This window comes from Arvicola amphibius, chromosome 1 (assembly GCF_903992535.2).
Source record: "Arvicola amphibius chromosome 1, mArvAmp1.2, whole genome shotgun sequence".
NCBI lineage: Eukaryota > Metazoa > Chordata > Mammalia > Rodentia > Cricetidae > Arvicola > Arvicola amphibius.
This window is the reverse complement of record NC_052047.1, coordinates 14,929,819-15,054,628: the sequence shown is the minus strand read 5'-3', so window position 1 is coordinate 15,054,628 and position 124,810 is coordinate 14,929,819. Positions and strand designations below refer to the sequence as shown.

At 42.1% G+C, this 124,810-nt stretch overlaps 3 protein-coding genes across 14 annotated transcripts; 2 read left to right on the top strand and 1 right to left on the bottom strand.

Annotated features, from left to right (window-relative positions):
- Positions 1-5,469: 5,469 nt before the first annotated feature.
- On the top strand, positions 5,470-26,319 carry Afm (afamin). 2 transcript variants are annotated; one of them, XM_038323065.2, is made up of 15 exons: positions 5,470-5,622; positions 7,849-7,885; positions 8,092-8,224; positions 9,016-9,227; positions 10,049-10,181; positions 10,802-10,899; positions 11,526-11,655; positions 17,041-17,255; positions 18,667-18,799; positions 20,603-20,700; positions 21,536-21,668; positions 22,824-23,053; positions 24,036-24,168; positions 25,417-25,474; positions 26,186-26,319. In XM_038323065.2, the coding sequence occupies exons 1-14, from the start codon at positions 5,535-5,537 to the stop codon at positions 25,462-25,464; spliced, it is 1,821 nt and encodes a 606-aa protein (XP_038178993.1). In that variant the 5' UTR covers positions 5,470-5,534; the 3' UTR covers positions 25,465-25,474; positions 26,186-26,319. The 2 variants fall into 2 exon arrangements, with proteins under 2 accessions (XP_038178993.1, XP_038179001.1); XM_038323073.2 differs by having other exon boundaries at positions 5,535-5,622; positions 8,037-8,224.
- A 5,912-nt stretch (positions 26,320-32,231) lies between these two features.
- Positions 32,232-85,872, top strand: LOC119807936 (alpha-fetoprotein-like). Of its 10 annotated transcripts, XM_038320215.1 has the most exons (16): positions 32,237-32,345; positions 34,856-34,907; positions 35,038-35,179; positions 37,191-37,402; positions 40,680-40,812; positions 43,739-43,836; positions 45,172-45,301; positions 51,595-51,809; positions 53,298-53,430; positions 55,643-55,740; positions 59,349-59,487; positions 61,490-61,716; positions 68,847-68,979; positions 69,416-69,476; positions 85,382-85,482; positions 85,583-85,872. In XM_038320215.1, exons 1-15 carry the CDS (start codon positions 32,261-32,263, stop codon positions 85,441-85,443), a joined length of 1,920 nt encoding a protein of 639 aa, XP_038176143.1. In that variant the 5' UTR covers positions 32,237-32,260; the 3' UTR covers positions 85,444-85,482; positions 85,583-85,872. The 10 variants fall into 10 exon arrangements, 9 of the variants coding, with proteins under 9 accessions (XP_038176121.1, XP_038176143.1, XP_038176105.1 ...); XR_005284381.1 differs by lacking the exon at positions 69,416-69,476; XM_038320177.2 differs by lacking the exons at positions 85,382-85,482; positions 85,583-85,872 and adding an exon at positions 76,158-79,959.
- On the bottom strand, positions 81,680-121,068 carry Rassf6 (Ras association domain family member 6). 2 transcript variants are annotated; one of them, XM_038320246.1, is made up of 11 exons: positions 120,859-121,068; positions 112,642-112,740; positions 96,923-97,001; positions 95,130-95,272; positions 88,807-88,904; positions 87,823-88,004; positions 85,501-85,602; positions 85,125-85,176; positions 82,876-82,994; positions 82,655-82,752; positions 81,680-82,560 (listed from the first exon to the last, which is right to left on the bottom strand). In XM_038320246.1, exons 2-11 carry the CDS (start codon positions 112,704-112,706, stop codon positions 82,485-82,487), a joined length of 1,014 nt encoding a protein of 337 aa, XP_038176174.1. In that variant the 5' UTR covers positions 112,707-112,740; positions 120,859-121,068; the 3' UTR covers positions 81,680-82,484. The 2 variants fall into 2 exon arrangements, with proteins under 2 accessions (XP_038176174.1, XP_038176182.1); XM_038320254.1 differs by having other exon boundaries at positions 120,871-121,068.
- Positions 121,069-124,810: the final 3,742 nt, after the last annotated feature.

Sequence of the window (124,810 nt, the reverse complement as noted above, 5' to 3'; positions counted from 1 at the left end):
TGGATCATAATGCAAAATTACAAAACTTAGAAAATATTTTGGTTTGAGAGGCAGACTCATTCTTCTTAAACATGCCACCAAATGCACAATCCATAAAGAAATAAATTGAAATTTTTATTCAACTCTAGAAGACATCATCAACAGAAGGAAAACAGATGAATCCAAGATTGGGAGAAAGTCTTTTACAAGGCACAGACAAGCAAATCATATGTGACAGAGAGCTTACTTGTATCCAGATGATATTAACCAACCCTCAAAACTAAACAATGAGCAAGTAACTAACACAACACAATAAAAAGGAAAAGGTAACTAACTGATACCTTACCCATGCTGTACCAAGTAGGCATGAGGGCAAAACCAACCAATTAGCTGGTTAACCAACCAACCAAACAAACAGAAAAAGAAGATACACTAAATATAAATCACTACTTAAAAGTAAAATGAAACATGATCACATGCCAATTAGAATGATCATAATTAAATTATTGTCTAAATCAGTCGTCTAAAGGTTTCCGAAGGCTTAAGACTCACACTTTGCTTATGGGAATGTCAAATGGTTCAACTGTTTGTGAATTTGAATCTAAACACACATACATTATGGTACAGCCATTCTGCTCCTCAGTATCTAGTGCAAAGATACTTATGTTCACACAAAGAAATACACTCAAATCTTCCAGCGTTATCTGAAATGTCTTCAATTGAAAGCAACAAAATTGTACAATAGGTGGGCTGGTGAGATGAGCATGGAATATTTGCATTTGTACAATAAAAAGTTATGTCAGAAAAAACAGGACAATTGACATATCAAACAGCACAACTACCACTCCCAGGTACCATTAATGAAAAGTAAGATAACAGAAGGCACATTTTATTATTCCTTTTGTATAAAAATAGAGAGAATGTAAATCACTGCATAATGATAAGATGGAGAGATCATGGTTTGTTTGAGGAGGGAATAGTTGAGAGGTTGGAGGGAGGGATTGCCAAGGGCCCTGGCGCCATTTTGGAGGTGATGGCCATATGTCCACCATCTTGATTGTGATGATGGCTTTACACAAACATTTGTCACTTTAAATATTTGTGAATTTCTACAGAGCATGGGGTATTAGCATGCCCATCTAGAAACACAAACGCTAGCACTAACCCTGCCCAGCTTCAGATGCCACCCCAAGTCACAGAAATGAGTTACAGTCGTGACATCTAGGGACAACGGTTTCTGCTCTGGTCTCTTTTAATCAGCCTGATAGGGAAGTCAGACTTCAACCCTTCTGAAGTGCAGAGTACAAAAACAGCCATCCTACTGGGTTTGGCATAGGAGTTACATCGCTTGGTGCAATATATGAAGAAGTAACTGTGATTTTGGCTCACAGTACAAGGACTCAGAATCTATCAGGGTGGGGAAGGTATGGCCAAGGGTTCACTCTATGGATCAGGAGCATTTAGCAGCTACTTGTGACCAGAAATAGGGGCCCAGATAGATGGCCAAACTACAATCCTCATGATATTCTCTGGTGGCCTACATTCTTTATTACCCATTTTCCAGAGGTTTCACAACCTCACCCCACCACAGACACAAAATGAATGCTACAAGTTTGAGACCAAGTGTTCCAACTTGTGAGCCTGTGGAGACATTTTACACCAGAACTGTAACAAGAGAGAATATAGCCTGTATTCTGCTAGAGCAGAGATGATTGTAATTGCCAGACAGCAACAGATCTGCTAGGTTTCAGAGCCTACTGATGGTCTCGCTAGACAGTGGGCTCAGCCAGTGGCCCTGCCTGTCCTTAGAACAAAGACAGTGGCCCAGCCTCACCAGAGAACCCAGCAGCAAACTCTGCTTGCTGAGGAAATTGCCAGCTGCCTCACGCCACCACTCCCCCATCCATGTTCCCAGGCTGGCACAAAAAGTGAAGGCTTATTCGTATCCAAGGATACTCGACAGTCTAGGGTGGTGGTGTTTTTCTTGATTGCACAGTAACAATGAGGAACACAAGGATTTGGAAGAATTAAGGAATGATTACATCACCAAAGACACAAACAGGGATTCAATCACTATTGAATCTCTTTAAATAAAAGGAGAACACAAAATCAGAGCCTTTACTATATTCACAAAAGCTAAGAGTGATTGAAAACGTAGTATTTCAGAAAGCCACCAGACCACAAATGAAGACAAACAAGGAACAAAGTATTCAAAAACCTGCCAGAAAACAATGAATGAAACCTCAATAGTGTATTCTTACCGTACAATAATTACTTTCAATGTCAATGGATTACAGTCAACCTAAAAAGTACAGGCTGAATAGCTGGCTTTCAAAAGGAGCCAGATACATCTCTTTGTGGGACTTACTTCACTTATGAGAGCTCACAGAGACTGAGAACAAAGCGGGGAGAACAGATGTTCCATGCAAATGGGACCTAGAGAGTGCAGGGCCAAGGTGCTTAGACAAAGGGGCTCAAGGCAAAAGTAGTCAGAGTCAAGAAGGCAATCACACAGTGAAATAAGAGCAAACCACAGAGAGAGGTTTGTTATCTGTTCTGAGGAGACCTCACCCCAGAAAGGAAGCCAGTGACAAACCAAAGCAGGGATTCCATCAGGAACTCAGGGAACCCAATGAGTATATTGCTTAGCGACTGCATGGGTGAAAGCTTACTTACTGGAAATGGCCGATCCCAAACAGCTGTGTCATCACGGACCACCTGCCTTGGGTGATGACCTGTGGAAGCTCGCATCACGGAGTCCTCCATGCAGCTTCCACTCCTCCAGAGTGGAGCACCTCCAGAGAGCACTCACATCTGGGAGGAATCAGAGAAGAGAAATGACTAGAGCCTTCCCTCCTTCTGCATTGATTGACAATTCCACTAAGTGTCCTTTTCATAGGTCTAGCTATATTTCTAGTCTCTTATTTCATTGCCAAGGTTTCCTGACCAAGTTAATCTGCACTCCAAATATGACCCTGTGATTATCAGGTCTCCCTAAAAGAAAGGGCATATTATATATAACAGGAAAATAAGAAAATCATGCATATATAATAGCACATAAATAGGCCTGAGAGGAGGGATGGGCTCAGTACAACAATGGAAGGAGATTTCAATTTCCTCTACCGTTGTAGGAGGCCACTCATTCATTTCCCAGCTGCTCAGCCCCAAAATACTCACACAGAAACCATATTATTTGCAATACTGCTTTGCCAATAGCTTAAGCATATTTCTGGCTAACTCATATCTTAAATGAACCCATCTCCATTAATCTGTGTATTGCCACAAGGCTGTGGCTTACCAGGCAAAGTTCTGGCATCTGTCTCTGGTAGGGCTACATAGCCTCTCACTTCTTTCTCCCAGCATTCAGTTTAGTTTTCCCCACCTAGCTCTGTTCTACCCTGCTCTGCTATAGGCTCAAAGCAGTTTCTTTATTAACCAATGGTATTCACAGTATACAGAGGGGAATCCCACATCACCCTCAATGATGTGGGAGAGTCTTCTGTTTGTGTTGATTTCATTCATTAATAAAGAAACTGCCTTGGCCAGCCCTTAGGTGGGTGGAGTAGACAGAACAGGAAGAAGGAAGTGAGGTAGATGGCTCAGTCAGATGCCACGCCTCTCCTAAATTAGTTAGACTGCTGCGCCTCTCCTCAGGGAGAGAGATGCGATGGAGCCAGCCACCAGTTCAGACATGCTGAATCTTTCCCGGTAAGACACCACTTTGTGGTGCTACACAGATTATTAGTTATGGGTTAGTCAAGATGTGAGTAAGAGGCTGAAAATAATGGGCCAGGCAGTGTTTAAAAGAATACAATTTGTGTGTTGTTATTTTGGGGCATAAACTAGCCGGCAGCTGGGAGCCTGGCGGGATGAAAAGCAGGCCTGCCCGCCGAGCTCCACACCACACCCACCTCTGGTCACACACAGACCCTCCAGACAGAAAAGAATTATGGGAATGTTAGATTTGTATTATGCTTCAGACTAGACAAACTTGAGACATATACCAAACATTCTATTTAACAACAATGGGACATGTGTTCTGTTGGTTGTCTGTACAGCTGAATTCTACCACAAACTAGTGCCAATCATCCTCAAATGCCTGCAAAATCAAAACAGAGTGAAAACATTTTTAAAGAGAAGTTTCCAGAAAACAAAAATAACAACAACAACAACAATAACAACCATCACCTGAGTTAAGGATGCTACAAGCTGGGCTGACTGATCAGAACCATGAACATGGAGAGCTGGAAAGTTACAGGTCCACAGCAAAATCACCCTGGGCTACCTTCGGGTTGTCAACATTAGCGCTGTCAGGTAAAATCCTCTTGGGAATGAGGAAACAGACCTCTTACCTCTACCAGCTCAAAAGCTGAGTATCTATCTATCATCTATTTATCTATCTGTCTGTCTATCTATCTATCTATCTATCTATCTATCTATCTATCTATCTATCTATCATCTATCTATCTATCTATCTATCATCTATCTATCAATCATCTATCTATCTACCTATCTATCTATCTATCTAGTATATATCCTATTTATCTATCTAATAAATATTTATTTTATTTTTTGAGACAGTCTCTCTGTCTCTCTCTCTCTCTCTCTCTCACACACACACACACACACACACACACACATACATATATATGTATAGTATTGAGTGTCCTGAAACTTGCTCTGTAGATCAAGCTGACCTTGAACTCACAAAGATCTGCCTCCCTCTGCCTTCCATGTGTTGGTATTAAAGGTGTGTGCCACTCTGCCCAACACAAAGAGGCAAAGGGAATTTCAAGATTATCAGTCATTACTAAAAAACTTGTTTTCTAAAAGCTTTGGATATATGAGCACTTTTTTTCTCTATATAGTTCCAGAATTCTATGTTTTCAGTGTTGTCTTTGTTCTGTTCCTAAAGATTTAGTAAATACATTACTTTAATTTTCTTTGATTACAAGTGAAACTGTGCTTTGCTTGTCTCTGAGTTTGCATAGGTGCAGCTGTTTGTGTGTGTGTGTGTGTGTGTGTGTGTGTGTGTGTGTGTTAGAGTCTCTCAGTGGCCTGAACACCATCAAATGGTGTAGACTGGCTGGCTGCAGAGTCTCGGGGACCTGCCCAGCTATACTCTTTGGCACTGGGTGATTAGAAGTGTACACTAGCATGTCTGAGTTACGCAAGTTCTGGAGACTAAACTCAGGTTTTCTTACTTCCAGGCGAGCACTTTATGGGCTGGGCTACCTTCAAGGCCCCAGAAACTCAATGCTTTTACAGTGCATTTCCTTTTTAATGTGTTAGCTCCTCTTTTCCTCTTTCACCTGTGGACTTTTTTATTTTCTTTTTGGAAACTCGAGAAAAATTTTCTCCCAGTTAAACATAGCATAATTTTTCCCTAGTTAATAATTAGCAAGAAATGTGCACCGTGACAAAAAAGTCTCTGCATTTCAGACATAGATTAGCAAGGTTACTTTTTAACAGCCGTAAGGTCAAAGAGTACGATAAAAAAGTTGATTTTGCCACAGTCACATTATCTCCTGTATGTGGCTTCTTTTTGCTTGAACATGAAACACATAAAATTTATAGGCTTTATTTTTTTCTTGTTCTCTTTGACTGAATCCCTAGTCCTACCCACAAAGCCTCAGGATGTAGGTAAGGAATTATCTTGTATATCATTAGGGAATGACTAAATTGGGGGAAATACTTTTCCTTAGCTTTTTAAATTTTTAATTACTTGTGGTTTTAGTTTTTTCTCTCTTTTCTTCATTTATGTATACTGGTCAGTAATTTTAAACAACACACAGATTTTCATTTTCATTTTATATTACACAGCCTGCAGGGTGTTTGGACTCAAAAATAGACAGCAATCTATGTTGGATAGAAAGTGTCTTTATATATAATTTGGACTTCACAATATTAGTAATTTCTTGTGCCAGGTATATTTATTCTAACAGAAGAACAATAGATACAGTCAACATGTACACATACACATATACAAAAACTTATATACAATCTTTAAAAAATATTTGGCTGCCCAGCATGTCTCCCAGCTAGATGGCAAATACCTTCAGGGTATATGAGACCCTTCCTGCTCCTCCTTCTGCTCTCTGTTACACACCTACAGCAATAGACTATGCAAGGCGATGCCAGTCTGGAGGAAAGGGTGATTTTCACATTGTTTTATGTCCAAATGAGGAAACTTTGAATTTTTTTATCCAAAGGAAGGTCTTCTTAAATATTCCTGGCCAGAAAGATAGATTCCTCTATCTTGTGTACATGAATGTAATTTGCTTTTTGTCAGTCCAGAAAACATACATACATATCGAATTAAATAGCAGCTGTATGGACTGAGCAGGTTATATTTATATACCGAAAGTATATATCTATATTATATATAATGTATGTAACGCTGATTAATGTTTGTTTGAAAGAGAGCAAGAAGGGGTAAATGGGAAGATTGGGAGGGCAAATGATTTACTAATATTATAATTTCAGAAAATAAATTTAAAAAATGAATGTAATTTACACAAAACATCTACCAGATCACAGTGGTCCTGTGTCATATCCTACCAGACCACCCACGAGGTACCTGCTAGTGAGGGAAGTTACAGGCTTGATGAGATGCCAATTCTTGCGGTCCTCCTCTTCTTTCTCCACATAACAACCCATTTTAGATCCTGCTACTTTTGTCTATTTAATGGGTTTTATAACTATGTTTTCTTTCCTTTTTATTACTACCAGCAAAGTTCAGGTCCTGCTGTTTTTTTCAATAGAACAATTGCTACAGTCCCCTAATGATCTTCCAGTTATATTCCATCCAATTATTCTTCCTTCTTCCTACCTGACCAGTAGTTCCCACTACTTTCCATTTCTTGGACACTGAGGGAGGGTCCAGCACATAGGATGCTTCATTGCCTGGTGTTTAATATATAAATATGATCATATTTTTATGTCATATAAAGATCTCAGTGGGCTCCAACTGAAGCCCACATTTCTTGGTATATAATTTAAACTCCAAAAGAGACCTCATTCTTCTTATGAAATGTATTGTGTGTCTCCAAATATGTCTCGAGGTTTCTTGCTGTTGTGTTTTTGCTCACATGTTTTCTCTACATTTAAGACTGGGAATCTTACTCTCCCAGTGTGATTTTTAAAATACTTTTTCAGTCTTAATTCATGTGGCACTCCTCCTAAATTTTTTCTGGTCCTTTGCTTAAGGATTACAAAGCATTCACGATGAATATTTATATTCATCTAAATTGGGTTTCAGTCATGTGTGTGCACAGGAAACCGAGGTTCAAGAAAGGAGTCTTTATTGATCATTGTTGGTTTTTTCCTAGTGCCAAGAACAATATTTTATAAGCATTGCAAAAATGTAGTCCATGTGGACAAACATAAATATTCTGTGATTTGAGAAGGAATCTGTGATTTGGGGCAAAGCTTGCAATCACATGGCTAGCACTGAAAACTGCCCTGGCTGCCACCAGGCATATCGCCATACCTTGCTTTGATGCCCTTACTGATCCACTTATCTTCATGTGGCTCCTCTTGTGATTGATATATAAATGATAGACACATGGGAAGGAAATGGCCAACTATCACTGGGAAATCTAAAATCTGCTCAGTTTTAGTTTAACTGAAAACAATTCAATGTATATTTCCTGAATACATACATACTCAGCTGTGATTAGGTTTCATATTTGTTGTGTGTGTATGTGTGTGACTTTTACATTCCTTATTAAACATTTAAAATATACCCACCATAAGCCTTTTATAGTTTCACACTTGAATAACTTGTAAAGCTATTTATTGGGAAAATGTTAAAATATAAGGATATGGAATAACCTAACTATTCTTGCTTTTCATATCCCTTCAAAGCTACCCAGAAATTCATCGAGGAGAACACAGCATACCTGTGAGTTGCTCTGGATTCCCTTTGGTTATGGGGCTTGCTCTACTGTTGTCTGACACATTCTAGAAAGGCAAATGCTTCTCAAAGATAATTGAATTAAATGGCAGCTGTATTAAGAGTAAATGCATTATCCATTTCTATGAGCTATTTTTAGACCCAGCTAGAAATTCTGCAGAAGATCACTGTGTGTCCTCCGTGGACTGTTGCAGGACCATCATTGCAGTTGCTCAGTATGTACAGGAAGCATCCTTTGATGAGGTGGAGATGCTGGCGAAAGTCATGACGGCTTACAGGGATAGGTGCTTGGCTGATGGGACACTTCCAGAGTGTTCAAAAACAGCAGTAAGTAAACTGCGTGGGATTCTTATCCAAACGAGATCTGAGAATGGTGCTCTAGACACATAGCATTTCCTGTGTAGTGGTGTGTGGCGTACAACAGCTAGGAGAAGTGAGCGGAACAGCCCCAATGCAGAGAACAAACAAAAGTGACATTATCACATTGGATGCTTGAAACACTCAAGAGAAATGACTGGGCCAGACGTTCTGAAAATGTCTTGCGGGAGTTACCGATTGGGGTTTTGCAGGACATCAGAGCTTCCACTTCACGAATGAGCATCTGGCTTCTCATCCCACTGCGGGCATTTTTATATCATGGGATGAACAATGATAACCTCTATGAGAAAGAGCACCGTATAGTTAATATTCTCAGGTATTTGTGGTCTCCTTTCTCCCTGTCACAGAATTAGGTAGCTAGCCTGTCCGAGACAGGGAATTTTAGAGGACACTTGAAATAAATATACTTGAATCTGAGACAAGGGAGAACCTCCTCATTCCCAGAGACCACTTTCAACAAGCATAAGGAACACGTGGTGATTTGCCAACATGATGTCTATTTTAGAACTGAAATGTAAGCATTAAAGAAATAGGACCAGGAGAGGATGCTTGCTGCAGGATGAAGTTTCTTAAAGTGTGGGATGATCGCCCAAGGCCATAGATAAAACCATTCTGTAAATAATCGTGGAAACGATAACATTTACCCCAAAGATAGCGCTGTCCTTTGTGTCCCCTGAGCCTCCTCAGGAGGTGGAAGAACTTTGCCATGACAGAACGTTTTCTTCTCCTTTGCTGTGCAGAATGAGGTCATCCAGGACATGATTTGTGCTGCAGAAGGACTGCCACAGAAGTACAACTGTTCTCACTGCTGCGGTAAAACTAGCGGTGCAAGGAGCCTCTGTTTCCTCTACAACAAGAGAGCGAACACAAGCTTTCTGCCCCCTTTCCCTACTCTGGATCCAGAAGAGAAATGCCAAGCTTACAAAAACAACAGTGGATCTTTTCTGAATCTGTAAGTTTAATTTTGGTATCAAAAGGATTTGTAGTATTGTTCTTGTTATCTATTTTTTTTTTAGTTTTAAATTTTTGTTTTCCAACCATCTTCTGCTTTTCTCTGTTTTTGCATGTCTGGATTCATTGAGGAATAGACTAATTCATGAGGTCATTATTCAATGTTTATTGTGTACTCAGTGAGACTGTAGCCATAGACCCTGTTCTTAAGACTCTTACATTAGCGCCCTCAATCCTCAGATGTGATGACCCTCATAATAGCTCAGACACATGAGGATGGAAGTGTTTTCTTTCCAAGGGCAGTTGTACGTTTTACCTTGGGAAGACTTAAAATATTGAACATCAGCCTCAAATTTCTTTGCAATAATGATTGCAGAAGGAAAGATTTTTTTTTTGTAAAGTTATTGTGCTTTGAAACAACCACAAGTTTGTTTGAATTTAAGGAGATATGGTCCTTGAATCCTGGGTGTGGTGTGTTTAGATATTGTTCTTTAATATGGATAGGGAGGCAGGTTTCCTATGTCAGAGGGAGGGAGGAGAGGAGAATACACACAGCTCAGTGCTCAGGATGAGAACTGCCCAAGTCTTCCTTAAGTTGGAGTTAGCAGCTGCAAGGCTGAGGGCTGGAAACGGCTGGTTCTGGTGCTCGGTCATACTGCTTTTCACCGAACTTTCCAGCAATAGTTGGCCTTTCTTAACCTTCCCTTCATTTTTACGACTTATTTTTCTCACCTTCTTCTTCCCACCCCTTCCTTTTCCTTGTCAATCATCCTTCTCCTTCTCCCTCCCCCTTCTCTCTTTAAAAACCATTGTGTTTTATAGCTATATGTATGAGGTTGCCAGGAGAAACCCCTTTGTCTTCTCCCCTGTTCTTCTAACTGTGGCTGCTCGGTTTGAGGAGGCGGCGGCCACGTGTTGTGAGGAGCAAGAGAAAGCCACCTGCTTTCAGGCCAAGGTGGGTACCACACTTGTTTCATCAAGGGGATGAAAATGACCAATGCCATAGCTCCAGATCTTTACTTAAAATTAAACACTACAAAAGTATGTCTGCCATATTCAATGTTATCTTACCACACTCACTGACGGTAAGTTCATTGGTCACCCACTGATAGAGTGCACCATTTACCCGAAACCTATGAAAGACTTTCACCGATTGCCAGGGTCCCACTTTGGGTTTTGTTTTCCTTATAAACTGGAAGAAAGTCCAAGTGAGGGAATGCCCAGGGTAAATGCTGACATGATGCCTCCTGTCCATGACAAACTTTCTTTTGGCTTTAATCACAAGATAGAATCATGTTAGTAGTGGCAGCCATGTTCAGGGGACAGGCTGCAACGAGCCTTCTCTTACCAAGTACAATGTTGTCATCAGGAACACTAGCTCTTTACTTTTAATGTGCCATTAAAATCCACATTTTAAGATACACATTTCTCTCAACACAGAAATTTACTAAGATAAAATTCCAGGTGTTTTCTGTAGCTGGACATTTTTTGGAGTTGTTGATTTATGTGTAATTAGAAACTATGAAAAGAGTGAGATTTGGGTCTAATTTCAACAGAATTTTCTTTATCTTTCAGGCAACTCCTATCACACAATATTTAAAAGCATCCGCTTCTTACCAAAGAAATGTTTGTGGAGCCCTTAGAAAATTTGGACCCAAAGTCTTAAACTCTATGTGAGTTTCGTACTGTGTCTCTTATATTTCTTGCTTGTGGCACACACTTTTTGGTTGTTGTTGTTTCTGTTAAATAGCTGATGATTTTTTGTGGTCTTCCTGTGTCTTAAGGTTTTGGGAATGATGAGCCTACATGGATAGCTCAAAACAAGGTCTTTAAGGCAAGATGGGAAAAGACATAGGGTTGAGAGGATGCCAAGGGAAAGGAAGTTGTTCTGAGATGCGTTTTGGATAGTGTGTGTGTGCGATGTTTTTTGTATGACTGCCATCAGTTCACATGCTACAGTGTGTGTGATATTTTTTCTATATCTGCCATCAGCTCACATGGTATGTTTGACTGTAATAAATATGGGACAGAGACTTTCTCAGGTCATTTATAGTTGGAATCTAGAATTAGGGGTGGAGGTGGCAAAATGCCCAGCCTTCATTCAACTTGCCAAGTGACCATGTAGACTATAACAATACCATCAGCTATTTGATAAAAGCATCTGTGCAAAAATCATGATATCAATTGTCTTTGATACTTAATACAGTTTGTGTTACATAAGAAAGAACCTTCTTCTTCTTCTTCTTCTTCATCTGTTGGCTATCAAATGATCTTAGTGGCCTATCAATGATCTTTCCAGAAACACTGCTGCATTCAGTAAAAAATTCCCCAAGATTGGATTTAAGGACCTTACTTCTATCTTAGAAGATGTTTCTTCCATGTATGATGGGTGCTGTGAAGGGGATGTTGTGCAGTGTGTCCGAAGCCAGGTAAATTTCTCTCAAAGAAAGCAAGAAACTGATTGTAATAGTTATTTTTAACTTTATATTCTAATTATCACATGAAATTGCTCATAGCTATGACATTCAGTGCAATATTGTGATACATCTATGTGTACAATGTATCCTGATCAACTCAGGTGTTATCAGTCTGTCCTTTCTTTATGTTTAGAGACGTCAAGGCTCCTCTCTTCTAGTTCTTCATAAAACACGCAATGGACAACTATGGGCAGGGACTGTACTAGGTTAGAACTGCTGTTATCTGTCTGCCCTATCTCTTCATGCCCATTAATAATTATTCTCTTTTACATCACAAGCCCTCAGTAAATCTTAGAAAATGGCATTATTGTTTTTTTAAAAGTTGGTTTATTTGGTTTCCTAATGTCTATTTATTTATTTATTTATTTATTTATTTATTTTTGGTTTTTCGAGGCAAGGTTTCCCTGTAGTTTCTAGAGCCTGTCCTGGAACTAGCTCTTGTAGACCAGGCTGGCCTCGAACTCAGAGATCTGCCTGCCTCTGCCTCCCGAGTGCTGGGATTAAAGGTGTGGGCCACCACCGCCCGGCCTCCTAATGTCTTTTTAAGTAATTTCAAATAATCTTCTTTCCTCCATCCATCCCTTCCTTTCTTTCTAATTGAGAAATAAATATTGTATACATTGACATACATATATTTTGTGGGAAGAGTACATTCAACTTACTTCCCTGGCAATTTTCAAGTCTACCAACTACAGTCTACAATAGAATTTCTGAGATTATTTCTCCTATAGATCCAGAATTTTGTCTTTGACCAACATCTCCCCAATTCTTGCACCCACTCTTTTGTAGGAGGCTACTTGTTCGTTCCCAGCTGCCCAGACTCAAAATAACCACAAAGAAACTGTATTAATTGAATCACTGCTTAGCCTGGTAGCTATAGCTTCTAATCAATTAGCTCTTACATGTTAATTTAACCCATTTCTATTAATGTGTATATTACCACGAGGCTGTGGCTTACTGGGTAAAGTTTTGGTGTCTGTCTCTGGTGTGGCTACATGGTTTCTCCTTGACTCTGTCTCCTTTCTCCCAGCATTCAGTTTAGTTTTCCCCACCTAGCTCTGCTCTATCTTATCACAGGCCCAAAACAGCTTCTTTATTAACCAATGGTATTCACAGCATGCAGAGGGGAATCCCACATCACCACCCCAACATCTGGTACCCCTTAAAGTGTATTTTAAAGGAATATACCAGTAAACATATTGCTGCAGGGTTGGAATTGTTCACACACTTTAAAGGCAAAATAATCTCATTAAAAATACACAGATTTAAAGTGTGTGCCCTGGGGCTTAAACACATGTTTTCATGCTTCCAAAGAGAGTGCTTGATCACTGAGCCATCTCTCTAGCCCTCCGGCTGAAGTGTAACTCCCCACCTCCTCCTTCTCAGGGAAGGTGCATAAGGACTCAGTTGTCTTTAAGGGGCTGGCCACTGGGAGTTTGACAAGGATCCAGTGGGCTATTTTATTCCCCCCCTTTTTTTGTGGGGGAAACAAGGGTGGGAAGGTGTGCATTGTATGGAATTCCCAAATAATCAATAAAAATATTGTTAGAAAAAAAATTTAAAAACTAAAACAAAACCTACAAATTTCTTCCTAGTTAAAATTAAGCTTTGTTGTGAAGGCTTTAATTATTTAAATAATTTCAATCTTAGGATTTGGGAAATATCTGCTTTAAATTAAGCAGGGGACAGAAAATGTCCTCTCAAATTATTTTATTCTCAAATGTAACCCAATTAAAGAGATGTCACTCGTAATTTATTTTTGTAGCATTTGGTTGTTTATGGAAATGTGGGTTTAATAATGTTAAATCTAATATACTAAATTAGTATAATAATTTAAATTTTTATGGCTTGTTGTTGAAATTAAGGGATCATATTGTATTTCAAATTTCCTCCTCTTTAATGTCTTTATGGAGAAATGGAAGAAATTAAATTGTCATTCACTGAAAATAGAAATAAATTCTCAGGAACTTAAAATGTGCTTTGCCTAGGACAATACTGGCTTCAGATGAGATATGAACACTGGAAATGCGGTATCAGTTCCTATTTCATTCTCACCTTGGCCTTGGAACTCATCTTGTCCTTTGTCCTCGGTGTCCACCGGAAGCTTCCAGATAGGGGGATATATTGAGTTCAATCAGGAGACCTGAAGTGCCCAGAGAGTGTGGGATAGTTTGAAGGTGCAGGGGGTCTGGAGAGGGGATTGGGAGCCATCGGCTTTGCAAAATAGTCCTGTGTGACTAAGACAACCGTCCTCGTTCCCTTGCCACCAAGCCTTACGTAGAGCTAAGAGCAGTTATGAAAGGAGAAGACAGGGCTCCTCTTATATACATTTGATTATTTGAACAGCCTCAAATTTATAGTAGCCATATGGAAAGGATTACATGAATAAGAAAGCTTCTTCTATTTGAGAAGTCTTCACTTGGTAGTTTCTGTAAAGCTAACTTTCTGATCAATCCTTTTCTCAGACAATATAGTTTGGTCACGTTCTTTCCCTTCCCCCAGCTCGATCTTCACCACCTCCTGACCCATCCAAATTTATGTTCTTTATCTCTCTCAGAAAAAACAAAAACAAACAAACAAAACAAGCCAAAAGGCAATACCAAGACAAAATAAAAGGCACACACACTGATATATACACACCTACCCATATACACATGGATACACATATGCACACATGCACACACACATGCATACACACATGCACGCACATGTGCATGAACACATTCACACAATGCATGTACGCACATACATGCACACATGCATGCACACATGCACACACATGCATGCACACATGGAGTTCGTTTTGTGTTGACTATCAGTTGCTCCTGAGCACGGGGCCTGCTCTGGAGTGTGATTGATTCACCCGGTGACACTTCACTGGAGAAAACTGATTTTCTCTCTCCCAGAAAGTATGAATTGCAAAAGCTTTTTGGTTAGGGCTGGGACTTTGTGCTCCTTTTCCCCTCCAGGATCTGGAAGACCCTGTTTTCTTGGAGTCATTTACCACCTCTGGCTCTTACAGTTTTTCTATTTCCTCTTCCACACAGAGCCATAAACCTTGAGAGGAAGGATCTGATAAGGACATCCCATTCATGAGCCAGTGTCCCAAAGTCTTCCACTCTCTGCATGTTGGCCAGTAGGGAGTTTGTGTTATTTGCCAACTATTGCAAGAAGGAGATTCTCTGATGAGGGCTGACTATGGTTTACTGACCTATGGGTATAACAACATGCCATTAAAAGTCATTTCAATGCTATATTCATTTTTACCAAAACAAATATAGTTGCAGGTTTTCCTCTAGGCTAATGGCTTGTCTAGTCTCAGGTTCTTGGTCACATTATTTCTATTTTAATGGGTAAAGCTTGCCTGAAGATCAGAGTGCAACGCTAGCCACACTAGTCAGCCATACCTGTCAGGCAGTGGTGGCACACACCCTTAATCCCAGCAGCCACACTAGTTAGCCACAGAGGCCAGGTGGTGGGAGTGCACGCCTTTAATCCCAGAACTAGAGAGGAATATAAGGTAGGATGAGATAGGAACTCACTCTCTTTTTCAGTCTGAAGCTTTTGTAGAGGTAAGAGCTCCCTAGTGTCTTGGCTGCTTTGCTTTTCTGATCTTCAGCTTGAGCTCCAATATCTGTCTCTGTGTTTTTATTATTGGTGATACAGGTCACTTTAGTAGCATCAAGTATGGGTTCCGTCTCATGGAGGGGGCCTTAAATCCAATAAAAAGTGGTTGGTTGCTCGCATATCATCTGTGCCACTGTTGTACCAGTGTATCCTGCAGTCAGGTGACTTCTGTAGTTACGGGCTTCGTAACTGGGTGATATTGATGAAAACTTTTCTCTCTTGGTAGACCTCACAGTACCTTCCAGCACCATGAATGCCAGTCAGGAGGGGTGAATCCAGCTGGGCACTAGCTAGATTTTGCCATGATCAATGACAGAAGTAAATGGTCATGGAAAGCAACTCACAGAACTGACAACAGCCTAGGTTTGGGGGAGATCTTTGGAACACCTTTGGCCAACAACTCAACAAGATGTAACTTGTTCATGTTACTGGGTTTTACTTGTTAGCCTAAGATGTCTAGTTGGGGCATTTTCTCCCTTGTTGTATGGTAGCCCCATTTAAATCCCTTTCTTTCCTGTATGAATTTTAGGATGCTTCTGTAGTAGTTGGTGTCACATGGCTTTTTCAATAGGTCTTTAGTGTTAGTTGTCCCTCCCCATATTCCTTCCTTTCTGTCATCTTTCTTTTTCTGCCCTTCACCCTCCTCCTCATTTCATCCTCCTATTCTAGTTTCTTCTTTGCCCCTTCATAAGACTATAGTCTATTTGCCTTTCCTTCAAAGATCCCTTCCTTCCTTAAAAGAATTATTGTGTGTGTATGTGTGTGTGTGTGAGAGAGAGTGTGCATGCATGCATGCATGGGTACCACATTTGTGCAAGTGCTTACATAACCCAGGGGGCTTTAGATCCTCTGAAACTGGAGTTATAGGCAGCTATGAGCCACCATGTGGTTGCTAGGAACAAAACCTGGGTCCTCTACAAGATCAGTCCATGTTCTTAACCTCTGATCTAGCCCTCTAGTCCCCATACCAATATTTCATTCACTTACCAAATATTTGTGGGTTTTGCCACATCCTTGGAAAGATAGTTTTAGTCCCCAAGAGAACTGGATTAGATGAGATGCGTTGCTATGCCCTCAGTGGCCATCACAGAAAGCACAACACAGCTCTCATGGGGTACAGCAATATTAGAAGATAAGGTACCAGTGAGACCAATGAGCTTTCAGTGGGTAAAGATACTTGCTTTTAAGGCCGAGAACCTGAGTTTGGTCCCCAGGACCCATATGGTGGAAAGAACCAATGTCTACAAGTTGTCCTCTGACTTCTATGTGTGTGCCATGACAGGCATGTGTGCCCACATCCTTAGGACTAAGTAGATAAATACAGTAATTTTAAAGACGTAAAGATTTCAATATATCAGAGAAGTAGGGAGAAAGTACTTACTAATACTTACCAATGAATGTAAGTTTAGATAGAGCCCCCCCCACCACTTTTTTATGATTATATGACCTAAAATCCTAAGGGAAGAAAAGTGTTGCACTAATGTGAAACTTCATAAATATTAAGCCAGTGTGGAATTTACATGAATATTCTTTATCTAATCAGTTGATGGATGGGTGCTGCTGTTGCATTCATGATTGGTTCTGTTAATAGGGTGGGTACTAATGTGATGTTTAGAGTTGGCTTTCTAAACAGCCATTCTTTTATGAAGAAGAAGCCAGTCTGGAAGAAAATCTGAGTGTCAAAACTTCTCTTGTCCTTATTCGATGCAGAGCCAGGTGATGAAACATATTTGTTCAAAACAAGATTTCATCTCGAGTAAAATCAAAGAGTGCTGTGGAAAGAAAATAACAGAACGTGAAGCCTGTGTCATTAACACAAATAAAGAAGAGAAACCAGATGACTTATCTACCAGAGATCTCAGATTTACTAATGATGAAAATATATGTCAAGAACAAGATTCTAACAAGGACAGCTTCTTTACTGAGTACTATAACTCTTTATTGAAAGTTTAGAAGGCAAACAAAATTATGACATTTCTATTCTGGCTAATTTGGGTGGAGGGATTACCATGTAATTTACTGGCATCAAACAATTTATAAAGATCATGGCTTGCAATTAGTACACTTTTCAGTAAGAACAACGATGATATTGCAAGTGATGGCTAATGTTTACTGAATGCTTTATATGAGTCATGCAATAGGCTAAATATCTAAATAATTCAGACTATTCATTTTAAATCTAAAACCAAATGTAGAATAAGTACCATTGCTCCTGGTGTTTTGAATGAGCAAATTGAGAAATAAAGAAGTTAAGTGGCTTGTTCAAGTTTTACAGGTAAAACCAACAGAGCAAGGAACTGACCCCAGGTTTCTGGTCTTAGGAAGTCATAGGCCTGACTGTTCAGCAATGTCACCCCACAGTTCCTAAGGGGAAGATTAGTGGAGTGTAAGCCACAGGACTAAATCTGAATCTTATTTGTCACCAGGACAAGTTAAACTATCTACTTTGTTTTCTGTATTATTGATTTTTAAAGTCACTGCAAAGTGGTGGTTTTCATTCTGGAATGTTCATATTTATATGTCCCTGTACTTTGTTCCTATTCATCCATTCTTCCATCGCCTTCTCCCATATCGTCTGACCTCCATTTTCTGCCCACCATCTTTCCCCACAATCCTTCTCCTTCTGCTTTTAAATCATGTGACTGTCATTGACCTCTGTTGAACTCTTCTAGTTACCTCTCTCTCTCGCTCGCTCGCTCTCTCTCTCATTCTCTATTTCTCCCTCTCTCTCTCTCTCTCTCTCTCTCTCTCACACACACACACACACACACACACACACATTTAAATCTAGATTCTGAATTGACAGAAGCACACAGCACACAATGTTTGTCCTTTTGAGTCAGGCTAATTTCTCTTACAATAATGGTCCTCAGTTCCCTCTATTCTCTTGCAAATGCCATGATTTTATTTTTTCCTTATGGATGAAGAAATGCCATTTTATATGTATCACATTTTCTTATTCATCTGCTTGTGATTCCATCTCTCAGCTATTGTGAGTAGCAAAGCAATTCAGCACAGGTGTGCACACTTCGCTGAGGCCTGACTTAGAACCCTTCAGATACAACATAGTTTTGATACAACAGTATCATGTGTTGAATTATTCTAAGAGTTGTTTTTAAATAATTACAACAATTCTATCCTCCTCTCTGACAAGGAAAGAATGTTAGTCTGCAGTGTAATACAGAAATAATTTGTGTAAAATGTTCTATGAACAAATTAAATTCAAGATTTAGCTTTGACAACAGACACAGTATTAGATCTTACTAGATTCACTGAAAGCAGAGTTGGGTCTTTTGTTCTTTCTGTGAGTTCTAACATAATAAATGTTTTGCACAGGTTTCTTCATGAATACTCCAGGAGACATACTGACTTTTCTACAGCAGAGCTTCTAAGAATTGCTAAAGTGTACAAGAATCTCCTGGAAGATTGCTGCAGCAGAGAAAACCCAGCAAGTTGCTACCGGGATGCGGTAGGTCCCGTTGATGTAGATTCAAAGAACCAAAAATAACAATCATTTTTTATTAAAACTTTCAGATTATAATTGTACAGTACATATACAATATATGTACTGTACAAATATATTATTAATATAATATTATGCTAAATATTTTTTCATATTCTTTCCCTATATTTGTATATGTCTTAAAAAATAATATCAAAAAAGTACATTTCTTGGAAAAATGTTTGGCCATATTAGTGTAACAGGAAACTTTCCATTTTATATTACACGGTGCTATATTTGTTTCCTATTGTGGCCACACAGCTAGCGTCTTAAACAACAGAGATTAATTCTTCTGCCCAGAATGTCAGTGTGGGAAATAGCAGTGTGGGGCTCAACTCAAGTGATAAAGTGGCTGTGTTCCCTGCACAGGTCCCAGGGAGCAGTACCTCCCAGCTCCTAGCATAGAAAACCTTTCCCTCCCTAAGCTTGGCGCTCTGTTGTAATGGTGTGCAGTCACTGTCTCGCCTGCTCTCCTATGGTGTGTGGGCCCTGGGCATGTTTGGAGTATGTCTGCAGTTCTGTACATGATGGGAATCTAGTCTACACATTTCCTTGAATACTTGTAGGATAGAGCATCAGTTGAGGGGGTAATGGGGTCAAAATATGGACACTTTTAAAACCATTTGACACAAACTACTGTTAACTTCTAGAAGGTTTTTTTTTGCCCGAGTTGAGTCCCAGAGCAGTGCTTGAGTGTTTGCTTCAACATCGCATTTGCCAACATTTCACATGCAAATCAGACTTCATAGATTCATGTGCAAAAAGTGGATATATTTTAGGTATTTGCTTGATTTTTAAAATTATATAAAAAATTTCCTATACAAAAAAGTGGCTATGATCAAAAGTTTATGAAATTCTCAGCTAAAAAAATCTCGTATAAGTTTTGATATATTATTTTAAATTTTATATAAAAAATTGTTTATGTTTCTTGTTTTCATTTTGAAAGGAATAACTTTCCATTTCTCTTCATATACTTATAAAATATAACTCAATATATTAAAGAAGTATCTGGCAATTTTTCACAATTTCTTTGTTATATACTACTTTTGCTTTATTTTATATTTTTCTTCCACATACTGTGAAAATCAGTGTATAATCATTTAAATTTAGGCAATGTAATAAGAAAAAAGTTTTTTAAAATTGTCCTTTATGCTCTGACACCATCATTAACAAGCTATTCTGATGCTCCTCTGAGGATGAATCATGGTACTAGGAAATTCTTACTTTTCAATGGAGACACATTTGTCTCTCTAAGTCCATGGGTTGCAATGCGGTTCTCTCTCATACCCCCATGAAAATGTTCAATTTATGCCGTGACAAAAAAAAAATGTCCATATAATTGAAGACAACTATGGGAGGTTTTAAACGCTAAACCTAGATGACAGGAAAAGACACAAATGAAGATAAAGACACGTACAATCTTCAACAGCAAAGCTGATTAGCTGGGTCACCCTCGGGAAGCTGATTAAGTCCACAAAGCTCCATTCCTTTACTAACGACGCAGAGAACAGCTTCCCTCGCTGTTCCTAGATAGTAATCAAGAACAGATATTGTCAAGATAAAATTCAAATTTTGCCTTGTAATTTCTAAATCTCTAAAAAGGATGACATATTTGAACCATTTATCTATGATTGAATAGTTAAAATTCTTTCTGTTTGATGAAAAGTACATAGTAATTAGAGTTTGGATGTAATCTGGAAACAAGCTGACCTGCCACTCGGTCCAGTTTTAGATGAAATGCTTGCAATGATGATTGCTTTTAATTTCCAGGAGCATAAATTCAATGAGACGACTAAGAAAAGCTTTGCAATGGTTCAACAAGAATGCAAACACTTCCAGGAGCTGGATAAGGACGCCTTGAAACTCCAGTAGGTTGTCTGCATCACTGGGTTAACACTTGTGACCGGGAGCAAATAATCTTTTCAATATAGAATATTTGGTCAGTCCTTCAGTTATGCCAACTCATCAACTCCGAGAAGGAACAAGAACATAAAACTCAAGAATTCACACTGAGTCTTTATGTGAGTCCTTGACCAGAAAGGAGGCCACAAATGAAAGAAATATTAGATTCTAGACAGAATGTTCTTGTAACGCTTTAGTATCTGTGAACTTAGGTTTCTCCCCTCCAAATCAGGATTCTTGGATTCTGTCCTGTGTGAGAGGAGAATGATAAAACTTCAGGTGGCTACTGTTTTCTGGGAAAGCAATGATTAGCTTGGAATAGCGAAATTATCAGTGGATATTTTTAGCATTGTAATATTTACCCTTTTGGTGCTTTTATGAGAATACACGAATAATATCCAGTTAATTTAGATTTAAAAATAATGACCATGCTTGTACTAAATTTGTTAAAGTTCAGCATCTTCAATTCAAGCGTTATTTTATTATTCCTGCAAAATCATTGTTAGCTGTGACGTCAACCTCAGTCCAATAAAGGATCTTAGCTGTCATTATCTTGTTCCTAACATGTCTGCCAAAAGCTCCTTTTAGATTCTTTTCCATCAACCAACCTACTTCGAGAACTTTGCTTGCTGGCCAAGGCCATTACTGCCCAGGATGGTCTACATGGCCTGGGGAATCACAATGTTTTGGTGCTGAACGTTCCTATCTCTCGTGGGTTTGGTTGATCTGGAGTGCAGTAGCTATCCAAGTAAGGACGGACAGCTGCCATCATCCAGAACAAAAAGGTGTGTTTTCTTTCAGTTACCTTGTCAAGTTCACCAAGGTAGCTCCCCAGCTCTCCGAGGAAGAACTGATCTCCCTCAGTGAGGGAATGGTGGCAGCGTTGACAACCTGCTGCACCCTGAGTGATGAGTTTTCTTGCGTTGATGACTTGGTGAGTATGGCCCATGCACCTGACTCTTCTTTTCGTAGTTTGCAGTTCTTAAAGTATAATTACATCATTGCCACCGACTCCCTTTCAAATTCATGACCTCTTTTTCTTTAGTTATTGCCGTTTAACACACACAAGGATAAATGTATAAATAAAACCTGATGAGTCTGTTCAGTGTTACTTGGATGCAATGCTTTTAGGTTTGACCACTTTTCATCAGTTAACTAATCAGGGAACTCATCCCTGGGGAAGACTAACTCTTCCTCTCTCCCCAGACGTCAACTGCCTGTAGGTCTGGAGGAGGGGCCAATGAGATTTCCCTCCCATCCACATTAACATGTCTACTGGGGTTCTGTCTATTACCTGTTCCTGTTTTTGAGACAATCTCCTGTCAAGTCTTAGCCGGCCTGGAATTTACTATTTAGACCAGGCTGCTCCCAAGTGGGGGTGAGCCTCCTGCCTCTTGGGTGCTGGGATTGCAGATCTGGTACTTGACTTTTCTTACCTGATCCTTCCTCTTGTTGATTAATATGAAATCTCTACTCTTCTCTGTTGTTTTCAAATTGTCCAAGCAAAAAAGATCACTTTCTTTTTTGGCCCACCGTTTGAATTCCTGAATATCAGAAGAGAAGGTTCTAAGATGTTTTCAAGGATTCTTTTAGTTCTTATATGCTAGGCAGGCTACCCTGTACTACATCCCAGACCAGAAACCCTACCATTTTAAATAGTGTTACAGTTTTGCACTTTGCCCCCAAAGGAAGAGTTCAGAAAAGAAATGCTGCTTTCTGCCTAGTCTTTTAGGAATGGGGTGGTGAGTACCCAGGAGGGCAATATACCCAGAAACCATGTTTGCTTGTCACTTTGAAGTGGCTGTTCTCGAGTCCCTGTACACAGTAGAAACTTTGTGTATATAACTTGAAAAAACTTGATCTGTGGGTATTTAATTGCTATAGGTTGAATTTCTGTAGTATTGCCATTTAGCCTTTCAATTCTTGCTACACAGTACAACAGCCCAGCCTCGCGAGTACCCATGTTATCCTAAGCAAGGTTGCCAGTGATTTCAGTACTACCTGTTCATCTGCCCATATGTAGTTTTTTTTTTTAAAGTATCCTTGGAGTTTTTAAATCATATCTGCATTCCACTTCTCATCGGTATAGGCAGAATTAGTTCTCGGAGATTTATGTGGCGTCAATGAAAATCGAACTATCAATCCCGCTGTGGACCACTGCTGCAGAGCTGACTTCGCCTTCAGAAGGCAGTGCTTTTTCCATCTGGAAGCAGACACCACCTATGCGCTCCCATCCGTCTCTGCGCTTATACCAGCTTTGCGTGCAGACTGGTGTCAAGCTCACAAGGAGGACGAGGACCTTCAGAGTAAGAAACACAGGTACGAACTCCCTCCCAGCCCCTTCCTGCACCCCAAAGGTATATCTGACTCAGAAACATTAACACGAAGGCTAGGCTGATCCAATTTGTGTTGTGCAACAAATCGTTTAGTCTCCTAGCCACAAAACAAAATGGCATATCTGCTACTATTGTTTATAAACAAAAATCTAGTTTTCTTCTTCTCTTATTGGAAATTTGGAGCGTCTTTCCACCAGGCTGGGATTTGGAAAGAAGGGTCAGGTAGTGAGCCAGAGAGCTACTGGACAGGTGCAAATGAAGTGGATTCTTTTTCCTTTTAGGAGAGGAAGTTGTGGATACTTAAAAATGTTATTACATTTATTTAGTAATTTGTGTATGCATGCATGCACACACGAATGGGCACATGCCACCGCACGCACCACGTACACAAGTTGAGAGGTCAGAGGACAGCTTGGAGTGGCTGATTTTTCTCCTTCCGTCCTGTGGGTCCTGGGATGGGACTCAGTTTGTCGGCCATGGTGGCAGGCACCTTTACCCAATGAGCCACTTCACCATCTCCTATGATAGGGAGTTTTGTCTTGAGAATTTCAGTGTTTTAAAACAGGAGAGATGCAAAGGGACAGGGATTTTTCCTTTTATTCTCTCAGGTACTGTTTAAATGCCAAGAATAAAGACCCATGATTTGGGATGCAGACACTTGTCTGTACCAAATGAAACAACATTAGCTGAGGAAAGGGAATTGATTTAGACATGAATCTTCTAGCAGATCTACTATGTTCAATAAGGTCCACTTTTTTTTTGTTTGTGACTATATGGTTCTCTAAGAGTCCATTCTATGAATTAGAAAGAAAGTTCCATAAGACCCTTGCAGAAATGGAATCTTTAAACTTTTACACTCATGAATTTGAACCTAGGACATGTGTGTTTCTATAACGAACACTTGGAAGAAGCAGAGTTGCACAGAGGGGTCATTGACTGATTCTGTTGGGTGTCTGTGAGCACAGGTTTATCATCAACTTAGTGAAGTGGATGCCAGAGATCACGGCTGAGGAGCGTCTGTGTGTGTTCACAAAGTTCAGTGCCGCCTGGGAGAGGTGCAGCGACGTGCAGGAGCCTGAAGCCTGCTTCCGTCCAGAGGTTTGCTGTTTTTCCACTGAAATTCCATTGGTGTTTCAAGGATGAACAAAATGGAATTTCCTACTGGTTCTTGCTCTTCTCTGTCAAGTGTAAGACCCTTGGGTTTGAGAGAAGTCACCACCAAACTCAAGTTTAGATGTCCACGGTAGGAACTCCAGTGTAAGAAAACTTGGTTCCCATCCTTGCCATCTTTTTGTGTAATTTAAACAAAAATTGCATCCGTCCTCTGTAAGTCAGGATGGTAATAGCTGTGCTAGACGTACACCATTGCTCCTAACTCCTCAACCCTCTCTTGTCATCAGTATAATGGAGTCAAAGTGACTTGCCAAGGAATTCATTACCAGCTGGGAAGGAAGAAGGGTAATGGTACTAGGTAAAGGTGGCTGTTTGCTCTTTCTGGATCTTTCCCAGGTCACTCAGTTGACAGCACATGTGGAGTTGAGAGTAAGGGAGTGGGGGAGATCAGGGTCCTGATCTCTTACTCCTGTGACTGTGGCATCTGTAGAGCCTGCCATGGGGAGAGCCTGGTACCTGAGAGTGTCAGCCCTAGCTGGTGACTCTGGGGAGCATGTGACGAAATCTCTAACTTTCTTTCTTATTATTTCTTTCCCAGCAGCTCCTGGTGTATTTCGCAGCTATGCACATTCGTGCATGCTCATGCATGCTCATGCACACACATGCACACCCACAAACACTTGCAGGCACACACCTTAGACACATATTTCATCCTGCTTGAGAGTCTTCTACTTTGCTAAGTGACTTAATCTTTGAAAACACAATAAAAAATATGGGTTTGCTAAAATATTGTTACTTTAGAGCACACTGACCTCCATGTAGCATTTGCCCAAGTGCGTCCTTAAGGGCTGTCTAGAAAGATAGATGAATTCATTTGTAGGACATAGAAAGACTTCAGTGTCTTTTCTCAAGGTTACTTGAAGAATATGTTCTCTCTGTCTTCCATCCCCCTCCCCCTTCTTGTGTGTGCATGATTTATATCTTCATTCAAAACTCAGATGAGTGTGCTTCTTGTGTGTGCATGATTTATATCTTCATTCAAAACTCAGATGAGTGTGCTTCTTGTGTGTGCATGATTTATATCTTCATTCAAAACTCAGATGAGTGTGCTTCTTGTGTGTGCATGATTTATATCTTCATTCAAAACTCAGATGAGTGTGCTTCCCTAAACCGAAACACGACTATCTCAAACTCTTCTTCCTATGATGTTCTCTCTCTTCTCTCCCCTCCCAGGGCTCAAATATTGGTAACGAAAGTGGAGCTGCTAATAAAAAAAGATAAAACACCAGAGGTAAACATTTCTATCTCAGTCAAATATTGAAGCTTAATGTGATACTTGGCTTCCATGGCTTATTCCTTCCCGTGTGTCAAACATCTGTTTCTGACTTAGTCCATACACTAAGGAGCTCACAGTAGCCAGTTCAGGTCCTCGTGTGTTTCTCTGGATGCCAATCCTTATATGCAGAGCAGGAATGCTGCATCCTTCCAGGAGTGTTCAGTTTCTGAATAACCTAAAGGCCCCCAAGTCTCTGCTTTTCTGCATTCTTTTGTCTGAATCCGAAAAGAGAGACAGTTGAGTCCTTGGAAAGGTAACCCTGGTGAGGCAGCACAGTCCTGTAATCACAGCTCTTGGGATGCTCGTACAATAGGATGGCTGCAAGTTCTAGGCTGGCCTGAGCTACACAGTGAGCTCCAGGCTAGCCAGGACTGTAGAGGGACAGCATCTCAAAGGGCTAATGTGGGGAAGGGGCAGAAAAGTGTCAACTTCTCAGGGAGGACTAGACAGACAGACTGCCACAGTAACCTTCCAAAAGTCTCCTTTGAGTGTCTCATTGAAAACTGCTGTGCTGAGGCATGGTCAGCATCTCAGCGGAGAGCTTTGTGAACAAACACATGCTTGCGATTTCAAAGAATATTCGTAAAGGATGCTCCTTTCTTATTAAATATATGACTATTGCCTGAGTTCATATTCTTTCACTGTATATTTTTTTTTCCTTTTCAGCCGGTACATGCTTACAGGTTCCCTCTCTATCCCATTACAAGGTTCAGCTCTTAAGAAGAATGGAATAGAAGATTCTATAACCCTTACTTGAATCGTGTTACTGCAAAAAGCAATAAAATGAAAGCATAATGTCACCTGTCAGACCAGTGTCATCCATCAACCTCATCACAAATTAATCAGTTGTGTTGCAGTCAGCAAAGTGATTGCTGCATGTCCTAGCTTGGTTCCTGTGACTGTGACAGACACTGATGACCGGAAGTGACTTGAGAAAGAAAAGGCTTATTTTACCTTACCTTAAAGGTCCTTCATCAAGGGAAGCTAAGGCAGGAATTAATAGAGACAGGAGCCTGGAGGCAGGAAGTAAGCACTTTTAATCCCAACCCTGGGGAGGGGACAGACACAGGCAGATCCCTTGAGTCCCCTGATTATTCAACCTGTCTTAAAGAAATTGTGGACAGATCCTAAGGAACGGTACCCGAGACTGACTTCTAGTTTCCTCATGCTTGAGTACAGAGGTGTACTTGTGTCTTATTAAATATGTGCTTTTACACACACACACACACACACACACACACACACACACACACGACTAAACAAGTCATGATTCGGTTATCTTGTCAGCATCTTGTTTACAGTGCTGAACTTGCCTTACTCTGAAGGTCAGAACTCTTCCCTGTGTGGGGAAAGAGTTTCTAGGTCCTTCTGACACCACTGAGAGAAGGAACTGGGGAGCTGAGGGCATGAACCCATGACAGCACACTGTGGGTACTGCTCACAGCCAGTCTGTGGGATGCACAGAACGCTGCTCCAAGTGCTTTCTATGAATTGCCCCATTTAGTTTTAACAAATCTCTGAGTACACAATTTAATTCCAATTATACAGAGACCTGAGGTTTGGTGAACTAATCTGCTCAATGGTACAGATAGTCAGTGACATAAAGAACCATGTAGAACAATATTGTGAATGTCACATCATAGGTACAGCCATGTGGTGTACATTAAAAACCTCTTATTCAGGACAGCAAGATGACTCTTAAAGTAAAGGCCTAATGACCCGAGTTAAATCCCTGGGACCTGGATGGCAGAAAGGAAACCACCTCTCACAAGTCGTTCTCTGACCTCCATGCACATGTGCCCGTACTTATATGTAAACACACACAATAAAAAAATACACATTAGGAAGCTTTCTGTAATCTTTTATGCAGAGAGCCTGGGGAACTTTCACACTGTCGGCAGTAGTTAGAGCATTTTCTTTGTGTCCCACACCAAAAGTTCTATCCTGCTGGAGCTGTTAATACTTAGCAGAAATGCCCGAGCATGGTTCAGAGCTTCATAGTCCTGACTCCTCTGACTTGTCTATCTGTCCTCAACGTGTTGTCTGATGCTGCTTGTTTGTTTATGGCAACCCAGATCCAAAATAGTCACACTGAAACTATATTAATTGCAACACTGCTTGGCCAATGACTCTAGTGTATTCCTAGCTAGCTTTTACATCTTAAATGAACCCATTTCTATTAATCTGTGTATTGCCACATGGTTGTCGCCTACTGGTAAGGTTCTGTTCAGCATCCAGCCTCTCTTTGGTTCCACCTACTCTCTCCTCCTCTATCTGCTTGAAATTCCCACCTCGCCCTATTCTGTGCTGCAATAGGCCCAAAGCTGTGTCTTTATTAACCAATGGTATTCATAGTATACAGAGGAGAATCCCACATCACCTCCCCTTTTCTGTTTAAATAAAAAAGAAGGCTTTATCTTTAATATACTAAAATTCCATATAACAAAACAGGTGACATGCGAGAATTATATTTATATTTACTTTACTTTTTATCATAACTAAGGAAAGCTGTATTATTACTATCTGCTCTTCAACTCCATCAGAAAGATATAATATTATCTAAGTAAACAAGAAGTGGATTGTAAGCAACTTCCAAAACTCTAGAATTGACAGAGATATCTCACTACCTGGACAGTCACCCAAAGTTCTTCTGTACCATTGGGGCATCCATCTTCAGCCTATAGGCCCATAGTATCCAGCAAACTTTTCCACTAAGCAGGGAATTTCAAAGACAGTTCCACCTATATTGGCAGTTTGTCATTCACTTTCTTCTGAGTTCTGCAGAAAGTCTGGCAGACTCTTTTATGAAGCAGGAACCTTGAAGAATCATCTCACATTTAGGCAAGTTCAACAGTCATTTCTCTGCAGGTTCTGCACGTCCAGTACATCAAGCTGTCCAGTCAAGAGCAGTTTTTTGCCCAAATGGCTAACAAACTCCATAAGGAGGCTCTTCGATGCTCATCTTCCTCTTGAAGTAATTGGTGCTGCCAGGAGCAGATGTGTCTCATTGTCACAAAAAGTCCTAAGTTCTTAAACATTTTAAATGGCCATATGCTGAAAGTCTTTGAAAGGTTTAAAGAATGCCTATCCATCTGAAATACATCTCTGTACATCTAGAAAATCTAACATGACTACAAGCTTGACTATTATAGATGATTATCTATTAACCTATATTTCTTAATTATACATTGCATTTTTAAATGAGCTAGACAAACACAATACCTTCATCAAGATCAGAAATACATATTCACATATATACATTTGCTAGAGCACTGTGATGGTTGAAGATATGTGTGTGTGTGTGTGTGGTAGTGGAAGGTGCTTCAGATTTTACTGCTACGGACTTGATGTAGTGCCTTAGACTCTATGATTTTGTGGGGGGTTTTGTTGTGTAATGTGTGTGTATGTATGTGTTTGTAAGATATGCTACCATATTAGGAATAAATGCACTTCATTATTATATTTACTTCATTCACTATACTAACTTCATTACCAGGTACATTGGCTACCAGATGATAACACTGAATTTATGAATAAATTCATAAAGCTTTTTGCTCTTTGGTTATTTACCAATAAGCATAATAAGGACATTTATTTAAACAATAAGTAGCAGATTATAAACAGGAGTGAAGAAGACATGATTGGCTAGTTCAACCCTATGCCTAATATTGGGATCAAGACTCTGCTCTGGGCCACAGATGTAAAACTTGAGTTCTGGCAGGTGCTGCCACCACGTAGACTTTTGTCACAGAGGATGTTGTACCACCAATGGAAAGTGCTGCCATGCCAGAGAACCCCCCAAAAAGTCAGGGGAGCTGTGAGATGACAGCAGAGGAGGAAGAAAGGTCTACTCTCAAGGTCTAGTTTCCGTTTGCTAGGAGAAGAGAGGATTTAGAGTCGAGGGAACCTCAAACTTGCTATGTATGCTCACACGGGACTTGCGTGACCAGTCGAATACACTTGGACTTGACGCAGGAAGAGGTCTACAACATTCTAGAGGTGCTTGGAAGCACAATAAGCCTCATGGTACAGCCGTGCTCACTAGGCACTGGGGTTGTTTTGAAATCCAGTCCTGGTCTTGGTCCTTTTGAACTCCACATGGGCAAGGTTAGGTTATTCAGTTCGCTGTGAAGATAGTGTTTATATTAAAAGGTCTTCACTGGTGAACATGGCAGAGATGTCTGCAATCCCAGCTCTCCCTTAGGAGTCTGAGGCAAGAAGACTGAATCTCGAGACAGGCAGTTAGATAACACAACCCTGTCTCCAGCAAGCAAGCAAACACAATCCCAAATTACAATTTGATTTTGTATTTGGATACCTTCCTTTTCTCAGTCTTAAAGGCCAGCATGAAAAGTTTTTTTTTTTTTTTAAACTGACTGTTTTCTGGAAAATGGCACAGAACGAGTTACATCATAATTCCCATCCTTTGACCACTGTTTAAACAAATCCTCACCACTTGTGCTTCCTGTGGTCTGAATTCCATCTACCATTGTTGTTGATGGAAGATGACAGCATCTTTCTGTGTCTTCAAGAAACTCTTAGCAATATTCAAATACTTCTGAGAGGAGTACTCTATCCTTAAATCTGGATTTTTTTTTAAAAAGGCAGAATTAATTTTGTACATCTCTGTCCCCCCTCCCAGTGTTAATTACAATCTATTGATGTGGCTGCACTACGAGGAATTCTAAGACTGGGCTGGCGTAGGCCACAGTATTAGTTAGTGATGTCTGCATGCGATGGCAGTCTGGTATTTTCATTCAAGGAATTAGCACTGGTCTAACAGTTCTCTTTCTGATAGACCCAGGAGGTTTAGAACAAGATCTTAACACTGCTGAGGACATACGGCAGAGGAGCTAGCTAGCTTGGAGTGGTGCAAAAGATCTATAATCCCAGAAATTGGGAGGCTGGGGTGGAAGACCACGTTTCTGGAGACAGCCTGGGATACATAGTAAAAACCTGTTTCGAAAACCAAACCCTAAGCCAACCAACCAACCAATCAAATATATAAAACAGAGAGAATGAACATTAAGAATATTCAGAAGGCCCCCATAAGAATGGTGACTGATCAACAGTAACTTTCTGTTGTTTAACCAAGGCTTTCTCTTCCACAGGATCTTTCATAGTCTTAACCTGGTACAACCCAAGTCTAAGTGATAACCAATTTGGTTTTGTTTTTCAGGAAAATATCTCTGTCTCCTTTGACACACACACACACACACACACACACACACACACACACACACACACACGGACAGGTTCCTCTTCAGAAAGGCAGAAAAGGGAACATGTGGGTAGCAGAATCAATTGATGGACTATATGTACGCCTTTGGAATTCCGTTTTTCTTTTCCTTTTATTTAACATAGATTTTTTTTTGTCTTTCTCAGAATATATCCTGGTTATGGTTTCCTGTACTCCACTCCTCTCAGTCTCTCCCAACCTCTCCTTCCGTCCTGGCCCACTTCCTTTCTGTCTCTCGTTAGAAAAAAAGGCTTCAAAAGGATAATAATTAAGTTTAATATGATAAATCAAAAACTAACATAAAAGAATAGGACAAAACAAACAAAGAAACGGAAGGAAAAGAACTCAAGAAAATGCACAAGAAACACAGACCCACTACTTCACATACCTAGGAATTCCATAGCAACACTAAACTAGAACCCATGATATATTCAAAGGACATGTAGGGTATAAAGAGAGACAATATATACAAATAAAATTAAAAAAATAAAAATAAGATAAAAACTTTAAAAAGTTTTAATACAACATTATGAGACAAGGGCCACCCTCCCCCAAAGGTGCCACTGAATTCGTTTCTGTTGGTGTCTACTGCTGGGCATGCAGCCTATCGGTAAGAGTAGTTTGTTTCCCTGTGGGGCTGCCTTGGAGAAAACTGAATTTTCACCTGCAGGTGGGTCACATTTTGTAAATGAGGAAACCGAGGGAAGGAAAGGCTGAAGTAGCAAGCGGCAATCTCCTCTCTCCGACATTTTGAGGTCCACATGATCCCACACTTTCTCTCTACTGGTCAAGCCCCCCGGTTTCTTTGCCCTGGACCTAAGAACTAGATGAACAGCAAAACAGGCAGCAATGGAAGAAGATCAGACAGCACAACCCTTGGCTGTGTGGGCTCTCAAGGTAGATGGATCTGAAGTGTAGTCTGTGTGTCTACCAGCACATGATAGGAATCAGTCTTAATTTCCCTTCCAGACAATGATAGTATGATTGCATGAGAGAAAGCCATGTGGTAGTCCAGGCTGACAATCAGCACTCGCTGATAAGGTGTCATGACTTTGTGCTTGCTGGCAGTGCTCCTCTCTCCAGGGTCCTGTAAGTGCGCCCAGCATCGACACCTGAATTCTGACCACTTGTCTGACCAAGGGTAGTTCGTGTTTGCTTTCTCTTTGTCTCTTTAGAACTCTGCCCATGTAAACAAGAATTTCAGCGGAAGGAGATCCTGTTGACTGGCATTTACCAAACGAGCCGATCAATTTTTATCACAAGGCCTGAGTGTTGTAATCTTGAACAAATTGTAGGTCGACATTATTTGTTTTAAAATCCTGTACTCATTAACGAACGCCAACATTTCTTCATTGCAGAGTTCTTCAACTTTATGAGAATCCATGGGAGCACTAAGGCAAAAAAAAAAAAATTTCCCTCGACAAGTTAATGGTTAATTATAAAGACTTGAAAAGAATATAAAGTCTTCATTTCTCTCAAATGGTAGAACTTCATCTGAAACAATGGAGGTTATTAAAACTCTATTTCTTATTGCTTTCTTCAGCTCTATTAAATGTGGGCCTCTTCAAACGAGTTTACTGCATGCAGGTAGGAAACCCCGTCTCCTGCCCATGTGGCCTGAGTGTAAGGGTGTGTTAAGTGACCGTGTGTGTAGAAAAGCTTATCTTTCTCAGCCGTCATCCCCGTCTAAAGAGTCACTGGAACTTGCTAGACACGAGCGTGCAGAACAACTACAGGAAGGAGGCTGATTCAGTGATGCCACTCACCTGAGACCACCTCACTTCAGCCTTCCTTCCTTCCTTGTTTCCAGCCTAGACAAGAGAGCGCTACACTCGAGCCGATGTTTGAAACTGGCTAAGCGAATTTAACTCGAGTGAGACTGTGAATGACTGCAGAAACAATAATAGAAGCTACAGTATTTGTACCTATCATCCCCAGACAGTATGATCTTTACGCATTTTACTTTACACGTTTTCTTTTCTCTTTTGCATGTATGTGTGTGTGTGTGCGTGCGTGCATGTGTGCATGAACACACGTGTGCATGTGTGGAGTGTGGTGTGTTCCTGTACATATGTTTTTATGGACACACGTGCAAGTGTGTGTAGCGGCTGGAGGCTGACATCAGGCATCCTCCTCAGTTGCCCCCCCCAACCTTATGGTTGTTAAACAGGATCTCTCAGTGAACCTGCAGCTCACTGATTGGCTAGACCATCTGACTAGTGAGCTCCAGGGATCCTCCTGCCCTACCACCCCCAGCAATGGGATAGCAGGTGCATGCCACCGTCCCGGGCTTTTCAAGTAGGTTCTTGGGATCTGAATTCACATCTGTAATGATATTTCATTATTGCTGGACAACAAGCACTCTCCTGGCTGAGCCACCTTCCCAAAGCACTAAAACATATTTCATACATAAATGCAAAGAAGTTATTTCCTTTCTACTTCAATGAATAGAAGTAGAAATGTGAAGAGCTTTCTCTAAAGCCTTTATTGTGTGCAGCAATAGTCATTGCTAATGATTCTTTACTTAAGCAAAAGTTGCTTAGTTCCTTAGAAACGGTTAGTGTAAGAAGGAAGACACAGCTCCATTGAGATGCGCATGTACATGTGATGAGTGGGTGCTGAGGACGGAGGTGATGAGCAATCCAAAGTGTGGGAGATGCTTCCTTTGCTACATCAAGACCCACAGATTGTTAATGTTTGGGATTTTATTCCCAAGTGCTGACATTTACTTTTGAATAGCTTTTAATGAAAAAATAGAAGAGTTTAACCAAGTCATTAAGTTTAAAGAATCCAGGACATTACACGTTTGTGTGCATATGTAGAACAGAGTACAATCTTGTGTGTTCTTCAGATGCCACCCATCTTGAGTTTCAATCGTTTTTTTAATTTTTTTGAGACTATGATTCAACCACTTCATTTCCTCCTTCCATTTCTTCTCTTCAAACCCTTTCATGTGATTCCACTCACTCTACCTCAAATTCATGGCTTCTTTTTCTTTAATTACGTGTGTGTGTGTGTGTGTATGTGTGTGTGTGTGTGTGTGTGTGTGTGTGTGTAAATATACTGCTCAGTCAGTATAATGTTACCTTACGTCTATGTCTTTAGAGCTGACCACATGGTATTGGATATCCAATTAGTGTGCTCTTTCCTGGGGAAGACTATCTCTTCTGCTCCCAGAATTTCTTTATCTAGGGTTGTGACAACATGAGCTTCCTCTGCCCCCACCACCACCATCTCTCATGTTAAAATGTCTTTTGGTGTCGTTTTGTTTTATTTGGCTTTTGATTGGCTTGGAGCTTGCCAAATAAGGTAAACCAGCTGCGTGTGAGCCCCAGGGACCCACTTGCACCCACCCCGTCAGCAGCGGGATTATCAGCTTGCACCACCATGCCTACCTCTTTCTTAAAAGTGGATTTGGGTTTTTTTTATGCTGAGACAGCAAGAACTTTACAACTGAGTCATTTCCCCAGGCCCTAATTCAGAACTTTAAATTCAACTACATGCGATTTACTTGTAACCAGCAACAGAGTTCAGCTGTATTTGAATATTTAAAAAAAATCACTCACAGTAAACAGTTTAAATTCAAAGGAAAATGCATACTGTTAAATTGTTCTTATGATTACAACCAATGAAAATAAATCTAGAAATTTGTGAGTAAATAATGATATTGTTGAACTTAAAGGGGGTTTTCAATCTGGAAAATTTTCTGTTACACAGTTGTCTTAGTCTACCTGAGCCACTTTACCAAAAATGTCACAAGGTGGGAGAATTATAAATATAGACGTTTAGTTCACACAGTCCCTGAGGCTCGAGAGTCTAAGACCAATTGCTAATACCAGTGTCTGGTGAAGGCTCTCATATTTAGTTCTTTGTACATACCTGCTTTCTGGCCCATGATGTCTTCTTGCTATACTTGCATATGGTAAGAAGGATGAATGACTCCCGTGGGCCTCTTTTTTAAGGACACTAATTCCATGGATGAGGGCTCCACCCTTACGACTCTTACAAGTCCTTACCTCAGGTTCAGATTTCAACACATGAAAGTCAGGGGCATAAACGCATCCAAACCACAGCAGCAAACAAGACCTTTTCTCCAGCCAGACAGCATATTAACCGCCAGGATCACCTGGAGGAAACCCTAAGAGACACGTGAGTTTGATTATCAATATCCTTTTGTTTGAAATTTGAATCAAAATCATTTTGTGGCGAATAGTGCGATACAACAGAGAAAGAAGAGGCAAAGTCGTTGCATATTCAGCACACAGATCTTATGTTTCAGCGCCATCATTATGGTTGCTCAGTTTCTTCAGGATGCAGCCTATGACAAGGTCCACACCATAGCTGAGGAGTTGCTGGATCGTGCTGAAAAGTGTGAGCGTCTCAGATGGCACGAGTCACCTGCAGAGTGCGCTCGCCAGTTGGTAGGTGGATCACGTTGCTTTCTTCTCCTGCCTTTGCTAGATGGTAAACAAAAGATGTTGCTATAAACCGGACTGCTTGAATAATTAGACAGGACATTGCAAAGCAAGAGTATGTGTATGAATCACAACCAGATATAATCTTTGTAGACTTCTAAAGCTACATTTAATCATTTCTCTCTGGGAACCCAGGTTCTGAGGGCCAAGCACTCGAGGGAATGAGTCACAGCCTTGACGATCAGTAAGCTTACTTACATGGACGGCTCTTCCCCGGGTCACCAGGAGGCTGGCGTCTGACATTTCATATAAAGAACTTTGGGAAACTGCACTAAAATTAAAATTCATTAAAAAGAATTTCTTTAAGAATATGAAAAAGAGACAAATACTTTTAGAGATCCCTTTCTCAGTTAGAAAAAAATGGACGTCATCATTTCCTTATAAAACTATCTTGTGACCTGCAATTCCAATAAAATAGGAATTTCCTAGAGAAAATTTTTAGTTTTAAAATTATATACGTATATAATACACAAGTATGCATATATATAATGTTTATACTGTGTGTGTATATGTGTGTGACACACAGAGGTCAAAGGACAACTTTCAGGAGTCATTTCTCTCCTTTGACTCTGTGGGTCCCAGGGATTGAACTCAGGTCATCAGAGTTGGCCGCAAGTGTCTTCAGCCATTGAGTCATTCCATATCCTCTCCCTGAGTTTTAGGATCAGTTATTTTCATGCTAAATAATGGACATATAAGTGAGGAGTACCTTGTTTTTCTTGATTTGTAGAGTTTCCTGCTTCATCTCTCGGGACTAATGCCTGTGTTTAATGTTTCAGACTCTGAATGCAAGGGATGACATCAATCTACACTAGTCCATGTTTTAAATGAAGATTCTGCCAGTGGCTACACTCATTTTAGAGCAATCCCTTTTTTATTTCTGCCTCAAAAGATGACTTTTTCTGTATTTATTCCTCAAATATGGAACATGCATGCCAGATGAGGTTTACCAAACGCCAAACATTTCCTGCCACATAAAAACATTTGAAAACATCAAAAATGATTACATTTCCCATTGGGAAGGTGACAACAAACATGAATTGACTCAAAGTTCAATTCTTAAAATATGTTTCCATGGAAACAAAACTAAAAATGAGTAGGAAAAAAGCAAATTAGTAGCATTATTTTTTGGTAGAGAGTTCTCCGTAAGAATATCTTGCCTTAGAAATTCTGAATTATATCTAATTATTTCTCAAAAGCCTGTCAATTGCTTGAGAATGAAGCAACTGTTTAGGAAAGGAAGAAATGGTAAATTCTGTCTGGTCAACAACTAGCATATGTGGATTTAGATTTAAAAATCTAAAAGGGGTTCAACATGTGATTCAGTAAAGGCACTTGCTGCTAATCCAGACAGCCTGAGTTTGATACTGGGAACCCAGATGGTGGAAGGAGAAAATCATACCTCCCTTATGTGGTCCTCTGACCTCTCTACCTGCTCCAAGGCACACACCCCTTACCATGCATAACAGATAAATGAATGTGAGAAAATTAATACCTAGAAGATTTTTCCTTAACAAGTATGCTTGGGGGGCTGGCATGGTAGCTCAGTTGATGAAATGCTTCTTGTACACATGTGAAGCCCTGGGTGTGTGTCCCAGTATCTGTGTCAAGCCGGGCACAACAGTCCCAACAGTGGGATCCTGAGACAAGCAAATTTCCAGAGCTGGCTCCTCGGTCAGTACAGCTGTAGGTTTATTGAAAGACCTTGTCTTAAGATGGAGAGTGAGAAAGACCTAGCATTGGTCTCTGCCTCTCCACATACGTGTGCACACATGCGCATACACTTACATGTATAAGAATACATATGCACACACAGAATGAAATAACTAAAATTAAATCTCTGTGTCCCGAGATTATTGGATTCAAAGCTCGGCATCATGCATCCAGTTTAACTTTCCCATGGTGGGGAATGCCGGTCTCCTATGCTTCTCCCGCACGTCCCCCTTTCCTCCTACAGATGGATACCTTCCTCACCCATATTTGCAACGACCAAGAGCTGGTGGGCAATCACGTGTTCAGTGTCTGCTGTAAGATGGAAATCACAGCAAGACTCCAGTGCTTCCTGTCCTCTAAGAGAGATGACGCAGACAGCATCCATGTACCCCTGATTCCAAGGCCTGAGCTGACCTGTGAGACAAATGAGGGGAATCACGTGTCGCTGAAGACAAGGTAGACCACTACTCTTTGTCATGGCCTCATCAGAAGAATATTTTCCAAATTTTAAGACAAACTCTTTTGGCACATAAAATTCTCTGAAAACTGATGTTTTTTTTTTAGTAAGGAATTGAAATGTAAATGAGTTATGATACATCTTTTTTCTTCTAAGGAGAATGTGGTCAATTAGCATCCTATTGGATCAATAGGGCCTGGGAACGTCTGCTGTGGAAGATTAGAAATGACTCAGCCTTGTAAAGTGCTCACTTCCCTGATTAGGAAGACCAGGAGTTGGGTGGGAAACAAACGCCTGTGCTAAACAAATGTGGGCGCTAAAACAGCTTGTAACACTGAGGAAGGTCACAAAGAGGGCATGTGTCTGCCTACCAAGCAGCCAGCCTGACTAGACAAGAGGAAGGACAAGGCTCTGGGAAGGTGGCAGTGCCACGGTTGATAGCTCCAGCTGGCTCCCATGAGGCCCACCTGCACCCTGTAAGGAACACGAAACAAGGAAGGCAGGCAGCCCTGTCCCTTCCCCTGGTGAATGTTTCAGCAGCGTGCACTATAGTTGCACTGCATACATGTGTTTTATGTAAAGCAGCAGGCTATTGCAGATAACACTGGAGGTAAGAACGGCCTCTAAGCAGACCTGTTCCAGAAAGGAGACCATCCCAGACCTCCCCAGGAATGGCCAGGGGTGAACTAATATGTAAGTCCAGATTCCGGGGGTGTCTTTTGCCTGTGCTCGACCTGGGCCACCCTGTCCTGTGGAGGTGTGGCTGTTTGGACCACCCTGTCCTGTGGAGGTGTGGCTGTTTGGACCACCCTGTCCTGTGGAGGTGTGCTGCTTGGGCTACCCAGTCCTGTGGAGGTGTGATACTTAGGCCTCCCTGTCCTGTGGAGGTGTGTGGCGTAGCCTGGGCCACCCTGTCCTGTGGAGGTGTGCAGCTTGGGCCACCCTATCCTGTGGAGGTCTGCTTATGCTTCTTCTTTACCTGCTGACATAACCTTGGCTGTTGGATTCTTGCAAGTGCCACTATGTGAATTCGTCTTCTTTGGAACCATAAGAATCAAGATGGCTTCAGTGCTTGGCATATGAGGGAATTCAGAAAACATCATCTATCCTTCTATCTATCTATCTATCTATCTATCTATCTATCTATCTATCTATCTATCTATCTCTCCATATACAACAAAAGGTCCAGATGACTAGGCATCAAAAAGTAGAGAGCCCTGGAGACAGAGGCTAGGAAGAGGGCACTGTCCTGGGGAGAAGCATCAGTAGATACCAGACAGAGCATCTGAGAAGTGGGAGGCAGGTTCTGTCATTTGAGCCAAGAAACGAGCAATAGGTGTAGATTAAACAGAGGTGAGTCTTCAACTAAAACATTGACTGTGTAATCCTGGGGCAAGTAATACAGCTAGCACTGTAGCATTACCAAGTTCACAGTCTAGAATCCTAATCAGCATGGAGTTGCATCTTATGAGAGACAGGTGCTAACAAGAAGTCAGGGGTTAGGGTAAGGAAAAAATGAGGGGAACAAAATTCGGTGGCTCTCATGGAGTGTAGCTGTGTCTATGTGGCTTGAGTCAGGCACTAACATGAGGGATAATCCTACATCTGACTGATGGACTCAGAGTCTAGGAACTTGGTGGTGATTTGGTAATAGATTTTACTCACATCAGTCTAGAGGAGACTAGACAATACAGAGATGAGGAACTCAACCCTTTTTAATTTACCCTTACAGGGGCAGAACTGCCCTCAGAGAGTTCTGAAGCTTTGTAAAGGAAGTATGCGCTTTCATACTCTTAGTTAGAAAGGACTAAAGGATCACATGTCCAGCAAGTTCCAAAATGCATGGCATTAAGGATGAAATATGAGTACGGCTATTCATGTATTAAAGTATTGCTATCTACAACAAACTTCAGGGAATCCCAAAACATCCCAGAGCAAATAGAAGCACAGCCGGTATACTGAAGGGCACTGCTGTGGACTTGTGTCCCCTGGGCCCCGTGCTCCCAAACAGAGCTGAGCTCCTTGCTGCAGTGCCTTCTCTCAGAGACCTGCTTCCCAGGACTTTCAGCAGGGCACTTCCCGCTTCGGTTTCCTGTGCTATTTTCCACCCTTCCTCCTGGGTCCATGAAACTGTCGGAGTTTTTCCCAAGGGGCCTCTAGGAATGAGCAGATTCAATAACTGTGGCCATTCCTTATTGAATAGAAAGATACCGTGCACAGGCATGTGCATGCATGTGTACGGGGGATCAAAGCATAACTTATTGGGGCCATTTCTCTCCTCCTCCCTTCGATTGTGTTTCAGGTATCAAACTCTGCTCACCAAGGAGCACCTTTGCCCACTAAGCCATCTTGTTGAACCCTAGGTTGATTTCTATGACCTTCAACTGGCCTGCTCATTGGGCGAAACAATGGAACCGAAGACTGGGAAGTCTTCCTTTGGCTCTCTTTCCCCTTTAGCACCCTAGTAAACAGTTACCTCTGCTGTAACTGTGACTTTTATCTTGGCTTCCCAACTTACTTGGCTACTTGGACATCAGGCAGCTCAGTTTTGCCCAGCTCAGCTCAAATTCCTGTCTAATGAGTAACTGAATCTCATATGCCTCTGTGTTGGGCTGCACCATTGGGAACACATGTTTATAAAGGAAAGAGGACTGAGAGTGTAGCAAAGAAATCAATGGCCAAGCTTAGAAGTCAGGCACAGCGTGCCTATTAATATTTTATTGACCACAATTCTCAACTTCACTACAGAGGCTGGGAAAGTGGTCTTCCTGAGTACACAGGAAAAGGAAATGGGTCTGTGGGAACACACAGGTTTGGTCTATAGTGTTGACTTGGCTGAGTGCATATTCCTGTGTGTGTGAGTCTGTTCTTGAACAAGTTCCGCGGTCTTATGTGAGGAAACGTAATTCCAGGGAATTTAGTAACAAGTGAAAGAACTACATGACAAGTCTCAAGGCACAATGATACTGACTTTGTTAGTCTAGGAAGAACTTCTGGGTGACCATGAGAGGTTGCTGACCATCATCAGTAATTATCAAGTCAATTCCTGAGCCTGCATTATAGCACAGTTACTTCATGGGCACCCAAGGAATGATCCTGCTGGTCTGTTCACAGTGAATCTTTGATGATTTTAGGCAAAGCGCTACTAAATCTCAATCGCCAGAATTTCCAGAAGTTCCAGATAGACAAAGTATGAATAAATACGATTTATGAGAAATGATATTGGTATATGTGCCTGAATTTCAAACCACACAACTTTGCAATTGTAAATTTCAGGTCCAGCTATGAAATTTCTCGAAGGTATCCATTCTTATACGGACCCACTATCTTGACCATGTCTGCTTGCTATGAAACAGCTGTTTGGTCATGTTGTCAAGAAGAAAATAAAACTGAGTGCCTGCAGACAAAGGTAATGTATACATAGCTCAGTTGTCATTTAGGGCTTCGCTCTGGAAACTGTGGGTTGTGGACGAGCAGCATAACATCACCTCAGAGTGTGTTAGAGATGCAGACTTTTCTCCAGGCCTAGTAAATAGAATTTGGCTTTTTTCAAAGGTATGCAGTCTTGAAATGGGAGAAGCATGACAGACTTGAAAATAAATATGTAAACATAACAACCCAGATTTGGAGATGTAAAACAATGATTATTATTTTACTACCTTTAATGTCTGTGAATCAGGAATCCAGGAAGTAGATCACCTGGGGGTTTCTAGATAAAAAACTTTCGTATAATTACAGTCAGAAAACATCTGGATCTAGGATTCAGGAGGAGCTGGAGCCTCTGGCCATTGGTGCAAGATCTTCTCTTCATGTATGATATCAAGCGTGTGCATGTAGTGTTCTTGCCTGGGCTAGTCTGGGCTGTTTCACAGATTCCATGGCCAGTTGGGTTGCTTATCTGTAGCCAAAGGCTCAGAGAGGATTCTTCAAGTAGACCAAGAGGAGCCTGTATAGCCATTTGTAATCTAGCCTCGCAAATCATTCCTGCCCTGTTCTCCTGTTTGGAGCACCGTATGACCTTGTCAGCTGGAAAGGGACTGCACGTAGATTTTACTTCTTTATGGGATAATGATGATCAGTCTCTTTTCGGAAAAACACGGGACAGGAGACGCTTTAGCCTTTTGACCATCATCAGGTCAATGTACAACAGTGATTAGTTCTAGGATAAAAGTTTTTGGGGTGCTCCATAAAGGTTCTGTGTAGACGGAAGCTGCTCGTTTGTTCCCAGCTGCTCAGACCCGAAATTATTATATAAACCTGTATTAATTAAAACATTGCTTGGCCAATCACTTAAGCATATTGCTAGCTAGTTCTTATATCTTAAATAAACCCATTTCTATTATTTTATATTTTACCACAAGGCTTGTGGTTTACAGGTAAAGTTCCAGGGCACGTCTGCCTCCTCCAGCAGCTCCATGGTGTCTCACTGACTCCGCCTTCTTTCTCCCAGCATTCAGTTTAGGTTTCCCGCCTAGCTCTGCTCTGCCCTATCACAGGCCAAAGCAACTTCTTTATTCATTAACCAATAAAAGCAACACATATACAGAAGGACTTCCCACATCAGTTCTAAACATTAGAAAATTTTGAATATTAGCAGACTCACAATATAGAGGCCATTGGGCAGATTTTCTATGTGTCCTGCTGAAAACTAACAGTAGTTAAAAATCATTATGATGAATAACTAAAGGCTAACTTAGACTGTTTTTGTCTTGATGTCTTCATTGTTCTCAGTAAGAAATCGTCTAATTTCCTCTAAAATTCACAGAACCTCATCTCTTTCTTCTACCTATCTCCTCCTTGTATATTAAAATATAGATAAGCATATCTGGACAGACTCTGCCATAGCCTAAGAACTCACGGTGGCAACCATCTTCTTTAAAGCTATTTGTTTATATTCCTGACTTCCCCATTCTTATTCTGGGGGATTCTGGTTCGTTCAGAAGCCAACTCTCAGTTATCCCCAGAAGGCAATCATTTCTCCTTCCTCTTGGTTTCGTTTTAATGGAAGCCTGAAAGCCAATGGTTATGCTCTGATGTCTGCCTCACCGTCCAGCATTTCCCACCAAGCTGGGTGATGCGAATTGTTTGCACACCATCCTTTAAGTCACAACATTTTTCCACATTCAGTTTCTTCACTAGAACTTCTTCCTCAATGTGCCACATGCCCCTATGGTGTTACATATAAGCAGACCCAGTAAGTTAGCTAAGAGGTTTCCCTCTGTGACAGTCACAGTGTTCTAAGCGGCTCTTGTTCTGTCCTTAGAGAAAATTACATAATCAATCATATTGCATATTAATTGTGTCTGTAATCAGAGTATATGCTGAAGCCTCAGAGACCCTCGTGAGAACAGCCAAACGGTTTTGCATTGCATTTTGAATGAATGTGATGCAACAAAGGGGATAATAATAAAGAAAACTTACAGTTAACTATAACCTATTATTAATTACTAGTTAGCAACAGTAAACAAATTTATTCTGATTATACCAGAATTATACCAGTTTTTTGTTTGAAGATCATGTTTATATACATTTTTTGATATTTCTTGAAAATATTATTATAATAAATAAACAACACACAGTTAATATAATACTTTTGTTGCTTTTATTTATTTTATGTGTGTGGGTGTTGGGCTGCATGTTTGTCTGGCATTACATGCATGCCCCTTCTAGCTTCAGATCACCTGAGAACAGAGTTACAGATGGTTGTGAGATACCATATGGGAGATGGGAATTGAACCTAGATCCCCAGCAAGAGTAACAAGTGCTCTTAACCACTAATCCATCTCTTCAGTTCCTCCCCCATATGTTCTAATTGGAGATATATAGCTATCCTGACATTTAAAGATTTTACTTACATTGCTACCAGATAAAAATGTTAATTTTATGTATTTCCTTCTACTGCTTTTTTTAATTGAGATTTTTATTTTATATGTTACTGTGCTCATTCCAAGAAAGTTTTGATTAAATATTTGATTAAACACTTCTATTTTCATTATAAATATAAATATTCTCAAAGCAATATGTCATTTCTTATCAATTATTCGACTCTTGAACCATCTTATTTGGCTTTAAAGTTTGCCATCATAAAAAAACACGGACATCAGTTTGCTTATGAAGTTTTGAGCTATGTGATCTCTGGGTAAGTGAGCTGCTATTTTATTTTTTGCGAAATCCTTGCCCCATTATTCCTTTGTGCTTAGCTCCTCTTCAGTCACTCAGAGACTGTCTAATGTTGAGGCAGTAGATGGGATTTGGTTTTCTGTCTTTCCTAATGATGCCATTAACATTTTCTGTTACTATTACATTTTTTTGATGAGTTAATTTTCTGTTTGCAGCTAGAACCTATCAGAAGATATATTAGAGAAATATCTGCAAGACATCGTCATTTATGTGAAATCAGGATTAAATTCGATGACAAAATAGCAAGAGCTGTGTAAGATTTTTATGGGATTTGTGGGCTGTGTTGCTGCAAGGCCAGTTATGGGATTTGTGGGCTGTGTTGCTGCAAGGCCAGTTGTTTTGCCTAAACTACTTTGAAAAGTCATTTGCATATTCCAGATCAGCCTGGAATTCTTTTCTATACCTAAGCTGCTTCTCTGTTTAAAAATAACACAATGGTACAGGAGTTGAGTATGAAATCACATAGTCCTCAACTGCTCCCATTGTCTCCTCCATCCGTTTATCTCTGTTGCTCTGATCCCTCAGTGTATAACAGATTTGGGGCTTTAAGATGTAGGGATCTAGGGCTTTAGAGATAAAATATATCCCACTCTTGCAGAGGACCCGTTAGGTTCCCAGTAGCCACACTCGATGGACTCACGAAGGTCTGTAACTCAGCTCTGGGGGACCCTCCTGGATTCCTTGGGTAACTGCACTCATCTATGCACGTTCTCACACACAGACACACCTATACATATCATTACAGTTATAGGTAAAACTTAAAACATATGCAGGAACGTGCCTAGGCACGGTGGCAAATTGCCTATAATTCCATCATTTAAGAGGTAGATGCAGAAGGATCAGGAGTTCAAGGTCACTCTGGGCTACATTGTGTGTGCAAGGCCCAATGGGTATACAATAAATAATAATGATGACGATGAGAGAGAGAGAGAGAGAGAGAGAGAGAGAGAGAGAGAGAGAGAGAGAGACTAACTGCATCTTCCTCTATCATAAAGACTAGAGGCAATCATATCCTCTTTTCTCTTGAAAGCAAGGATGGAGACGACTTTAATACATGCTCTCCAGCCTGGACCCATGCAATTTTTCTTATCACCATCTTCCCCAGTGAGTGATAGCAGCACTGAGATTCCTGGACAGCAGGGATATTTTATTTCCAGAGAAACTCCAGAGACTTGTCAATAGTCACAACGGAGCCCCGTGCCTCATGTGTTTGTCTTTGCGGTGAGGTTGATGTCACAGGGAGAGAGGGTGCTCATGTTTCTCGGTTTATCAAGTTGTGTGTTTCAGTGTCTCAGCAGCTCGGTGTCGATAGCAGATCCTTAAATGATGAAGATTACTGTATTGGACATTATTGTGATTTGATCTTTGTGTGGGTCTATGTATTATAACCGAAGTAAAAAAAAAAAATACCTCCTTGCTGGTTTAGACGCTTTGTGTTACTTGAAATAGAAATTCAAAATATTGAAGAAAAGAAAGAAGGAAATGGTATAACTATATTATAATCTCAAAAATAGAATAATTATGAAAAGCAGAATGCTATTCTCATCTTAAAATAAAACTCTTTCAATGGACTTAATTTTCTTTACAGAGAATTGATTCTGCTCACTAAAAAGCAACCTAAAGCTAACTTTTCTGAAATTGTCAAATTGACCACAGATATTAAAAATCTGCATGAGATCTGCTGTGAAGGAAATACAGTGGCATGTGCACTGGGCAGGGTAAGGCATCTCTTTATAATTAAAATTCTTTAATTAAGTTTATTCTTTGACAGTTTTATACATATGCAATGCTTTAATATTTTCTATCATCCTCTCCCATATTAGCCTTTAAAAAGTTTAAAATTCTTAAGCAACAGTACAGTGGTAAATAATAAAGCTAGAAAAGTAACGACCTCTTCCTTTTAGCAATAGAATGCCTCCTATCTCCTTTATGTCCCCAACTAGTGCGGTGAGTCTCCTCCTTCCCGTTGGTCATTTCCCACATTCCTCTAACCTGTTAGGTTTCTGGAACTGGCCTTTAACTAAACTGGGACTATATTCCACTCTCCATTGCTAACTGCATAAGGCCTAGAATTGCATCTGAAGTCAGTCCCTGGGAAAGGAAATCTGTCAATGCGGTGTGCGACACCTAGGGCATGGGCAGTGGACAAAGACCTGTGTTAGATCCAAATATAAAGTCCCCAAGTCCCAAGGAAGGAGCCAACTGAGGCTGCCCATGCCTCCTACGGCCCCAGCCAAGTCCCGAGTCATGTTCTTAACAAAGTCTGCAAGTCTGAAGGGGGACTGGGTCTCACCACGGACCAGAACTCCAGGACGAGCTGAAGCGTCGTTTCACAGGAAAGCTCAGAAGCCTGTGGGCAAAGATCTCCACTCCCAGCCTTTTCCGTTCCCCTCACGCACAACTTAGAAGACACACACGGAAATAACAGTTAAAAGGGGGGAACAGGAGAATCCCCGAGACTTCCAATCTTCAAACGTAACCTCTGCTGGGACAGAGTGCAGGCCCAAGTGACACCTTCCGGTAGTCATTGTGACTGTCCGTGTTACACTCAGCTCTGCCACTCAGGGACAGCGGCAGCTGCCGCTCCCAATTCCTAGAACACTGGCTAATGGCCAGACTCATGAACAACACTTTTTTTTTGCATGTTTTGGGGGTGCTGCCTCTTTGTATTGAACCCAAGGCCTCGCGCCTGTCAGGCAAGTGCTCCCCTCCTGAGCTTCATCTCTTCCGGTAGACTGACAGATCCTTTCTGACTGAAGAGTGGGTACATTTGGTAGAAAAGTAAAGGGACATGTGGCCCTGATAGAACCCAGTTCAGACAAAATAAAATCTGAGAAAGCCTTTCCTTCACACATAAACAGTCAACATACCCAAGGAGTGACTGCAGGACAGCTGCTCTTACAGGATGGACTGCAGCAGGCAAGCCAGAGCAATCTGCACTTACCTAATTTTATTGTCTCGTATTCATAAACAACTTCAAGTAACTGTAAATTGTTCTGGCAACCCTGTCCCAGTTCAGATTGCAATGGAAACAGCTCTGGGGTTCCTGGTTTGCCAAAGATAGTGTTTATGTGTCCACAGAGGTTTTTTTTTTTTTTTTTATTACTCTTTAGGGAGGTCTGGCGTGTTTGTTTTTTGTCTGGATGGGTTCTGAACATCAGTATGTAGGCACTATTTGCTTATCTTTGGGTGGTCATTTGATTTTATATCTTTTGACTTATTTGCCAATGGATTTTACAAATGAAGTACTTGTCGCACAAGTGTGAGGACTAGAACTCACAAAAAGCTGGATGTGGTGCTAAGACATCTGTATTCCCCGCGTGCGCACGGTGAGAAGGGAGCTGGAGGCAGGAGAGTTACCAGAAACTCTCAGGTCAGCCCTGCTAATGCAGCAGTGACTAACAGTGACTAACAAGCCCTGTTTCAAACCAGATAGAAGGCTAGCGCTGACACTCAGGGTTGCCCTCTGACCTTCACACGTGCACCGTGGAACCCATGCACCTGCACTCACACGTTCACACTCCGTACACGCAAACTCGCTACATGCCCACCAGAAAGACAGAATGAAAACATAGTCCTTACGTCTTAACCACTTCTACAAATCTCATTTTGCTGTATTTTTGGACTTGTGTTGTTTATGTGCTTCTATTCGAATTTCCACATTCAAGCTATTACTGTTTCTATATGCCTTATAAAGTTTAGGAATTCATTTATGCTCATTTCTAAAGACAAATTTAATTTTCTACCTTTAAAATATTTATTTTTCTTTCATGTTTTTCCTCTTATATGTCTGTGTATTATGTATGCTCCAGCTCCCAAGAGGGTTAGAAGAGGGTCAGAGTCACTGGGATTGGAATTTCAATTGATCGTGAGCTGCCAAGTGGGTACTAGGAATACAAACCCTGATCCTCCGGAGAAGAAGCCAGTGTCTTAACCACTGAGCCATCTAGCCCTTGAATATTTTCCAGATAGGATTGAGGTCATGTGTTCTGGGAGGATTTGAGCTTGTCTGTTAACCCTGAGGTTGTGGTAGAGACAGAAAATAGCAGAACGCTTCTCCGTGTCTTCTGCTGTGTGTCAGTCTCAGCGTGTTTCCCACAAAACCTCATTGCTCGTGGATTCTGTAATTCTGAACTCACCTGCTTACCCAGATGCAAATCAATATTCACAACACTTCCATGGTTGTTCCTATGCTAACACACGCTGAGAACAACCGAACATTTGAGCTGCCCAATGCACATACCACACCTTCACGAGGCTCAACAAGGCACCGTACTGTATTTGCTTCAGCTCTCACAGTATAAACGAACGTTCTTTTTATATGCAGTGCACTTAATGGCAACACTTTTGTTGGTAATTCTGATGCTCAAGGTTATTCCAGATACAGCGCTGAAGCGCTGTCTTAAGTACAAGATGACGCGTCTTATGGAATCGTGCACAGTAGATGGGTTTCCTCCCTGATATATGTTCAGTGTTGAGTAAACAACAGCTCGTATTAAATAAGGCACCTCACATAGAGGCAGGCACTAAGCGAGGCTATGTCTTGATAGGTGTGGCGAGAGGCCAGAGGGAGTCCTGCATCTTTCTCCGAGTGGCATTGATTCAGTATGCACCAACTCGGTGTTTAGACTGAGTCTTGGCTGTTTATGTTGTCATGGATTTAATGAAATTCCTCTTCAAAACATCTCACTTATTAGCGTTTTCTCATTTAGGGTTATAGAGCTCTCGATGGTGTTATCGTTTGAAATAAAAACACCATCAATTATGCAATTGTATGCCCTTTTTCTTGTGTGTTTGGTCTTCTTTTTAATTAATTGGCTCTGAAAGGGGATGGTTTAATTTATTGGCCTTCTCCAAAACAAATTCTTGGACTCACTCGCTGGGTTTATGCTTTTAATTATATTGATTTTCCTCTTAGTTTTGTCTGTTGCTTCTATCACAGATGTTTTGGTTGACTGCTTGGTGGTATTCTCACTCTTTTAAATGCAATTGTGTTCACAGCTATTTATTTTGAACAGTATTTTTTTTTCCTTTCTGGTGCTGAGGATTGACCACAGGGCCTTGCATCCCCTGAGCTGGGACTCCCCCACTGAATTATACTTCCAAACGAAACATTTTTTTAATCTACCGCCTCCCACATGCATGCTGTGTTAGTAGATTTCTCTCTTATTTGCTCCTTTCTCCTTCATCTCAGAGGAAAGATCTGTGTATTGCACACCGTAGAGCTGCCTGTCTACAAGCTCTGTCTACTGTTTACAGTGCTTAGTATGTTTCACCGTGTTCATTCACAGCTCTGCCCTGACCGGAAGGAGAATGTTTATTCCCAACTTTAATATGCGATATTGCTATAATGTTATAATGTGATATTCTCATGTCAATCACTAGAACTCAGTAAGCTTCTCTCAGCTTCTCTCTGACTCCGCAGACCTGAAGGAACAACCGTCTAGACTATGTGGCAACTGCTGCAGTAATTTTAAAATTTAAAAATTAAAACCACTAATTTTTTAAAGGCTGGTGACCAGTACCAAAACTAACCCTTCAATTTTATCTGACTCTTAGAATACCTACTCTATTCCTGACAATTATTCCATTTATTTTCTGCAGCCTTACCAAGTATTATTTATTACCCATTTTGCAGACTAGAAAATTGAGGTACAAGGAGGTGAGAAAGTTTCCCCAATTTGCAGTCAGAAAGTGGCAATTTAAGGACTGTATTTAGCTGCTAGCCACAGCATTAATTTATTTCTCTACAACAACAGAGTTTTGGTTTTTTGAGACAGGGTCTCTCCGTGTAGCCCTGACTGTCCTGGAACTCACTCTGTAGACCAGGTGGCCTCAAACTCATAGAGATCCTCCTGCCTCTGCCTCCTGAGTGCTGGGATTAAAGGTGTGCACCACCACCTCCTGCTCTGGCTTCCCTCTCCCTCTCCTTAGTACCTTTTGAAATTCAGTTTCCAGGCAGCCTGTTCTCAGCTGTTCTCTCTCTGTCTGCATGTGCCTTGGCAGAGCTGGGGAGTCAACCAGCAAAGGCTTCTCTTCCCTTCCCGTCTAGGCCATTTGTGGATGTGAATTGCGTTTCCTGCCTGTCTGAGAACACCAGCAAAGGCTTTCTCTTGTCTTCCCGTCTAGGCCATTACTGTATGTGAATTGTAGTTCTTGCCTGTCAGAAGACGAGGTGGGGCCACTTGCCTAAGTCCTAGCTAAGGGTTATTCCAGTCATTTGAGGTCCAGCTTAGAGCTGTCTCCCGGGTTCTGTCTGACAGCACAATCACTCCTGTTAAAAGCAAAGGCTATGGTGGCCTGGGAACACTTGTTGAAGTGTCTGGTTTCCTGGGCCCCACAGCAAAGAACGGTGCCAGGAATACATAGTTAGAAATGGCAGTAGAGATTGTTTATTCCAAAAGAGAAGAAACTCCTGAGAATTGGAGCAGGCTAGAGAGGTAAGGGAGAAAGCACCCTCCAGCCCCACTCCCACCCCACTCCCTCCCTTCACCCCTACCCCCTCTCTCCAGCCCTACTCCCACCCCAACCCCTCCCTCCACCACCACCCCTAAGTGTCATGACCTTTTCTAGGACATTTCTGTAGCACCATCTCGTCCTCCTTTGTATGCCATGAGCATTTCTCAGCATGCTCTGTTTATTAGATGAAGTCCAGAGGCAGAAGAGCTCCCTATCTGTCTTACTAGTTTCGTTTATGTTAATCTTGATGCTTCAGTCTCTAGCCCCTGCTCTCCCACCATGCTCTCATCCCAGTAAGGTTTAATGATAAGGCAACACCAGAAGCCACAGGTAGATGGTGACAAAGCTGCTCTTCTTTCCTGGAACTGCCCCCTGGAGGAGATTCACCTTTCCTCCCTAACAGGAGGAGGGAGCTCTGCCTTGATTGTGCTGAGCCACGGAGAGCATGCTGGCTTCCTAGTTAACCAGCGCACACACATCCTCAGAGTCTCAAATTGACTCCATGATTTGGCTTCCATTTGACTCTTAGATTTCCATGTTATTTTTTTTTTTCTAGATTTTGTGAGTACCCTTACTGCTCAGAGCAAATCTCCCTGTAAATGTCTTATAGACGCTTGAAGTCGTTCTGAACTCTCAACACCCCAGGAAATTCTTTGGTCTCTTTCTCCAGCCGCTGTCCTCATCTGTCCCTATCCCTGACCACAAGTTTCAGTGAATTCTGTTTCCCACTGTCCCAAGTAATCCTAGATCCTGTCTCCTCACTTCCCTCCCTTTTGTTAAAACAACTTTTCACTTCTACCTGTTAGTAGCCCCTAGCGTAGCCAAGCCTCAAGTAATACTCTCAATGGCTTTCAAATGACCCTCTCCCAATCATGTCATGCTTTCTAACCTCTAAGACTTTATATACCTATAAAACCAAATACTCTAGGATGGCTTTGTCTCCACTTGTTTCACATTACCTTCTAATTATCTTTAATGACTCAAGTCATTCAAGACTACCGCTGTGAATTCCATCCTATCTAGACTGTCAAGTTCTTTGATTTCTCCTGAAGAATCATACGATTTTCTAAATATGACCCCTTGTGGTTGTATCGTTGGACTCTTTGAGTAGGTCTCGAGTTCCTAATTCACACGTAGAAGCAGTTATCTGTGCATTTAAGCACATATGTAAGCAGAACAGCAACATGGACTACACCAGGTAGCAGGCAGAGGATGATGTGGTTCTGGGACCAACGCTTCCCTGACTGGGATCCTACAATAAGAACAGCAATAGAAAGACAATAGAACCCTCTGGTTGTGGTTTTTGGACTAAAAGTGAGACATTAATACAATCTGTCTTCTATCTTTTTAAGAGAAGATATTTGAGACTCTAAGTAAGGTCAAACAGACAAGTATCTCTTTCCAAAATAAGTTATGATGAATGTCTCCTTGGGCCTTTCTGTTTGCCTGGCGTAGAGCAGTGTATAGTATCAAGTTTTCCTCTGGCATTCTAATTGCAACAGACTAAGTTGAAACTACATCAAATAATAACTGTCCTGTTTGTGTCTCCCAGCACCAGCTTATGAACTATACCTGCTCTAACCAGGCTATCTTGTCCAGCAAGTTTGCCCAGTGTTGTCAACAGCCAGAACCATTCCGTGGGGAATGCATTATCAACTCAGAAAATGATGACAAGCCCAACCTGACATCCCTGGCACTCAGAAAGTTTACCGAAGACCAGTCTGCATGCAAACAATTCAGAGACAAGCAGCATGACTTTCTACAAGAGTGAGGCAGCTTCTCCCGGGTGTTTATGGATTCAGTTGAGAGAGATGGTGCAAACATGAATGAAAACGGGGCCAGTGACAAACACTATGGCCAAGAGGAGATGCTCTTCGGAGCCTGAAGTTGCCAGTAGTTATTCATCTCCACTCTTGATGCCAGTGGGAATGTGGGTTCGGGTGGTTGGAAACAATGCATGAAAGAGAAGCTAGATGTTCCTTTCTTCTCAAACATTGACAACTAGTGTAGGGTTAAAATAAAGAGGCTAGTGATAGCCAAGTGTCACAAGCATTGGGATGAAGGACTTGAGGATAAATAAGAGGATCAAATTGGTATTCCTGGCTAGCACTTTTATTCTAAATAATTTAATATACACTGTCAAATGCACATACCATTTAAGCATTAAAGAGCTGGAATATTAACATTATCAGTGGCTATTCAGAAGTAGATGTTAATTTTTGCATTACCACAAAACGACTTCAATATACTATATTAAGACAACATTGTGCTATTAGAATGCCCCCAGAGTCACTTGTGAAGTCATGAGAATTGAGTTTCCCTCAACATTAGATGACCTCACTTATATTTTACAAATTATGCCTGATACTAGCTAATAAAATTAAATACCACTATCTGAACCCACTCATATAAATTCCTAAGCTTGCATTTGGTATTGAAAAAATCAATGGGCCTGTCAGACTAGACCCAGTTGTGAAAGGCATGTGAACTTGTGAGTTGAATCGCTTTGAGATTCAAAAGCTGTGTGTGTGTAGTGGCTTGATCTCCCAGGCAGTGTGTTCCAACGGTAAACTGAGGCAGCTGATGAGGAAGCACCAAAGATCTCATTTTCATCCTCTAAGTTTTTTGAAAACATTCTAGTTTTATTTTCCTTTTTAAATTATTATTGTGCATGTTTCTTACTGCACTTGCAGAAGCTAGCAATATCAGAGTTATGAGCTTAACCATGGAATCATCTCTCCAGACCCCATTTTATTTTTTCTTGATGATCCAGATAAGTGTGTAGATTATGACTGGACTTAACAGCTGATTTTTAAAAAGGGGTGTGGGGAGAGTGGGATGATTTAATGCCTCAAAAGTACATTAGTGGAAGGTCCTTTTAAAAAACAAAATAATCCCAAAGGTAACTGGAAAATATGTCATCCCATAAAATGCTTGAAATTGACCTGACGCAGAAGTATCTAGAGGCTGAGCCAGAACCCGCCAGTGTTTCAGGTTCAAGTTCTGAATCTGCCATTTACTACCATGTGACTTTGGAAATCACATGATTTTTATTGTTTTCTTATCTCAGAGCACAGCTATAAAGCCCCTCTGAAAGCTTCCCAAGGTTCTAAATGCCTTCTAAAGTCAGTTCGATTTCATGGTCATTATGGCTTTTTGAAAAAAAAAAAAAAAAGAAAGAAAACAAAAAACCAAAACAAATCCACGGCCTCTGGGTTTTAAGCTTTGTCTTCTCACATGTCTTATACAATACAGGTTCCTTTACGAATATTCCAGAAGACACCTGGAGTTGGCAGTTCCAGTGATTTTACGAATATTTGCAACATATAAACAGTTACTGGAGGAATGCTGCAAGTTAGGAAACCCTTCGGAATGCCACCGCCGTGGGGTAAATTCCTTTTTAATTTATTTTTTTTAAAGCCTGTTTCTCACTAGTGGTTCCAAATGGTGAAAGTTCCAGTCCTGTTAGTAGCACATTCTTTTGTAAAATGAGTTTGCATGCTTTTGCTAATTACGAACACTAGGCAACAGGCAGGATTCTTCCCTAAACCAGACTGTCACACACACCATAGTGACCTGTCCCTTAGAGTGGTTCCTGAGGCACCTCCCGCCCCCACACCTTGCAGTGTCCTCTTTGAAGTGAATGTAGATGCCGGCTTGGCACAGTAGCAGGACACTACAGCCTGCTTGGGTCCCATGTCTTGGAAGATGCTTCCCTTGCAAGCTACCAAGCTGCCTGATCACAGCCAGCATCTCTTGTTACGTGTTTTAATGAGAAAGCTAGAGTTCCCACAAGCTTTCACTTTAATAGTTAGTCATGGATTACCAACCAAGGCTGCGTAGTTCTGACTTTTGTTACTCTAATTGATGCTTTACCCAAAGCAGGGACTATCTGGGCGTTATAGGTGCATGCCTGTAATCCCACCACTTGGGAGGCAAAGGAAGGTGGATCTCTCTGAGTTCAAGGGCAGCCTGGTCTTTAGAGTAAGTTCCAGGACAATCACAGCTACAGTGAGAAAACCTGTCTTAAAGAACAAACTAACAAGGAAGGAATGAAGAGCAAAGGTATATATCTTTTGGTGCTGAGTTCAAGCAGGTCCAGCAGGTATTACTGTTTCTCGAGAGAAGGCTATATGAGGGTACGCCCGCTTGAAATCACAGGCTACTCTACTGGACAGTTTTGTGACAACTTGACACAAGCTAGAGTCATCGTAGAGGAGCAAGCCTCCATTGAGAAAATGCCTCCATAAGATCAGCCTGCAGGCAAGCCTGTAGGGCATTTTCTTTGTTAGTGACTGATGTGGAAGGCCAGGCCCCTTGAGTGTGGGGCCACCCCTAGGCTGGTGGTCCTGGGTTTTATAAGAAAACAGGCTGAGCAAGTCAAGGGGAGCAAGTCAGTAAGCAGCACCCCTCCATCACCTCTGTGTTAGCTCCTGCCTTTCTGTCCTGACTTCCTTGATGATCAATAGGTGGAAGCATAAACCAGATAAACCCTATCCTGCCCAAGTTGCTTTTGTCATGGGGCTTCATCACATCAAAAACAACCCTAAGACAGCTTCTACAGGAGTCTATAGCTGCGGCATCATGCAGGAGCGTGGGTGGTCAGAGGTTACACTACCCGGCAGCCTTACCATAGCACCCAACTGAATCAATCTGGGAAAACAGGCAATGCCACAGTTTCTAAGCGCTTTCTGTAGATAAGATTAAAGTTCAGAAGGTCAGGCGAATTGTCTAATGGGCCACCGGCAATAAAGACAGGGATAAAAATATAGCCCAGGCCACCCGCTTACAAGTCAGAGAGAATTTTCTCTATGCCAAACACAGCTTATCAGGATAAGGCTACTGAAGGGGTATGCTCCTGTCCAAGAGCTGAGTCTGCAGGGTTACTAATGCCTTCTCGCCGGAGTCTATTCCATGGTGCAAGAACACTTTGATTTACTTTCAGCTCTGAAAATCCCATTTGGTTCCTTTCAGTATATATTTGTGACATGTTTTATAGCTGTGACGGTTAATGTTTATATTAGACCAGGACTTCTTATCACACCTCGATATCTCTATACCTATATAGTTTATGCTTATATTGTATGCATGCTGCTAATAAGCCTAATTATTAAATGAACCAATGGACATACACACACACACACTGGGATACACACACACTGGAATACATACACTAAGACATACACACACACATTGGGACACACACGCTGGGACACACACACACACACACACACACACACACACACACTGACCAGTAAAAGAGATCTGTATGCTACCTCTTCCTTTCTCTTTCTGGCTTGATGACTGATTTGCCTTATGGTTATAGAATTTGGCACTGAAGCCCGCAAGTGAGTCTAGATGACAGTAAGATAAACACTCAATCTTGCTGTTTCACTTGTTTCCCACAGATCACATGATGATTTCTCTCTCAGAAAAAAAAAACAAACCATTGTTTTTGAGTTTCCCAAACTCACTAATTGGGAAAAAAAAAAAGAGTTGGTTAACCAAATATTGTTATTAAACTATTAGGGAAAATGTAATCCCATCTCAAGGCATATTGTTGTGACCCTGGATAAACATTCACAATGTCTGTTTTTCAGAAAGAGATGTTCCAAAGAGTGGTCCGTGAAAGCCGTGACTGTGTGAAAACTTACTGTGACTTACACAGGACGTTAGGAGGCAGTAACTTCCAGGACAGGTATGCTCCTCTGGTGGCCAGTCCTCATCCTCGTCAGTGCCTATTGGTTAATCCCCATGCTAAGATTTTCTCAGAATTTGTACCCACTCTTCGGCTGAGCATTAACTAGCCTCCTGTGCTGATTCGACAGTTATCTATGTAACTTTGGCAGCTGCCGCACACCACGCCCCCTTGTCTGCGTTTGATGCGCTGGCACCCAGTTCTCATCAGGCAGTTCCCAACAGGCAGCCTCCATCCTGCTTCCAAGCCCAGTTCCCCAGCTGCTGCTGATGTCAGGGAGCAAAGCAGGCCCTGCAGGGCCACCATGAACTCTCACACCTGACCATCTTACCTTGGGGCTTTGGCTGTGACTTAGAGTCAAAGGTGCAGTAGAGATTAGAATCCAGGGTTCCTTATCACTCGCAAGTCAGGTTTTTCAGGCAAGGCTAGTGTGTTGACCAAGATGGACACCTTAGTTATTTGTCAAAGGGAATACGAACACCTTGGGTACAGAGAGCCTGGCGAATCCTATTTATCTAAGATTAAGTAACCAAAAAATAAAGCCCACTTGAGGAATTTCTGAGGTCTTGCTAGAATGGTCTGTTTAGAAACAAAGTATTAAGAAAAGTTCAGTTTGATATAGTATCTTATAATATTGAGTTTAAATTAAATGTCCAAAATAATGGATCACAGATCGTATCCTGGCTCTTTGAGGAGGGGTTTTTGGCTCAGTGCTTTTGTGTTATGTTGTGTTCAGTTGCTAATGCACATTGTGAAGATTAGATTTGTGGCTCTCAAGCTTTAGAATGCGATAAAATCTTCCAGAAGACTTAGAACCCAGGCCTGAGATTCTCCCTGGCTGCTGTAGAAACTCTCCTTCTTCCATGTGTGTTTTCTTCTAGCAATGCGGCAGTTAATTCTAGTTGTTTGTGGTCTTGAACAAGCCGGTCTGCAGTCTTTCTCTTCAAAACCACTTCATGTCACTCTGTTTTCAACACTACTATCCCAAGTTACCTCATCTTCTGTGACCCCGCCGGCAGGGTCAGCTATTCAGGGTCCTCTGAAGGGGCGCTAACCTGAAAGAACATGGGCTGGAGAAGAGGAAGGAGACCAAGCAAGATTCTGTTGTCAAGGTCTCATTTATTAGGGTGATGGTTACAGCTTATATAACCCTTGAATGAGGATCTCAGATTGGGGTGGGGGGTAGGGGTAGCAAAGGTCACCAGCTAGCAAACCTGGTGTTCCTTGTGCAAGCAGAAACATTCCTTTTTGTGATTCCCTTAACAAACAGTTCTCAAGATAGTTAGGATGTGAGGCAGGTTCTGTTAACAAACAGTTTTCAAGATAGTTAGGATGTGAGGCAGGTTCTGTTAACAAACAGTTCTCAAGGTAGTTAGGATGTGAGGCAGGTTCTGTTAACAAACAGTTCTCAAGATAGTTAGGATGTGAGGCTCTCTGCAAACATCCTTAGGACAATGGTCCCTGCTATCATCTTTAGGACAATGGTCCCTGCTATCATCTTTAGGACAATGGTCCCTGCTATCATCTTTAGGACAATGGTCCCTGCTATCATCTTTAGGACAATGGTCCCTGCTATCATCTTTAGGACAATGGTCCCTGCTATCATCTTTAGGACAATGGTCCCTGCTATCATCTTTTAGGACTACTATGGTTCCTGCTATCATCTTTTAGGACTATGGTCCCTAACAATCTTCTTTTACTTGTGTTGCCAGAATGACTTTAAAACAGTGCAATACTCTGCTTTGTGAATCCCCAGTGCATTCTTGTCAAAGAAGTCATTACCTTAAAACAATGCAAAACTGATTTCATATCTAATCCCCCTCAAAAAACAAAACAAAACCAACGAAACAACAGCAACAACAAACCTCACAGTCAATGGCTTCCCAAATCCCCCATCCTGTGCCCTTCACCTGGCTCATTTAGAGGCATTGTCATTTCTCAGTTCTGAAGACCTTTCCTCAGGAAACCCTGCCTGACCTCCTTAAATGGGAAAGATACTATGATCTTTTATGTCCTGTTAGGGAAAAAAAAAAACATTAGAAACAAAATTTGTCAAGGTAATATTGAAGTAGACTAGTTTCTTCTTAATTGAATAAATATTAAACCAGAAAGTCGTCCCACTCCCTGGCCACAGCTAAGCAGACACAACCCTTTGCGCACAGGAACTGGTGAACTCATTCTGAACAATGACTAGCCCTCAAGATGATTTGACCAGCCTGATTGCCAAAACTCACCCTAGCTTTACCTGCCAGTTTACCTAGCTCTCATTCACTATGTCTCTAGAGATCAACAGCCCTGCCCCACCCCAAAAACCCTTCTTACATCTTTAAGCAAGGAGGTCCTTTGTAGCTTGCAACAGAATTCTTCCCCAAGGTAAGCTCTCCCCACAGCCAAGAACTGGGAGAAAGGGGGAACTGCCTGTCCCTAGATCCTTGGTCTCTGAAGAAGACATTGCTGACTTATAAAGTTGATAAAAATGTAGATCAGTTTTTAAATATGTGTTGTGTGCACTTCAATGAGAGGAGGAAGCCTTCTCAGGTTTTCTGAAGTGAACGCACTAAGAAAAATAGAGGGAGGCAGAGGCAATTCCTTCCCTCGTTTTCGGCGGGAGACTTGAACCTTTTTAAAGTTCTGACTTAGCTCACAGCACTGGCAGCTCTCTGCACCGGACACACAGAGTACTTGTTTGCCCCTGTTCACTGGGGTGTGAGTCCCTGAAGAAGGCGAGCTGCTTCACAGGAGTCAAATGGTCCCTGGCTCCTCTCAGAAACTGCTTACTCTAGGTCTGATTTTTAGCTTTGAAAGTATCCCTGATTAGTTCACTAAAAATGGGTTAGGATGGAGGAGGGCATGGGTGTGAGGACAACAACAATTGTGTCAAGTTACCCTCTGAGCCATCAAGACGGCAGAAGGGATTGTTAACCCTAGTCCAATGCCTCGTTCTTCTTATATCAGAGATAATGTTGAACACCATGGGAAACTGTCAGTCAGTGGTTCTCAAACTTTCTATTGATGAAACATTTTAATACAGTTTCTCATGTTGTGGTGAGCCCTGTAGGTGGAGTTTTCTACTTCAAACTACTACACAGGCTTATATTAATTGTAAATGTTCAGTCAATAGCTCAGGCTTATTACTAACTAGCTCTTTCATTTTAAGTTAACCCATATTCCTTATTTATTCTCTGCCATGTGACGATATCTTTATTAGCATGGCATGTCCAACTCCTGCTCCCTCTGTATCTGACTGGTGATGCCCCTGACTCTGCCCCTCCTCATCCCATCATTCTCAGTTTGGCTTTCCCACCTGACTTTATCCTGTTCAACTACTGGTCAGTCAGCTTGTTTATTAAACCAATCATAGCGACATATATTTATACAATATATAGAAGGATTATTCCAGAGCAGGCCTCCAACCATAAAATTATTTCATTGCTACTTCATAACTGTCACTTTGCTACTGGTATGAATCAAAATGTGAATATTTGATATGCAACTCCTGTGAAGCCCCCCAAAGGGTCACAACCCACAGGTTGAGAAGCGCTGGTGTAGATGGATATCTGTGTGTGTGTGTGCATATTACCATGAGTAAGAAGGACTTATCATTTTAGGCTTACCATCCTTTATACTAAGAAAGCCCCACAGCTGTCTGTGCAGGAGTTGGTGGCATTCACAAGGAAGATGGCAGCGGCTGCCAGTAGATGCTGCCCACTAAGCGATGAGCTGCAGTCTGCCTGTGTGGAGGATGCGGTAAGGTCACCCTTGAGATATCTACCATCTGTCTGAAGTTCTTCTCTCCTGGCCCCAGGAATCAACCTCATTTCTGTGGGCATATTTCTGACCTACCAGTGGGGATTAATAGTCCTCAGGGGAGACGCTTTCCAGGCAGCTCATGCCGACTGTTTTAATTAGCAACAGGGGAGGACTGTCCCCTCTCAAGCCTGGGTCATTAGTTTCACAAAACTTTCCCCTGGTCACCTACAAGAGTCCACTGCCTGGATTTTAAAGTTGACCAAACTGACTTTGTGGACAGCCTTAAAGATGCTGCAAATGCTTGACTAAGGCTCGTGGAACTTGTAATGTGTAGTATGTTTGTGCCTAAGTGTGCTCACTCACAAGGAGCAACGTGGCCCCAGAGCTAGAGGCAATTGGTTGTAGTAATAGCCTATCCTTTTCCTCAATCAAAATATTAGAGAGGTTGAATTAAAATAGGGAGATTAGTTCACATGAGATGAAAAGAAGGGCAGGGATGGCCTTGAGTACAATTCCTTCAAGGTCTCTTGAAGCATGGTTGTAACCATTTCCGCTTCACCATGGAGACTGTCCCTGAGCAGCTCGGTGCTCCAGCCTCTGAGATTTAGCTTCTAGAACTCTCAAGACACATGGCCTCAACATTTCTGAATTCTTGTTTAGTGCTAATTTCATTTTTCCTATACTCGCAGTAGATTGTATTCTTTATTCTAACTTGCTATAACCGTTCTTCTAATAAAGCATAGTTATTTGAATTAAAAATCAAAAGTTAATATCTAGCACTTCCTTCATTTTAACTATAAATTTTTTGTTATGGAATCATGTTTTTCTTGGGGAGTTCATCAGATTAGATTTGTATGTTCCTAGAACTTTACTTTGGGGAAGTTGCCTTGTTACTTCTAAAATGGACAAATTCATAATTCAACGTTTGTGTTGAATGGTTTGGATAACTTCATTCTCACAAACATGAGTGACAGGTCACTTGGGTGGCTAGGTACTCAGAGAGTCACACAGGCAGAGTTTCCAGACAGTGTTATGCTGAGTACTTATGCTGTGAGCTGATGGAGGACTCTCATTGGTTAATAAAGAAACTGCCTTGGCTTTTTGATAGGGCAGGATTTAGATAGGTGGAGTAGACAGAACAGAATGCTGGGAAGAAGGGAAGTTAGTAAATCGCCATGCCTCTCCTCTCTGAGACAGACGCCATGGAGCCAGCCGCCAGGTCAGACATGCTGAATCTTTCCCGGTAAGACACCATCTTGTGGTGCTACACACATTACTAAATATGGGTTAAAGCAAGATGTGAGAATTAGCTAATAAGAGGCTGAAACTAATGGGCCAGGCAGTGTTTAAATGAATACAGTTTGTGTGTTGTTATTTTGGGGCATAAGCTAGGCAGGCGGCCGGGAGCTGGGCGGCAGGAACACAGCCTGCTGCACATCACTACAGTGAGCACTGGAGCAGGAGCAAGGTAAGGAGAGATTCTAGAAGAGGTCAAGAAAATGAGGGAGATAACACGGACGGGACCAGACTCCGTGCTCATGCTTTTGAACACCCGTGGAAGACCTGCTGTGTGTTAGTTCTGCAGTCGGTTGCAGCTGTCTGTTACACGATGTTGGAAGACACTGGATTGGAGCTTGTTGAGAAGTCCCACCCTATGTGCACATAGAGTCACATAGGCCGTAGGGTGGGCTTGCTGCTTGCTGCTGAATTGGTGAGTTGAGTGGGACTAAGAAGCTGTAATCCCATGCTGAAGCTGGTCTATCACCTGATAGAGATGACTCAAGGGCACCTTAGCCCGACAGGGACACGAGTCGGAGCACAAGCTGTGGCTCAGTCCACGCTGACAACCTTCTTTCCACCCACCCCCCCAAAGTGAAATCCAGGTGGTGCTAGGTAGTGCGCATCCAACCCGGGCATGCGCAAATAGAATCTCATTGTCCGTGGCTAAAGGACAGCAACCTGACCTCACCGCAGTCATTTTAACTCTCCTCTGGAAAAGGCCAAGCTGATCCTTGGAGCTCTGTGCCGACGACATGACACCAAGCCTGTCAACGCTGGAGTGGGCCGCTGCTGCGACGACTCCTATGCCTTCAGGAAGCCCTGCTTTGATGACCTGCGAGTCGACGGAACTTACATTCCTCCACCTTTGTCTTGTGACCAAGTCATCAGCCTTAAAGAGGACTTGTGCCAAGCCCAGGAGGAGGAGCTCCAAATTGAAAAGCAAAAGTAAGCCTGTGTTCACTTTGGTGTTTGCAACCAACGAGGGGGCTGGTTGGGAGAAATTTAAGGCAGCTACTGATATGGCTTCTGCATAGCGAATACAGCAACTAAACGTTCTGTTGGAACTCAGATGGAATTAAATCGATTAGGCAAATGGGTCAGTATAGCTACTGTGTTGCAATCCCTGCTTAGTCAGTTAATGAGAATGAAGCAAATTTATAAAAAAAAATACTGGCAGAGGATACATTGATATAATTTCTCCAAAATGTTGAAGTCCAAGCATTAGTCTGATATGGTGTTCCATGCAGAAAACATTCTGTTAAAGAAGTGTGGAGGTGATGTATTTCCTTTCTCTTCTGGAAAAGTGACATTATACACTAGAATTGGAAGTCAGGAAAATCTTGCAATAAAGCGATCTTTTTGGTTTGTTCTTCTTAAGAATCAGTGAGGGGGCTTCAGAGATGGCTCAGTGGTTAAGAGGCACACTGTACTTGCAGAAGACCTGGGTTTTGTTCACAGTGATCCATGTCGGTGGATGTCAGCCATAACCACCTGCAATTACAACTACCCTCTTCTGTACTTATGCACACACACACACACACACACACACGCACACGCACATGCACACACACACACTAATTGAAAGTTTAAAAGGACTCATTTAGACAGCAGAACTTACCACAATTTCACAAGAGTCGTATGTGGAGGAAGTCCTTTGGACTACTCCCTCAGAATGGGGGATATTACCTCATAGCATGCCCTTACATTCATTGTAGCATCTTCAGGGGTTGTTAGGAGCCTCTGTTCAGAAGAGCAGGTTTTTGGATGGTAGTAGGTGGGGGGGGGCAGCTGGTAGAAATCCAATTTTTTTGCACCAGATAAAGCTTTGCAGGGACTTACTACAATACAAGGAGACAAGCTGTCCCTAGATGCTAACAATATAGCACATAAGCATCCCAAAGCCATTGTCTATGAAAACATGAAGTCAAAGCACCATTGGAGGAGTGGCAAGTCCTCCCAACACCAAATTTAGGAACCCCTTCCAAAACACACTTCATAGTTTCTTCATAGCTATTCATAGTTACTGCTGCCTGTTACATCATTAGAAATGTTTAATTATTAAGAAACTCATCCACTCATCCTAGAAGTCTGTTTTCTTACCAGTTCCCATCACAGTTCTGCTTCTGAAACTACAGTGAAAAATACTTCACAGGCACTCTGTGTTATGGACACATTCTTTTCTTTAAAAAAATATATATACATAAAATTTTGTTTTTGAGATTATAATATAATTACATCATTTTCCTCCTTTCCTTCCCTCCAATAACAAGAATGAACACATTCTTATTACCTGATGATTAAGTGAAAATGAGACAGTTATTTTATTTATTTTTGGTTTTTTGAGACAGGGTTTCTCTATAGATTTGAAGCCTGTCCTGGAACTAGCTCTGGTAGACCAGGCCTGCCTCTGCCTCCCGAGTGCTGGTATTAAAGGCGTGTGCCACCACCTCCCAGTGAGTTATTTTATTTTAATCTTAAATATAATAACTTAATCTGTAGTTGGCCTCCAGGGAACGATGAGAACAACGATGACCATTGCCTTGCAAACTCATATTTGGCCATGGAAATGTGTCTAGGCCTATAGTATTTAACTAAACATCAAACACTAAATAGTGGATCTTTCCACTAAAGGCTACTGTAAGTTAGCACAATTAGCCCAGGCTTGATGTAAGAATATAAGAAGTTAATTTCCCTCTAGAAAGTAGGGTTTGCTGGTCTTTGCAGAGGTGCCCTGGGCATAGCTCAGCACCATTCCACGTTGTTGCTTCACTAAGTCCTCACTCTGTGTTTATGAGGTAGGTGACACCAGGACCCCACTTTAATTGTGGAGAAGCTGGGGATGAAAAAGGAAGGCAGGACAGGTACAGAAGCAGAAGCTGGGGTCGCAGAACAACTGAGAACTAAGAGATAAAAAAGGAAATAGAAGCCCGGCCTGCTGGAACAAACCCAGAGTCCTAGCTATTCAGAGGGCCTACAGTGAGTTCTAGGCAATACTGGCCTACCCAGTGAGTTTGAGGCCAGCCTGGCCTACGTAGAGAGACTGTCTCAAAATCTGAAACAAATACAAAGAGGTCCAGGATATAGCTCAGTGTGTTTGGAGTAGATAGCTGGGTATCTACTCTTCCAGAGTAAGGCTTTGGCTTTAATCCCCAGTACTGAAGTAAAGAAAATTGGTAATAGAAGTTCACAGAAAAAAAATTTCAAACCACTTACAAAAAAATTTGAAAGTTAATTTTAAATAGTATATAAACAGAATCATTTGTTTTAAATGAAATGATAGGACCACGAATACTGTAGAAACAAAAACCTGGAAACAAATTGGTAGTAATAAGGGTTAAACTGGACATAATTTTTTATTGCTCTTACTGAGCTATACATTTTCCCCACTTCCCTTCCTTCCTCCCCTCTCCTTTTCTACCCGTCCTCCTTCCCCCTGGCCCCCCACGCTCCCAACTCATCTTCTCCTTCCTAAGTGGATCCATGTATGGGCATAAAAATTTAAAAGGTAAAGTAGAAAGTGAAGTATGGAAAATACTGGAGGACTAGAAGCAGCCAAGTCGAGGTAGGGGACAGGAAAGGTTAAACGACCCCAAAAGGCCCACCCCCGCGCCCCCGTGTGACCGTAATGGGGTGAGCCTGTTGCGAGGCAGCACAGCCCTACAGCCCTCCCATCCCCATCCCTGGTAATGAAACCTCAGCTTTGGGGTTCGGAGTGGCCAGAGTATCAGGACTCCCGGATGTTCCCGCCCAGGCACAGGGCCTTTTATCCTTGTTACTGGGAGAACTACCGCACTCAACCCGTGTGCTCTTTCTCTCTCTACTGGCCATTCCGAGAACTGCATCCAGAAACTTGCTCAAGGGCTGGCAGAAAGAAAGCGGAGTGCTGGGGGGAGGGAAAGGAAAGGATATTTCCAGAGACCAGACTAGAGCTTTTGTTTGGGAGGTGTCAAGTCACGGAGGTGTTTGGGAACTCGCAGTTGTGAGTGAGAAGAGAGAGGGGAGTGCTTGTGAGGGAGCTTCATTATAATTGAAGACTTCCTTAGACTAGCCAAGACACTCCCTGATGATTTGCTAGTAAGTGAAGGCATAGGAGAGCCCTGAAGAGGGAGTCATTTGTATGTGTGTGTGTGTGTGTGTGTGTGTGTGTGTGTGTGTGTGTGTGTGTGTGTGTGCGCACGCGCACGCAAGGAGACCCTGGTTGAAGAAACATAATTTAAAATGGGTTTAGTGGTCCTACCATCATCACCAGCACTACCAACACAGATTGTTATTTCTTTTGAGAATCACTTATTGAGTATTTTCAATGTGCTAGATGCCCCAGTAGGTTCTATCTCAGTCTTTTAGTATGCCATCTATTCCTGTCTCCTTCCATTACTTTGGGATGTTAATGGCCCAGGCTAGACAGAGGAACTGCAAGCAGATGTTTACACACAGGGAAGTCACATGGTGCAGGCTGCCAAGGTTCATGATTTGATCTTCTCCATGATGGTTAGTTTCTGTGGCCTGGGACCCGAGTTAAACTAGTCCCTTTGCAGGTTTCCCAGTGCATTTCAGCGACACAAGCAATTCTGTTTCCGTAGGAAAATATATACTGAGACAAACCCCACCAAACTGCAGTGGGGAAAAGTCTGTATTTCTCACTCTGAGTAGTCAGTTTGCTACAATCTGATAATTAGTATTCAAAGGCGGCATAAACTGATTGAGTTATACACCCAAACTATGTGTACATAGTTGACATGGCAGCGTGTTCAAAAGGGTTTCAGGTCAGGTCTAATAAAGAATGAAGACAGAATATCGATAAAACTGGTGGCTAGAAAAATTGTATATTCTGACTTTTATAAAATATTGATTTATTTGAGAATAAATGCAACTGTGATCATTTATAGAATACAGACAAATAGAAAAGAAAATTCTGTCATTCAAGCCCACAGTGTAGAGACACACACTATAAATCCATGTGCGGCACAGGAGTACACGATGTCATATTTGCAGGGTGAGTGCACACTTTTGCATATTGCTTCCTGCCCATCAGCCTTTGGGTCCTATTCGATTAATAATGCAGGGCCTGCTGGCTCCTGCTACAGCCCGCTTGTGTAGCATTTCTGTGCCAGCGACCGTCTACAGTCCTCGGGGGTAGTTCATGAGGCGGTCCGCTACTCTGAGAGTCCCCCAAAGCTCTCCAGGCATGTAACCACAGCATTGCTCTGGACTCACTGGGAGGGGCCCCAGAACGACCTCATCACCTGCCAAACTGCTGTGCCTCTCCCCTCCTCCCAGAATGACAGGCTTTCAGAGGTGCTGCCATGGCACAGCTGTGCCTTAATGGACTTCAGAGAAAAACACTCTCTCGGTACTTTTTCAATGAGCTATGATTTGGAACAGAGTCTAATGAAGACCCAGCAAGCAACTACAGAGTTCTCCCTGCTTCCATGGACCCAGTCTCTCTCTTACTAGGTAGACGGGACTTCTAGGATGGAGGCTCATCCTACAGATTTGTGAGATCTGCCCAAAGAATCTGAGACCACTGTTGCAAAAGCAAAAGGAAGGATACTTTCTGATGAAAATAGAAATAACACTGAATATCACATCTAAAATTATGGGCACATTACCTGAGACACAGCAATGATAAGCATACTTGGAAAGCTGACATCCAGCCACACTATTTTAAATATTTCTCCTTAAATACAGTGTGCATTATTTTATATACATTTTGTTATTAATTATTCTTTATAACAGCATTTTAACGGTTTTATAATGTTCTGCTATATGAATCCAACCATTTACCACTGTTAGACAAATCCAACCATTTACTATTGTTGGACATAAAAATTATCTTTGATTTCTTTGATAAATTATTGTAAACAAATTTTTCATACAAACTCTCTGTCACCATATTTGGCTTTAGCTACATTCCTAGGATCTTGAACTGGGGACACATGGGCTTAGATGAAGACCCAGACTTCCTTTGGCTCTGCCTTGCCACTTATCAGAAGTAGCTAATGTTGTGCTTTGAAAGCCAGCCAAGACTTCTGGAAGCTTCTGAAGACGGTGTGGCCTGTGCTGTCTCAGCACTGGGAAGAGATGGGTTGGGGTAGGAAATCTAGGAATTCCTGTGTTCCGAGACAGTGGCTCTCTCTTGGCTCTAGCTGATCTGAACTTGCTCTGTAGGCCATGCTGGCTTTGAACTCACAGAGCCTCTTGGCTCTGCCTCCCAATTGCTGGCATCCACAGCATGCACCATCATGCCTGGCAGAAGCAGGAGTTTGAAGGATGCATGTCAGATGGGCACCATACCAAGATGCAAGTCTGCTTTGATCACTTCATGTTGAGTCTGCAGGCTGCACTCACTCAAGGTTTCGAGGACCTGTGGGCACCATTTGAGTTGGATTTGGGGAGTCAAGAGGGCTACATTCTCCTTACATTGTTTCTGTTTTACTTCTAGAGCCCAATATGTCCTGCTGGTGACCACACTGCCTGCCACCCAGGACCTGTTGTATGTCATCCATGTTTGGGACATGTGTGGTAGTGGCTAAGAGGCAATACAGAGCAGGAAGCGTCCCAGTCTCGGGAACAAAGGTCCCCGTGACCTCCCTTGTTTCTGGTAGCTTCCAGTTGTGTTGAGACAGCAAGGAGAGCCATGCTCAGACCTGAATGTCATGGGGACAGAGAAATAGACCATAACATACCCTCGACTGTCTTTGTATCTATTTGATGAAAAAGATCACAGCCAGTTCTGCCATAAGGGCCAAGCCATGTCGGTTTAATGAGCCAGGATGGGTGGGCTCTAGAGTTTTCCCACTCCCAATATTATACCTAATTAGTATCCTCAGTTTTGTTTTTGAGTCAGAAATCCTGAAGCATGATTGTCCGAACCCAGGTATAGGCTGTCAGAGAAGTAATGGCTTAGAACTTTGAAGTATTTGCTTTTATACCCATTTACAGCATATATCTGAGTGCTGGGTATTACCCATGTTCATCTGAAAGAGATTAAAAGTGGTTTTGAGATAAGTTGTATAATATTGACTAATGTGTATGCCCCCAATTCTTTCTTTACATGTACATGTGTGTACGCACTCGCACGTGCGCACGTGTGGTATATGCATGTGTGTGAGCGTGTCCAGAGGCCAGAGGATGACGTTGGGCATCCTGCTCTGTCATGTTCTGTCTAATTTCTCTGAAGCAGTGTCTCTCACTGAACCAGGATCCAGGCTGGCAGCCATAATCCCCCCTCCCCCGTGATCCTCCTGTCCCCACCAATCCAGCAGTGCTGGTGTTATAAGCAAGCAACGGGGCGGGGGGGGGGGGGGGGGCGCAAACCGGCTTTTTAGGTGGATGCTGAGACCCAAACTTAGATTCTCATGTTTTGCAGCAAATTCTCTTCCTGGCCGAGTCACATTCCCAGCCTCCTCTTACTTTATTCTTCCTTCTCATTTTCCTAGTGGTTAAATTTCTCTTGTCCTAAAGCAGAAAAGAAAGGAAGGGAAGGAGAAAGAGAAGGAGGGAGGGAGGGAAAGAGGGAGAGAGGAAGGAAAACATGGTGGCTGAAACTCTCTTGCTAGCTGTGAGAGAGTCATCCATGAGGGAATTCTGAGATGCCAGGCAAGCCGCTGGATCTTCAGACTCACTTACAAGTCTTGTCATTAACCACATGCAGGAGGCTCTCGGTTTCCACCACGCCAGACTGGTGATGTTCATGTGGAAGTTAGTTGCTCAGAAGGTAAAGTGAAACAGGGGAAACCCTAAGGTATTGCATTTCATTCATGTGCAAGAGAATGACAGCAAACAAAGCTGCTCACCTTAGCAAGAATTACGTAACGATCACTAAAGCCATGTGACCGCTATATGTTAAAAAGGTTGAATGGCGGAAAAATGCTTACGAAAGATGAAGCTAGAGATGCACATTGTGTATACTATGAGGCCATCATGTCCCCTTTCAGTATCTTTAACTGAAGAGCGTGGGAGCATGAGAACGTAGGGCGGGCAAGGATGGTCTGTGGATCTAAGCCAGTAAGACAGCCTGGCCTTGCCAACTCAGGTGCTAACCTCCTCCTCAACCCGCCTTATTTCCGCTTTAGGCTCCTTAGTAACCTCGTGAAGCAGAAGCCACACGCGGCAGAGGATGCATTCCAGGCCATTGGCGCGGAGTTCACACAGCTGGTGAAGATGTGCTGCCACACAGAAAAGCGGGAAACGTGCTTTCAGGAAGAGGTATCCCGTCTCTTGAGTAAACAGCAGAAGACGCTGAATGTTGCTGCAAGGGAAACCTGTTCCCTCTGCTCGAGGACCAGATGTGTAGGGGTGACTGGCCATGCTGTGCATGGGCTCTGGGTATCTTAGTATTTATGTATGTCTGGAGAAATTAGGAGACTCAGACAAAAATAGAAGAATTAGACACAACAGCCATGGTGCCAGAGGGGAGGGGATGCTTACAGGCACGAGAGGGAGGAGGGACTGAAGGCCTAGTCTAGCGGTAGAGAAACAGTCATTTAAAAATTTGAAATAAAAAAAAAGAAGACAGTTTAAACATCTGTTAGAGAAAATTGTGAGTTTTTTGCCCCCTAGGAATTTCTAGGGCACAATCAGGAAGAACCCCTTACTGTTGTTTGAGAGCATGAGCTGAGGATTTCATTTCCTCCGAGGACAGAACTTCATTAACAGAGTGGCTGGGACACACAAGAGGAAAGATGGGGCCAGAGTATGTTCAGGTGCGTGCGCACACACACACACACACACACACACACACACACACACGCTAAACTCATCATCATGAGACCATTTTTCTATAATTAGTGTCACGGTATTTAGTTGTGGATGTGAATTTTCACAGGACTCTAAAGTTGTGCAACCTAAGCTTCCTAGCATGCCATAGGATGTGACTCCACAAATTCGCGGAAAGTCTCAGAGAGGAGGAGTCCATGCGGGAGAGTGGGAGGGACAGCTTGTCTGCGAACTTGACTGGGAGGTAGATAGGCTAGGTAACAGGGTCTGTGCAGGAGCATGTGACTAAGTCATTAAAAAAAACAGGCCCCTCTACATTGAGCAAGGCAAGCTGGGGCTGGCCAGGGCTGGGGATACATTTAGCAATGCTCTCTGAAATATTTTCAAAGATAATAACCTTCTTTATGGCTTTAATTACTCACAGTGGCTTCCTTCTGCTATTTCTCTGAACTTTATGCCTCCAGCAAGTCATCTAACAGATCCCTCTCAACAATGAGGTTCTGTCCTGATGGATCCACTCTAAGTTGGAATAAAAGTTAAACATTCATTTAATACGAGTGCCACACAGCAGAGCTTAGCAACACTATTCTCCTGCCTTGGGTGGCTGAGTGCGAATTGTCGGGATAGCACAGCCATTCTTAGCTTGGGAAAAGATAAAAATTCAAATTTAATGTGTATAGCTTTCACATAAAGTAAAACTGTGAAGGTGGACATTTACCCTCTACCTCTCCCAATATTTCTATAGGTCTGGCTTTGGGTGAGAAGCCAGAACCAAGGGTAGCTGTAGAAATAGAGAAGAAACCACTGGAAAACAACACTGGAAAAAATGAGAGAATTGGGAGAATATTAAAATGATTATTTAAGACTAGAAAATGTTTTGAAACAAACCTTGTAATGCACAAAGAGACTTAGTTAACAAAGGTAGAAATCAAAGATGAGACTATTTTGAAGCCTTTTCTTTAGAAGTTTATACCTCTGGCTTCTATGTTGGTAGACTGATTCTGGGTTTGACTAGCGACTAAGAGTAAATAGAATGTTGGGATGTCCCGGTCTTCCTGGAGCTGAGATTCCAGGAGAGGGCTCGGCCTCCGGCCCCCTGAGGAGGTTGCAAGAGCTGACTGCCGCCAACACCTGGAAGGCATTTCCTTTGTTTCCTGAGACTGTAACCCTCAGTCAGGTAAACCTGTTCTGCCTGCTTAAAGAGAAAGTGGGTGAGCTTGAAACTCGCCTTCTTCCTAGGGCCTGTGAGAAGGGAAAGAACTTTTTTAAAAGGACAGAAGATACGCTGTAAGATGTGACCCCATAGCCAAAAGAAATTCTAAGAGGAGACGAGCCAGAGTCCATGTCAGAATGTTGGCGAGTGAAGAAAACACGGAGATGAGACAGTTGGGGAGCTGGCCCATTTTTCGTGATGAAGATGAAGCAGCCAAGTGTGTAGAGCCTCTCCCTATCTACCCGCACACCAGGTCGAATCTAGACAGTTCAAGGAAGAAGACTTCGGAGTTCAGGAAGCAACGGGACTACAGTCATTAGCAGGCACAAGGAGAACGTTCACTCACGTGAACCCTGCTGTGAGGAAGGGAGACTACCGCCCAGCTGTTTTCTCGAGTCACTGAATGTGAGACTTGAGCAAAGTTAACAGCGTTAGCAGAGTTGTCATGAAACGTGGTTGCTGGTCAACATGAAGTAAATAAGAAAGGTTAAATTTTGCTCTGAGATGTGGCTTCACACACGTTAATGCAGAAAGAAGCAACGATGTTAGCAGTCTAGACTCTATGTAAGTGCTGAGTCTTCCCAGCTTAGCCAGTCTACTGTCAAGGTTACTGCAATTGCATGCTGTAATTATGAAGATAAAACGGTGATCTGATTAAGCAAGAGAATTAGCTAAATATTTATCGATCAGGTCACATTGAGTTACTCGTCCCAGTTTCTTTTGATTAATTACATAAGTTTGAAGATTAAGTAATGCATGATGTGGTTTATAACAAATGAAGAGGAGCAGGGCAAATTCCCCATTTCTAAGAGACAAATCATTTGAAGTCTTTTCATCCCCTTTGTGATTATAATCTTGTAGTAATTTAAAGAAATATTATTATCACTTAATTAATATAGTGTACCTACACTCACTATACCCACACCTGTAGTCTATCTCTGTCTGTCTGTCTGTCTCTCAGTTAAAGTATTATTAGTCCACAAATTGGTTACATTCAAGTTTTTGCTTTTTCAGCTTTACTCAGCATCTAATGATTCCCCTAAACTTAATGAACACGTCTAAACTTCCTTACTTCCATGCATCCTTTTCCATGTTCTAACGGTGGAAATCATAAAGGTGGGAAGGGAAGGAAGTCATTCCTTCCACGTTGCCTGGAAGAAAGAACCTGCTTTGTAACCGTAACATGTATGCCCTCGGCTAACAGGCTGCTACTAAAGTAGCCTATCTGATGGCACGTTTCCTGGAAATCCTGTTCACAGTGGCAGGCCAGGCTGCTGAGGTTTAGGTATTTCTCTCCTGCTCTCTCTCAAAAGAGACATTACAGCTGCCGCCATTCAGTCAAGTCATGTCTCTTTGGTAGTCTGCCATTAACTGCATACATTCATGCCACATCTGGTTTTATGAGTCTGAATTATAGTTCCCTGATATCCCATCCTTTCTGAGAACATGTAGTTGCCCTTTTCCACGCTCACAAACAAAGCATAAAGCACCTAGTTTTATCACACCGTTGTAGTAACTCAGGGTTTGACTTACATAGTTTCTGCACTAGAATGCTGCATTGTCTTTCAGTTTGGACTGAGTTACTCTTAGACCCTACTCTTGCCTGGCTTCAGTGGGCATCTTCTTCATGCATCCCTGGGCAAACTGGAGTACTTTATTATCTCATGCTTGGCTCTTCTTCAGTTGCTTCAGGTTTTCTGATCAGTATTTTCTCTTTTTTAATTGTTTTTATTGAGCTATGTATTTTTCTCTATTCCCCTCCCTTCTTCTCCCCTTCCCTTCTACTCTCTCTTATGGTCCCCATGCTCCCAATTTACTCAGGAGATCTTGTCTTTTTCTACTTCCCATGTAGATTAGATCCATGTATATCTCTCTTAGGGTCCTCTTTGTTGTCTAGGTTCTTTGGGATTGTGATTTTTAGGCTGGTTTTTCTTTGCTTTATGTCTAAAAACCACTTGTTAGTGAATACATTTGATATTTGTCTTTCTGGGTCTGAGTTACTTCACTCAATATGATGTTTTCTAGATTCATCCATTTGCCGGCAAATTTCAAGATGTCTTTTCTTTTCTGCTGTGTAGTACTCCATTATGTAAATGTACCACATTTTCCTTATCTATTCTTCAGTCAAGGGGCATTTAGGTTGTTTAGAGATTTTATCTATGACAAACAATGCTGCTATGAACATAGTTGAGCACATGTCCTTGTGGTACAATTGAGCATCCTTTGGGTATATACCCAAAAGTGGTATTACTGGGTCTTGAGGAAGGTTGTTTCCTAATTTTCTGAGAAATTGCCATACTGATATCCAAAGGGGCTGTACCAGCTTGCACTCCCAACAGCAATGCAGGAGTGTTCCCTTTCCCCCACAACCTCTCCAGTATAAGTTGTCCAGTGTTTTTCTGATCAATATTTTCTAAGCTTATGTGTCAGGATGAACATTTGTAGTTTTTTTTTCAGGATGAATACCTGGGTGAAAGTCACACACATACACACACACACACACACACACACACACACACACAGAGAGAGAGAGAGAGAGAGAGAGAGAGAGAGAGAGGGAGAGAAAGAGAGAGAGAGAGAGAGAGAGAGAGAGAGAGAGAGAGAGAGAGAGAGAGAGAAAGAGAGAGAGAAAGAGAGAGAGAGACAGAGAGAGAGACAGAGAGAGAGAGAGAGAGAGAGAGAGAGAGAGAGAGAGAGAGAGAGAGAGGTTGAATTTAGGGCTTCACACACGATAGGCAAGTGCTTTACCACTTCCAACTTCTGTTTTACTTCTAAAAAGTTTTTATGCAGGGTCTCACCAAGTTGCTCAGACAGGCCTTGAACTCGTAGCCCTCCTGCCTTGGGTTCCTGGGGGCCAGGCTTACAGGCCTGGGCCGCCACAGCTGGCCGTGGCATTTTTCAAAGATTATTTCTTCCACATATTTGCACAGTACCTTTGCTGGTCTGCCAGCAGAAAATCTTTCCTTGTTAATTATAGGGTTAAACTCTGCTAACCTAAATGAGAGCAAGCTTATAGAGAGGACATTGGGAACTTTGGGACTCTGGGAAGTCAGGTTGAGGCTAAGTGAAGAGCATCCCACTCCAAACCAGACTCAGCCACGAAGGCAGGGCTGGCCCATCTTCGAAATGGGAAGTGGGGAAGGACGGGTCAGTGAGGGTTGAACCGCTGGGTTTAGGTCTGCACAAGTACAGAGCAGCTGGGCTCAGTGACTCCAGCCTTTTGCTGCTGTCACACCTTCTCCCACTGCTGCTCAGAGCTTCTAGCTCTACCGTCACATTCTGGCCAATGTCGTTCACAGTTATTCTATTTTGAACTCAAATTGATGATCAGGTCTTAACGTTGATTGTGATGTTTTATTTTTTAAATCATTGACAGGATTTTATTTTTTGTAGTCCTTTACTGTTATTATACTGTGATATCAGAAGAGTTGGGAAACATGTTTATTTCTATTTTGTTTTTGTTTTGGGGAGTGGTATGTGTATACATATGTATGCCTGTGCACACACATGCAGAGACCACAGGAGGATATTATTGCGTGTCGTGTTCTAGTACACGCTACCTTATATTTCATATTCAGTGAGACAGTGTTTCTCACTGAACCCGGAGCTCATAGTTTGGGTGAGGACAGCTGCCCACCCAGGCCTAGGAATCCTCCTGCCTCTGGCTGCTTGTCTCTGCTCATCTGTCTCTGCACACATGTGCTGGGGTCATAGGTTTGTGCAACCACTGTCTGCTTTTACGTGAGTGCTGGGAATCGAAAGCCAGGACTTCATGCCAGGGCTTACACCTAGTGAGCCATCTTCTCTGCCATCTAAACATGCCTGCAAAAAAGTCATCAAACTGTCCTGTGTGGGAGTGTACACAATGAAGACAGACTGATAGCCATGTCACAAGGAGTCTGAGAGGGGAGACAGGTGCTCATCATAAATGCTGGTGTTGGTGTTCTTAGTGGTCCGCAGCAGGCCTAGCTTCAGAGGCCGAGGACAGGAGATCCTGGCAGGGTGAGGAAGAGACCTCTCTCCCTTCTATAATAGGAGCTACTTTTATTTATTTATTTATTTATTTATTTATATTTATTTATTTATTTATTTTAGAAAGGGTGTCATCACAGAGCTCAGGCTGGCTTGGAGCTCACTATGTAGGAGTTCACGGTGATCCAACTCTGTGGTTGAAAGAGCTAGTGAGCACGCACACACAGCCTGTGCCTATTCGCCTCCCTCTGCCTTGTGTGGGCTGCATCTCGGGCCATGTGGTTCTCATTTCAGGGCCTTCTTCGTGTTTTCACTGCTTTTCTGGGCTCAGGACATAGCTGTATAGCTTCCTGAGGGAGCATTTGCTTAGCACACAGCATGGCTTTAATCCACAACACCGCAGACAAACAAATAAAATGGTTTTCCTGAATGCCTCCTCCAACCTTATCTTAGCTAGAGGCTTATTTGCATATTGCTGGCTACCAAGGACAAAGGGATAAATGACATCAGAAAAGATAGGTGCAGAACAGACTTCTGTTGCTATTAGCTTCTGATAAATGACAGTCAAATAAGGTCTTGTTAGCTCAGTTGGTAGAGGGTGACTCTTAATCTTAGGGTCATAGGTTCGAGCCCCACATTGGGCACTAAAATATAACCTATATTTTAGTTCCACAATAGCCTGGAATGGAACATAGCAAAGGTTTATTTATTTGGAGACATCATGGTATGGTAGAGATCTGCGGTCTTCTGTGTGCACTGGAAACTGGGAACCAAATACAGTGGAGGGAAGGAGAAGCACATTTTCTGTCCGCTCTTATAGTACCTCCAACCACACCCAAAATGGGCCCGTATCTAAAAGGCTATTCGCTGAAGGAGTTCCCACAACAGTCTTGGGTTAAACTCATGCAGTAATTTCCCATGAAAATGGATGTAAAAACTTCCAGATTATCGGAGGAGGAGGAGTTTCTTAAAGTGCCAAGGGATTTGTCCAAGGAAGCCTGACAAGAGGCTGATAGAGTGTGGTGATGTTTGAGGCCAGGAGGAGGGACTGAATTAATGCACTCTTAGCATTTTCCCAGGGAATGCCAGGGGTGAAGGAACGCCATACAGCTCATGTATGTATATGTGTGTGCTATGTGTATTTGTGCATGTGGGTGTATGTGTATATGAGTTTGTCTGCTTGTATGTGTGCACATGTATGTGTACATTATCCTGTAGCAAAAGAGCCTGATGATCTTGAGAAGAGACGAAAATATTTCAGATCTGATTCCCTGAAAGAGAGAAAGGACTTAGAATTAACTGAGTCTTAGTTAAGAGATGGGGCCTGTTGGTAAGTCTGATACCTGCAGGAAGGGGCATAATGGAGCTACCTCAGGCATCCAACAAAGAGAGGAGAGAGAAGATTTTTCTGGTTAGGGACCAGGACCATAATAGTTTGACTTCTCTTTCCCAATCCAAGGTATGCCGGTTCATTTTTCCCTAGGGACCCCAGCTGATCAGAAAGTGCCAGTCCCTCCTAGAGGCCGACTCATCCCAGAGAGTGCGGATGTAGAATCACCAACATGGAAGAATAACAGTCGACCAAGTGGTTTCTTGCCGGCTCAGTGTTGGAGCAGAACGCTGGCCAGTCCACACCGTCTTTCCTTTTCCATTAACAAATGGCATATTGACTCCCAGACCGGCCCCTCAGAACTCCACCACCACAAGTGTTGCCTCTCAAGAGCAGTGGCAGAGAAGAAACTCAAAGAGCAGTCAAGGTCTTCAGCCAGTTTAACATGCAGCCACATCTGGCTGGGAACGGGCCCCCCCGCAGTGAAGACTTAAAGGTCAACAGGGAGCTGTGTACCACTTCTAGGAATTACTGCTGATGAACCGAGGGGAAGATGCTAATGAAATTACCTTCCTGAATGGGTTTTGGCTCCTAGTCTATATGTATGCCGTGCTGATGTTGCCAGCAAATGGATCCTAATATATTTGTATTCATTTGAGCATTATTGAGTGACTACTTTTTCCTCTGGAAATTCTACCAAAAGTGATGCAGAGGACTTATAATTGGGCTTTTAAATTTTTTTCTATGATTCTTTTATGTAATAAAACAAACAGTAATAGTTTAGTGCTTATTAAATAAGTGAATTGTTTTGACACCACCCACTGTCACCGAGACCAGGAAAGGTCACTGAAGGACAGAGCTCTGCTAAGAACTAGACAACAAGAATGGCTTCAACCACTGGGCAAGTAGTGAAGGCTTCAGAGAATGTGAGCCATCCTTTGGGCTGTAGTTTCTTTATTGTGTTTTTAGCCTTGTGTGTGGTGTTTGTGTTTGAGTGTAGGCACATGGAATACCATGGCAGGTGTGTCTGCTTGTTTGCCACAGTGCACACTAGACTGGCTTGCCCAGGAGAGTCTCAGGATTCTCCACTTCCCATCTTGCCCCGGGAGCCCAGGGATTGCAGATGTGCACCGTCACATCTGGCTTTCCGGGCATGCTGGGGATCTGAACTCAGGCCCTCATGCTTTCAAAGCAAGCGCTTTGCCGCCTGAGCCACCGCCTCGGCCAGTCTGACTGGCTGTAAGACAAAGGTGAAATAGGTGTGGGCAATCGGGCTTAGTGGAAGATAAGGCTACCATGGAGGAGTGATGCCCATGTCGTGTGCTAATTTCAATATAGTAGATACTTTCCCTCAACACTTCTTATGCAAAGCACCAGCCTTTACAGGTGTTGTTCACATTGCTCTCACAGACAGCTGTCCAATGAAGTAGCTAACAGGCGTCCCTATGCAAATCCCGCTCCTGTGAATTAGGCTGAAGGTGGAGTAAGGATACTTCAGTATTACCATACCAAACAGGTGCAGGTGCCTTTCTTTGTCATTAGTCCCTAAACAATATAGTATAATAGCTATTTGTTTATCATTTATCATTTATTTGCTTATCATTATCCTAGTAAATTCCCTATCGTTTACATTGTCCTAGTAAATTAACTATCATTTCTATTATCTTAGTAAATAATCTCCAGTTGTAAGTGAGCTAGAGAGGAAGCGTCGGGGAGGCTGGAAGTTACATGCTGATTGTCCGTTTTATACAACACACTTTAGCATCCTTAGATGCTGATGCCTGAGCAGAGTCCGGGAACCAGTCTCCTAGACCTCAGCTCTTAACATCCACCCTACTAGCCATGAGTTCAGCTTCCACCTATTTCTTCTGAGCAAGACCTTAGTCTATTTCCTAGCCCTTTCAAGGCTTACTTTCCTCATAAGTGAAATGGGATTCAAAGAATAATTTCCCCATGAGATTATATGATCAGTACACTAGTTAGTAGATATAAAGCCATGTAAGGGAAAAGGCAAATGGTACTAGTTTTTATGAAATCTCAGGTTTTGTTGATCAAATATTGATGTCAGTGACTCAGCCTAACTAGTATTAAATGCTATTGAATGCACACATGGATGTCAGTGAAGGGTTTTGCCTTACTAATTATATCCTATCATGTGTTTCCTATGTACATACTTCAACCTAGTGCTTACACCTGTTGGGTCTCCTTCATCAGCTGCCTCAAATAGAATGCTCTCCTGTTCCCAGATTAGCATAGCCCGCAACTAGATCCCACAGTAATGCTGGCTAACGTAATGTTTCAAAGTCCTGAGCTAATAAAACATATTTTTGGAGGATTTTTTTTGGGGGGGTGTTGATGTTAAGCAAAAAATATAGCAAAGTTTCTAGCTCCAGATCAGACTTGTGAACAAATAGATGCTTGCATAGTAGAGTTTATAAGACTATTTTAGATGAGTTTTGGTGGATTTGCTGAAGGAGGCAGAGGCTGGAGGATCACAAGTTCAAGGTCAGCCTGTAAGAAAGAAAAAGAAAGAATACTTTAGATGATTAACTAATTCATGAGTCATTTATTCATTTTATTGAGCACATCCTATGTTCAAGACATGATATGAAGTATAAAAAGTACAATGATAAATGCAAAGTCTATGATTAATAACCCTAGTATGATATCTAGCATTTAATTTTAATTAATATGTAACTGACAATTAAATATTTGGATCACCTAAAACAAGGAAAAACTATGTTGACAAAGTTTGTGATCTTTCATTATGCAAAAATAGCTGAAAACGATTTGGCCTTAGAAACTGTATTAGTAACCTAGGGCTATGTAACAATGTCAGCGTTTAGACACACAGCGGACATTCAGCTCACAAGGTTTCTGAAGATCACGAACCCAGGAGTGGTTCTAATAGGGTTTCTGGCTTAGGGTCTTTTTGAAGTTACATTCAAGCTGTTCTGTTAAGAACTGGTCTTTGAAGGCTCACCTGAGGCCTAGAAATACTCTTCCGAGACAAGCATCTAGCATCGATGGAGCATCCAGATAGCTGCTTTTGGAGGGGAATCCCCTGGCTTCCGGTAGGAAGGCTCAGTGTGGGACCTAAAAGGCTTTCCTCACGGGCTGCTCAGACCTCATACACATAAGGAGGTGACCCAGGGGAGCTTTCAAGGAACCTCAACAACTCCGTTATCAATCTCAGGAATCACTGGCTCTCCCTTCGGCTTTGCTCTGTTCCTTGGAATTTCTAGTTTCTGAAAGAGGGGATGTTTAAATGTTCTCATCTTGGAGACGTGATAAGCGTGCAATGTGATTAAGTTGCCCTATTCAATCCTTCCACATCCTAACCTATGACATCACATCTAATACCATACGTTTATAATTGTTTTGCCATTAAAAATAAAAAGCAGTAATTTTGTCCAGCTGACTTGCTTGAACATTAAGGAGGACAGATAGGAAAGATGTTTTAAACCACACAAAGTAAGGTCAATGTCTTATTTTAGTAATTAATTAAAAATATTTTGCATCTAGTAGGAATCTATTCTTGCATTTACTTCCTGCTCTTTGTGGGTAGCTTTCATGTAATGTATTTTCTCTTTCCTGATGGAAAAATTAATACCTCATTGTGTAATACTAAATAAGTATAAAAATTAGAGAAACAGAATCACAGATAGTTCTGTAATCTATACATAACTTGTTTTTGGTTTGTGAGTGGATGTGCAATATTGGCGTGCAAACATACAAGTAAATATACCCATCCATGAACCTAATGGATGAGTATTTTACAATATATTATATTCATAAGGAGACTTTAACTCTATTATTAAAATATAATTTCAATGGCTGTAACATTCTGAGCAAATATTTCTTGTCTTTTAAATCATTTTTCCTGTTTTTGAACATTTAGTTTTTTTACTTTCTTTTTAAGTATAAACAGTGTAATAAACAATTTTGAAAAATGCCTTTGTATCTCTGATGTTCACATAATATCTTCCAAGTAGAATTATAGGGTAAACTTTACATATAACTTGTGTTCAAGGTAAAACAAAATCCGTTTGCTGCAGAACACATCATCACTATCTGTCGAGCAGTTTAATCTTTGCTAACAAGGACTTAGTTGCGCTGATATGCCAGTTTTAATTGTCACAGAAAAGCCTGTGGAAACCGTGTGTGTGTGTGTGTGTGTGTGTGTGTGTGTGTGTGTGTGTGTGTGTGTGTATGTGTGTGTGTGTTTAGGGTAGGCTGCTTTAAATTTTTCTTTCCATCGTGGACAATATTATATAACGTCAGCAGAGGGCGCTAGAAAACCATTTCAGTCTTTGATGCCTCCCCAGACCCTGGAGACAGGATTTTTCCAACACTCTGTCTGCATCCAGGGGTTTCTCCTCCAACGTTGGCAGCCGACGAGCTGCAGATTTTCTCTGTCTCTCTCTACCTGGCCTGCTTCTCCAGCGTTTGTTTCCGTCAGTAGTGGTACAACCTGGAAACAAGTGCAGGCTGGATCCTTAGTCAAAATCATTGTGTCGACATTTTCTCTCACCTGCACAAATACTCAAGACAGGCTGTGTGGGGCCAGGTACCAATTAGAGTTCTCTTCCCATCCTTACTGTTGCTGTCTATCGTAGCTTAATAAATCTTCACGCTAAACTCTGCCTAGGTTATTGCAGTTTCTTTCTCCTGACCTGAATTGGTGAATACAGTTAGATACAATACTTTGCATTCACTTAATAGCTACTTGTAATTTCTCTTCTGTGAGTTTCCCTACTTTCTTTTTCTATGTGAGGCTTGCTTGCTGAGTTTTGTATGCACTTTGTAGACCACACACACACACACACACACACACAGAGAGAGAGAGAGAGAGAGAGAGAGAGAGAGAGAGAGAGAGAGAGAGAGAGAGTGTTTTGAGAGGGCCTTATTCTTGGGCCTGGAATTCACTACATAATTCAAGCTGGACTGAATTTGTAGTAATCTTCTGGCCTTGTCTCCTGAGTGGTAGGGTCACAAGGATACACCATCATACCTGGTGGGTTTCAGTATACTTTGTTCTTTTGGTCTATTTTTAGTGCGATGAAACCGTGTTTTTCTTGATCAACAGGCAAAGCTTTAGAAATAAATAGACTTTGTTTCAATCAGTGAGGGAGGCTTCCTGGGACAGAAATGCCACCGCATTCCTACACTGTCACCCAGTTCAGGGTCCGGGAACGCGGAGAATGAATAGCTTACTATTATAACTGCTTCACAATTTGATGTTGATAGTAGAACCTTACAGGTGACGTAACTGAACAGTTTAAGATAAGGAATGCAAATGGAAATAGTTAGGGAACAGAAGAATATTGACTGAAAGTCCACATTAATGAAGAGTTTATAAATAAATCCCATAATATTTTTTCCCAAGTGGGCTTAGCAGACCTGTGAGTACCTCTCGAGTGTGTCTTACACAGCAGCAAGGATGCTATGATGTCCCCTCCTGGCTCAGCTACAGCAGCTCAGTTTTATCCACAGCAATCATCAACAACAACAACTAGGTATTTGAGGTCAAATCTTGTTCTACCTTATGTAGTACAGTCTAAGTCCATGATATATTTATTTACCAACTTTTAAGACACGTAAAACTAGCTCGAAACTGATCAGTAGACGTGTGTGTTGGGGCACAAATGAAGGGCCCCAGTTGAGAGTTTATATAAGTTTTTATTTTTTTAATTTTATTTATTTTTAAGTGTATGGATGCTTTGTTTGCCTGTATGTCTGTCCACCTTGTGTGTGCAGTGCCCACAGAGGTGGGTGTCAGATCCTCTAGGACTGGAGGAGTAGATGGCTGTAAGCGACCACAAGGGTCCTGGGGAACTGAACCCGGGTCTTCTGGAAGAGTAGCCAGCGCTCCTACCTGAGTAGCCATCTCTCCAGTCCTGAGTTTAGCTTTCTTGACAGAGTCCAAAATCATTTTATTTCAAAAGGACAGACAGTTCTGATACTAGGAGTTGAAAAAAATCATCAATTCTTGTAGAGATGTTTCTGAATTTTAGGAAAGCACTTGAGAGTTTACCAGCTATGAAACATGGCCAGTTCAGGTCCTCAGTAGCTTGAGAACATGTGTCTTGTTGACAGCAAGGACTGGAAGTGTTTATTTCCAACCACTGATGAGTCAGCAAATGTCTCCATTCTTTTAAGATAAGAAAGTTTAAACTGCATGATATCAGCAGAGGCCACTTAAACCTGAGCTCACTAAAGAATTTGCTATAAATGCTATTTGGAATACACAGTATCCAAGCTTCCTTCAGTTACTGAAATGAAGTCCAATCTTGCCTTAGTTCAACTCTGAACCACAGCCAATCTCATCCTTTCAAAGAGGAAGCAGGCTGTTTGGCATTCGGTTTTCCGCAGCGTCCAGGTCCTGAATACCAGAATGCAGAGGCAGACTGGACGCTCATCCGACGGTGCCCTCTCCAGCTCTGTTGAGGTGTGCTAGTCAGCGCAGGTGCTGTGCTTCTAGACTGTGGTCTCTGTTTTTGCTGCCTGTTTACTCTGAAGACACTTGAGGATAAAGGCTCTTTCGGTACTGAATCTGAAACAGAGAGGGGAGAAGAGGACAAACTGGGTACCTGGAGCTCACCGAACCTATGGGAGGATAAAATGCCCCGTGCACGCTCTTGACTTACTTCGCCATTATTCTCTCAGTCTCCCTTTTCTCTTCTTCATCTAATCTCTGGAGAATGGATTCCAGGAAGGAAAAGTGGAAATTAATGTACTGCGCCACCTGAAAAGGGAAAGAGAAGGCTGGATGAGAGAAGAGCCCAGCCAGAGGGAGACACACGGGCGCACACAGAAGCTATGGACAGAGGGAGTCGCGCGCGCGCACGGAGGCTATAGGGGTCCATACATCACTGCTAATTTCTTCTGTGTCTTTATCCATGAGGAAGATCCGAGCGTTGCTTTTGGATGGGCCTTGCAGAAGCCTCTGCAGCAGTGGGACATCGCTCTCCTTTAGTTTTCTCTGCTCTGCAAATGAGAAGAGACAAACCGCAGTAAGAGTTAAAATCCTAGAAAAAGAAAGAAGGGTAATTTTGTCTCTTGGTCTTCCTTTGGTTTGTTTTGGAAGCAACAGGAATTAAGAACTCACTCAAAAATAAATAAATAAAAAGTAGGAGAGTCATGCCCCGCTATCCATGACGGATATGTTCCCAGGCCTCAGTGAATACACGTGACACTGTAGATGCTATATAGTACTGTACAACTGTTTGTTCTATACATATACATATTCACAATATAGTTAACTTATAAATTAGTTATAGTAAGAGGGTAACATCACTAGGAACAATTACAGAAACCATATATATTCTAATGAAACTGTCAGTTTGAGGCTGTTACCAACAGGCATTTGAAGACGAAGAGTACGGTGCCTTCATAGTTGATCTGATAACTAAGGCCACACTAACTAACTCCATGGACACATGGAGGCTTCATCACAGGAAGGGGAGGAACGGGCGGCATAAGAGTCTATCACTATACTCTGAGGGCACACAGCTTCAAGCTTGTTGGATTGTTATTTCTGGAAAAATCCATTCAATATCCTTGGAGTATGGTTGACCATGGCTAACTTCAACCATGCAAAGCGAAATTGTAGATAGGGATAGACTATTGATTAAAATTAAATATGAAAACCTTTCCAAGAACTACAAGTGAACCTCTTTCATTCAATATACTGGCTAATTCAAATAATTCTACCGTTTAGTTAGGTCACTTAGACAAAGCTCTAGTCCTACTGAGGGAGCAACATGGCTCGGTTCTTTACAGTTTTCCTTCTTTCCTTTGTTCATCCTCTCAGCTCACGTAGTATAAAGCCATTTTACAGTTGTTCTTAGTTCTTCCTTTTTTTCTACCTCACATTCAATTCTTGGGTATTCCAAGAACTAAACTACAAATGCAGAATTAGTAAGATTAATTCTTTTCATTATTTGAGGGTTTCATCCATTCAGCCATGAAAATGAGACAAAAGAAATTTCGTATTTTCTCAGAATTTCAAATTTCAAACATTACCATAAATGCCTCACCACAAAAGTACTGGCATTTTGTCAGCGTGGTGTCTCATCTGGGATTTCATTTTAACAGAAGGAAGCACAGAGAAAGCCCCCAGTGCCCTCCGGTTCATCTTTCCTTCCCATCTCCCTGTTTTTCACTTCCTTCTTCAGAATAATCAAATCTGTTTCCCATCTCTAGATTCGATTTATTCCCATCTCCATTCCAATCCAGTGCGTGCTGATGTCATCCCTCTGACACTTCTGAAGCAACAGGAAGTCCTCTCGATCCTGATCCTCTCCTCAGCACAGCAGAATCCTCTCCTGACCTTTCCATCGAATGCCAACTTCGTTTCCCACCCTCAGTGCCTTTCCTAGTTTACACCCCCAAGTTCTTTCTTCATGATCTTCTGGAGCCATTACTGGAAACATAATCCCCACCCGAGCTCTGCACATGGTCTCTTCTGACGGACAGAGCTCATTCTCTTTCAATGTGTCAGACTCCGTGTCAAATAGGGAAGGGTAAACGAACAAGGTCAGAGAGAAGTGGCAGGTAGTGAGGACCAAAGCTAAGGCAAGGAGGGGAAGGGAGAAAGCCAGGAGCGCAGCACCTCCTGGAAAGCCCTCCAGGGATGGATTCCTGAAGTTCTGATCTCCACTCGGACAACATCTGGCAAACAAGCAGAGTCCTTTGTATTCTAAATTCTTTGGAGGTGTTTCTGCTTGGATTATCTTTGGAAATGGAGCAGATACATTGTATTCTAGCACGGTTTCTCAGGAAGGGCGTGGGGCTCAATGATTCAGTTGTGCTTAGCATGCACCAAAACTCTGGAATTAACAATTATAAGGAACCCTTGAACCCTTTCCTGCCTCTCTTCTGTATTCTGTGTTCTTTCTTTCTTTTCTTTCTTTCCTTCTTTCTTCCTTCCTTCCTTCCTTCCTTCCTTCCTCCCTTCCTTCCTTCCTTCCTCCTCCTCCTCCTCCTTCCTTCCTTCCTTTCTTCCTTCCTTCCTTCCTTTCTGTGACAGAATCAAGCACCCTTCTGTCCGTCTTCTTTATGAACTGAAAACGAATGAGCTGGAGGCATGTACAAAGAGGGAGTACATTTTCTTACCTCCTGTTCCAAAAATAATGTAAAGAGCAAAATCCCGAGGGCTATTCTCAATCTGTCAATGGGAAAAAATGAATAAATTAACTGTTTCAGATGATGTTAGAGCCAGCAGTGTCCCTCCTGCCCCTTCCCTGTCAGACATGTCCTCTTAGGCTCCTGCAGGGATCATGCACATTCCCAGGCTTTGCTGCTCTGAGGAAAATAGCCACCTGAGTTGAGGAGATGATGCTGGTTCATGGCCCATGCCTTTTTTTTTTCAGAAAAGGGCATTTACGTGACTCCATCGGCTTGCACACACGCAAGGGACAGCTCAGGTTGGTGACAAGGATTACCTTAAACTTGTGGAGAAGCTGCAGCTCAGGTTGGTGACAAGGATTACCTTAAACTTGTGGAGAAGCTGCTTTATTACTTCTTCAGTTCTCATGGTGCTGTTTGTTCTGACCTTGGTTTCTGATCCGAAGGTTGGGGTGAAAATGGATGTCTAAAGGAATAACAACAAAACCACAGGAGTCCTCATGACTCTATCAAACAACAACGGCCAGTATCCTGAACCTGAAATGGATTACGGAATCCTGAGAAGTCGTGCTATCACTCCAAATGATGTCACAGAGTTCTCAAATAAACACAGATTTAATAATCATTATTGCATGAATGATAATACTAAACATTGTATAAAACTATTCTAATCCCTTCATAAGTATTATTAATTGACTTAATTCCTATAAAAGTAATAAAGATTAATTTTAAGCTATATGATATAAATGTCCCAAGTTTAGGGGGCTGAGAGATGACGGAGCAGTGGTGAGCATACTTGCTGCTCTTAAGTGTTTGTCAAATGAATGAAGACACAAGTGACTGTTAAAATCCATGGCATAAAAAGATCTTTGAATTCTGGGATACTAGTGTTATAGGTGAAATGTCTTACAAGCATTATAGAAAAGAATGTATGAATTTTACACATCTTAGCAAAAAAAAAATCAGAATGGAAATTTTATCTAAACTATAGCTGCACTTGTTCAAACACTTTGCATGTAAGTAAAAGATCTAAAGGGCAGGACGCAAAACGTGATGCTTGGTTGGGTATAATCAGTTTGACGTCTTTAAACCAATCTCTGTGGGGGCCGTTATATGATTTGGATGTTGTTTGTTAGTTTTCCTGGTTAAGCTTTGTACCCACACCTCAAGAAGCTCGTCTTTGTGTTTCAAAGGGCAGTTCGGTACCGACGGTGGGGCTCATCCATCACACTGGTTAATAGTGTGGGGTATGGAGCAAGGCAAGTATGGTTCTGGTTCAGAGTTATTGTTAGAAGCATGTGACTCAAGAGAGGTCGCTTGATGACGGAGAATGCTGGTTATATGTAAAGATATGTAAAGAAGAAAGACATAATGATATTGGCCCTCATAGGAGAGCTTTTAGGATTAATGAGACGATTTGTTTAATATATGTTCAAAGTTAGGCATATATGTCTATAATCTTAGCCTTGGGAGACAGGAGCAGGAGGAGGAGGTTAAGTTTGAGGCCAGCCTGGGTTCTATAGCAAGTACCTGGCTAGCAGGGACCACTTAATTCATTTATTTATTTTTATTTAAATGTTTTTATACAATATATTTTGATCATGTTTTCTCCTGTTGGGGCATCTGGCCCAATCCCTGCGTTCAGGGGCGTGGCTGCTCCAGCAGGGTAGCATTCCCCTTAAATAGGAGTGGGGCGCCGGAAGGCGCCCCGTTCTTTGCGCTCCCCCGCGCTCACCTTCTGCTCCGCTGGACCCTTGGTTCTGTAAGTTCCCTTATCTCCCCTTGTATTAAAATTGAGTAATTATAAAAGGACTATCGTGGTTATTTCGTAACTCCTCCGACCGCTGGCAGCCGGCACATTCTCCTCTCCCAGTTTCTCCGGGATCTCCTCACCTCCCTAGGTACTCAACTTCATGCATGAGCCCCTTCTCATTCTTTCTCAAATAACAGGGGAAAAAACCCTGAAAAACCCGGAGTCAAAACAACAACAACAAAAAACCCAATAAGATAAAAAAAATGCCCAAACAAAACAAAAGGAAGCAAAAAGTGCACCCCTCAAAACAAGTGGGGGGCTGGAGAGATGGCTCCACAGGTAAGAACATTGGCTGCTCTTTCAGAGGACTCGGGTTCAGTTCCCAGCACCCACAGAGCAGCTCACAACTATCTGTAACTCCAGTTCCAGGGGATCAGGCACACTCATATATCAGATAGATAGACAGACAGATATGTAGGAAAAACACTAATGCATATTTTTAAAAATGGAGTTCATTTTGTGTTGGCCGACTGCTCCTGAGCATGGGGCCTGCCCTGGAGCGTGTTGACACCGTGACACTCCATCGGAGAAAATGGATTTCCCCTTGGCCTGCTGGTATCGGCTGCAAACAGCTTCTTGGTTAGGCATGGGACCCTACGGAGTTCTTCCACTTCTAGTACTGGCACCCCAGCGGCCTTGAACCTGTGCAGGTACTATGCATGCTACCTAACTTAAATCTGTGCTTCAAAGCATCTAAATGAAGAAGAGAACAAGGTCGTGTTTAAACTTAGTTTACAGTTCCTATAGGGAAAGACTGATGAGCGCTAGGCATCTGCTAACAGTGCTCTTATTGGTTTAAATTCTAAGTTGAAATAAGTAGTATTGTTAGTGCAATGAACAGCATCATTCCGCATGAATGGGACCAGAACTTACCTCGTGGTTATAGAAGTGTCCGTTGATAGAGGCTCTATGGCTCTGTCTGTCTTTTCTGTACGTCACTGGAGCCTTCGTCCTTCTTCTCACCAAAGCCGCTTCACTCATGGTCCTATAGAGCAGTGGGGACTCCGGCTCTTCCTCTGCGTATGGCTTCAGAGTGCTGTGATAAGATAAATAGTCTGGGAAGAATAAAGATCACAAGCCCATATCATTCAGCTGCCTATCGTCTTCCATCATGGGGACCCTGCTTCGCCTTTACTAACAAGGAGGATGCCGTTTCCTGGCTGCTTGAGAGCACTGTACTCGCTGCTTGGCTCATATTGACTTATCAGGAGCTGCGTGAGATTGGTAAAGCAGCAAATGCTGCTGGTGAGTGATGTCTCATAGGGTTCACGTGGTCACATGATTGGTATTTCCACTCTAATCTTTTTTTATTGGGGGTGTAAATTATGCACAATTTTAGCATGGAAGACCTGGAAAAACCTGTTTTTTCTTTCAGTCTGGACTCAGACAGGTAATATAAACGCATGGTGAGTTGAGGAGCATTTATAGGAATATAGTACTTCCAAGTGATGGACCAGGCCTGCATCCCTATTTTGTCCCAACATCAAGTTTATTAGACCTTTCCTAAGAAGACAGATCTTGGAACCTTAGTGACCCTTTAAAGCCATGGAAGCGTTCTTGAGAAGCCATTCTCACGGAGTACTGAGGCTTAAGAGAATTTCTTTCTAAGTTTCCTGAAAGTAAAGCAGCAATGTGCTTTGGGATAGTGGCTGCTGCTGATGTACCACATAAGCAGCGTGGTGACGTAGTTACCACCACACGAGCAGTGCAGTGACGTAAGCTGCAAGGCCCTTGGGAATGTTTAAGAAGCACATATATATGAGTTCTTCAGGTAGTACTGTGTATGAGGTAAACATTGGGGAAACATGTTTTATGTTGTTAAAAAATAAACCATATTGCTAACACTTTGGTACTGACCTTCTGGGGAATGCCTTCCTTCAGACAGCAAGACTTGGCTCCCGTCCAGCTCACTGATACGATAAAGGTCATCAAACTCTCCCCAGCGAGTCATCCTCCTGAAAAGTAACAAGTCCTGTCACTGAGACTAATTCCATATGATGGTCTCAGATTTACAATGTTGGTACTATAGTTCTGGGCCTCTGTAGATGTGTTATCCATATCTAAAACAAGTTTATCATGTTACAAAGATTACATTCATACCATAGTTATAAGCATGTTTTAAACACACTCTGTATATTTCTGGAGCGAATGAATTCACTAATATACTGAAATGCAAAATTATGTAGACTCCGTAAAAGGTATGCTCAGATAGGCTTGGTAGAAACCAATGCGAGCCACTGATACACAGATATCTCATAAGGTTTTAGAGGAATTTAGATACAAAAATGTCATTTATACTCATGAATCAAGTACCCACAGCATTAAAATAATTATATAAAATGGTTCTAACATGATAAGATATGGTACTTATCTTTGGGCCTAAACTGCTTTGAAAAATATAATTTATAAAATGGAAATGTATGAAAAAATTCTCTATTAGAAAATTATTATCTCATGTAGGATATTAGCAAACTTCAAAACATTCTAGCGTCCAGAATATATGAAACGTAACAACTGTTTGTTTTACATCAGACTAACACTCTTTTTTATTTTATTTATCTGGCCTTAAACAAGTTAGTTGTGCATCCTTATTTGGCCTCAGTGTCCTCTCTTATGAAATGGGGATAATAACAGTATGAGGCAGGATAAAATTGTTGGTAGGATTTTAATGTGTTAATTTATGTAATATCCTTGAAACAATCCCTGCTTATAGTTATCACTAGCTATCAAAAATATTATCAGAATAATCCCATCCTCAGTGGCACCATCACCACCATCACTGCCATCACTACCACCGTCATCATCACCATTACCACCATCATCATCATCTTCATCATCACCATCATCATCACCACCACCACCATCATCACCACCATCATCACCATCATCACCACCACCATCAGCAGCACCGTCGTCATCACATAACCACTATCACCACCACCATCATCACCATCATCACCACCATCATCACCATCAGCAGCACCATCAGCAGCACCATCACCACATAACCACTATCATCACCACCATCATCACCACCATCATCATCATCACCATCATCATCTTCACTGCAGTCACCACCGTCTGAATTCATTTCATGATGGATCAGGCACAATTTGGGGTCCAGTGCATTTCTGGACCTCTCGAGGCAAATGGACACTATTATTTGCAGGAATATTTTTTGTCCTGTGTTGTTGTCCATAAAATCTTTTTATAGTATGAACCCCGAGTATTTCCACTTGGGGTGTCTGTGACTCTACCCAAATGTCCCTGACTGGTGGTTTGAATGATCATGTCCCCAAAGGCTCACGTATTTGAAGACCTGGTCCTCTATTGGTTTGGGGAAGTTCGGGCAAGTGTAGGAAGTTGAGTCTTGCTGGAGGGAGATCACTGAGTGAGATTTGAGGATTTGTAGCCTTATGCTGCTTTGTGTGCTCTCCCCCCCCCCTCTCTCTCCCCTCCCTCTCTATCTGCTACCTGTGTGTACACGACAATGTGATCAGCCAGTTTTCTGTTCCTGTAGCCATGTAATAAATACCTTCCTCACCATGATGGACTCTATGCCTCAGGAAACAAAAGCCCAAAGGAACTTTTCCTTCCTTAAGTTGCTTTAGGTCATGACACGTTATCACAGCAATGGGAAAATAATCAACACACCGACGGAAAAGCTCTTATAAACATAGACGGCACTGGCAAAGCAAAGCTATCACTCTCCTCTTGACCTTGGAATTCTCTTGAAGGCTTTATAACTGTTATTTGATTTACAGTGCCCATAAGAAGTAGATAATGTGATCACAGTGTATTTGTTAATAAAATTTAGAGCACACTCTACTATGTGGAAATATTGTCAGTTAAAATATATGTCACAAAGAGGAGGAACTATTTACATTAGCAGTCCGGGTATCCACCCACACTCTATTCGTATAAAATTAAACATCTCCAACGTACAGCTTATTAGCGATCTAAAGTAGTTGTGCTTGATCACTGTTGAAGAGGGGTGGCAATGGGAGCTGGATACCAATGAGAAGCTAAAAGGCAAAGCGACCAGGTGCTGTTTCCAATGGGGGGGACCAGAAGTTCTACAAATAATGACCACTTATGATTCCCATAGCTGGTCAGTGACTCTGGCCAATGTGACAGCCACCCCTTAGTTTTCTCAACCTGTTTCTATTTTATTTTATATTATTTTTTTTAAAACAATCTTTTTTTTTTTATTTTACATACCAATCCCAGTTCCCTCTTTGTCCCCTCCTCCCGCTCCTCCTCCTTCCTCTCACCCCATCTCCCAAACACTCCTCAGAGGGGTGGGGTCTCCCATGGGAGTCAGTCCTTAAATTTTGCAGTATAGTGGTGCCACGTCAATACAGGGGCTGAAAAACAGCTCAATAGATTCATTTTGCCTCTTTTCTTCATGGCACTCATTGCCAAAGTCAAAAGCTACGACCTCACAGTTTGGGGCTGTGTAATCCAGGCACCACTCCTTGTGCTGTGCATAGGACCAAACGTACGAGCAGTCGTCTACTATCTTCAAGCAAGAGCCGGTGAGAACTTTAACATCAAGCGGTTGAACATGTCCAAACGCGGAACAGTTTGTGTTGCTCTGACCCAACACCAGGAAGTGTACCAGGGGCAAATCTAAACACTGGAGAGGGTTGTAATCTTTTGCAAAATAAAGTGGAGGTAGAAATTTGATAGGCAAATAGAATGCAGCCACTTCCCTATCTATAGCATAAGAAAAAAACATTATTGATGCAAATCAAATATGCACCTGTTCACAACTTGCTCTTTATTTCCTTCTGCCGTGACTTGTCTAAAATATGCCAATACTGACTTTAGAAAGAATTAAAATAGAAACAAAAGCCAGCAAAAGCAAAAGTAACCCCAACGAGCCACGTTTTCTCTGTTTCATTTTAAACACACACTTTCTTTCTGTAAGGAAACATTTGGCCGAGATATGAGAGATCAAAGTCTTCCTATAAGGTCATTTCCATACACACAGTGGTCAGAGCTCAAACAAACCGATTTACTTTTAAGCCTCCACCATTCCCATTTGGCTATTACTTTCTCAGTGTGACTCATTTCTAGTACAATTAAAGCAAGCCAACATGGCAAGAGTGGTTATTTTTCTCAAAGGATGAATGGACAGATACCCAGCTGGAGTCCTTGCAGCTGAGCACACACTATCCATGTCCTTCACTGTCCACTAACCCACAGGGGACAGCAGTGGGATTAATCTGAGCAGTGGGATTAAGTTCTGTCCATAGACACAACAGTATGGGAAAAGGAAAATGAGAGGTTTGGAATAAGGGAATGGTCAAATTCTTTACACAATTTAATTGAGGCACGTAATTTAAAGGAGTCACCTGAAAGGAGGTGACCAAGGGAGGGTACCTGAGATGAACTGAAGCCAGGGAACAGTTCCGAGGGTGTCTGTGTATCATCAGAATCAGACTGGGGAGAGCCGTTCCATCTTCCTGAGCCTTCCTGCCTGAATGCTCAGCTGATTGCACCAGGCTCTCTTGACTAATCAATCGCAACCAAAGAATGGTATCATGCTCGTGTGTGTGTGTGTGTGTGTGTGTGTGTGTGTGTGTGTGTGAGAGAGAGAGAGAGAGAGAGAGAGAGAGTCTGCATTGTATACATAAGGGGTGGGATCTCTTCCTGCTAATTCTTACTCACTAGAAAAATATGGTTCACCACACAAGCCTTCTTATAATGTTCTAGAAAGTCTTGTTTCCACGGTAAAGGACAGGTCAGTGCCCGCTGTGTTGTAGTACATGTCTGGTTACTATGGTGAATCACAGGCCTTTGCAGTTGTCCAGTTGGCCTTCCTCAATTTTAAATAATGAGAAACAATGTCTGTCTTGCTTCCAGGCTGTTAAGACTTGGATGGGAAATGACTCATTCTGTAGACTCAAGTGTTTGGGGACTTGCACCTCATCTGGTAGTATTGTTCTGGGGAGGCTGTGAAGTCATTGAGGCCGTGACCAAGCTTGCAGCAGTGTCTTCCTGGGGGATGGACCTTGAAGACAACTTGATCAGAGCTCCCTGCCACTTGCTTTGCTGAGATATGAACCAGCTATGGCTCAAGCTCCCACTGCTAAGGACAGAGTCGCTTCAGGTGCCATGCCTTCCCTACCAGGATGGTCCGCACATCAGAAACTGTAAGCTCAAATAACCCTCCGCTCCCTTATGCCGTTTCTGCCATGTTTGGTTATGGAGAAAAGGGCTCCTAAGGTACCAGCAATGTTCTCAGGGAAAACGGGCTCTGCAGAAGACGCAGCGTGAAGGGGACACTTCACAGTCTGCTGCAGCATATGAAAAAGCATCATCATAACCACCCTGTCACCCCCAGGTCCTAAGCTCACCCCCAGTTCCAGTATTTTTAAATTCAAAACTAGTATTTTATATTTAAGAAATTAAAAGGTATCTTTGAATAGCTATTAAGATAATGGTTTCGCATGCCAGCAGAAGTGCCTTCTACCTCCTTGAGATATATATCACTTTAATGTCTCAATCTTAGGAAGTTTTAATGAATCATATGGGATGAAAATGCCGCACAAGGTGTTGGCTTCCTAGAGAACCTTGCCATGCGTCCTTAGAAAGGTGTGACATAGGATCGCTCATTCTGTGGGTTCATATCATGAATAGTTTTTTTTTTTTTTTTTTTTTTTTTTTTTTTTTTTTAAAAGCAAGGCTTGATCGCTTTTAAATGCTGCTTCCAGTCATTTGAGCCGTCAGCCCTGTCAGTCATCTTGTATCTCTGGGATGCTGGCCGGCATCCACTGCCCGAGGCTGTGGTTCCATTTGTGTTCACAAGCACCATGTCCTGCGCCCACCAGCAGCCCTTTGTGTGGACGGGAGAGCGGTGAGGGGAGGCAGATGGGGTGAGGTGGTTGTCACACAAAACGTGTGCAATCTATTCAATTCATTTGATTTTAATCCCCCTCACCCACGCTTCCTTTCCCCATCTATCATATTTCCATATCCCTCCTTCTCCTGCCCCTCTACCCCTCTCTCCTCTCTCTTTTCTTCCCCGCTTTCTTCCTCTCGGTGCTGAGCACTGGGAAGCAGAGGACAAGATGTGTAAAGTCCAACAGACCACATGCCCTGGAGGTGCCAAAGAAAAACTGTCAGTGTGCTCGGTAGGGACTGAGGGATCAGGAGAAGGCTTTGAGGGGTCGAGTCAGGTAACTGGCTATTGATGAGCAGGCTGCCTTCCGGGCTGGCAGAATGAGGAAAATAAGAAGCTACACTACATGTTTAAGGTATTGCAAAATGTTCAGCCTTGTTCAAGAATGAGGTTCGAGAAATGTTGGAAAGGTAAAATCATGGTGGGTGGGCCATGGGTACATCCTCTAAAGTGGTACCTAATTTTTCTTAAGTGCTACCAAAGATCAGACCATGCAAATGGACCATTCTGGTAGCTGTCTCTCCATTTTCTCCTCTGGTAGAACTCTAACTCTTCCAGTAATGGGTGGGAGGACAGGAGGTGTGAAGAGAATCGTAGTGGTCCAGATGTCTCAGGAGGGAAGGGAGATGGGAATGAAAGACAGAGAAGAAAGGAAGCCACGTCATTTTACGATAACTAGATAGATATTAATTTTCAAGAAAAATTAGAAAGGATAATGACAGAACGCCACCCAAGTCAGACATCCAAGGTATAGTTGCATCCACCCACCAGGGAGCTGTTTTGTGCAATGCACTTCAAATGCACTTTGCTGTGCTCAGCTAAACAGTTCTGCTTGTTCTGGACACGAGCAGAATTCAGTCTCCTCTCAAGAAAACAAGAAGAATCCTTTGTTCCCAGGAGTGGACAAATTTAAGCTTTCTTCCCTGTTTTTGATGGTCAGGTCGTGACTATTCAAATCTTACCTTTCTATCTTGTTTCTTCCAATGAGCAGATGCAGTCTTCTGGGAAAAGCCCTGGGGCAGAAGGGCCCATGAGCCTAGGCTCTGAAGCCTGAGGGACAGTCCCTTTGGTGCTGCCAGGCGGTTAACTAGGGATCATGCATAAATTCATGTAACCTCAGAGACACGGTCTCCAAATATCCAGTTGATGGCAATGATATGAGACTGTCTGTAAGCACTCATGCACAACTATAAGTAACCCATGCTAAGAGCACAGACCACGAAGGCAGACAGCGAGGCCATCTAAGGAATTACAAGGGAGGACAGCTTACCCTTTCCTGGAAAATGTTTCTGTTGCCTTCAACAGATCAAAAGAAGAGATTTGCTTCTCATCTTGTATTTTCAGCTGTATGGGTCGTTTCACTCCCCAGAAAATGTCCAGCATCCCTTCAACAATCAGTTGTCCATCTTCAGTCTAAGGAAGAAGCCATTATCCACAGTAATTGTTTTTGCATCATTTATAGAAAATTAAATGCTTAGCCAGGTGGTGGTGGCACACGCCTTAATCAGGAGGCAGAGGCAAGTGGATCTCTGAGTTCAAGGCCAGCCTGGTCTACAAGAGCTAGTTCCAGGACAGGCTCTAGAAACTACAGGGAAACCCTGTCTCGAAAAACCAAAAAAAAAAAAAAAAAAAAAAAAAAAAAAAAAAAAAAAAAATTAAATGCTTTAACTGAACATGTAGAAAACAAGTCTGTAGAAGGTATTTTTAGGTTTAAAATCTCCTGGGATGGATTATTTGGCTTCTCAGCCTATCTGTACCACAATTCTAATTTTGAAATAGCCATTTATTTTTAAAACAGTATACCTGACAAAATAAGCCAGTGCCAATGGACACAGTGCATTAAAGGCTTTCTGAACTCTGGCCCTTGGATTAAGTGGTATTATATTGCTTTAGTTCCATTTAATTTAAAAGGTATAGCAGATTTAAAAACTATTCTGAATTAGAAATCAGAATAGTTACTAAAAGCCTTAGTTGTTTGAATTAGCAGGAATAATTTAAGTCATAAAATTATGTAGAACAAAAGAAAGACTGCTTACTAGGGGAAGGTGGTGGCAAACACCTTTAAAATCAGCAACCAAGAGGGGAGTCAGAGACATCATGCTCTGGCCTCCTCATGTGTGAACATGGTACATATGCTTACACACTTGCATACTCATGTGCATGTAGTACACACACACACACACACACACACACACAAAATTAAGAATGTATTTGTGAAAAAATAATAATTTCTGAAGTACTCCTTCAAATGGAAATAGTATATATAACAAAAGGAGTAAATGTGTAAGTGAAGAAAAATTAGCAAATGGATATAATTTATTTTGCAAATACCTAAAGAAATAGGAAAAACAAAGCAATTCTCATACAATTTATTTTCAAACCTATCTTCTCTTTTATATTTAATTATCTTTTTATTAAGCAATATATTATTGTTATAGAATCTTTGAAAGTATAGAAACTAGAAAGTTATAAAGTCATTGGTTATTATGAAAAGCCAACTTTTAGGCAATTTAAATTGCAGAACTATTTCTCCAACATTTTAATAATAACATTTAAAACTTGACATTATGAGATAGCATACATTGGCTGGAACTGAACTTGTTCATTTTAATGAACAAATCAAACTCGACTTTATAGATCCAGCATGACTTGTTATAATAACACCACACTGGTGGATAAAAGCATACCATCGTATTTTCTCATGGCAAATGGTGTCACAGTGCACCCTTCTCCACACACACGTGGTGCTTCGAAAATAGTGGACTTACTGTTCATAACATTATCCATTATTGAGACATACTCCATTTTAAAACAGGAAGCAAGTGTGCTCTTTTTTTTTTTATGCTTTCCTGCACCAAAAATGCTTAGAAACCTGCAGGCATGCCAGAACTACTATTTTGTGAATTAGTCTAAACATGAAAAATCAGAATAAATTAGAGAATTACCTGCTTCTTTAGACCATGTGTCCCTAGGTTCTAGACTCCAGCTCACCCTGATTCAGCTACATGCTTAGAGAATCTGTTTCCTATGAATCAAGCTGTTGCATTTCTTTAGTGGGCTTACCTGTCCATACAAAATATGCAGATTTTTCTGGTTTTCATAGAAAACATTATAGGCCTCCAGTAAAGAGTTAAGTTGTTCCCTAAATAAATAAATAAATTAATAAATAAATGCAGTTACAATCAACCTTAAGCCCTAGATTGTGAAACACAATAATAGTACTTTAGTTTCATAAAAATGCGAGATGACAAAAAAAGCTTCTGAAGAATCGATATCATTCTGCCATTTTAATTTAAGGTACGCCAAGGGAATGAGAAGCACTCTTAGACCATGAAGACATTTTAATATGCTCACTCATAAATAAAATGTATGTGGTGGGGGTGCCAGAGGGCAGCGAAAGATGTGTGTGTGTGTGTGTGTGTGTGTGTGTGTGTGGCTGGAGAGCTTGTTTGTTTCACAGCAGATAGGCCCCAACACTAAGCACCTAATGCATGTGACATTACGGTCCTCTTTGACGTTACAACAATGGTCAGCCAATGGCTTAACTAATGTTCGCTGCTCTAGAGGAAGCTCACTCAGATGACAGGTAGATACGGTGGGGACTCTGGTTCCTGCCATGTCTCCGCCCTTCCAGAGGGCAGTCTTCACATCTGGAGAGGCTTACCACCTCACCTAGATTACAGAAATGGCCTCCTACAAGGCTTCCAATGTCTCTTGTGCATTCTTGACAACAGAAGTTATTTTAATATGAACCGTTAAAATAATTGGCCAATAACTTGGCCATCTTTCTCCTTTGCTCAAAATTCCTCAATGTCTTCTCAGAATAGGATTCAACATCCCATTGTCATGGCGACTTGAGCGACTAGGTTTGGTTTAGTCTTCTGTCAGTCCATCTATCTCCTTCCTGATCGCTCTTCCCCACACTTTCTGGATGTCTCTTGAATACTCTGGGTCTTAAGGCTTTGAACTTGCTGATTGCTCAACTAGAATGCCCTCTGCTCCCCTCACACTGCTAGCTCAATCATTTATCTTCTTCAAACATTTAATCAAACGTCACCTATGGGGACTGGAGAGATGGCTCAGTGGTTAAGAGCACTGCCTGCGCTCCAGAGGACCTCGGTTCTTTCTCGGCACTGACATGTTGGCTAACAACTGTTCATTACACCAGATCCAGAGGACCCAATACCCTCTTCTGCAGCTTCCACAGACAATTCATGCACCTGGTGCAGAGACATACATGCACGAAAACACACATACACATAAAATAAAAGCAAAATCCTCCACCCATTTTTTAAAAGCCACCTATGTAAGGAAGCTTTTTTGACCACCCATTCTAAATCTTTGCCTCTCCCAACATTTCATATCTCACATTCTTCCTTCACATCCTCTGAGGTATCCTCTAATGCTCTATAAATTTGATTTGCTGCTTTACTCCTGTTCTCTTTCCCTTCCTTTCTCCTCTTTCTTTGTTTTTTTTTTTTTTTTTTGAGACAAGGTCTGTAATTCGGGTTGTAGACCAGAAGCCACCTGCTTCTGCTTCTAGAGTGCTGGGATTAAGGGCTTGAGCCATAATGTCCTGCTATAAATTTGACTTTTCGATTGTGTGCTGTCTTTTTGACAGAATGAAGATCCTTGAGGGAGGGGATGGCTAGAAGTTTTGCTCAGATTTTCTGTATCCCTGTGTCTCAGTCAGGGTTTCTATTGCTTTGACAAAACACCATGACCAAAAAGAAAGTTGAGGAGAAAAGGAGTTATTTGGCTTATACTTCCACATTGCTGTTCTTCTCTAAGGAAGTCAGGACAGGAACTCAAGCAGGGCAGGGTCCTGGAGGCAGGTGCTAATGCAGAGGCCACGGAGGATGCTGCTTACTTCCTATAGCTCACGCAGCCTGTTTTCTTATAGAACCCAGGATCACCAGCAGCCCAGGGATGGTCCCACCCACAATAGGCTGGCCCTCTCCGTTGATCACTAATTAAGAAATGCCTTACAGCTGAATCTTATAGAAGCATTTCTTCAACTGAGGCTCCTTCTGCTCTGATTACTCTAGCGTGTGTCAAGCTGACACAAAACCAGCCAGGACACCCTGGTAGTATTGGTGCAGAGTAGGCACCCATAATAAAATAAACTTTGGTTCAGTAAAATATCAGAATCTTCTCTTCCTAAAGATAAAGGAGATAATGCTTGTTTAAAGTAAATCTATTTATCAAAAACTACTCTATATCATTTAATTTAAAATATCTCATTGTCCATATTTCCTTGATCCTCAAATACCGTTGCCATTCACATAAGCGCACAGGCTCAGTGAGAGCAGTCAGCTCGGTATTGCTTACTGAATTTTCCTGATGGTTAGGATAAATACTTGTGCATCGTAAGCTGATGTTCAACAAACACTCACCGAACACTGAACAACAGGCTTTACGCACATTGTTTCTACATGTTGGAGTCATATAACCATGCTTTTTGTACTGACTTTTCCTCACTTGCAATTCCCAATGTGACATTTCCAGGGGTCCATACAGTCTACACAATGGCCACAGAAGGAAATCCCAGTGAAGGCCTCCAGGCCACCATTCCATTTCCAAAACAGCTTAAAATTTTAATATTAATGAATATTTCTGCTCTACATTTCTCTGGCTACACTGATTTTGTCCCTGGGGGTCATGACTGTGAGATATTACCTTAACATTGCCCTCCCAAGAGCTCTTTATGGGCTCTCATTCTCTATGCCAGAGCAGCACAGAGAAGCGGCAGGTTCACTAGGGATGCAAGTCCCAATGTGCTGAGCTCAGAGCACCATTATGGAATTGCATGAAGTTTTATAATCTCACCTCCTTAGCTTCTGCTTCTGGCCAAACCCTAATTTGTAGCACGGCACAAGTCTTTGGAGCGTCATTCGGGACTAGGCAGTAGAAACGTTCAGTTGCTGAACAGACTCTGACCAAATCCTCTCACACCAAAACACATCTCCAAATGACTTGGGGTGCTGACAACCCCTGGCCCTGGGATGCTTGCTTTAGTAAGTGAATTTACAATGGCATCTAGTCGCACTAACGCATTTGCTTACTGTCTGTGGCTGCTTCTGAGCTCTAACTGCAGCGGAATGTCTGCGACGGAAACCATACAATCCACACACTCTGAAATAGTTATAATTTGCTCTTGGCAGAGGAACCCTGCCAACCCACACTCCACTGTGCAACACGGGGTGACAAGAGACCACAGAGTTTTCTACATTTACCTCACCACAAGCGGGATCTTTTTTTATTGAGTTGAAGGATTTTGGAGCATAGAAGAAGACTTTAACTCAGGAAACTAAAGCATTTAAATTAATTTTGCAAAGCTAGTAGTAAAAGGTAAAATCAGGAATCCTAAATCTAGAAGTTATGTGAAAAACCATAGCAATGGTGAATGTATTCTACAAGGTTTTTTTTTTTTTTTTTAAACTGTATGCATCTTACCAGAAAGGGGATTTTAGAAGATGATTAGATATGGGTCCAATGAAGGAACAGGTGTGCACGACACTGGGAAGAAAGGTGAACCTGTGATGCATGGGGATGATGAGTTGAAAAGAGGGGCATAAAGAGATAAAGAGTTACATCCATTGGTTCTCTGTGTCTACTAACTCAAATTAAGCAGGCTAACAGAAAGGCTGAACTTAATGACCCTTCATTCACTCTGTCAGCATCACTGAGTGAGCAGTCGAGAAGCCTCAGTCATACATAGAAGATGAGCACAAGATGGTCCCTGTGGTGAACCGAGGTGGGCAATACCTAAACTGGAAGAGCCTACCAGGTCAGGCAAACACTAATAAGAACATATCAGCATTTCTGCAGTCCGTGAGAGCTGCTCAGAGCCAAGCATGAACCGGGAATTTGTAAGAGTGAGCACTCTAAGAAACAAGTTCCTCCTCTGGGAAATGGGAAGCTAGTGAAGCTCTAGGAAGACAGACCAGCACTGAAGCCAGCAGGTAGGGAGCTGAAGACATAAGCGTAAGGCAAGGAGGCAGCAAGGAAGCTTGAGAGATCATAACGCTGAGGAAGCAAGAAATGGAGACTGCTCGTTCATTTCCTGGCCACCCAGACCCGAATAATCACACAGAAACTGTATTGATTACAACACTGTTTGGCCAATTAGCTCAGGCTTCTCATTAACTAATTCTTAACATCTTAAATTAAGTCATTTCGATTCATCTGTGGATTGGCACGAGGCTGTGGCTTACTGTTAAGGGTCCAGGGTCTGTCTCCTTCGGCAGCTACATGGAGTCTCTCTGACTCCACCTACTCTCTCTCTATATCTCTGTTTGGATTTCCTGACTGGCTTTACTCTGCTAAGCCATTGGCCAAAACAGCTTTATTCATTATCCAATAAAAGCAACACATATACAGAAGGACATCCCACATCAGAAGAGGTTCAAGAACAAGGCTGGTATCCAATGAGAAGAAAATTGAATGTCCCATGTGTATGGAATGATCTAGAGTCTACAATGAGTCTAAACTAACTTCAGTATAGGATTTATAGCTAGATGAGAAGTCTTACTGGGGTTGTTTGTTTGTCTTGTCATTAAAAAGAATACAGATTAAATATACACTGTGCCTTGGTAGTGGTAATTTTAGCAGAATTTTAAGAACCCACTTAAGTGGACCCATTCTTACCGAATAAATAAATAAAAACAAATTGTGCCTCTTTCTCCCTCAGCTCCCAAATACGTATGTCCCTTCTCAACACAGACCAGTTGGCTAGCACAAGCCCTCAAACAAAGCCCTCAAACAGTAGCGCAGAAAAGGGCTACCCATCTGGTCCTTTCTCATGAACTTGGGATGTCTAGAAGACACAGAGACAGCAAAGAAACAGAAATAAGATTAAAACACATTTGAATGAGTCATCAAATCTTGCCTTTCTGGGAAAAATTTGTGAGATTTTTGGAACATAAAATATTAAATCATAGTACATAACATGAGTTTTTAAGAACATCTTCACATACTATATGAAGGGGAAGGTGTTTTTACTAGACTGAGAAATGCCAAACTTCTATACAGACTGAACTTCTAACTGAAGGGATTCATGGGACCATCAGCTTCTACCCAGGAACTGGCAAAATCCAACACTGACATTGCAGGGTAGGGATACTGGGAAGTGCTGATGCATGCTCAGAGTTCTCTAGCATGGGTTTTGGAAAACAGCAAGCCAGAAAGGAATTGGCAAGGGGAGGAGGGATGCTCAGGGCACCTGTTCCTCTAAGGCCCTGCTTGGCTTTAGTGAGTTAAAAGCCTACGTGGGTGAACTGTAAGATGCTAAGGCATATATGTGAAGGAACTGAAATACTAAGGTGTACTTTGTACCTTGTGGCCAGAACTGTAGCTGCTCAACAGATGGGAGCCACCTACACTCTGACGTGTGCCATCGATAATGACCCTAGCGAGAAACGAGTTCCTCTTTCTTATCGTACCTCAGCTGTCTAGAGGAAGCACTTATTTGATTTTGTAAACTGTAATAATCACAGGCAAGAGGCAGGATGACGTCTGGGAGGGAGTTTAGCTTCCTATCCAGAGACACATGGATCTCAAATCTGAGTTGCAGTATAATAATAATAATAATAATAATAATAATAATAATAATAATCCCCCTTTGCTTTTCTGATTGTTCACAGCAGCATTACATGGCTCTTCTATGCTTTTCCTGGAAGCCAGTGAGCCCTTTTCCATTGTCGATCCTTATAACTTGTGCCCAATGAACAAAGTACAGAGATTGTCACATGCTGTAACACAGCATAACCTTCAGAGTCTACCATGTACCTAGTAATGTCCATGGCCATGCTTGGCTGTGCCCCCTACGTCGCTGGCACTCTCTGAGAGGCGTGTTGAAAAGTGTTGATGGTTCCAGTGGTCGCTGAGCTGCAGCCTGAGAGTGGCATTCTTTGTGGATCCTCCCAGGTTTTAGAGCAGGACTGTTTTACCTGAGTCTCTTCAGTACACAGGGCAGAAGAAAAACAGCCCCCACCCCTTTTTTTGCACATTTAGTTTTCTTTTCTCCATTGACTCTGTTCATAACGTTAAATTTTAGCAGTGGGATTATTTAACAGTTTTATATAGTCAATTCAAAATCCTTAATTTAAAATATTCCATATGCTTTATAAAACAATTAGAAATTAGGGGAAGGAGAGATGGCTCAGAGGTTAAGGGCTCTACCAGAGGACCCAAGTTTGGTTTAAAGCACCCATAGAAGGTGACTCACAGCTGTCTGTAACTGCAATTTCAGGGGCCCTGAAGCCTCTGGTCCTCACGGGAACCTGAGTACACACACACACACACACACACACACACACACACACACACACACAAACCTAAAAAGCAACTAGGAATTAAACATAAGGCATAATGAATTGACTGCTGCCGGGATTATTATTTTGTGGGTTGTGATGCTGCACACTTTCCAAGCTGTGCATTTAGTGTTTAATGTATTCATAATTTTTCATAACTGACATTCAGATTTCATAGTATAAATGGTTGCCTGCCTCTGGAAAGGCACAATCAGGAAATACGAGAATAACAGAAAATAAGTCCTTATTAAGCCAGCTAATGCTGACGTCACCCTAAAGCACTGATGTCCGCAAGCACTCGGAAAATTCTCGGAACCCACTTTATCCTTCCCTACTATCCACTGTAATCCTGGAATTGAAATCGCAAACTTTAGCAAGGCCCTCCAGAGAAGAAACCTTGGGGGTCAGGTCTCCTTGCCTTGGGCCTCTTTTTCTGGCTGCTTGCTGTTGAAGAGAGAAAGCCTCACCACCTGGCAGACAGACCTTCCTCAGCTTAGCAAAGTAGGTTAGTCACATTTCCATTGCAAATGAAGGGATTGAGTTCCAAGCCTAAAAGCTGGGGCAGGGGTGCTGAGGGGGACAGAGCTGGGGAGAAGAGGGCCATCTTGACAGAAGCAAATTTTGCCTCTCTGGACGGCAGAGTCCTGTGCTGGGGTATGTGCATCAAGCCTCTGTCCTCTTCAAAGAGGAAGAATTCCTGGCTGCTCAACAAACTCCATGCTAGAGTAATAGGAGCTGGTTAGGGGTGGGGAGGTGGGGAACTGGGTGGTAGATGAAAGAAAGGCTCCAGATGTTTTAACTACGCAAACTCCACTGTATGAGAGGCCTCTTGCTACTTGGAACCATGTTACTAAGCTGTACAAGGTGTGGACAGGATAGAAAGATGAACCACTTATTCTGTAGCCCAGGTTGACCTAGAACTCAGGAACCTCTGTTGCTGCCTCCTCAGTTTTAGGCTTTTAGGCCTGGGTCTGACCCTCTCTGTCTCTCTGTCTCTCTGTCTCTCTGTCTCTGTCTCTCTGTCTCTCTGTCTCTCTGTCTCTCTCTCTCTCTCTCTCTCTCTCTCTCTCTCTGGATTTTAGAGACAAGGTTTCTCTGTGTCACATTTTTGGCTGTTCTGAAACTCATTTTGTAAGTCAGGCTGGCCTCAAACTCACTGAGATCCACCTGCCTCTACCTCCCAAGTGCTAGGATTAAAGGTGTGTGCCACCACTATCCGTCTGGGCCTGACCATTAACAAAAGATTCCTTTCAGAAGAGTAAACATCAGTATTGGAAAATGTTGCCTGCTGGAGGGTTTTCTATCCATCAAAGAGAGGGGGCACCCGCTCACTTCCTTTCATGTTTAGATTCTAAAGTTTAAGATGAAAACGTTAACCTGCTGTCCAGCTGGCCGCTGCAATGACAGGCTGGGCAACAGATCTCATCTTCTGCCGACACAAGCAGCTAAACACCTGTGGCAGCTTGGGCTGTCAGTGGGCAGAGGCCAGAGCAAAGGCAGGCTCCGCCTCGCCATCTTCTCCTCTGGTCTGAGACACCCAGCAGCAGGGCTGGGTCACAGTGCTGATGCTCTTTATACATGAGAGCCAACACTCATGCTCTGATGCCAATCCAAAGGGAAGACTTGATGCTTTTGATCAATAGACTCTGTTCCTTGTCGGTGCTGTTTTGGGAGGGGACAGAGTGAGAAGCACTTGGTGGTGAAGAAGCTCATGTTTTGAAAGCTCCACAGACAAGGAAGCATGGCAGACTGATCAATGTATGAATGCCACGAAACCCAGCAATCCACATGCTAAATCCAAGTTTCTCATCTTTGAATGGACAGCAGCATGGCCTACAGAGCTGGCAGAGATAAGACTGCTGAGCTGTGCCTGCCAAGCTCCTAAGGGAGAAGGTCTGGGGTGGGCCATGAGAATCTGCATTCCTAACAGGTACTCAGTGACTCTGGTGCAGCTGAGGGATCCTGATGTGGGATTCTCCTCTGTAGGCTGTGAATACGTTTTATTACCATTGCTTAATAAAGAAGCTGCTTTGGGTCTGTAACAGGGTTGAATAGAGCTAGGCAGAAAAACTAAACTGAATGCTGGGAGAAAGAAGGCAAAGTCAGAGAGATGCCATGTAGCTGCCAAAGGAGACAGACACTGGACAACCTTACTGGTAAACCACGAGCCTGTGGTGACACATAGATAAATAGAAATAAGTTAGTTCAAAATGTAAGAGTTAGCTAATAAGAAGGCTGAGCTAATAGACGAAGCAGTTTTGCAACTAATATAGTGTCTGTGTGATTATTTTGGGTCTGCACAGCCGGGAAATGAACAAGCGGTCTCTGCCAACAGGATCCCGCTTTTGGATCCACTCCTTTACATCAACACTGAGAACTCAGATAGTATTAGCTTCTTAAAAGAGGGGGAGGTTTTCTACAGGGAGATTGACAGTTTAGAGATGTAGTCATTCCGACTAGAGCTACACTGATTATGTCTAATGACTCTACACATGTATGTACATTAAGCATCATCATGCTACCCTCGTTATGAAAACAGCATCTGGGGATGGGACTTGTGAAGTCAGAGTCACGTCTTGAGTAAGGTCTGCGAGGTGGCCGCTCCTGTACTCATTTCTATCCAGGGGACTCTGGTGAGGAACTAAGGAACAACAGGTACTGGAGGAGAAGCAAGGCTCAACCTCAAACAAAGCACTGGGGCTTTGATGAGAATTGACTTTCTAACAGGGGCAAGGAAAGAAAACAAAACAAAACACCAAGAAGTCCATGTGAAGGAGGGTAAGATTTCTGAGAGGAACACATGATTCTGTGGTATGGAGCTTGGGAAGAAGATGTGAGAGAGGCGGCTCAGGAAGGCTGGCATGGTAAACTGAGGCCTCGAGAATGGGAGCACACAACCAGAGGAAGAGTGAGTGAGAGATTCCAGGCAGACACACACGTGTCCTGAGGGCAGGGCTAAACTTGGCACTTCTGAAAGGTGGGTAAAGAAGGGATTCGAAGAAGCTGTAGAGTTCCTGTGAGCCTCTGAGGCTAGACTGAAGGGTGGACATCTTGTTCTGAGCACAGCAAGAAACCTTTGGAGGGTTTTAGCAAGACACAGGGGCTTACATAAGACAGAAACATTTGGTAGCTCAAAGAGAACAGGCCTCAGGGGGAGGCTGTTGTAGTTGCCCAGGCCAGGGATCAGTGGCCTTCAACTGTGCAGGGCTGTTGGGGCTTGGGAGTGGAGATGATGAGCTGGGAGAAGAGTCCAGAGAACGGTCCCAAAGGATGCTTCCCACTCACCCTGGTGCACACTTATATTTCAGCTTTTTCTAAAGCAAGGCTTCATGGAAAAGTTTGAAAAAAAAAGTCACTTGAAAAGTAAACATGGCTGTGCCACACATCACTGGATATTGTTTGGAGAGGCACACGTGTGTTGTGAAACAATGTCCTTTGTGTGTGGAAGGTGAGAGACTTTGTGCCTACTAGGAATGCAGACCAAAGGTGGCTTCACACTCGGACGCCCTGCTCATTTTGGTGGGGGAAGCGATCCAACTATTCTATTAATGAAGTCTTCCACTTGCCACCCGGAAGCCCTCCAGCCTCACAGGCCTGTGAGAGTCCTGCTAGAAGGTAGCTCTCAGGCCACTGACGTGATCAGGGGCTGCTGGTGTAAGCAGACAGGAGCCCCAGTGGGGGCTTTCTCCCCACACAGCCTTACGGCCATGGCCACTGAGCATTACCGCCACTGTAACTGGCTTTGCTTTCAGGACTCTGACTGCTGAGTCTTCTTGTTTTCAAATAAATACACTAACCAACTGTCCTGCTGTTCTGAGTAACACCCAGCTGTCACTCACACGATGTCTACTGAGCGTCGAACATGTCTGACCATATCACCTGCTTCACTTAACGTCTTTAAGTGGCTGTCTGCCTGTCACTCACACGATGTCCACTGAGCATAGAACACATCTAACCAGACCATCTACTTCCCTTAGCATCTCTAAATGTCTATCTACAGCTCTTTGAGAAAACCTTCCACTCCTTATATGGCACCTGGTCCTGTGTGGTCCCTCTTCTGCTTTCCTTCTTAGTGTCCTTGTAAGAGAGACTTCCAGGTCTGGAGAGGTGGCTCAGAGCTTAAGAGCACTGCCTGCTCTTCCAGAGGACCCAGGTTTGATTCCCAGCACTTAATCATGGCTTATAACTCCATTCCCAGAGAATCTGATGTCTTCTCCTGGCCTCTGCAGGCATCAGGATTGTATGCCGTGCACAGACAGGACATCCGTGTACTATAAATGTCTTTCATGTGTCCTGTACTGCAGCTGGTGGAATGATTTGCTTCCTCTAACTCTGGCCACTGGATTCGGAGGCTTCCTGCACCAGATACTGCTTGGCCCTAATTATCTAAACTGTCCTTAGCTCTCCCCTTAGTCAGATCTCAGTATAAAGTCTGTCCTGGGTCTCAGTCAGGGAAGGTTCTCTCAGTTTGTTTTGCCTAAAGAGCACAGCGGCTGAACCAGCTGGGAACTTGGACATGAAGATACCTACCTGATGTGGGATTTATTTCCCTCTCTATGCTGTGATTACCATTAATGAATAAACGTCTAAGCTAGCCGGGTGGCTGGGAACCAACAAGCAGCTCTCTCCTCCAATACCTACCCCATCCCCAGTAAAGACCCAGGAACTCCCAGCAAGGGCTTGGCCTCTGGGCAATTTTCTGGGCAAGTTGAGAGCTGCAGTGTCAGACAGCAAGCTCCTTCTAGAAGGGTCCTGCTTTATCTAAACACCCTAGCTCTTCTTCTAGCAACAGCTTCTGGCTCAAGGCACATTCTCAAATATCATTTGTTTAGGGAATAAAATATCTACTCTGGGGGCTGGGGGGGGGACACAGATGACACCATGCATTGTGACACAACACAATTGGTAAGACGTCAGAGACTCAAGGAATCCTATGCAGGCAATAAGCAGAGGGGCGGAGTGTTTGAAATTTGACTTCAGAGTGGAAAAGTCCCTTGTATCTTGGAAACATCTTGTTTTTTTGAACCCGCTGAAGTGACGGATGGGTGGCATAGCAGATAAACCGTGCTGGTGGCAGCAGGGGGACTGCCATTGATCCACTGACTGAGGACTGACAGCTTATGCTTTGGGGAAATATTGGCTACTAAGAACATTTAAAAAGTACCCTCTTCCCGCCTATCTGGGGACATTCTGTGCTATCTACCATACAGTCCATATGATCATTCCGCTTTTTTAAGTAATAATCTTTTATCTTCACTAGATTATAATCATAATTTCACAGACAGTAATACTGTGAAAATTTTAAAACAATCCCTACATAGGAAAATGTCCATGTTTTAAGGAAAATGATTCAAGCAGATGCTTCAAAACCTTTGTCTCTGGTTCATTTTAAACTCTTGACCCTATGAAAACCTTTAGAGAGGCCTTCTGTATCCTGGTCAAACCAAGAAGGGGCCTTCCTGAGAGTAATGCATCTCCTTATAGACCTGGCTGGCTAGGGCTCAGTGTTCACTCCTCCATCAGAGACAGGAGACTCTGGACTCACTGTCTGTCACAATACCCTCTGGCTTTCTGAGTCAGATAGGAGGCAGCCTCAGGAACACTGTCTCTTTGTGTATAATCTGTACTTAGAAATAAATGTGGGTGGCTGGTTCTTTTGTCTCAGCGAAGGGACCCAGCCAACATGCCTGGAAAAAGCATCTCTGAGGAATAATGTACTTCCTGCATAAACGCATGATGTCACGCCCTTATTTTACTAAGGGCAGGCAGGAATGCACACGCACACCTTTAGGCCTCTGGGGGTTGATATCAGGTTCTGAGAAGCACAAAGCCTACCAGGTTCTGAAATTTGATCTGCTTTTGAAACTGGATCGAAGGCTTTGTTTGTTTGCTTCAGATATAGGGTTGGTGTTTACTCCCTTCCTGATTGACAAGGTAACTTGAAGGTGCTTTGAAAGCATCCAAATGGAACAGTCTCTAATCTGGAACATTTGCATGGGCGTCCAGCACAGTGGGGACTCCAGGCAATGAAGCAGCAACTGGAACCATGGTCACTGGAGCTTGAAAGAAACTAACGCCAATGCCTGTGAGCCAGAAAGTCTGGAGAACAAACTGTCACCCAGTCCTAAGAGTACGCTGACTGTGAGACCATGACCTCAGGACCTCTTGCTTATATGTTAATTCTCATTAAATGTGCTGAAACCAAATTTTCAATTAGTTAGATATTGCTTTTTCATAATTTAACACTTCCTGCATTTCGGTTCAGGAAAATGAAAACACCTCAATAGTTGGCAATTTCTGTTTTGTTTACTACGATGCCTAATGTAGTCAGGGAGCTGGAAAACCACGTAAGCCAATACCAAGTGGAAGCTGTTTGCCAGCTGTGTATACACTTGATACCAGAGTTAGTGAGCAACACTATTATCATTTTTGAAGACAGTTTTGCAGAGATTTCTTAAGGTTTCTGGAGTTTTATGATGGAAAATTAGAAGTTGCCAGAACTCCATCCCTTCTTCCTCTGAGCAGCTCAGAGTTCAGTAGGTTGGAGAGTCACCTGACCAGTTCTGGGACAGAGCTCGGTGTCTGTACTGTTGGTGAGATTCTGATTCACCATCAAGAGCTCCACAGAACACATGTTCAAAAGTTCTATCTGGATGTGCAGTGTCTGTGAATTCTGCTGCTTCCTGAGGATACTCGGTCATGGAGCGCTCTTAGAAGCATGTAGAGAGCCACGGCCTGAAAGATCTCCTGGACTACGGAAGACAAACTCTTATGCTCTTCAACTGACCAATTCAAAGACAAAAGATAAAGGCCATGACAATCTGAGCATCTTCTTGGAAACATCCCTGACAATGTGTGGTTTCACTGTGACATATTTCATTGCAGGGAAATAATACCGTGGGAACACACACAAGTTTTCAAAATGCATTCATTTTTTCTTCTATATTATAGCTGAGTGCTAGAAAAAGCTTGTCAAAATATTTTCAGAGATGGAAATATTAATTTTACATAGTAGACATTAAGGCTAATATATAAGAAAGACAAATGTATAGGTGAGTTAAATAAACCTGTCCTTTCCCTCCTCTCAAAAAAAAGAAAAAAGAAAGATAGAAAGGAAGAGAGAAAGAGAGAGAGAAAGAAAGGAAGGAAGGAAGGAAGGAAGAAAGAAAGAAAGAAAGAAAGAAAGAGAGAAAGAGAGAAAGTCAAGTGCAGTTTGGCTGAGGGCTATGGCAGTGCTCTAGAGCTAATTATGCATGACCGTTTTAATAATTTAGGTCAATTTAAAGTATTACCTATTGCCAACACTTTTCTAATTGACTTTGATTTCTTTTGCTATTTTTTCTAGTATTTGTGAAACCAAAGATTGTGCATACTTGCATTTTCTTAATATGTTCTGAAAGTGTTAAAACGAGCATCCATGTGTCACTTAAAAATCATTTCATACACTCAGATTTTCCACCCGGCCAACTTCATAAAACATATGCAAAAAGTAGGCAACTCTTACCCTCAAGCGATTTACATTTTACCTAGTATAACCAAGGAAGAGAGGCCACGAGACCTTCAGCTGTTGCTGAAAGCAGATGTTTTTAGAGAGCTAATTTAAAGAAGTAACCTTACCTTACTTGTATACATTGACCCAGGGCTATTTTTCTGCCAACCAGCCTTAGGTAGCAAAGCAAAACTACAGCCATGTTGAAGACAGAAATCAGGGAATGGCTACAGGGTGTGTCTCTGTATCGCTTCTGTATTATTGAATATATCATTCAAACATTTTAGGAAGATTTCCATTGGTGGCATGAGGAAATATTTATAATCTAATGATGGGCTTGTAAAACAAGATACAGTGTGGTCTCAGTTATGTAAAATGGAATCTGTTTAAGGTAATAAATATGCTACAATTAAACGGTACTTTCCCTGAATGTTTGATCTGGATAATTTTATTCTTTCAATATGCATATTTTAAATCTCAGCTTTTCTAATTCTGTGGGAGCAACATAAATATGTGAAATATGGATCAAGCTAGCAGCATAAAGTCTTTGGCGCTTCCTTTCCTTTGAGGGCTTTGCTAATCTCATCGGGCATCTCAGCTAGGCAGTCTACTCCAGCCCTTGCTCTGCCTTTCTTGCCGCCATGGTTGAGGACACCATCATCTCCACTTTGAATGATCGCTTCTCTGCCCCTACACAAGCCCTTCTCCAATGCGCTCCTCAAACAACAGCCAGACCAATGCTGTCCCTGTGTATACACTATCTTCCCATGGCTCCTCACCTTATTTGGTGGGAAAGGCCAAGTCTCACAATGGCCTCTGAAACACCATGCATTCTGGGCCCCGTGGGTCTCTTATATCAGCTTTGTTAGCTCTCTACTTCAGTTCCTCTCCACTGGCCGCTCCAATACTGTCAGTGTGCACCTGATTCAGAGGAGGGAGGCTCACATCCGCTTAGCTGAAGGTTTTTCTTCCAATCCTACATCTTCACTAAGGGCTTCCTTGAATACTTCCTTGAGTTAGCAACTCCATGCCTGTCCACCTCCAGATGTTTTCCTCTTTACTTGCATGGCTCATTTATTTCAGTATTTATGTTCATATTGACTGTGCCCCGGTCCCTTGAAAGTAAGGGTTTCGTTTGGTTCTTTGCTGAGTGCTCAGTGCTCATTATAGTCCTTCCACACTGAGTAGCTGGCAACTGTTTAAGCAACAAAAAAGGAGACGGCTTCCTTTAAGTTGCCTGCTCATGTTTTCTGCCCTCTCTTCTATTTCAGCCTTATAGTGGTGGCTTTTGGCTGCACCTGTGCCCCCTTGCCTTGCTACTCTGTCCTACAACATTGGCATTTCTCACGTGACATCCGCTGCTCATCTCAGCCCCTGTATGGCTTGGGGCATGTTTTGGTACCACTTGAGTCTGAACTACCACTTTCTCTCTCCCAGGATCTGCCCTGGCCTGGATAGGGGCAGCTCTCACCTTTCTAGTTTTTAAACTTCCATTGTTCACAGCACATTAGAGGAGAGGATGCTACTTACTGTGTGTTGGAAATTAGGTAGGGATATTAGCTGTATCTTATATAATCTCATGTCAAAAGAAAAGTGGAATGTTTCAGAAGCAGAAAGGCAGAAAGAGAGCTAAAGACTGAATACGGGATTACTGGCCACAGAGCAGACTCTGCGTGTATTAATATCATCCATGAGCTTGATCTTCTTAACTCAGACTTCACACACGCTTGAATTGTTAAAACTGAAGCAGAATTTTCAATGAAATCAGACAACTGCAAACAAAATATGAGTGGCTCCTCCATGACAGGGTATGGTTTAGCAGTCTCTAGGAAGATATTTTATTTTCTTATCTAGTATCTTACTTAGTCACTCACAGCACTGATCTTGTGGATCATAGGTCACGCTTAGAAAAGACTGAATGGCATTTCTACCAGTGACTCGAGCAGACTAACAGACCATATATATAGGTATATGATTACCTGGTTATGAATGTCCTCTCATTGACAAAGATCCAAGAATGGTACTGGGGATCCATCATTGTCATCCTTTCCCCCTTTCCAAGATGACCTGAAGATGCCCTAAAACATTAGAAAAGTATTAATATGCTGCTGCGGGGAGACACCCCTAAGTTAGTTTTTCTTATTTAAACTGAGTATTTGTTTATGTTCCTATGAGGCTGGCGCAGACTAACATACCATATAGGTGTATGAGAAGGTTTCAAATCTCTGCCAGTGATCACAGACCTTCTACTGTAGCCACCTGATCCAAAGTGGCTGGACACTGGATGAGGACCAGATTCCAGGCACTGAAGTCAAGTCTCAGCTTGAGAGCTGACTAAGAATAATGTCATAGCCTCCAACTATCCTGCAGGCTCTGGAGCCTGAGATCAGATACCAAGGATCACCTCTATTACGAGTTCACATATATGGCATCAGGGCTTAATCAGAAATGTTAAGCATATTTTCTGCTTGGTCTATTTCATATAAATGCACACGTAATTATTATTGTTTTGAGCCTGGAAAAGACAAGCTGGAAAGGAAAGCTCAATTTTCTGAATAAAAAGAACCTATATGGGATTCTTTTTACTTCCATAGCAGGTTGCTTGGGTAGGGTAAGAAGAGTGGAATATGTTATAAGTCCTAATTTTCTGGGATACCAGGAGGGAAAGAGGAGGAGGAGAAGGAGGATGGTTAAAAGGTATTCTACTAGTCTCATGAAATCCTGCTGCGGCCTCTTCCTTCCAGCACTTGGCTGACCTCAGCAGACTTCTTGCATCAGACTTTAAACTGGGTACTTTACAGCTCCTACCATTCTGACCATCACATTGCTTTCTTGGTGCCCACCTTCCCGGATTTCATTCTCAGTACCCACAGCCTACGTCTCTCAACCTTTACATTTTCCTTACTTGTTCTCAAACCTATCTTTACATACTCAGCCCCGGAGCGTGCCTTCAGTGACAAGCCGTGTGTAATGAAATTTCATAGCATCAAGTCTCCCCTCATCATTTGGTTTGACCACAAGGTTATCTCCGCCTCAGGTCCGGATGTGTCTCCCTCATACGGCCCCTTTCAAGTCTCCCCAGGCTGCGTTATCTGCACCACTCTGGCCATGCGTTTCTGCCTCCCAAGTTGTCATTACTGATTTATGTCTTATTTCCTTTTCTACTGCCCTTGTTCAATGTGAGAATGTCTCTTCGATGGCACATCATTGCCCAAGGTCTGTGTCATGGAAGACTCATGCTAGAAGGGATAAAATCCTAGCTGTGATCTTCTCCATGCTAGGCTGCCTTATAACAAAGACATAGTTTGCCTGAGAGCCTACCAAACTTCAGTCACCCATTCCCAAGATTTGATTGATCTGGATGTCTGGTCACACAGACCTTGGTCTAGCATTTAAACCCTGAGTTTTGCTTATATATTTGTTTCATTTTTAGAACCTACGAAAACACATTGCAGGTGTCCCACACCAAGATCCTCCTGTGATGATGATGTGACCCAAACACTACCTTTTCCCTCCTGGGTCAATTTATGGGTTATTTACCATCTATGTAATTCTCCCCGCCCTGAGCCTCTCCTTTCACATTTAAATCATCAGCACTTGGCCAAACTGTCCATTTTGTTTGCCTGGAAGAAGCGTTAGATGAGATGGGTTTTCTCTTCCCCTGTGTGATACACTTTCTCCTTAGGCTCAGATGGAACAACAATGACTTTGCCCTACACTTTCTTGCCCCCTCACAGCTCTCAGTGTCTTCGTCTGCTCTGCTCACTGCTCTATGTCTTTAAGTACTGGCCGGTTGGAGAGTCTAGCCCATCTTCACTTCTCTAGCTCTATCTCCTAGCAAATGAATCTGCTATCCGCTTAGCTCCTGCTCACTTCTAGATCTGTTACCACCTAAATTCTATTAGGATGCCTAACCATCTTAGGAGCAACATGGATGTGAGAGAAGCATCACTTCCTCTCTGCTCCAGTATTCCCTTCCCCACAATTCTTTCCTATATGTCCGACCAGGCACCCAAACGAAGTCTTCATCCTAGTCTTCCCCCATCATAAGCAGACCTAAATCCACGTGTAAGTACTCTTGGACCGTGCTTCTAATATACAACCTGAATTCAGGATCTAGAGAGCTGCCTTGCCCACTCTTACAATGTGAGGACCCAGAAGTCGCCACCTATAGGTGGCAAATTCTCACGGGAAGATTTGGAAGTGAAGAATATCATGGCAGTTCCGCTTGAAAGCCAAGTAAGAATGAAAAACGTTAGGCTGAAGAATTATTGCAGTAGCTTTCCTATCAGTTCCTTCTCTGTGTTTTCATACAAATCTAAAATACCATTATCTTAGAGGGTAAACAATTAGGAGGGCCAAGAGATCACTGTTTGCCCGACTGTGATCTGCGCTAAAGCACTTTGCAGACAGGTTCCTAAGACTCTGGCTGGTGACTCCTAGGAAAGAAGGCAGTTGAAGAGAATTTAATGGATAAGGATTTAAAAAGTGTGCTCATAAGGTAGGAAAAAATAACTGAATAAAAATAATATTGAACATGTATGATCCGAAAACTGCCTAAAAATGTTCAGAGAATTCCAACAACTAAAATGTAAGAGAATGATTTGGTAAACTCTCAGAGGTTTGTTTACTCGGAGCAAGCAAAGTGTGGGCCTGTAAATTCAAATAGTTTTCTCCTTTCTCTTTTCCTAGACCTGTACACCATGACTCAGCAAATCAAACCCTACAGAGCTCTGATGAAAATCTTCTAAGTTGGTAGGGCTTGATGGGTTTAAGGTCTGAATCGGTTATCACAAAAGCACAGGAAGGAAGTAATAGAGTCAGAAGCGGCAGAGATAAAGACGATGGAGGGAAACAAGAAAGGACTGAACATCTAGAACTTTCTGAGGTCATACCTTGGGCAGCCAGTTCTTCAGTGGAAGACAATGCAGTGGGGCTTGAGAAGGAAGATGGTTGCTACAAACATGCACTTTGCTTGGACAGTGAATCACTGTCACCACCAGGCCCAGGGGCGAGAGTTGATTGACTTAGTTAGGTATAGAATATGAGCACTGGTTTAATAAGTTTGGTTATTTGCTTTTCCATTTTGCCCCATAGGATGGATTTCAAGAGACAGAAAATCTGACAGGGCAATCAAGTCTTAGAGAGCCCTGGAGACAACACGCAGGTTTAATTAAGGGGAGCCTGGATGGAAAAAGCCCAGAGAAGCTGGCAGATGGATTTGGAGCCCTCAGAGATGGTGACAGACAGCTCCAGTGTGTGGGCTGCCCTAGGACCTGAGAAAAGAAAGAAGAGGCCTTTGGGGTTCCCTTTCCCCCAGCTCTGTATTCCTGCTTAGATGTGAGCATGCCTGGATCTGCCAGTTACCAGAATGAGGAAGGTGGGGAGAGGAGGAAGAGAATTCAAGCCCCAGCGAATGCAAACAGACTAGTTATTTCAAACATCTTTCAGTGCCCAACCGTGGGTGACTTCAATGGTTACTTAGTTAGAGCTGGAAATTTTGGTTCAGTCCTTTGAATATCCAACCATCTATTTCTTGAGTGTCTTCCCTGGGCCTGTTATCATGCAGGGCACAGAAATGTGGCCTGGATCGGAATGTATAGCCAGTGGGTCAGGTTCTTTAAAAAAGCCAAGTAGAAAACCAAACCAAAACAACATCGCTAGCTCCTCAGGCCTTGTATGGCTTTTGAACTTTCATAGTGAATAATTACCCACATCTTGCTAACCACTCACCTGCTCTCTTTCCTTTTTCCCCCCTGAAGTTGACTAGATTTTTTCATAGCAGGATGATTACCACTTCATTTTTCAATATTTAGAGTGAGTATATGAAGTGTACATGTAAAAATCAATAAAATATTAAATACACTCAACCTATAGGGAAACACTAAAGTATTAATAATTAAAATTAAGTGCTATAAGAGGGTGGGTGATTTTCCTTTTGATTGTATATGTACCTTTAAAAAACATATGTAGGCAACTTATCTTATGTTATACATGTGGCCATAATAAAAGTAACAATGAAACAAAAATAAACCCAGAAATATCACATGGAAAGGGCATGTGTGTATTTTAATTATGAGGCAAGATTACTTTAAGGATGATAAACATGGCATTATTTTTCAGAGAAAACTGTTCTAGCATGGAGAAGCAGTGAGGATGTGCAGATAAGTATTTGGCCCTAAAATAAAGGTGGTTTCTCAAAACCTGGAGATGGGAAGAGTAGATCAGCTTCCAGCTAGGGAATGAGATGTAGCTAGAAGCCACCATCCAGTTTTTGAAAGAAGGAAAAGAGTTCATAGAAACCCGGTTTCCAGGAAATGCTTGGCTCCATATTTTTCTTTTCTACAGTGCCTTGTTTGTAGAGATGATTGACAGTTGTCTTGGAACTTCTATCTTCCTTCCTCCACCTCCTAAGAGCTGAGATTCTCGGTGTGTGTAACTACACCTGGTTTTACATTCTTAATTTCAACTCTCGAATTTAAGGGAATATTAAGCGGTGTATGGATCAGAAGACCAAATTCTAGACCTCCAAATGAGTACTTCCAAATGAGTAAGCTCTGGCTCTCAATTCATATGACATGCCAATGGAAATGTGAGATGTCTAAAATCTATTGCATATTTCCATGGCACTTATGCAATGCACTCTGTTCTTCTTGGGGTGCCTTGGGGAGAGGAGGAAAGTGGGCTCAGAGGGGAAAGCAAACTGGTGTCATTACAATCAACTGGGGACTCCAGGCATCTTGTTCCTCTTAGTTGGTCACTGCTGCTGTGGTGGGGCTCAAGGACTCTCTGCTCTAGCTGAGGCTCCAAAAGGAAATCCCAAAGTTGTCCCAAAGTTCATGACTGACTTTTCCTGTTCACTTACTGGTTGTACAAAAATCAACACTTTCTCTTTTGAACCTCCATCGACTGGACCCTGAGTAATGATGAACATTTCCTTCGACAGAGTCCTGACTGCTTTCCATAGGAGACACCCCTCTGTCCAGCTGCTAGAATTGTGGTACCAACTGCTATGACAGCACTATAGTTGACAGCTTTGAAAAACACAGATAAACGTTTGCACAGGGATAGTTCTCTACCATAGAGTTTAGTACAGAAGATAGTACTGAGAAGTACTTTATCAGAAGCTTTGTTTTCAGTACTTGAATATTTCATTTTTATTTTCTAAACCCATTTTTCCTTTGTTTTATATTTTTTGAGATTTTCATACATAAGTATTGCATTTACATCATTTCTATCCACTCTCTTCCTCTAATTTTCCCCAAGCTACTCTCTCAAATTCATGATCTGTTCTTCTCTAGCTATTGTTAGACATGTGCACACACTGTACACATAACACAACCTGCTAAATGCATTTAGTGTCACTTCTATTTGCAAGCTACCCATTTGATAGAGTATTAATATCCAGAATATAGAGAACTACTAAAAAAAAAAAAGCCCAAAGAGTCAAGAAAAAAATAACCCAACTGAAAAACAGGCTACCAATTTGTCCGTTTGCTTCCTATTGCTGTGGTAAACACCATGACCAAAGCAAACTGAAGAGGAAAGGGTTTATTTCAGCTTACAGCTTCCAATCCATCACTAAGGGAAGTTAGGGCAGGAACTCAAGGCAGGAACTGAAGCAGAGACCATGGAGAAGTGGTGCTCATTCGCCTGCTTCCTAGGGCTGGTTCAGCTTGTTTTCTTAATAGACCACCCACAGTGGGCGGAGCCTTCCCACATCAATCATTAATGAAGAAAATGCTCCCACAGAGTCTCCTACAGGCCAGTCTGACAGAGGCAATTCCTCAATTGAGTGATACTCCCTCTTTTCATATAGATCTAGGTTTGTATCAAGTTGAGGAAAACCAGCTGTACAAGTCCTCCACAGAGAGCTCTCACAGGACAAAACGAAAATGGCTAAAATACATCTTTAAAAGTAGTCAGCATGCTGGCCTGGAGGGATGGCTCAGCTGTTAAAGGCTAGGCTCACAACCAAAATTACAAAAGCAGTCAGCATCCTTAGCAACTAGGGAGATGAAAACTTAAGTTACTTTGAGATTTCCTCGTATTCTAGTCAGAATGGTTGAGATCAGAAAAACCACTGACAACGGATGCTAGCGAGAATGTGGGAGAAGGGGAACACACGTTCACTGTTGGATGGAATGCACACGATGCAGACACCCTGAAAGTCAGTGGGGAGAACTCGTGAAAAGCTGAAAGTCAAACCACTACATGGCCCAGCTAGCCTCAGAATCATCCATCTACACTGTAATCAGGGAATTTATACAAGGAAATGGACTATTAGCATTAAACATCTTGTTCAGTAATAATTATATTACTCATTTTAGGAAATTAAAATAAGAGTTGAAGATAAAACACTTAATGATGTTATTTGCTTTATATATTATGTATGTTGAACATAATTAGAAAAGTTCATTATTTCTTAAGCACCCTGGTTATTTTTCTCTCTGATTGATTAAAACATTCTATAATTTATAATAAAGTGTTCTACACCTCAGGAATAGCAGATAAAATTATTTGTACTCCAAGACAGCTTAACTGAGAAGATTTACAGTTTTTACTTGGTTACAGAAATTAATCTCAATATTAAAATATTAAATATAGTCAAATAGATTTATTTTAATTGGGATACTGTTCTGTATATTGATAGAGCTACTAGGAAATAGAAAAATCAAATACTTTAAATCATATTCAACAATTTATATTCAATATAATAGGTTAAAATGTTTAGTTAATACTCTAATTTACTCTAAGTGAATTTGATTATTTTATAGGCTAAACTGCACTAGTCAATGTCAACAGCACAATGAACTCCTGTTAGCTTGGCTTTAAGAGTTTATCCATAATTTTTCAGTCAATATCTAATTAAAAGTGCACAGGGAGATTAAAATTCTATAATGAAAAAGAATATTTAAGTCAATGATGATTTTTCTGTCGAGATTCACTGCAAACCATTTAGCAACATTCATAAAACTAACAGCAAGAGCCCCCAAAAGTATCCTTTACAGGATACTTTATAAAATAAAGCCACTTCCTTGGCATTTAAGTTGCACCGGTATCAGATTGTTAGAACATAAAAGATCACCATCATTTGATTGCAAACCATTCAATATGTGTTACCATAGAAGGGCATGGCCCAGATGGTCCACTTTGATGAAAATCGTTCAAACACAGTCTTTCTTGTGGAACTTAAAGGCCAGGGCTCTACAGAACGAGATAGACAGTAATGTTTTTTTCACTGCAGGTGTTCTGCTTCCCTAGAAATAAATTCGAGTTTCACAGAATAAAAATGAAGAACCTGTAGGTTTTTGGCCGCCAGGTACATTAAATACTTCGATGTGATGAGAAGCGAGGTGGTTTCGCAGAACTGCAGAGAGCTAGCTGATGCTTTCCCGCTGTTTCCAGCTGGGTCTGAGATGCGTTGTTCTCTTCTAGGGTCCCCAGAGTCTGGTGTTGTCTGCCTAGTCAGGTCAGCTGCCCCTCCCCACACCACCCATTTTACAGCTGTGGACTTGTGGGCGGTAATAAAAGGTGCCATTTGTGGAATACCTGCTACCTCTTTATCCCCACCTAAGCCCCATGTGACAGACAGGATCCTGCTTGTTTTATCCGTGGCAGACTTTTGAGGCTTAGACAGGGGACCTGACTTTGGAAGTGACAGGCTAGAAGTAACAAACACAAAACTCTATCCTAAGACTCCCCGGCTTCAGAATCTCGATGCTAAGGCACGGACGGACATCTATGTAATTAAGGCCATTCTAATCACTGTTTGGTAAGGTCTTCATTATATCCCAAATCGCTTTCATTGCCTTGAGGAAACGAATATTTAACTGAACCCTCAAGTCAAAGGATCTTTCCCTTATGATGAGGTCATTCAATACACACTTGAAATGCTGAGGCAACGGTGTCACTGGGAGTCTAGAAATTTGCTAGGGTAGGGTACTCCTGCAGCTTAGGTAAAGTCAATGAGCTGGTTCTTTGGGAAAGGAGAGGACAGGGTGGCCTCTCTGGTATTCCAAACCTTCTTCCCCACTCTCCTCACAAGCTTACCTTGTCCAGGAAAAGAGTATTCTGAGAAAAATTTGACTTACGACCAACTCACACCAGGGTTGGGGTTGCTCTGATGCACGTACCCATTTACCCTTCCTGGCTATGGATTCCACTAAGGGCCCCGCTCTCAACTTCCCGCTCACCTCCAAGTTCACCTGCAAAAATCACGCCGGGCAGAGGAGACTCCTGTGATCTCGCTGCACGGAGCCTGATGTAGGCGAGTGTCCCAGGCTGTCGTGGGGAGGCGGAGCTGCTTGCGGGTGTCCCGGCGTCCTTCTCACTCACCTGCTCCCGGGCTGAAGCCGGCGAGGCGGAGGGCGCATGGCTGGCCCCGCGGGGCTGCTCCCGGCACGGTTGGCCAGCCCCAGCCGCAGTTAATTATTACTCGGGTGCCCATCGCAGAGGGGTGTGAGCAACCTGAGCCACGCCCAGCGCCTCAGTGCATGTTGGGAGTGTTTACTCCGGCTTCCAAGGCGCCCGCAGGTACGCCGTTCTGCTCTAGGTCACCGTCCTGCTGACGTTGGGGACCTTTGTCAGGAGCGGCAGGTCGCATGATTTTCGGCAGCCACCTGTGCTGCAGATAAACGACTGCAGCGATTACTCTGCGTTTTGGTTTTTGAAGAGTTAATTCGCCTTTCAGTTTGATGTTTCTTCATTTTCTTTTCCCTGGTCTTGGCTTTCCCCATTCCTTGCCAGCACCGTTGCACCAAGGCATTTTCTTTTTCTCACACCCTTAGGGTGCGCAGGAGCCTCCCAGGCAGCTTGCAACACCAGTGTGACTGCCTGGCCCGACCACCTGACTTAGTGGGTCTTGGGACCGCCTATTTGTATTATTATTATTATTATTATTATTATTATTATTATTATTATTATTATTATATTATTATTATTAAGCCCCACAGACGCTTCTCCTAGCCAGGATTTCATCTACTGAATTGGGTGTGGCAAGTTTACTTTTTCTCAGTACCTTCAGTTTCAAAAGGAACCCAAAAGACTAGCAGATAAGAGACGTTGTGAAAATAGTGTTTTTATTCACATACGTGTACACACTTAATAGACGGTATTATTTGTACTTTTCTGTTTGTATGTAAGAAAATGATTGGTAATTTTGAAAAAAAAGATTGTTTTTCAAGTGTTAAGTTTTTGAGCTTACATAAAGGGACCTAATGATTTTTCAAGAGAACGACGAGAAGTTGCCGTGCGGTGTCCTCTACCAGGGTGCTGAATGAACAGAACGACCGACAACGACACCAGACGCACAGTGTTTGTGTGATGTTTCTATGGTGTCTTCTCAAGCAGAAAGGGCCAGATAGTGGAGGAAGCCTTTGGTGAATGAAAAAGACCAGGGGCTTTGAGATCTACCCGGCCTTGGTAGAAAGGTGTCCTGGACCCAGCCCAAGTGTGAGTCCTGGTAAGGCCGGGCCCCGTATTACTTGTGTTGGAGTGTGGTTACTAGTGTGGACTGACCTTTGGATGATAAGGAACAGGACCTGCGGTGTTTACAGCTCCTGCTTCTAGAATGTCTCCTCCGATCCTGGCCCCGCCCAATCACCTGTGCTATCCTGGCCCCGCCCAATCACCTGTGCTCAAAGGGAGCTCCTTTTTATTTCCAGCGTCTGGGCACCATTGTGTTTCTGCTTTTCTCTGCAGCCTTCCAGCTGGCCCTCTTTGTCCTCAGAGTCCTTCATCCTTGTGTATATGTATAGTTTTTCTTCGTAATGTAAAACCATATAACATGCACAGTGTGAAAATTTTGGAAAACACAGAAATGAGAAGGAAAACTATTCACAAATTTATCTCTGAAATAAAATTGTTGTAAGCAATGGGCTGAATGTCATGACTGACATGTTTGCTCGATGAACATATGAAAAGTGGCTGCATAGTTTGCTGCTTTATGACCTCGTTTTAGCCCATAAAAGATATTGTGAACAACTTACCATATGTCAAGTTGGGCTATTCTTTTTTTCTTGCAGTGTGTTTTCAACTAACAGTACTGTAATATACCAAATGCATAGACCATTATTTATTTAAGCAGTTCCTTACTGTGGGAAAGTTTTACTACTAACAACAATAAGGCAGATATTTATGTATAATTGCACCTGTGATTCCAACCTCCAGAGTGAAGTGGTAAGATGAAAAGGAGAGTGTCCTTTAAACTATTTTAAAATTTATTTTACTTTTATTTTCTGTGTATGGGTGTTTTTTCTCTCTGTGTGTGTACACCATCTGTCCTCAGTGCTTGCTGAGGCTAGAAGAGGCCATTGGCTCCCCTGAAACTGGAGTTACACACACGAGTTAATCACCATGTGGGTGCTGGGAACAGAACCTGGGTTTTCTGCGAGAGCAAGCAAGTGCTCTTAGCTGCTGAGCCATTTCTCTAGACCCTAAAAGACTAATTTAGCATTTTACAACCATAGAGCAATATACTATTATGAGTTATTACAGTTCATTCAATCATTTATCAGCTTGAAAGTTTAAAATTCATATTTTATTTTATTTTATTTTAAAGACAGGGGCTCACAGGGTAGCCTGTGCCATGTTCCAACTCTTTGCCTCATTCCCTAGTGCTGGGATTACAGGCATACGCCACTATCCTCAGCTGATACCCATTGTAAACATGTGCAGAATTAAATACTAGTAAGGGTGAAGTCTTTCTTTACCTTTACCTTGTATTTTTCACTTAAAAAGTTTACTCTCTGCTCATCTTCCTCTTCGTGGCTTGCAGTGTGTCTTTAAATGTGAAGCTTATCGAGTCTTCTTTGCAAACGCTGTAGCTTTATTCCCTAGGAGATTTGTTTGTATCCTAGTCTTGTTTATGGCACTTTTGACATATCAAAGTTTCAAAGTTTATATAGTTGAATCTATTAATTTTCTTTGTTATTTTGTAATTGGGTTTAATAAAAGATTTTATGTCCAAATATGTATCTGTTTTCTTTTAGGTTTTACTCAGATATTATTTCTTCATTAAGTTCTATCCATCTGGATTTCTTACATTAAAAACCATGAATTTTAAATCTTAACTTTATTTTTCTAAGCTTCACAACTATTAAATAAATCATATTTATAAGTATTAGAAAGCTTCACAACTATTAACTATAAGTTTCACAACTATTAAATAGGCCATATTTATAGAATAATATAAAGCATTGATTCCATACAAAGGCAATGATCCTGCCTATATCTCTACTTCATCCCCTAAGTCTAGTAAGGGGCTAGGCGGGCCCAATATTGGTCAGTCCTTGGTTCCTTTTTTTCCTCATCCCTTGCTCAGCAAATTGGCAAATCCTGCAGGTTTATCTCGCTGCTTTCCCACTACAACAGGCCAGCATAGTCCTGGGTTGGATACTATAATGATCTCCTGTATGGTTTCTCTGCCTTTGCTCTGTCCTTCTAAAGAATGAACTGCCCATTTTCCACCCCAGCATTCAGAACTTTTATAAAGTTGCGGATCCCATCATAATGGATTCCTTTGCTAGGAGCCTTTCTAGTGGCTGCCCCATACATGTGAAATGAAGTCTAAATTTGAGCTCCTTACCAAGGCATAAAAGACCACTCTCCGCCCAGCGTGGTGGCACATGCTTTTAATTCTAGCACTTGGGAGACAGAGGCAGTTGGATCTCCGAGAGTTCAAGGCCAGCCTAGTCTACAAAGTGAGTTCCAGAACAGCTAGGGCTGTTATACAGAGAAACCCTGACTTGAAAAACAAACAAACAGACCTCAATTGTCCTTTTCTGGCTGCAGATTTTCTGCTGCCTGTATGCTTGTTATCCAGGGTTAGTTTGCTTCTGGAACAGACCAAACTTGTTCCTGCTTCACGGCCTTTGCACTTGGTCCTGTGTCTGCCAAGAATTCTCTGCTCTGGTCACAGTGTCTTCTCATTATTCTGACATTTTCCCTCAAACACTTGCTCCTCAGAGGCCTTTCTGGTGACAGCATTTTCACGCTTCCACCCTTTCTCTAGCACAGCACCCGGTTCTGTTGTGCTCACGGCGGTTATCATTGCCTAAATACATTTTACATTTCAGATTATTTTGTTATCTTACATCTCTTCTTATTAAAATATAGGCTTTAAGAGAGAGAACAGGGATAGAAGTT

Coding starts and splice junctions, on each gene's coding strand:
- Afm (XM_038323065.2), top strand. CDS start 5,535: ATGAAACACATAAAATTTATAGGCTTTATTTTTTTCTTGTTCTCTTTG. Junction 7,886..8,091: donor GAGGAGAACACAGCATACCT/GTGAGTTGCTCT, acceptor GGACTGTTGCAG/GACCATCATTGCAGTTGCTC. Junction 17,256..18,666: donor AAGGACAGCTTCTTTACTGA/GTACTATAACTC, acceptor TGTTTTGCACAG/GTTTCTTCATGAATACTCCA.
- Rassf6 (XM_038320246.1), bottom strand. CDS start 112,706: ATGACAATGATGGATCCCCAGTACCATTCTTGGATCTTTGTCAATGAG. Junction 85,177..85,500: donor AGCTTCTCCACAAGTTTAAG/GTAATCCTTGTC, acceptor TCCCATTGACAG/ATTGAGAATAGCCCTCGGGA. Junction 82,561..82,654: donor ACTGAGAGAATAATGGCGAA/GTAAGTCAAGAG, acceptor TCTCTGTTTCAG/ATTCAGTACCGAAAGAGCCT.
- LOC119807936 (XM_038320177.2), top strand. CDS start 32,261: ATGGAGGTTATTAAAACTCTATTTCTTATTGCTTTCTTCAGCTCTATT. Junction 34,908..35,037: donor GAGGAAACCCTAAGAGACAC/GTGAGTTTGATT, acceptor CTTATGTTTCAG/CGCCATCATTATGGTTGCTC. Junction 55,741..59,348: donor GGCAGTAACTTCCAGGACAG/GTATGCTCCTCT, acceptor TTATCATTTTAG/GCTTACCATCCTTTATACTA.